Below are 143,408 nucleotides of genomic sequence, written 5' to 3' on the forward strand. Positions count from 1 at the left end.
TTTTTTTTTCGTTAATCAAATCGTCTTATTTTTTCTTAACCTTAAAGGAGATATAGCCTAATATGAATGAATTTTTCATGTCAAAATACTTCATGAAATTGATTCATATTTATCCATCTAATTTCGATTATGCTTTACAATTACTCTTCATTAGTTGATTATACTTGGGTTAGGATCCACACTGGAGCTATATTATCATCAAAAGTAAATACTATAATATACTTTGCTAACAATAAAGATATGAATGATTTCAAAGTGTAAGAAAATGATATACTTCAATATTTGATAATTAAACATAAACCCTTGTAATTAACTGCATTTAGATATACAACTTTGCATTTTAAAATTAAACACTATACTCTTATACTATATATAAGTTCAATACAAATATTTGATAATTAGAGTTTGTTAAGTGGGCGTTTGGACATAAGAATTGTAAAATTCCAAAAAAAAAGTGAAAATGGTATTTGAAAATTAGAGTTGTGTTTGGACATGAATATAATTTTGGGTTATTTTTGAAGTTTTGTGAGTAATCTGAGTGAAAATTTTGAAAAACAGATTTTTAGAGTTTTTCAAAATTTCGAATAATTCTAAAATGCATATTCAAGTGAATTGAAAATTTTATGAACAAACGCTGATTTCCAAAAAAAAGGAAAAAAATTTCTTATGTCCAAACGGGCTCTAAATATTTGACGGAGAGTCGGAGACCGAAAATACTTATGTTTGACAAACTTAAAGGATTAAAACTGCTAACGAGCATATTTAAGGGACTATTTTAGGTCTACTCCAAAACATAAGGACCAATTTTGTCATTTTCTCTCAGTACCCATTGATAGCTTACACGGCAAAAATAAAACTCGCCAAAATCCAAAACCCAGCTTAGAACAAAAAGTGTTTGAAAAAATTCCTCTGCAATTTTGTGATCAAAGCCATGAGCGGAAACGAGTTCCGCTTTTTCTTATCTTGTGATATCAATCTTCCTGTTACTTTCCGTATTGAGAAATTGGAAGGCAAATTGTTATCACCTAAGCTTTCCGATTCAGGTTAATTCCCTCTTATTTTACCACAATTTATTTTCTATTTCCTCTTTATTCGGTTGTTAAAGCTAGTTTTTTTTATTTATTTAGTGATATTATGTGTTTATAGTTAAAAGCTTGGGTGTTTTGAGAGAAATTATAGTACTATACGAGCCAATTTTCTGTTAATTTGAGATGATCATGTTTAAATCTGGTGTCTGGAATTAGGAGCACGGGTTTGAACCCTGAGGCAGACAAAATCGTGGTAATTAAGTGAAGAAGCGTAGAGGGGCGGGCGGGCCTATTATCCAACAGTTTAGAACCAGTGTGCCAATGGCCCTTGAGATTTTTCTGTTATAAAAAAGAATCTGGTGTCTGAAATTCCAGTGTAGGCAAATAAGACTATGTGATTTCTTTCCATATGCTTAAGCGTTTTAGACTCTTTTAACTTTTTTGCCTACTAGGATTTTAGACTCTAGTTGCTCATTGTGTTATTTTTAGCTTCATGGATCGTTAAAGCTCGATTTTTTAGCTAATTTGTACTCCCTTCGTAGTTCCATCCATTCCATTTTATGTCAAGCGTTTGACTGGGCATAGATTTTAAGAAAGAAATAAAGGCTTTTGAAAAGTCTGAAACATGTCATGACATTGCTGTGAGAATTCTAAGATCAAATTGTTTCAAAAAAGAGAAAAGTATCATTCTTTTCCGGACAGTCTAAAAATGAAAGTGTGTCACATAACAGGGGACGGAGGGAGTAGTAGTAGGCTAGCCAATTTTGCATTAAGCTGAGAGGATCGTTGTTAAATCAAGTGAAGAGGCGATCATGGGCTGACAGTGTTGTGTTACTACAGTTGTTTGACCTCTGCATTTACAAATTTTCTTTCCTTTTAATATGTGTAGATAATGTTGATTCTACAACGGAGGAGAAAAAGCCAGAGCTATATGTGGAGAGTACATTGTATATAGATGGTGCTCCCTTTGGGCTTTCCATGAGAACAAGGTTTCATTTAGGACAATGTGTTTGGCAGTTTCTAATTTAACTACAATGGAAATTGGAGTTGAAAGAGTAGTGTTTCCAAATTGTAAGTTTGTAAAGTAATTTCTTAATTATTAATTGAGAACCTTTCCGTGGGCAGGCTGGAATCAAGAGGTCCATCGTTTTGCTGGAATGAACTTATCACAATGAGTACAAAGTATAGAGACTTAACTGCAAATTCACAACTGGCATTTACAGTGAGTCGAGAGCATATTGATTATCTTCCTTTCAGCTATAAAAAAGATGATTTACTATTTGTTAGTAGTTCTTTAATCCAAACCTCAATGTTCTGTTGAGTTTATTTAGTAACCATCTTAATATGTGTCTCTTAACTTTGTTTCGTGTCCGTAGTGTTGTGCAGATTTGTTTGTTTGGGAAAGTGAGACCTTGAGTATATCCGCTTTTCCTACATGTACTTGTTATGCCCTATCTGTACGAAGAACTCGTGTTTCTTTCTTTTTTGCATTAAAGAGGAACACCAAATCTACTAAATTAAGATTGAAGAGAATTTCAAAATTCAGATTTCTTTGGGTCTAATCCTGCGGTCAACGACATTTGCCAACAGTTCTTTCTTGTTCGACTAAGTTAGTTAATATGGTTAATTTGGGTTTCTCCTTTCACTTAAAGGTTTGGGATGTTTCTTGTGGGAAAGGTGAGGGATTGATTGGTGGGGCGACCATTCATCTCTTCAACATGAAAAAGCAGCTAAAGACAGGAAAGCATAAGCTTAGGCTTTGGTCAGGCAAAGAGGCAGATGGATCCATTAATACAACTACACCTGGAAAGGTTTCTTTTGAACTTTAGCTTAGCTTCATGGTTTCCATATTGTTCGCAAGAGACTTGCTGTGGAAAATTTTCTACTTGCTCACCAAGGTTGACTTCCATTAGGTCCCCAAGGAAGAACGTGGGGAGTTGGAGCGTTTGGAAAAACTGGTCAATAAGTACGAGAGGGGGCAGATTCAGCGAGTTGATTGGCTGGACCGCCTTGCATTTAAAGCTATGGAGAAAATTAAGGAGTCTGAAAATAGTCAAAATGGAAGTTCTCATTTATATCTGGTTATTGATTTTTGCAGTTTTGAACACCGAGTTGTCTTCCAGGTATCTCTTTATCAGTATGTAGTGTTATATCCGTTTTATTTTAATTTTCTTGAAGCTCTTCTAGTTATTACATATGGTTTATGATTTGCCAGCTAATCTTTCTTCTTATTCATCAAGTATTTGTTGGATTTCTAACTTTCCTCCTTTTATTTCACTGTTCCCATAGAAGATTACTTCTTTTTTTTCATAAGTATTGTTCCTGTTGAAGATTTTGTACAGCTTATTTCTGTCATGATCAATATCTAAAGGGCTGCACACGGTAACTGTGCGCCAAGTGTGCTACCGGCCTTTTTCCCCAACTCAAAAACTTATCTTGGGCACACGGTAGGGGCGCTATAGTATGACCTACCTGGGTTCCTCTCCTAACTTTTAACCTTAAATCAATCCCTTCAAGCCATGTTTCATGCCCAAATCATTCTTACTCATTCGTATCACTTTCCAAATATCAAAATCAAGCATTCCACTCTTTTCTACACGTATGTCATATAATTTTGATAAACATAGAATAGGAAGCACCTCGGAAAAAATTGAAATTCTGTGGGGCGTGACAACTTCTCGCGTTGCTTGTTTTTGCAGAGAATAAAAGATGAGAATAGTTCACTGCTATAGATGAAAAGTAAGCACAACACGACTAAGGGAGCATGGTAGGAAAATTTGTAATGTTGTCCTTCAATTACACCCAATAAATATAACAAAATCATAAGGGATTTTTTTTAAACTGTGGTGTCTGGGCCAGCTTGCACACACCTCGACTAACTCCATGAGGTACCTGCTACTTCCCACTAAAATAAAGATGAGATAAAGAAAATCAGCAGGGTCCCAATGTGAGAACATTTTTGCCAGAGTTTGTTTTCTAGGTTTAGTTACCTTGTTGTCACCAGACTTTTTTGCCAACTGATTTCTGGTACTAAAAGAGTTCATAGTAGCATTTTCTTTAGCCTAATATCTGGTGCCAAATGTGCTCGTGACTATCAACGCGTAGTGTTATAGCATGGTATTTTTCCGATGAAGTGCAATATGTTGATTTTGTTGCCTTATTGTGTAGGAATCAGGAGCAAACTTCTTATTACCGTCGCCTATTGCTTCAACGAATGAACTGGTTACCGTCTACGATCCAGAGGTGGGAAAAATAAATCCCTCTGAGCACAAACAACTAAAGCTTGCTAGGAGCTTAAATCGTGGCATCATTGACCGAGATCTTAAACCAAGTTCTACAGAAAGAAAGTAAGACAAACCAATTTTTTTTAACCTTTTTCAATCAATCAATTAATCAATCAACTATGCCTCATGGCAAATTAGTTGGAGCCGGCTATATGAATCCTTTGTACTCATTCCACTGAATCCACACCTATAACCTTTTTTTTTAAACTTTGTGTTCTCTTTTCTAATCCGTCAATTTCTTTTCTGTCTCCACCATTGTTGGAGACCACTTGTCTCAATTAGGTCTGGGTGTGGATGTTCAATAATGCATTGTGTAGTTTAGTCAGATTTTTAGCAATCAAAGAACCTTGATCTTTTTATCCTAATCACTAAACCTTAGAAACAGGGTTATCCTTCCATTCTCTTTTCCATTTCTCTCTAATTTCTTCTTCTATGCTTATTTCTGTAGCTTGTTCAGATTCAGTAACTTATCTTGATGCCTTCTGTTTGTACAATTTTTATAATATGCTATTTGCTGATGCCGTGATCCTTAATGTTTCTCTACATTCAATTTCTTTCTCTTTTCTTTTTGTGTTTCTTGTTTTTCTTTTTTATTTAAAATTTGTATGAATGTAACCAGTTGTGTATTGCATGACTATTAGGTCAATACAAAGAATTTTGAAGTACCCTCCAACGATAAATTTGAGTGGAGACGAGAGGCAGCTGCTTTGGAAATTCCGTTTTTCCTTGATGTCTGAGAAACGGGCTCTGACTAAGTTTCTTCGATGTGTTGAATGGAGCGATGTCCAGGTATAAAACAGGGCCTCTCTTTCATTTAAATCACCTTTCTCTCCTTTCTAAAACCCAATAACTGAAGCTGAAGAACAGAATAGTCCTTGATTATCCCACTCCAATAAAAACAAAAAAGGGAAGGAGAAAAGAGAATTCAAGTAGTGACAATTTTATTCTTCCTCTTCTTGTTTTTGGATCTATATATGTTCCATTGTCGAAAATGCTTGGCATTAGGAAGCAGCAGGCTAGCAAATGACACTATATATCAATCAACTCTCCCTCAATCTGGTTCGGATTGGCTATATGTATTCTCTATACTCATTTCACTCTATTCCAGATATCTTTACTATTTGGAGGATTCATCTTAATTAGACTATTCCTATGCTGGCTGTTAATCTTCTGTAACCCTCACTTATTCGGGTTTAGGACCGGTTGTGCTTTCACATACATTGAGTTTACTATCAGTAAAAATAAAAAAATGAAATAGAGAAGAGACATATAGGGATAGATGTCGGCTCGTTGAACACCAACTGCAAACTGTCTGCATTATTTCAGTACTTCTCCAGAAGGAATCTCTCTAAAGACAGCTTCTGATAAAATCCTTAGACCTCAAAAAAGATTATACTGTTTGAGAAAATACTCGACATAACCCCTAGTTGTTTCAGTTAAGCCCGAGATATACAGTCTCAAGGAGGAGATGCCATCATCTGATCAAGATATGCACTTCTTATTTGATCTCTTCTGATTAAGGCTTCCACTTATCATTTATTTGTTTGATAATCCTTATGTTTATCTGAGTTACTCAAATTTTTCTCTGTTTGGAAAAGATAATTACATCAATTTTGTGGAAGTTTTCTGAGTAGTATTTTAGACCTTGGATATTTGCTTTGTGTACAAATACTGCTTTGATGAACCAAGTTAAATCAAGTTCAAGGACAAAATTTGAATTTTTATGCAGGAAGCAAAGCAAGCCTTAGAACTGATGCACAAGTGGGAATCAATTGACTTATGTGATGCATTGGAGCTTTTATCTCCCGTCTTTGAGAGTGAAGAGGTAAGAGTTGGACATTGATACTTGCAAGTGAAAATTTACAGGAAATCTGCTTTTATCATGTGTGCTCAGAAGTAGTTACTTACAAGAGTATCATCCAAGAAATATAGTTCCAGAAATTCTACAGGTTTGAGACAGGGAGTTTCTTTGGAGATATCTTGACCTTAAATATGCTGCCTTCCAAGTCAAGGTTCTTGAAATCTCTACCAGGTGGCTACGAGCATGCAATTGTAACAAAAGGAAAGAAAAGAAACTGTTTATAGAGAACAAACTTGCGTAGGCTGTTGGTCCTTGATGAAGTTGCTGAGCGTTGGTAGTAAACTTAGATACTACTTGCTTCTCCACTGGTCTTAATAGTTTCTGGAAATGGAAATCTTTTTCATAAAAGGCCTCTATCGTGGTTATTTATGTTTTTTTTCTTCATTTAAACGATAATTGATGTTGTATGTCTCAAGCCATTTCAGGTATATCTTTTTTTTTTTTTTTCTTTTTGCTGTTTTTCTATCATCACCAGCTATTTTACTTCTTAAACTTCACATCTTATCCTGATTTGAAGGAGTTCTAATTTGAAATACTATGACAGGTCCGTGCCTATGCCGTTAGCGTTCTTGAAAGAGCTGATGATGAAGAGCTTCAGTGCTACCTCCTTCAGTTGGTTCAAGCTCTTCGTTTTGAGCGCTCGGACAAATCTCGCCTTTCTCATTTCCTTGTGCAACGGTGTATGCTTACTGTAATATACATCAAAGTTTTCTAGGTGCAACGTGAAGATCCATGGCCCACTTATAGGATAAGCAGGTAACCATTTCGTTTTTTGTATTTTTTTGCAGCATTAAGGAATGTTGAGTTGGCAAGCTTTCTCCGGTGGTTTGTAGCAGTGGAACTTCATGATCCTGCATATGCAAAACGCTTTTATTGTACCTATGAGATTCTGGAAGAAAGCATGTTGAAGGTCGGAGCCAGTTATTATTTCATTAGTCATTAGATAGGCTACTTATATTATCTTGTTATCATATTTGTCTGAATATAGATAGGTATATTAAAAAGAACTCTGAATGGAGTGAGATGCTAGTTTTAAAACTTCCTTGGTTTTGACATTTCAACGATATATATATATATATATATATATATATATATATATATATATATATATATATATATATATATGTATATGTAAATGTGTATATGTTATATACTACAACAACAACAACAATACACCAGTAAAACCCCACTAGTGGGGTCTAGAGAGGGTAGAGTGTACGCAGACCTTACCCCTATCCCGGAAGGTTAGAAAGGCTGCTTCTGCGAGACCCTTAGCTCGACAGAAGAGACAATAATATCAGAAAAGAAGCAAAAGAATAGGTCCGTAACAACAAAAGAAACCAGAAAAATTATAACAGTGTCGTAAGAGACAGCAAATATGTGGATGGGCAATAACACAATACTATGCAAAACAAAAAAAATAGTGTGAACACAACATAGACCGCTAACAGACCTAGACAAAACTCTATCGGACTATCCGGTACAAAGAGGGAAAAACGTTCGACTACCCCCTAGCCTACAACCCTAATGCTCGACCACCACATGTCCCTATCAAGAGCCATGTCCTCGGAAATCTGAAGTCGCGCCATGTCCTGCCTGATCACCTCGCCCCAATACTTCTTAGGCCGCCCTCTACCTTTTCTCGCACCTGCCAAAGCCAACTGCTCGCACCTCCTAACTGGGGCATCTAGGCTTCTCCTCCGCACGTGCCCGAACCATATAAGCCTCGCTTCCCGCATATTATTGTCCATGGGATCAACGCCCACCCTCTCCTGAATATCTAGAAACCATATATACGCAATACACGGATACATATTGTGAGAATGATCTAGAAAGCATTAAGAGATCTTTTTTCACTGGTATTTTTTTCATATGGATAAAATAACATGATGTATGAATAGTTGGTCAACCTTATCCAAAAAAAAATGAATAGTTGGTCAAACTGGTGGAAGACAATGTATGACTCAAGCAGAGTCACATGCATATCTTGTAAATAATTTTGGATACCAACTTGGTTTTTATTAATTTTTGACACATAAAAAAACTTTGGAGGGAAATTTAGCTTTAGGATAAATTTGAAGGTCAGTACAGATATAAACTTGGCGTTTATTAATTTTTGACTAATATAAAAAACTTTGGAGGGAAATTTAGCTTTAGGATAAATTTGAAGGTCAGTTCTTGTGATCCTTTTCCAGTTTCGGAATTAGGGGGAAAAGCTTGGTCTCCAGGGGAAATTGGCGTTATAATTGAAAACTTGAACTGTTGTCTCCTTGAAGGGAAATGGGGAAATCGAGATTAAATTTAAAACTTGAATTGTTGGCTAAGGTCCCAATGAATAAGTTGCCATGGGTAGAGCAGATATGATAACATTTGGGGAAAACAGCAGTGTGCTCTGTGGTCTCTTTCACTCTCTATTCTTTGTTGCTTGTGTTGGCTACTGACTGCATATATGTCATAATAGTTGGGGGCTGGTGCAAGTGGAGATGAAGATGGCTTTAAGTTGTGGCAGAGCTTAGTGCGCCAGACTGAATTGACTGCTCAGTTATGCTCTATAATGAGAGATGTAAGAAATGTCCGTGGTGGCACACAAAAGAAGATTGAAAAGCTTAGACATCTTCTGTCTGGCCTCCTCAGCGAGCTCACTTATTTTGACGAGGTAATTACATTTTTCAACTGGTTCGCCTGTCATTAAATCTGTAAACGTCTATAATACATGTATATTGCATTTAAATTTCTGAAACCATAATATGCTGATCATTGATGCTTTGCAGCCGATTCGGTCTCCTCTTGCCCCTGATCTATTGATCACAGGGATCATCCCGTCAGAGTCTTCAATATTTAAAAGTGCATTACATCCATTACGGTTGGCATTTCGAACAGCAAATGGTGGATGTTGCAAGATCATATTTAAAAAAGGAGATGATCTTCGACAAGATCAGCTGGTATATGCTTGATGTTGTACATTGCTTTTGCTGTAACCATTTAGAAACATTGGGTTTGTTTGTGATGTGCTTTGGTCTGTCTCCTCGAGGGGACAAGTTCTCTTTTCTCCCAACTTTCACATGAGAAAGGAAATGAGATTTACAGATAGAGGCATAACTTGCCTTCAGTTTTTGGCATCAGAATTAGTTTCAAATTCATGAGGAGCCAACTAAATATTGTAAGATTTTTTTTTTAAAAAAGGAAGTTTCTGAGAGAAAAAGAAAACTGATGGGTGGGCAACTGTCTCCTGCCTCTAGTGATCCTGTTTGAAGACACAACACACTGACTTCTAAGTCTTGCAGGTTGTCCAAATGGTATCACTTATGGATCGATTGCTCAAATTGGAGAACCTTGATTTGCATTTGACTCCATACAGAGTATTGGCAACTGGACACGATGAGGGCATGCTGGAATTTATCCCCTCTAAGCCGTTGGCACAGGTATGTAACCTATAATGACAGTAAAAGCACTAAGAGGCAACTCTCAAACTTCTGCATTTAAGATGAATTACTTCTGTTAGAGTCTCGAGTCCTTTGTACATTTAAAGCTTCAAGAGCATGGTCGTGCTTAATGTCAATGGCATCATAGTCTACGTTACGTCACTCGTCTTGTGCTTTTTTTTATGACTCTTTAATGGAATTATAGATGAGCTAGTGTATTTTCAATTTGAATTTTGTTCTTAAAAAGTTTCTGCATACAAACATTATATTAAACTGCACTAAATTTACTCTTAGTTTATTTTATCAGATTATTTCAGAACATCGAAGCATTGTAAGCTACTTGCAGAAGTTTCATCCTGATGAAAATGGACCATTTGGTATTACATCTACATGTCTTGAGACATTTATAAAAAGCTGTGCTGGTTACTCCGTCATCACGTACATATTGGGCATCGGGGACAGGTGACTATTAACTTGGAATTCTTGCTTCCCTCTTTCCTTTTCGTTTCACTATTGATGTGTCATTGTAAGTTCTAGATAATGTGGTGCAGGATTTGTGGTAATCTTAAAATCCGTGGTCTTGAATGATAAGTTTAGACAGATAAAATAATTTGACAGCTAATTTGGCGCTAAGTCAATTACTTCTAACTTAATCTCGGTCAAGTTTAGAGAATATCACTACCGTGTAATTGTAGACATGTGTTTCTTTGAGGGCAAGTCACAGTTTCTTATGAAGCTTCTAATGATAAAAACTGAAATTAGCAATTAAGTTTGATCTCATTGGTTCCCTAATATCCATTACCATGCTTATTTGAAGTGATATGTTTCTTTTTAACTGGATCTATAATAATCATGTTTCTGATATGCAGGCATCTTGACAATCTTCTGCTAAGAGATGATGGGCGCCTTTTCCATGTTGATTTTGGTTTCATTTTAGGTCGAGATCCTAAGCCCTTTCCACCGCCCATGAAGCTTTGCAAAGAAATGGTTGAAGCTATGGGTGGAGCAGAAAGGTACCTAATTTTGCTTTGAAGTGACCTGTGTCAAGATCCAAACTGAGTTTTGTCAAGTTCATCCTGATTTGGAAGTTTCCATTTATAAATCCTCTGCAGGCATTGGAAAGTGTTGATGAAACTTGAAAAGCAATATTAAATTGTCCTCTTCTTTTCTTGCAGCCAGTACTACACCAGGTTCAAATCCTATTGTTGTGAAGCATACAACATTCTCCGAAAATCAAGCAACCTCATATTAAATTTGTTTCATTTGATGGCCGGTTCCAATATTCCTGACATAGCTTCTGATCCTGAGAAGGGCATTCTTAAGGTTGCTGTGTCTATTTGCTTATGTGTTCTACAGGCTCTCATGTTCATTTAGATCACTCCTCTTATTTCCCTCTTCTGACTTAACTCTTTATGTTTATTAGCTTCAAGAGAAGTTTCGGTTAGACTTGGACGACGAGGAATGCATTCACTTCTTTCAGGATCTTATTAATGAAAGTGTCAGTGCATTATTTCCACAAATGGTTGAGACAATTCACCGTTGGGCCCAGTACTGGCGTTGAGTTATGGGTGAAAGTTCATTTCGTTCAAAGAGCATCCTCTAAATTAAGGTAAAGACAGCGAAATTTTCCCCTAAATCAGACCTAGTTTCCTAAAGCTATCCATATTTGGTACGCCACAATACTTGTTGTAGTGTGTCGTTGGCTGGGTCCTGGTTCAGCTAGTGAGCTTCTCTGGGTTTTTTAAGTTTGTGCTTGCCAGGCCTTTATTGGTTGTGGAATACATAGTCACATGTTAATAATTCATCATTGGCTCCTTTCGCTACCCTTAACATGAGGGTATTACAGACCTCATTTGGAAACTTGAAGTGACTTGCAATCTTTTGGTATTCTCATTAAGTAGAATAATTGGTGCTCAGACAATATCATGTATTACTTGGTTTCTTGTGCAAATACCAACGGTATCACTTGTTTCAGGTTGGCTGATAAGTTCGCTGCTGCAGAACGGAAATGATGCATATGAGAACATGTACTCGTGTTGTATTTGTACAGTTGAACTAACCTTACATTGCTATAACTATACATAATGTTCATGTTAACTTATTTTAGCTTTCTGTTTGTATTTTAGCAAAAGCAGATATAATCATATAAAGCAGGTTAAATGAAATTCAAGCTTTCATGTGGAAATACTGGCTATACTTTTCATTCTCTTTCAAATCCTTTTAGTGAAATTCAGTGTTTCATGTAGAATAATTGATTAACCAGGAGGTCACATGTTCAAGCCTTGGTGTAACTTAAGTTGTTGTCGTGTGACCAAGAGGTCACGGGTTCAAGGCTTCAAGCCATGGAAACAGTCTCTTGCAGAAATGCAGGGTATGACTGCGTACGATAGACCCTTGTGGTCCGGCCCTTTCCAGGACTTCGTGCATAGTGAGAGCTTAGTGGTTTGGGCTGGCTTTTTTTAGAGTTTCAATGTAGAATAATTGGCTGTCTTTTTCATTCTCTCAGATCAATGTTCAAATGAACTTATGCATTCCTTGTGGTTGGACCATAATATTTGGCATAGTAGGGGCCATCTTTTTAAAAAAAAAATTAAAATAAATAAATATATATGGGTGTGTAATTATTTAGATGTTGTCTCACTGGATAATTACGACTCTTTTGTAACTCGAACACCGGATAATCAAGATAGTTTGTTTTTTCTTCTTTTTTTTTTTGGTTAAAAGGGATATTATATTATATATGGCTAGATAGCAAAAGATAATACAGCAAAGTCATTGCTAGGGTATTGTAGTATCCCCATAGTAGTAATGTTATGCACGATTGTGTCTATATTACAACTCACAAAAGTTCTAACCAATTCTGCCCAAAATATATCATTGACAAACATCGGAGGAACTGATAATATCCTAGACTTGTTCAAAAAGACTTTGTTTGCTGCCTCCTTGGCCAATGCATCAGCTACTCTGTTCTGCTCCCGATAGGTGTGCTTCACTACCAACTGTCCATCCTGTGAATTAGTGATCTGCATTCACAAATTAAGGGATCATAAATAACGCTTCCTTTCGTTAGCACATTGATAATTTCAGAAGAGACAGTTTGTTTTTCAACATCTGAAGTGCATAGTTTATCTCAATTTATTAAAATTACTCTTTCCGTTTCAATTTAGATGATACATTTTGCTTATCGAGAGTCAAACTGCGTGTGAAGTTTGATCAATATTTTAAAATATTTTTTTATCATATTGACATGAGAAAAAATGTAACTTATAGTACTTTTCGTATAGTTTTTGAATATTTAAATTCTAAAGTTTAATTTTTAAATACTAAATTGAACTAATCCAATTTAGTTTCAATGTAGAGTCACCTTGAGCGGTCCGCGGTGGGTGTTGTGCGGCCGCGGTCGGCTTGGTGCAGTCCGCACTGGGCAATGATCCGCAGGTCTTCAGGGAGCCTGCGCGGCCGCGATCCTTCTTACGCGGTCCGCGGTGGGAACTTCAGAGGGGTATAAATACACGTGAATTTCAGTTATTTTACATTTTTCAAAACCCCAAAACATAAGAGGCGATTTTCCAATTACCTTTTCTTCTCCGAAACGATTGGTAAGTGATTTCTAACTTATTTTGTTCACTTTTTAACATCTTTTAACATAATTTCAACTTCAAATCAAAGATTTTCATGGGTAGATTGGGTGATGTGGGTAGAACCTAGGTTTTTTTCTAAAATTAGGGATTTGGACCTCAATTTGAGGTCTGATTTCAAAACAAACCATATATTTGAATTTGTCGGGGAATGGGTAATGGGGTTTTGGTTCGAACCTCGGTTTGCAACCACATGGGCCCGGGGGTGAATTTTGACTTTTGGGTAAAACTTTGGAAAACTCATTTTCATGCGTTGGGATTGATTCATTTAGCATTTATTAATGTGATTGGAATAGAGGTTCATCACTCGAGCTAAGGATAGCTTTGCTCCCGTCTCGTGGCACAACCATCGAAGGCAAGTGATTGTCCTCCACATGGAAGGGCTTACCTGTGCCAAGCACACCTGATAGCGGAGGCAGAACTCCACAATGACGGAATCAAGCTCTCCGCTCAAAGAAAATGCTCCGAAAGTGAAGGGATACGTGTAAAAATATGTAAACCCCTTCTTGGGTAAAGTTATCCGCTCTACCAGGTCGGGAGCGATAATGTCCAAATCTTGACATTGGCAGTCTTCCTTCACAACAGGGATACTAAAAGGACAGATAGAAGAAAGGTATATGCTAACAACACACGTATGAGGGTGAGCAGAAGGGTATTTCTATTCGAAATCTTTGGTGGTAATAAGATTCTTTGGGATGATGGTACTCACTATATGAGGAGCAGCATCATCCGTTTTACTTTTGTTCTTTGAAGAACTAGGGTTTCTTGAAGAGAAAGCCATTTTTTATCTGAAGGAGGTTATAAGCAAAATATGTCATCTAATTTTGAAACAGAAGGAGTAATAAATATGGAATTCATGTTTTTTCAACAAACAAAACTTCTCGATACAATTTCATTTAGCAATTTGATTCAGGTTACATCTAGTATTCATTTGCCTCAGTTGCCATAACTATCTTACTTAAATCACGCTGAATTCCTTTACGCAATCGAGAGGTTTAAATAACTAATCTTAACGCGTCAAGTTGACTAATCCTAACCAATTATTAAGTAAGTACAAATAGTAGTTAAAACTAGCAACCTGCTATATTTGTCTCTAGTCCAACGAGAAATACATAGAGTATTGTTGTAATCTACTTTTTGACACTTTTCTTTGTCAATTCTTCTGTCTTTTTATTCGTCTCGTATTCGAAATTTACTGATCCGACTAACTGATACTAGATCTTAATCTATGTATTAATGGCATTTCGTAACAACTTGACTGGAGTCTAGCGGCTCTCTAAGGCTTCGGTGTACTAGCAGTGACGAAGGCAGAATTTTCGCTAAGGAGGTTCAAAAAAAGAAAAAGTTAAAATTAGAAAAGTGTGTGACTAGTGGAAATTGAATCTGTGACCTTACAAAACGTTTTTAACCTCCTTGACCACTGAGCTATGTTTTTGGGTTGTATTAAGGGAATTCAAAATATAATATATAGAGGTACATACCGAATTTTGCCTTATATGTATATATAGTGTAATTTTTCGGCTAAAGGGGGTTCTGAACCCCTTTTTGCCTCCTAAATCCGCCCCTGTATACTAATACCTGCCACCAAAATATCGTGAAGGCTTCTTAACTGAATGGTTATTGTCTTTATCGGAGGAGTATGAAATCAACAACGTGTAACTGCTAGGTTATTGAATGCTTTTCTGCTTGAGAAAGTGCTTGCCATCAAATTCACAACTCAATTATGCTATTGAGTTCGTACATATTTAGTAAATTTCTTGATACATATACATAATTCGAAGCAAAAGCTATTAAATTCCGTCGATTTTGGTCGATTTTTTTTCTAGATTAAATTAATCAAAAGTGGATTTGGTTATTAAAGCTTTGGAGCTTTTCGTCCTTTTTTAATTATGCCACATATTCAACGGTATATGAATTAAAAAATCTTGGCAAAAAAGTCAGTGAATATCCCATGTGAATTTGTGATGAGAGTTTGCCAGCCAATCCCAATCGAGTCTTTTATATTAAACCAAAAATCCCATGTGCTCCTCTTACCTTTTAGGTCAATTGCTCCAAAAGTGGCTAACGTAAGAAAATATTTTTTTTTATATAATTAATTATTTTTTATTTTTTGTAACGTCAGGAAATCTTTATTTTTATTAATTATTATTTTTTATATAGAAATCGAGAAAAAGTATATCCCTTAATCAATACTGTTCCCTATTTCCCAGGACACAATAGTGGGGTTATGTGAAAAAGAAGGGAATTAGAAATTAGAATGTAAGTACAGCTCTAATTCACACATAAATACTATTTTTAATGATTTTCATTTTGATTTATTGATGGATTAGTATTTCTTCCATTCTAATTTATGCGACATAATTTGACTGACGTGAAATATATAAATTAATGAATTAAATTTTGTTTATCTTAATCATCATAACATTTTGTGTGACTATTCTAATTTAGTTTAAAGTGAAACGCAGGGTCGGATCCAATGATTTGGTATTCAAGTATAATTTTTTATATGAAAACCCATAAAATATTTAACAAATATATGATCCAAACCTATAATTCTAAAAGTATTATATCTTCAGTGCTAAGAACATCAAAACAAATCAAAGTTAAAATCTTAAATTTGCCTCTGATAATACAAGATGTTAAATTAATTTTTTTAAAATGAAAAAGCTAGTATTATTCTTAGAATAGTTATGCCGAACCACCAAAGGTTATGGTGGAATAGATATGATACCTCCCCTTACATCTTGTTTAGTTGGTAGTTATGTATCGTTTTATTATTATGTATCATATCATATTGTGTTGTATCGTATTCTGTTATATTATATTATATTAAACAATGTTTGGATAAATTACATTATGTGTCGTCGTTCATAATGTCATATACCAGCAATATGAATAATAATCTTGCAATATTATCTATAGAAGTATCAAGTTACTAAGTCATACAATGAAAGTTTGGGAGAGGGTGATGGAGGTGAGGGTGAGGAAGACAATGTCTATATGTGACAACCAGTTCGGATTCATGCCGGGTCGCTCGACTACGGAAGCTATCCACCTTATTAGGAGGTTGGTGGAACAGTACAGGGATCGGAAGAAAGATCTGCGCATGGTGTTTATTGACTTGGAGAAAGCGTATGACAAGGTCCTTAGGGAGGTGCTATGGAGATGTCTGGAGGTAAAAGGTGTGTCGGTAGCTTATGTTAAAGCGATCAAGGACATGTATGATGGAGCTAAGACTAGGGTAAGGACTGTGGGAGGCGACTCGGAGCATTTTCCGGTTGTTATGGGATTACACCAAGGATCTGCGCTTAGCCCGTTCTTATTTGCCTTAATAATTGATGCACTAGCACACCATATTCAAGGGGAAATGCCATGGTGTATGTTATTCACTGATGACATAGTCCTGATTGATGAGACGCGGGACGGTGTTAACGAGAGGTTGGAGGTTCGGAGACAGGCTCTCGAGTCTAAGGGTTTCAAATTGAGCAGGACTAAGACAGAGTACCTGGAGTACAAGTTGAGCGCCGAGTCGAGGGAAGTAGGCATGAATGTGAGGCTTGGATCACAGGTCATCCCCAAGAGAGGTAGTTTCTAGTATCTTGGGTCGGTTATTCAAGGAGATGGAGAGATCGACGAGGACGTCACTCACCGCATAGAAGTGTGGTGGATGAAATGGAGGCTAGCATCTGGAGTCTTATGTGACAAGAAAGTGTCACCGATACTCAAAGGTAAGTTTTATAGGGCAGTGGTTAGACCGGCCATGTTGTATGGGGCAGAGTGTTGGCCGATTAAGAACTCTCATATTCAGAAGATGGAGGTAGCTGAGATAAGGATGTTGAGGTGGATGTGCGGGCACACTAGGATAGATAAGATTAGGAATGAAGATATTCGGGAGAAGGTGGGTGTGGCCCCTGTGGATGACCAGATGCGGGAAGCGAGGCTCAGATGGTTCGGGCACGTGCGGAGGAGAAGCCTGGATGCTCCGGTGAGGAGGCGGAGCTGTTGGCTTTGGTGGGTACGAGAAGAGGTAGAGGACGTCCTAAGAAGTATTGGGGAGATGTGATCAGGCAGGACATGACACAATTGCAGATTTTCGAGGACATGACCCTTGATAGGAAGGTCTGGAGGTCGAGCATTAGGGTTGTAGGCAAGGGTGGTAGTCGAGCTTCTCCTTCTCCTTCCGGGGGTGAAGCGAGTTTTGAGTAGGTTGGTCTTAGATAGCTTGTGGTTAATGTAGATTCCACACTACCCTTACTGTTTTCCATAGCTCTGGACCTTAGTTGCTGGTTATTGTTATTTCATGTCATCTATTTTATGGTTTTTAAGATGCTGTCACTATTTCCATGGTTATGTTGACGATACTGATGAACTGTCTTTCTTGTTTTATTATCATTTTCCTGAGCCGAGGGTCTATCGGAAACAGCCTCTCTGCCCTATCGGGGTAGGGGTAAGGTCTGCGTACACACTACCCTCCCCAGATCTCACTTAGTGGGACTTTACTGGGTTGTTGTTGTTGTTGTAATCTTACAATATTATAAAGAAAAAGTAAAGTACGCGGTGGAATTATTATATAAGAAGGTAGGATAAAAGATAAAATAATATTATTTAATAATAAGAAATATCAATATGAGAGGGAAAAAAGGTAACAATGCGACCCTACCAAATCGATTATTACATAAAATAACATTTTTGTCTTTTAAGTAACGACGGATTTAATAATACAGGGGTGAGCCTCTCCGAATGGAAAATATTATGGTTGGCATGCTTCCCACTCTAGTGACCTTATACAGTGCAAATTCCAATTAGTCGCACCCGCACAGCAATGAAATTTTTTAAAAAAAATAATATGACGAAACCATCAATCATGCAGTGATTGTAAACCCCAAAAGGTGGATATTTAGGAGTAATAGTAGAAAATGATAAATTCAGCAGTGAGTATGACTAAAATAGTCCACTTTCTGTGGTCACAAGTCAGCAATTAAATTGGTTTAAAAAAATGTCTTAACTTCATTATGTAGGAATCTTTTAGATCAAATCTCCAACTACTTAACTATAATTCCAAGAATTATTTTAGAGATCTGTGCATCTGGGTATTCCTCATTTTAGTGTGTAGTACCTTTGTGTCATTTTCATTTGCTGTCTGTCAAATAGTACTATTCAATTATTGTCTTTCTTCTTGTCTCATTATTTTCTTGAAAAAAAAATTGTGTTTTTGTCCTTTGTTTTTCACTGTATTTTGTTACTACCTCACCTTATTATCTGTATAAATTCAAGAATTGTACTCATGTGATACATGTGCAAAATCTTTTTGCCCCCCTTTACATAATTCTTGAAAAAGATCCCAACTTTATTCTGTGATTATTCATATTTTCTGTGTTTTGATTCAATTTATGGAGAAATTTTTGCCCTTTGTAATTTGCTTGTCATTGTTGTTTTTGGGTAGTTGTTATTGTTCTATTAATGTAGAACAATTGAGGGATAAAATTACTTATTTGCCTGGTCAACCAGCAAATGTAGAATTCAATCAGTATTCAGGTTATGTTACTGTAAATGAACAAGCTGGAAGAGCATTGTTTTACTGGTTAATTGAGTCACCAATGAGTAGAAATCCTGAGAAAAGGCCACTAATTTTATGGCTAAATGGAGGGCCAGGTTGTTCTTCAGTAGCTTATGGAGCTGCTGAAGAAATCGGTCCGTTTCATATTAATTCTGATGGGAAGACACTTTACTTGAATCCTTACTCCTGGAACAATTGTATGTAGCAGATTTTAACTATTTTTTTGTTTTATATTCTGTTTTTTCTTGGATTTTTCTGATGAACTTGTGTTATTATGTGCAGTGGCGAATTTGCTTTTTCTTGAATCGCCAGCTGGGGTTGGATTTTCGTATACGAATACTTCCTCAGATTTGTATAATGCGGGTGATCAAAGAACAGGTAACGATAATTTAGTAATTGAATGTTTGTATGTTATGTATGTGCTTTCAATGTGAGAAATATTGAGGATTCATAGTAATTATGTTGTTTAAACTGAAATGTTGAAGTTTTGATTTGTAGCTGAAGATACGTACCAGTTTCTCGTCAAGTGGTTCGAAAGGTTTCCTCAATACAAGCATAGAGAATTTTATATTGCTGGAGAAAGTTATGCAGGTACCTTATAACACATTAATTACTACTCCCTCCGTCCCAATTTATGTGGTGGTGTTTGACTCGGCAAGTAGTTTATGAAAGAAATGAAGACTTTTGAAACTTGTGGTCTAGAAAAAATCATAGATATTTGTATGACTGTAAATCAATGAAAAGGGTAAAGTAGGAATTCTAAATAAGGAAGGTGACATTCTTTCTGGGACCGACTAAAAAGGAAAGAGTGTCACATAAATTGGGACAGGGGAACTGGGGAAGTAGCATCTATATTTTTCTTCTGTCTAGTGTCTGGTTAATTGAACACATTTTGTTAATACCTATGTTCTGCCGATTCTCCAAAAATGTTGTCGCACCCGTATCGGATCCTCCAAAAATACACTACTTTTGGAGGATCCAACATGCACCCGATGACATTTTTGCAGAGTCCGAGCATCATAGGTTAATACCTCATATCATAAGATACTAATTTCACTTTTCTTCTGTCTCTTTAGGGCATTATGTTCCACAGCTATCTCAACTTGTCTACCAAAGGAACAAGGGAATCAAGAACCCGATTATTAATTTCAAGGGCTTTATGGTAGTAGTAGTGACAATTTTAATGTTGAATGCAATGTTGAGTTACAGGCTGTTTTTATCAAAATCGATTTCTCTGACTGTTCTTTTTAGGTGGGGAATGCTGTTACCGATGATTACCATGACTATATTGGCACGTTCGAGTACTGGTGGACCCATGGCTTGATTTCAGATTCTACATACAAGCTTCTCCAGATAACCTGTGACAAAGGATCTTCTGAACATCCTTCCACTGATTGCACTAAAGCTCTTCTTCTTGCCGAACAAGAGCAGGGAAATATTGACCCTTATAGCATATATACTCGTCCTTGTGCTAGTACTTCATCGCTTCGGCGTAACTTAAGGGGTCATTATGTGAGTCTTTTCTTTTTATGCTCTTTTCTCACTCCACTTCTCTGCGGAAAATGTAGGTAAATTGTAGAATGCTTGACTAAGGTTGGAAAAGAATAAGAAGATAGACCACTTGTGTTAATGTTGGTTTGGTTCTGAATACACTTGCAAAACTTTAGTTTGCTGAAATGACTGTAAAAGATATGGAGTTATATACTATATGGTTGAAAGTGTGCAAACTTTAGAATTGATATCTCTATCTGAAGTAGGACCCTCTTGCTGGTGCCCGACTCGGCTAGTGACTAGTTTATCCAAAATCGTACAACCTCAAAGATGACCAAGAAAGAGACAAAAACATAATTACCATTTTCTTTTATGAAATTTGGAGTTTTTAGTACTTTGTCGAGGTGTATGCATATATTGAGGTAGTGTCCCCTTATGAAATAGATCCCTTTCTCAGTGGATCAGTGCTTTATGCAGGTGCCTAACCAACTGTTAAGTTACACCAAAAGATTTGCATTTTCGATGGTTCAGAGGTGCTGAATGTTTTATTATCTAGGTGCTTGTAATTTTATCTGAATGTAGTTGTCTGAGCGTGTGTGACAGAAACTGCAAGCGTTTAAGTGTCTTTATTGTGCAGTGAGTATATAATGATCTCTTTTCTAGTACTGAGATAGTGCCAGTAAATGACTCTACCTTTGGCCGCTGCTTTATGTTTTCAAATGGTCTATCTGTGATATTAGGTTATAGAAAGAAAGCTTAATATAGTTTAGTAAACTTTCCTTCAGAGGAGAGCCTCTTCAATAGGTTTTTGGAGGGAGAGGATTTGGAGTATGGACAATTCTTTGAACATTTGCATCTTTGATGTCCGCACCCTCACTAGACAGATAAGTTCTGAAGTCAAGACTGTGGATGTTGCTATATGATAAACATCTATCCCCATCCACCCCCCCCCCCCGAAAAGAAAAAGACAGAAGAAAAACTGCCATAGTTCTTAGTGGTAAAAGCTGTCTGTCAGAGCTATATTAGAAGATACAAGCAGATTCCGAAGCTGTTATTCGCTTATCATCGATAACACGCTTGTTGTAGATTTCCATATACTTTTTCTTTTTCTGTGGATGTTCCCATGCAGTAAAATCACTAATGACTTAATTTTTTGGACCTGTAAAACAAGCGTGACATCTGCAAGGAAACCCGTCGATGCCAGCAATTTCCCCTAATTCTCCTTTCTTAACTATTAATCCTCCTATCTATGTTCTTGTTTCTAAAACAAGTTCTTACTTGACCCTATTTTATTTCAAGTTACATGTTTCAGATTCTTTTTATTAAGATATGTTTTCACACGTTATCATTCTGGACTTCACCATTTGGTCGTGTACATTTAATCTTGATATTTGGTTATCTATTAATTTTTGTAGATTCAAGTATTTAATCTTCTCTTCCTGTTTCAAACATGTAGCCATGGATGTCCAGAGCATACGACCCATGCACCGAGAGGTATTCTGAAGTTTATTTTAATCTCCCGGAGGTACAAAAGGCGTTCCATGCTAATGTAACTAAGGTTGCCTATCCTTGGAAAACATGCAGGTCTGTTGAAAAACTTTTGAAGTTTCAAGTTTCATATCTTCAAGCTTTTGATAACTTTTAACTGGATCTTTTTTGGTTTCCAGTGATATTGTTGGAAACTATTGGGCCGATTCTCCTCTGTCAATGCTGCCTATCTACCAAGAGCTAATATCTGCTGGTCTTAGGATATGGGTGTTCAGGTAAAGCTAAGTCAGATAATTGTTTATATGAAGCTAGAGTTGATTGTGTTCCTTTGTGGTAATGATTAAACGTGTGCTTTACATGGTTGATAAATGATAATAATGCTTAGGTATGGGCTCCCCCTTCCTGTTCGCTCTTGTCTCCTTGTTCTTCTTCTTCTTCTCACCCTTTCTAAGCCGAGCGTCTATTGGAAATAGCCTCTCTATCTGCACTAGATAGGGATAAGGTTTGCGTATATACTACCCTTCCCAGACCTCACTTGTGGAGTGGGGTCTATACAGGTTTTTTGTTGTTGTTGTTGCTTTGGTTTAGGCTTAGGATTCCGATGTGTTGAGACATTTTATTTAAACGGGGAATCTTAACTTTGGAAGTTGCATACCTATAAATTATTTCTATGTCATTTTCTAGAGGACTTGGGCTTCCTTGTTATTTAGCTGATTTGTGTTGGCTTCATTCCCAGACCCCACTAGTGAAATTTTACTTGGTATGTTGTTGTTGTGTTGGCTTCGTTGTTAGCATTAGAAATGTACTATTCAGCCTAGACCTAAGAAACATTCATTTGGCTTTTCAAATGAAGAATTTCAAGTATGAAAGGTAGACTGGAAACGTCTCATATTATGAGTCTCCTCTTCTAACTAAGTCGTAGAATGAACTGAGAAGCTTGTGTCATCTTGAATCATCTTCGTTTATGCATAAATGCCTCGTCACAAAAGAAAAAGGGCAGCCCGGTATACAATGCATCCCCTCACGTTGGGTCCGGTATGAGCGCTGGGTTCGGTGAAGGGCCGCACCCCAAGAGTTGTGATGTAGACAACATATCCTACTGCAAGTATTAGTGGCTGCTTCTATGGCTCGAACCCGTGACCTATAGGTCACAGCGAGACAACTTTACCGTTGTTCCAAGGCTCCCCTCCAAGACAACGTCGTCATAGAAGCACGGACAAAATTTTGATAACGTCTACTTTTCAGCTTATGCCTCTCTATTCCTCCGGAGTAGGGGTAAGGTCTGCGTACACACTACCCTCCCCAGACCCCCACTTGTGGGATTCCACTGGGCTATTGTTGTTGTTGTCTACTTTTCAGCTTATCTTTAATCAGAACCTGATTTTCCTAAACATTTGGCTTTCTTTGCAGTGGGGATACTGATTCAGTTGTTCCTGTAACCGCAACTCGATATTCTATAGATGCTTTGAAGCTTCCAACTATCACCAACTGGTACCCTTGGTATGACAATAAAAAGGTTAGTCATAACTCATAACTGAGAAAATGGACATGCAAACTGTTTTCTTCTTGACAACCTTGCTTCTTTACCTCTCCAAAACCGAAAATTCATGCTTTCGTTTGTCCTTGTCGTTATTCTATGAATAGGTTGGAGGATGGAGCCAAGTATACAAGGGGTTGACGCTTGTAACTGTAACAGGAGCAGGGCACGAGGTGCCACTTCATCGCCCTCGTCAAGCTTTCATTCTATTGAGATCTTTTTTGGAGAACAAACCAATGCCAAGCTAAAACATGCAGGTTCCTCTGTCTATTTGCGAACAAACAAGTGAAAATCTGTAGAATAATAACCATATAATCGCGCTGTTCTTTCCCCTCGACTGGCATATTTCTGGTTGCAGTTGGAAATTATGAAGTAAAGGCCGCGGGGAGATTCAAGATTGTTACACCTTAATAATGCTTTACAGTTTACATTAGTTATATTAGAACTTGCATTCATATATTGGTTTGAATTCATTTTATAGATAAAAATATTAATTCCATGTAAATGGAGTTCCCAGTTGAAGACATTCACATCTTATAGGGAAATCAATTTAATCCTACTTGTTTGTAGCTTTTTGTTTTGTAGACAAATCTATGTATTCTCTGAGTATTATAGCTTGTGCTGCAGTACTTGTACCATTGTCTGTCAAAATTCATTTTTTGTATCTCTAATTCATTTTTAACTGTCCAGAGTTATGTGTTTTCTCGTTAAGCATTGCGTATTAAAATTGCCAATAAAATTATCTCTAGTGTAGTTTTATATTGTTGCACCTAGTAAAATAAGAGAGTAAACAATGTGTTATGAGCTTATATGTTGCTTCCTGCGGTCCAAAATAAATGATTTTTTTGTCTTTTTATTTTGGTCCAAAATAAGTGTCATTTTACATAATCGATTAGGAATTAACTTTATTTTTCTAAAATTTGTCCTTATTTACATATCCCAATGTATTACGTTAACAATATACAAATTTTAATTAAGGGTAAATTAGTCAAAATACATTTTTTCTCTAATAATTGGTGTTTTTTTAAGGGGTGTGCCAAATAACGATAAGTTATTTATTGTGGACCGGGGAAACATCTCAATTTCGTTCATCTTTTACGTTCTATCCAACATAAAATAATACAATATATAGGTTTCACGTGCAATGTATTGCCACTAATATTTAGTTCACATTCACGTGCACTCCAAGCGAGCATTTTTTGGAGTGCAAATTGAGTGACGGGACCCATAAAGTAGACGTAGAGGTAAAGCTTGATGCTCAGGTTATCCCCAAGAGAGCGAGTTTTAAGTACCACGGGTCTATTATCCAGGGCAACGGGGAGATTGACGAAGATGTCGAACATCGCGTTGGAGCGAGATAGATGAAGTGGAGGCTTGCTTCCGGTGTTTTATGTGATAAGAATGTGCCGCCAAGACTTAAGTGTAAGTTTGATAGAGTGGTGGTTCGACATGCTATGTTGTATGAGGCTGAGTGTTGGCCAGTCAAGAACTCCCACATGTAGAAGATGAAAGTAGCAGAGACGAGAATGTTGAGATGGATGTGTGGGTGTACCAGGAGAGATAAGATTAAGAATAAAGCTATCCGGGACAGAGTGGGAGTAGCCCCCTGGAGGACAAGATGCGGGAGTCGAGGCTGAGATGGTTCGGACATGTTAAGAGAAGAAACATTGATGCTCCTGTCAGGAGGTGTGAGAGGTTGGTCATGGAGAGTTTGAGAAGAGGTCGAGGTAGCCTAAGAAGTACTGGGGGGAGGTGATTAGACAGGACATGACGCTGCTTCAGCTCACTGAGGACATGACCCTTGATAGGAGGTTGTGGAGGTCGCGGATTAAGGTAGAAGGTTAGTGAGTAGTTTTTAGTTGTTCACCGATAGTCTTAGTAACATGCATATTCTTTCATATTCTTAGATTTTTATTATGTTACGTGGTTTTGTTCGCCTCAGATATTGTATTCCCTATTGTTATTATTTGGTACTACTTATCCTTTATCTCTCCCTTTTTCTTTTCTCTTCCTTCTTCCTTCCTTCCTTCCTTGCTTTCCTCATCTTCTTCTTACCCTTCCTGAGCCGAGGGTCTATTAAAAACAGTCTCTCTACCTGCATTAGTTAGGGGTAAGGTCTGCGCACAAACTACTTTTCCCAGACCCCACCTGGAATTATACTGGGTTTGTTGTTATTGTTGTTGTTGTTAATATTTAGTGTCACACAACAAACCAAGCGATATATTTTATTATTAATAGATCATGCTTTTTGTATTAATTTTTAAAAAAATTCTTGTACTCTGTCTTATCAAGTATCATTCCATAAAATAATGGAAGAAAATGATCTCCTATATCCATTTACAAACTTAAATGAAATAAACATCATTGTGTTTTATTTACCCATCTCTTATTTTTATTTTACCATCTTCGTGAAAAAGAGCAACGGAGTACAAAACTAATAGTATGTTTGGTCGAACTTATTTTTGGCCAAAAGTATTTTTTTGGTTATTAAAAATGATTGTTTCAAAGTCAAGGTATTTGACCAAACTTTTAAAAGAAAAAAGTAATTTTGAATGGAAACGGTTTTTGAGTAGCAAAAAAAAGTAATTTCTCCTAAAAACACTTTTTAAAAAGCACTTTTGAGAAAAATGCACTTAAAATAACTTTTTAAAAGTTTGGTCAAACACTAATAGCTACTCAAAAGTAGATAGCGGGTAAGATTTGCATATAAATATATATATATATATATATATATATATATATATATATATATATATTATCTTAGATCTCACTTGTAAGAGTACACTATATATATTGTTATTGTTATTGCTATTGTATTTTTCAAAATAAGCTAATAGCCTGGTTGGCCAAGCTTTTAAAATAAGCTTATTTTGAGAAATGCTTTTTCTTAAAAGTGTTTTTCTACATTTGGTGAGAAGCAGTTTGTGTTTGGCTAATTAATTTGAAAAACAACAATTAATTTTGGCCAAGCTTTTAAAAAGTGTATTTTTCTCAAAAGTGCTTTTTAAAAAAAAATATTTTCGTTTATGCTTCTACTCAAAAATATTTTTTTTATTCTAAAAGCTGCTTGGCCAAACACTTCAACTTTAAAAAAAGAAAAGAAAAAAAGAAGCCAAACGAGCTATGTATAATTTTAGAAGCCAAACAGGCTATAAATCTCCATGGAAAGGATAATAGTTATGCATAAGTTTATTCTAAGGATTATTTTTCATCTATCTATATACTATATTAAAAGCACGAATGTCCTTAGCGAAATATCGTTCGCCTTTTTTACCCTCTAAAAATAAATTTTACGTCGGACAAAATTGTAATTTAAGTTTTTTTCCTAATTTTTAGGAGTCCTAAATCAACTAAAAATTTGGTTTAAAATATATTCCTTATCTGAATATGTAGAAAGTTCTACATTTTGGAAATCGATTAAAACTTTAATTTTTATAAACACTTCCCTAGGAAGGTAACAAAACCTTCCATGTTTATTTTTTCTAATATTAATTTTCAGAATAAGGAAATAAAAAAAAAAAAGCAAATGAAAGGGAAAGACGTAAAGGATTTGCGTTTCTTTGCGTTTTTAACTCCTTTTCAAATCGATTCTTCTGCCTATAGGCTATAGGAATATAACTTTTAGTGGATAAAATTATATTACAGTTAAATATTTAAAATTGAAGATGAACAATATTAATAATTTAAATCAACAAGGAAATAAATTATTTCCTTCAATGCCGATAATAAATTATTAAATCTTTGAATTAATTAGTTAGCTAAAAATCTAATTTAAATCTTTTCTAAATTATGAATGGTCTTAGCAAAATGTTATTCGCCATTTTTATTCTTTAAAAATAGAGTTCACACCAGACAAATTAATCATTTAATATTTTTTCAAATATTTAGGACATTACAAACAACTAAAAATATAATTATTAAATCTTTCCTTAATAGATAAAAAGTCTAAAATTATGGCTTTAAATTAATTAAGATTTTACTTTATAAAAATACTTTTCTTAACAAACTACATGAACGACCAATACTCATATAAAGACTTTGAAGTCATTTAAAAAATTTATTCAAAAGAAATTTTGTTTTTCGTATATTCTATTTTTCTAACGACACAAGCATTTTTAGACCAAAACTATGGCATATTTGTCTTTAATTTGGATTTTATTTATATTTAATAATTTTATTATTTTTTAAGAGTAAATTCAAAAAAAAAATCTATTAAAATCTATTTTAAAAAAGCAATAACAATCATTACACGAAAAAATGCATGAAGTTATTCTTAAACGTGAGTCATAATGCAAATTTTCTTTCAAAATTAGTCTTTGAACTCCAAAATGAATTTAACTTATGTATAATAAATATGACATTATGATGTAGAGAAAAATTAAATTGAACGCCACAAACGCAAAATGAGAATTACGGCTAAAAATCAACATTCAACATTTTCATGAACATATATTTTTTATTTAATCTTTATTTATAACTCAAGCAAATTATTATTTAAGTAATTTTTTGAAATTTTATATTTATTAGAATAGAATACAACCGCAACGCGCGTATCCTAATACTATTAGTTACATAAAATCCAAACAACTCCTTAATCTAGCTAAAAGAAGAATTCTCGACTGAAAGAGCGATTATATTTGTAGGGGCAGAGGGCCAGGTTACCGCCGGGAAATCTGTAGTGGCATTTCAAGGAATTATTGCTCAGCTCAGAGGGAGAAATTCATTGAGATATCAGTTGAATGCTGATTTATTGAAGGTATTAATCCATTGACAGCACCACGAAAATGAATGTTGTAGCATCACCATTGCAATTACCATATTGCTGCTGTACAAAATCCCTAAGCAGGAATCGGAACTGGAACCCAAAATCTGTGGCCTCAGCTTCTGGCGCTACTTCTCTTGTAATTGATGATACTATCCAAGGGCAAACTTCGACTTCAATGGAAACCCCAACGACACAGTCAGTTACAGCACGTCGACTCATATTGCTTCGACACGCTAAGAGTTCTTGGGACAATCGCTCCATTCGGGGTACCATTATTTTAAGTTATTTATAAAGTTAGTGTAAGAAAATTTAGGATTTAAGTTCTACGGGTTCAATCTTAAAATTATGAGTACAGACCTATTATTTGTTGCAATTTTAGTGGGTTTTTATACATAACTTTATGCTCTGCATTAAAGTACTATGTTCAGATCAACCCGACCGACGTGTGAGTGCTACATCCGCCACTGTTCAAGTTACCTTTACCTGTTGTAGCAGGTGATATGTTATTTCAAGATAACAAATATAGATATCCTTTGTCTGGCATGATAGTGTAAAGAATTCTTTAAAATGATAGTGTAATAACTTAAAACCAATATATGAAAAAGTTGCATATTTGGCAGTGTGAGTAATTTTTTCACCTTTATTTGTTGTAGCAATTAACATTGTCTTATTTTCAATTTTACAAATTGCCTGTGGATATATTTGATCATCTGATAGTGTAAACTTATTTACATGTGTATATAACTTAAAAACTCAATATTTAAAAGGTTTTCTGTTTGGTAGATTGATTACAAATAACTTGATCAACTTATTGGAATTACAAGTTGCAACTTGTGGAGTATGCAACTTTTAACAGTAAGTCAGTAAGTTACAATGGGTTTGATCGATTACTCGAGCTATATACATGAATCCCTTTTCTTTTCCTGTTTAATTTAGTATGTTTGATGATTCAGCACCTAACCTATTCAAATTTGTGCCATAGGGGCACCAATTTCCGTATGTCATTTCATCTATCCTTCTATTTGGATGCTAAATGATATTACTACTAGGTAGAAGTCAAAGACGGTTCCAAGATTTTAACTTGATATGTTTAACCTTTGAAGTTCTTAACGCTGAAAATTCGCTATACTTTTAAAATTTGAAGTGAAGAGAGACACGAAGAGCTCTTTAGACTCTGGTTTTTGTATGACTGTGAGTTGTAACAACGACATAGCTCAAATTTCATGCTCCTAAGACTTGAATTCCTGCCTCGTGGAAATGTTCCTTTTGTAAAGAAACAATTACAGTAAAAAGTTCATTGTGTTGCTCTATAAACAAAAGATACCAACTCTAACAATATAACCAAAAAATAAAAAAAAGAGTACTTATTCATACGTTTAATATAATATTTCTCATTATGTTTGAGCAGATCATGATCGTCCTTTGAGTAGAGCTGGACAACTAGATGCGATCAAGGTCTCGCAAAAGCTCCTAGAATTGGGCTGGATTCCAAAACTTATTTTATCAAGGTAAGTGGTTCTTTAAGAATATCTAGAGAGGAATTTTCTATGAGAATTTTAAGCTGCTAAAAACTTAATTTCATATTAACAAACTAAGTGGTTGTTTCTTTTTCTTGATGTCATAGTGATGCACTGAGAACTCGGGAAACACTGAAAATAATGCAGGAGCAAGTCCAAGCCTTCTTGGAAGCTGAAGTACATTTTATTTCAAGCTTTTATTCTGTTGCAGCAATGGATGGGCAGACCGCTGAGCACCTACGACAAGCAATTTGTAAATACTCGAGGGATGAGATCTTTACAGTCATGTGAGTTTTCCTTCTGCCTTTGATTCTTTGGTGGTGGCATTTGACATAATGAAAGAGCATTAGTACACTGCATGGAAATCTATTACGGTGCTTGATTGAAAGAAGTTATCTGGAGCTAGTATATTTTCCTGTTTTTTAATTTGGATTTCTGCAAGGGAAGTCACTCTTGTGTGAATTTTTCCCATCGTTTTTAGTATTGCCAACCATAAGAAGCAGTAGTTGCTCGGAATTCAGACTATATAAAGAGCAAAGAAGAAGAATTTTATAGGACTTGAAACCCGAAAGAAATTCACAAGACTCAAAAAAATGGAGAGCTCAAGCTGCTTGAATTATTATACAAAAACATGTCTCACTCACGGACAAAGACCACTGAAAATATTAAGGGTAGAGGGACGGCATGTTGTTTGTGAAATAGTATCATAACAGGCTACTTAGGAGCAAGGACAGGAATTTTTTTCATTCCTCGATATGAGTGTTTAGGGTGCAGAGAGAAGTGTCATTTATTGGACGCAACATGGGGAGCCATTCTTCATTGCAGAAAACTTGAGGGAAAGGACGACCCAGATTTGTTGGTGGTTTATGTGCAAGGAGACATGAGAGATGTCAATCATTTGTTACTTCACTATCCGACTGAATATATATTATGGTATACAGTATGGAATATGTTGGGAGTTGAATTGGGTGGTGTCATGATCGTCAAAGATATGCTACTAGTGTGGGTATTCAGCAGGAGGATGTGGAGGAGAGTATAGGAAATAGCTCCTTTATCACTTTTGTGGATCAGATGGAAAGGGAGAAACATAAAAGAGTTTGAAAGAGTTAATGCATTCCTCTTTACAATTGGTGAAGTTTCTTTTCTTTTTTTTGTACGCTTTTGGAGCATAAATGATATTTCAGTCAGTATTGACGACTAGATGCTCTTTATAAAGAATCATTTTTTTGTGAAACCCTTTGCTTTTTGTATACAGTTTGTATTCAGAAGGGGTTTCCCATTATTTCGAATGATTTAACTTGATTAAGAAATAAAATTGGGACATGTACAATCTTCTGTTTCATCTTCAGTGAGAGAAATGACAGTTTGATATGTCAATTTCCAGTTATTGGGTAAAGTGCTTCATAGCAAATTACTACAATTTAATCCTCTATTCAGGTGCATGGGTCATAATAGAGGATGGGAGGAAGCAGCCTCAATGTTTTCAGGTGTTACTGTGGAACTAAAGACTTGTAATGCTGCTTTGCTTGAAGCCACTGGGAAGTCGTGGGAAGAGGTTTGGTCATTCTTCTGTAACTTTTGGTTCCATTTTTGCCAGTCCTACTTTGCAAATTCAATTGCATCATGAATGTCAAAGTAGCATATGATAAGTTGGTATAGAGAGTTTCAATGTGAAGTGAAAATGCTAGTAACTGCAAAATAGGGCCCCATCATCCCGAGAAAATAACTTAAATCCGCAAACTTGTCAGTAACAAACCATGTTCAAATCTTGAGATGTGATGATGACGATGTGCATGCTTTATTGAACTTTAATAGTTTCATAATCTGCAAAATGAAGTTTCTAAGATATTTGATCTTATCTGACTTAAGTGCTCTCCTTAGGCATTTTCTCTGGCTGGACCTGGTGGGTGGAAACTTCAAGGGCTTGTGAAGCCAGACATTGCTGTTTAGAGTTATCTCAGTTTAAGAAAAATAATCAGACATTTGAGAACCAGCAGCCATGAAATTGCAGGATAGAAGCAGAGTGAATTAAAATCTGTCAATTGTTCGTTGCGATCTGTATTCAGGTATCTTACTAACACCACCGCCCAGGCCTTGCACGCTCAAGGGATAAGATCAATATCTCCTAAACTTCCCTTGGTGCTTCACTTACGTTCGACACTGTCATTAAGATGTATATTGTCTTTGTACTAAAAGGTTGATTTTCACTCAAAAGGTAGAGGCTATGCCAACAATCTCATGTGTAGCACAACTTTGTTGGATAATTCAAGCCTGCTTGTCTTGCTAGACTTATACTCATGTAACCACTATGTAGCAGAACAATAAATTTAAATTTGGCCAAAAGTCTATTAAACTAAATTTGTGGTTCTTGCACATTTTTCTGGTTGAATTCATAAATTTAATGCCGAAATCGAAAGGAACCGCGCGTACGCTAGAAAGACGTATAGGCAAGCCTTTCTTTATGATCATAAGGATTGCTTTTCGTGACTTTTCTTTTCATAGGCATAGATTGCAGTCTAACCAGCTTTCTAACTTTAGGGGTGGAAGAGGATGTATGCAAGTGATTTTAACATCGTGTTATACGTTCCGTCTTTCAGAAACATGGTCGTGCTATACATTCCCTCTTTCAGAAACATGGTCAATATGGTCAATGAAGATTCATATAAGTGTTTGTAACTAAGGCGCCCTAAGCTTGCACGAGGTAAGCCCCAAAAGTCAAAGCACGCACAATAGGAACTTTATGGGGGATTCAAAAATAGTCAGATTTACAAGTGATAATTGAAAAATAGCCACAGTTTCAAAAGTAATAGAAATTTAGTCACTTTTCATGTAAGATAAATCTGAATGAAAACATTGTTCAAAATCCGGAAAATATTCAATCATAATATACTGAAGTTCGAATTTTTTACATGTGAACTTCCAGCATAATATACTGGAGTTTCAGTATAATATTCTGGAGTTCCAACATAATATACTGGTCCAGCATAATATGCTGGAAGTTCATACAAAGATGCAGCAATTTCCAGTATATTATGCTAGAATTTTCCGTATTGCAGCAAAATAATGGTTATTTTTCGATGACTTTGCAAACGCTGGCTATTTTTCAAGGGAGAAATTCAAAAATAGCCAGATTTACAACTGGTCGTTCAAAAATAACCCAGTTTCAAAAGTAATCGAAATCTAGCCACTTTTTGTAAAGATAAATCTGAGCGAAAACACTGTTCAAAACCCGAAAAATACGCCAGTATATTATGCTGGAGTTCCAGCATAAGTATACTTGAACTCCAGCATATTATACTGGAGTTCCAGAATAAGTATGATGGAACTCCAGCATAATATGATGGAGTTCCAGCATATGTACACTAGAACTCCAGCATAATATATTGGAGTTCCAGCAAGTATACTGGTCCAGCATAATATACTGGAGTTTGGAGCACTGATGCTCCAATCTCCAGTATATTATACTGGAGCCAGCAAAGTATACCGATCCAGCATAATATGCTGAAGTTCATACACAGGTGCACCGAACTTCAGTATATTATGTTGGACCGGTCTCTGTTGCAGTAAAATAGTGGCTATTTTTCACTGACTAGTAAATGCTGGCTATTTTTGAATAACCAGTCCGAAAACTGGCTATACCGTGCTATTTTTACATTTTTCAATTACCAATATAAAAATTCGCTAGTCCGTGCTATTTTCACACTTTATCGGCGACTCCATAAGAACACCCATGTCACCTTGTTTTAATGCGTTGCTTTAATTGTAGAATAAAAGAAAACAATTTCACGTATTATAGCAACAATTTATTTTTTTTACTTATATTGGTCTCAAAATTCGGTTATTCTCCACACTCAAATCTATCACAAACAGATTCAAGACAACATTTGTCATCGAGGTTCCTTTTCACGTTACTACGGTCATCCGTGATCCGATAGTGAATGGACTTCTCAAGAGCTACGATTTGAAGAAAGATTTCTATTGCTAATTGAGAAACAATAAAAGGGAAAATATCCAAATTTGTCCTTATACTATCCAACATTACTTAATTTTGTCATCTATTAATAATTGAAGAGTTAACGCTTAATCGGTTAAATTAAAAATAGCTAGCGGATGTACAATTGTATATAATTAGTATGTAATTTATGTATATCGGCTAAAAAAAATCAATAACAACAACAACCAGTCGAATCCCATTAGTGGGATTTGGGGACAAGAGCGGATTTAGGAGGGGGGGGGGGGCATAAGGGGTTCACCTAAAAACCCTTCGTCGGAAAATTACATTGTACGTATAAGGCAAAATCCGGTTTGTACCTCTGTATATTATATTTTGAATCCTCTTCATATTGCCTAAAAGCATAACTTAGTGGGCAAGAGGGTTCAAAACCTTTATTGGGTTGTTGGTTCAATTCCCACAGCTCACAATTTCTTTTAATTTTTTATTTTTTATTCTTTTTTGAACCCCTTAGCGAAAATCCTAGCATCCGCCACTGTCTGGGAAGGGTAGAGTATACGATACCTTACCCCTATTCCGGAGGGATAGAAAGGCTATTTTCGGAAGACCCTCGGCCCGGAGACAAAAGATCCGTAATAATACCGGCTAAAAAATGTAAACAACAAAAGTCCGCCTATGTTTGGACCATTCTGTTCTTTTTGGACTAACATCCAATATTCGAAATTCATTGGTCCGATTAATTCAAGTTAATGTCACGTATGACGCAATAATTAAAACTTGTGAATATGGATTAAAGCAGTTAATCATTTCTCTAACTTTTTGCCATAAATCATTTCTAACATTTAACTATAATTTAAAATTATTGAAACTTCGTCAAGGAAAATATTAAACCAAAATCTAATGAAGATTAATGTGTAAATAGAAAGTGATGTAGCAGTGAGAGCTCCTCCAACTAGTATATCCCAACCCCCAAACATCTGCAATTAGAATCTCATCCCCTAATATTTCCAAAAAAATTCCAGCATTTAGATCCCTTTAAACTTCTCACAATCAACTATTGAATTTTACAACTACATTCTACTGCCATTACTGTGATTTCTACTTGTATCAAATCCTCATTTTGCCCACGCGATGCAGTTTCAAATTGAGCTCAGCTTTAATTTGACCTAAGTATAGTTTGGATGCGAGTTAATTTAGAATATGATTGAGCAGTTCATCAATTTTGTTATTCGTCCCCCGAGGTGAGTGCGTTTATCCACTAATTTCCTTTTTGTCCTTTTTTTTAGGGCACTGTTTGAGGATTAAATTGAATTTTACTCTAGTTGTTGCGTATTTTACTTTTTATTTTATTATTTGTGTGCTTAATTGGATAATGTAGGTTTTTGATGGCATAGTCCATGTTAGAATATTTTATGTTTTTTTTTGCTTCGCATTATAGCTCATAAGTTTATTCTTTGAATCTTTTACCCCTTGTAAAGTACTAAAGTAAGTGAAAACGAAGATTAATTAAGTCATATATAACTGTATCTGAATAAATTAAACAAATTGGAATGATACAGTGAAGATTAGGATTGGCCCCTGAGCAAGGATGACACGTACAAGTCGAGATATGGTCCTAATTTTTAGCACCTAACAATGTGATGTAGAGGCCAATAGAGTGGGAAGAGAATTATGAGGTCTCATGTTCAAATTACAACAGAGACAAAAAATACTAGGTTATTTCTTCCCGTCTGCCTAAGCTTGGTAGGTAGTGCACCTCACAGGATTGACGAAAGCCTACTATTTAAGTGGAGAAGGGTAGAGGAGCAGCCCATTATCTACTGAGTTTTGAACTATATGCCATGGCCATCGAGATTTCTCGGTTATTCAGGAAAAAGAAAGTAAGTTATATGTAATTGTATCAGAAGAATAGAAAAGAATCAAAGATGGAGGCCTTTTTATTCTTTATACTAGTATACGTACCCGCGCGATGCGCGGATTGATTCAAAGGAAAAAAGAGCGGAGAGAGATGATAGAAACATATGTATATTGCAAATTAAATTTAGCGATCGAATTCAAAAGAATTAAACAAAAAATAAATAGATGAATTTCGTTGGGGCTAACATTGGGGTCTAAGTATGATTCAAGACCAAATGACAGTAATCTTCTAATAATTTTTTCAGTAGTTGTGAAGCTAGCTTAGAAGTATGGGGCTCTTCATGACCTATAAAAAATTAAAAAAATAAAATTAAACATCAAGTTTTGAGTACAGTTTATAAAGAAAGAAGTCACACTGAATAATAGTTCATTGTTAATGTTCTTTGTGTTCATTGACGTGCAATTCATTTAACTAAAATAATTAATGATGTAAAAAAAAATAGTTGTGAGCTGTAAAATCACTGAGATTTTATTATCTTTATGATTGATTTGGTTATTATTGAAATTCGGATCCTATAAAAAATATGTATCATAGTTAAATTTACTTCAATCACAAATAACAAAGTTGAGAAATATTTGATATAAAACATACTTTGAATATCTCTGCACATGGAGAAGGAATGTATTTGTTAGTAATATCCTTGTCGTCAGTAAGTGTAATAACTTTAAGGACTAAATCTTGATTCTCATAGTTGGATCTCTTAACTTCCAGTTTAAACATAAACCTTATACTACAATATTTTCTAGCTTCAATGGATATGAAGAGTCATCTGCAGCACCAGAAGACCAAAAAAGGACATATTCAAATGGTTAATAGAAGCTACAGCAGCGGAAGTCAATAATATATGTACTGGCATATACATTTTGTTTGTTCCTCATTAGAATGATTTAAGTTGTTACAACGATTGTGCTTTAATTATTATAGTAAGTGTATTATTAAGCATAAGTTAAATACCTGATAAATATATTAAAGAAAGCTACTAATATAAAAAGACTAAAGCAGAAGCTTTGATATATAATCTGAAGGATGAATAGGTATCATATTCTTTTTTCCATTAACATATGGTTCTTATATCTTATGGTTCCAGATTTAATTTAACTCCACGTACTCCAGCTTTTATACAATACTCTAAACAAAAGTATAGTTTTTTTATGTGAAATTTTTTCAGCTATTAACTGGAAGTGTTCAATGCACACTTCTGAAATATGCATTATCAAGAATAATAATTTCAGTTTTTACTATTCCACTTCTTTGCTATATATAAAAATAGCGGAGATGTAGAGAAATAGACCATGCACCATTCTTTCAACGTTAATGATATGTCTTGCATCAACTGAGCTTCATCTCATTTGTAACTACTGAGTTTAAGTTTTGAACAAACTTCAAGAAAGAAAATTTGTTATGTTTTTTAGAGCTAGAGGAAAAATGTAAAGTTGCAGTTGTAAGTTTAAGCACAAATATTATGACAGTGGAAAGATGAATGAGTACCTCTTTACTGACATAACATTCAAGGGAATTTCCATATATCTCAGTAAATACACTTCTTAGTTGGCGTAGTTCTGGCACGTCGTCGAGTCTTGCTGCTGCAAAAATCAAAGATGATACAGCTTCTTGCTAATCGCAACTTTCTGCATATTGTTGAGATAAAAAATAGATTAGCAACATGGCATAGAAGTAGATAACTAATTCTGAATTCCTAGGGGTTCTTGAATTACACAACCTCCTAATCTAGGGAATAAGATGCAAATATGACATGCATTTAGAATCATTTGGTAATTGTTGAATCGTATGTTCTGCATGCTCATCTTAAAATTTTAACCACAAAAATAAAGAGATGCTTACACCGTCAAAAGTAAGCACAAACTGTACTTTTGATCTAGAAAATTATGTGAATTACAGGTAGCTAGTGGCATAACAAAGTAGCTAGAACTAAGGGATGTATGCTAGAAAAGAAGAAGAGATCCTTTAAAGTAGAGTATCCCACTGAATGAATTCCATGAAGAGAAGCCACATCTTGATTAGTAACCGTGCCATATTTTTTTACCATCTAGGTTACGTCTCTTTTGAAGTAGAGAGTGAAACCATACTTGCTCTTCTACTTGCTCTATTTCATCTTTCAATGAAACCATACCCTGTTGAATGCTCAAAAAGATCGTTACATGATTATACCAATATACGTAAAAAGAGATTCATAAAAAAGAAGTAAAATATGTGGGAACAGCACAAACCTGTTCACCCAAATTCCAAAGTTTATTGGATTTGAAATTCCAAAACCTTAAAACTCTTAAAGACTGTTCACCCAAATTCCAAAAGGAAACCCAATGACCGATAGCTGAGAAGAATTGTGCTCCTCATGCTCTGTCTTGCTTATGATATCTTCCACATACGAACTTGTTTTCTTGTTGTAGCGTAATCATTAAAGCTCTCTTACCAACAAGGGTCCATGAACATTAACTTGCAAAATATTGACGACTTTTACAACTCTAAAACCGAACATATGCAAAACAAAATCCCAAACAAATTCCATAAAAGAGCTAACAGATAGAAAGCTACACAGAAAAGGTACAAATGTGGAAACTGCCATGAGAGTTCCAAACAAAATCCCAAACTGAACATAGCTCACTGCCAGAAATGTCTTCTAGAGGTTTACACACATGTTCCCTTTCAATTCACACTATATGTCTGATAACACTATACAAATAGAAAGCTTCAAGGGCCTCCCCATTTACTGTAGACAAATAATGAAAATAATGAAAATGTTCGAATATTGCTCCGACCACATTCAATGTCTCCGAAATCAATCTAAACTGAAAACTTAAAAACACCTTCAATTTATTGCCAATAGAGAAAAAAATTACATATATAAAAAGTTAGGAAAAAAAATTTAAAATGGACCACAAAATAATAAAAAGATGCAAACTTTATTGCTATTAGTTAAACAGAAATCAAGAATAGTGGATAACATAGATAAATTTTTCAAATCAAATAGTTTCTTCTATATAACAAACGCAAAAACAAATCAAAAAGTCATAACATCATATGCAGGAGAAAAAACCTAAATTAAGAAAAAGGTAAAAAGTGGGGGTGTACTTTTTAGCGTTAGCAAAAGCAACAATAGTAGAGTGGTTTATAGTGAAGCAATAATTGTTTACATCTTTCAAATTCGAGTCTTCTCTCTTAAAAATTTGTGTATAACCCTGCCACTTGAATGACATTACAAACGAATGGATTCATCGCAACTTCTAAAACTGAAAACCCAACATCAAAAAGGGTCTATAAAAGCGAACCATTCTTCTATACCTTTTTAATTTGTTTGACGCATTGTAACGCACCAGTATTTAGGTCGTTAAGTAGAAAGATTTCAAACATATATACCAACGTAAAAACAACAATCTTAAACAAAGTACTCATTGCTACTAACAGAAAAATTCATGACAATCTCATAAATCAAATTTTGTCATCAAAATTGAAACCAAATTAAACAAACTATGGAATAAGAATAGTAATTGATCTTGATTACTTTGAAAACGTGGTTAACATGTTAACAAACATATAAAAATTTGATAGACCCAGATTTTAGAATTGATTTTTCTGTGTAATAAAAAATGGCAAACGGAAAAATTGGATACCTTCCATGATTATTTTCTTTTGATAGAAATTCATGTATAGAGGAGATGCAATCAAAGTTTGATTCAATACCAGATTCTGAAACTCTTCAAAAATGATTTGCATCGCCATTTTTGTAAGCTTTTGGTGGATTTTGAGTAGAATTTTGGAAATTGAGAGACTGATTTTTGGTGGATTCCATTTTTGATTAGGGTTATGTTAGAATTTTGGAAGTTGAGAGAAAGAAAACTGCTTCTTCAGACGTAGTGATCTGAAAAATTGAGTTGTAAGGTTTGGCGGAGGCGTTTGAGACATTATTAGTTTAGGAGACAGTTTCTAAGTCATGGAGTTAGGTTTTGATGCCCACATATGTGAAGAGGATCGTGGAGTATTTTTTATCCGGATAAAAGAAACATGGGAGTCCAGAAATTTGAATATCTGACCGTGGATGAAAAACATGGGAGTCCAAAACGTGGGGCTCATGGATATGCACAAACGTGGGACTGGAAATAACTGAAACATATTAATGCTTTAAAAGCTTCAAAATAACTATTTTATTTTATAAATTATAATTTTTTTTGAATCTCCAAACTTATTGGAGTTTTGTCTTAAATCTTGACATGTGTCGATTTTTCGGTTTGACACTTGGCACAATATTATGAATTTGCCTCACCTTTTCTATATTAATAGATAGCCCAATTCTTCATCTTTTCCGGTTGAACCAATTGAAATTTTCGTTGCTGGAAAAGGTTGTGCAAAATGAATGAGAGAAAGAAGGCACGCTGAGAAACTGCATACACTTAAGTGGAGGTGTCATTTGATGTAATAAAAAAGGCACATCATGCAATTGGGAATTTACACATGCCCGCCTGCCACAACTCACCTCCTTTATCCAGGTTGGGACCAGCAATGTGAGCAAGCTCACACTAGCGGAGTTTTTTTGAAAATGGTAACAGTGTATTCATCAGCATTAAGGAAATGTTGGCCACCCTATTTACAGTTCAACTAAACAGAGTCTTGTTCATCTTACAAGAACTACTTGTAATTCTTTACCCTCTACATAATTTTCTTTGCACACTAGCGGAGTTAAAGAAGAATTTAGTGAACTAATACATTCTCTATGTATTTTCATAATATTGACATGACATGAGTTTAAACGGAGTAATTCAGTAATATGGTTAGTGAGAATTCATAAGCGGACCTCAACTTGTTTGGAACCGAGGCTAGCAGAAGTAGTTGTTGTTGTATACACTACTATGCATTAAATTTTAAGATACGCCTGCAGTATGTTTGCCGTTGCTTTTCTAGGTCCATGAGTTTTCAAATTATTCAGTCAACTCTTCTAACTAAGTCTCCAGCTTGAGTTATGGCGCAATCACTGCTCCATTTTTTATTTGATCTTCAATGCAATAACCTCTAACCTAATGCTATTAAGTGTCAATCTATCATCCTTAGTCTTTTTAGTTGTTTGATAGTTCTTGAGAGGTTTGTCAACTGCTCTCCATTGTATAACAGGGCAGATTACAATCCAGAACAGTTTTTATGGGAGAAAGAGTTTAGTGTTGGGGGAAGAAAGTACAAAAGAGAAGACTTTGAGGCAAGTATGGACTTATGGTCACCTCTTGCCTAAAGTGGTCACACTTGCTTGTTTGTGTTGTCATGGTCTTCTAATTAATTTGATTATCCTTGTTTCATCTATCTTCTTCTTCTTCTTCTTTTTTGCAGCTTAAGAATGAAAGAGGGCATACCTTGCAATGCAGTCATTATACTCCATCATCATTTCCTGATGGTGCTCCTCTTCCTTGTGTTATATACTGCCATGGAAACAGGTTTACTGTTTGCATCTATGACTTTTAGTTCATTGAAATGAATGCTAATCTGCTTAGACTATGAGCAGTTTATGAAAGTCAAAATATTAAATATTCAATAATTAAGTGTTCCATTAGTCTTGTTAGGCTGTGGACCTTTTTTATACAGTCACATATATTTTAGTATGTTAAGTATTGAGTAAATATGTACTCAAATGCATCATATTTTCTAACATATTATTCTCAAGGTTGAGCTTTTACTAACTTTCTGGACCCTGCAGTGGCTGTAGGGCTGATGCGAATGAGGCAGCTGTAATACTTCTTTCATCAAACATCACTGTTTTAACCCTTGACTTTTCTGGTTCGGGCTTGTCAGATGGTGATTACGTTAGTCTTGGTTGGCATGAGGTACTTCCTTTTCCTTGTCTTGCATGAATTATTTTAGTGGTGCTCTTGATATATGAAAATTCTTCGTTTCTTTTTCAGAAAGATGACCTCAAGGTAGTTGTGTCACATCTGAGAAGCAACCTGAAAGTATCACGCATAGGTCTATGGGGGCGGTCAATGGGTGCAGTTACAAGGTATTTCACTTTGCACTCAACTGCTCGTTAATTTGCAGTCCAAGTTCTTCTGAAAGACAAGTTGGATTTTAGCAGACAGTTTGGCAATGGTTCTGATTTTACGTTTCTCACTAATTCCATGATCACGATTTTAGTAACTTTGTTCAATGTCCAGCCTTCTATATGGAGCGGAAGATCCTTCTATTGCTGGAATGGTCTTGGATAGTGCTTTCTCTAACTTATTTGATCTAATGATGGAGCTTGTAGATGTCTACAAAATCAGGCTTCCTAAATTCACTGTATGGATCTCCTTCTTTTCCATAAATGGACATCTATTATGTGATCTTAAATAAGTACTTGCATATTTATGATTCTTTCTCAGAAAGGTGGGTTAAAAAGAAATTCTTTGGTATTATGGTAGAAAAGGTAGTTATAAGTCATACCATGCTTGATGTGTGGTAGGAGCACAACGCATGATGTGTTGGTTAGGCACACGTCACATGTTCAAACTCTGCCTTAGACAAAAGCCTTGTATTTAAGTAGAGAAGGCTAGAGGAGCAGGCCCATATCCACAGAGTTTCGAACCATGCGCCACTGGCTCTCAGGAATTTCTTGGTTATAAAAAAAAACCGTACTATGATTGGTGTTTGATGAATCTGCATGTGGTCAGATATGGTTTTTAGAATTTTGGTTTTGCCAGTATGATTTACGCTGCTGTACCGACGATGTTTCTGCTTTATACCTGTGTTTTAAGTACTACAAATGTTTTATGGATGCGCCGAATAGGTGTTTTACCCCTGAATGTCTAGTCAACAGCTGCGCCTCCACATACCAAACCCTCCCCATTCTTTTGATTTGCGCCTCCACATACCAAATCTTTGGATTTTACAAATCAGTTGAAAGAAATTAGAGGTATTCTCTGTAATGTGATATTCCACCCAAAAGTTTGCTTTTGTTTTTGGAAGATGGCACGCCGCCACTAGCACTCAATTATATGCTATTCCTTAATGTGTTGGTTTCATCATCTTGTGGCGGAGACATCAATTTCTGTCTCAATGTAATTTTATTATTTTGTGTAGGGAGACATTGATTTGTATCTAACTATTCTTTCTGACAAGTAAACTGCTATCATGCGGATATTATGTCATTATTTTTTTTTGGATATTTCACTTGGTCCATTTATTTTGCATGGGAATGTGGTTTATTTCCCAGTTTTTGTTTGTGCTCTTCAAACAATTACACAAGGAACTAGGAAGAGGAAAGAAGAGACTGAATTATGAGTTTAAAATGTACTGTTCTCCTTGGCTCTACTAGCTCAAGATCACAGATAAGAATATGATTGATGGATCGTGTCTGCTGGATAATTTGCTGTAAACTAGGAAACATGTTGCATGTAATCCGCCTTATTTATGGCCTTTCTAGCTAAAAAATGCATATTTTGTCAAGGCTCCCTACTGTTACATCAAACAGAAGGAGAAGGCAAGAAGAAGAGTGTTAATTGTCTTAAGAAAGTTGTAAGGTAGTCTTGAGGTACTTCAGAACACCCGTGTCATTCTCATAAAGTAGTGAGACCTTTCTCTCTCTATCTCTGCAGGTAAAGGTTGCTGTGCAGTATATGCGACGCGTCATTCAGAAGAAGGCCAAGTTTGATATCATGAGCCTTAATTGCTTACAGGTACCTGAGCTCATGACTGTGTCGAGTATAATTAATTTGGCCTTTGAAGTTGATAAAAGCTTGTTTGGTTCATGTAGTTAATATATTTATAAATGCACTTAATTCTGGGAGAACATATAACTAAGCTGAGTATTACAACAGGCATGAATCTTTTTCTACTATGCACGTGTCTGATTTGGATTAAATAGGTACTAATCATGATGCTTCAAAATTTTACCGAATCTGGCAGGTGGCTCCTAAAACTTATATTCCTGCTCTCTTTGGACATGCTAAGGATGATAAGTTCATTCAACCCCACCACTCTGATCTCATTTATAAGTCATATGCGGTACAAAATATTTTGGAGATCTTTGGAGTAAGTTACAATGTGGTGAATTATGCATAATCTGTTATTGTTCTTTGTACAGGGTGATAAAAATATTATCAAGTTTGATGGTGACCACAATTCCTCCCGGCCACAATTTTATTATGATTCTGTGTCCATATTCTTCTATAATGTCTTACACCCTCCCCGGATTTCACCAACTTCAACTAAAATAGAGAAATATTACGATCTAGGCGACATCAAGGTCGGTGCTGGAATGGATGAGGTAATTTTTCACAATTGCGTTGTACTTCCAGATGAGAATAAAAAACTCATTCATTATCCAAGATTTGAAGTTTAGCTTATATTTTATGGAGAATTATAATTATATTTAGTTGGTGAGTTCAATGTAAAAAAATATTACCTTTTGTGTCAATAAAGCAAAAAATACATTCCTAACAAATTTGAAAGGAGAAGAAATCAAATTTGTTATATGAAATTCTTGTTTTTGTTGTTGGTCAAAGCGGGAGGATATTTTGAAAGATCTTATAGTTTTTGGCTATTGTCTTCGTTCACCTAACACCACCTATGTGAGCTTTGCAACATGTAATCAGTCCCAAAACCAGATAAAGGATATGGTTTGCAGTAGATTGACGGCCAGCATGAAAATATTCTTAATATGTTGAACCCTCTAAATACTATATTCCTAGGAACATAACAACCTAGACATGCACTACATTAGTACCTATATGTAGTGTTAAATAAGCAACGGGGTCCATCACATTGACACATGGGAGCGAAGGAGTATGAACAATGGTTCAGACACCAGGTGTGGGTAAAGTAGCCCCACCTCATTTATGCCAAGATTTGGTGCAATGGTACCATACCTTTTGGAACAGATGGAGTACCTAAATTAGTGATACGGAGAATCATATCTTGGCTAAAGACTTTTCTAGCTTATGTGAGCGGGGTTTTGGATTAATCTGGAATTGTATAATTAATTAGAGAATAATCACTTTGTCTCGAAGCTAGTTTTCTAGATTATGTTGGCTTGTATAATTGTTCAGAGAAGAGTGTTCATAGGACGCGCGCAATTTGACCAGGCATAGTTACCCTTTTTTTTGGGGATAACCATGGTGTTCGGGCCAGTTTGCGCACAACTAGACTAATTCCTCGGGGTACGCGCCACCTCCTACCAGCAACAGGTACCAGGTAACTCTAGCCACCAAGGTTTGGATAGATCGGAAGAAATCACTTAGTGTTTTTTGCTTCCGCTGATATTTGAACCTGAGACCTCATGGTTCTCACCCACTTAATTGACCAATAGGCCACACCCTTGGGTGCTTAAAGGCATAGTTACCTTCTTAACCTTGTAAGTAAAAGTGATTTCATAAATCCATGAGAGCATCCAAGAGGAGAACTTGTCTAGCTCCAAAGACCCCTTAGCCACTTCATTGGAAAAATATGCATCTTGTTACCTTATCCAAAGTGGTGTAAGATATGTGTGTGTGTGTAAATATGTACATGTATGTAATATGTATATGTATGGCTGCTTACGAGTAACTCCAGAACTTCTGCATTGCAATCACTTCATTTTTTGAGAAGTAGTTGGAACAATGACTAACTTGGCTGCCATAAATTCTCCACACTACTGTGTATTGCTAGTAGTTTCTTGTCTGTTTTATCTGATGTTAACGATGTTTATTTACTTAAGTGCTGTTTTAACACATGCAATCTGATGCAATATTTTTGGTGATTTGTTCCTAGAATCTCTTATATGAGATAATTGCAAGTCTTAGGAATGTTACTTCTGATACAGCAAGCTCTTCCTCTGTGCCGCCTAGCATTTCAACAGCAAAGTCTGCTGCCGAACTTCTTTCTGACATTGCCCCAGTCACCAGTCTAATTGTAAGAGTTCTCCTTAACTATCAAGTTCCGATTTTCTTCCACCCCTATCTCTTCCTCAATGAGGTTTTCTATATGGCGGTGATGTTAAGTTGCTACTAAAAGTTGATTGATATGTGTACTGATTACAGAATCCATTAACTAATAAAGGAGAAGAACTCATTGGTCATGACACTCCACAAACAGAGGTATGTGTTTTAGCACAGTTTATTCTTAAAGGTGTTGACTAGTCGATTAAAAGATTAAAGCATTAGCTTGCCTTATACTTTAAGAATAAGTAGAGCTCTTAGTTCCCAGAGAGGTTCTTTTTTCTATTTGGAGAAGTAAAAAAGGTTTTCTCTTTCAACCAAATAAGTGGAAAATCTTCTGTGCAATCAGTATACAGATCCTTAGCCTCATATAATGTTAGACTTAGGAGGAGGAAATTAAAGGAGCAATAGAATTTTACAAGTGCCTCTACACAAAGGGAGAGTTGAAGACCGACTCTAGATGGAATTTTATTTCAGAGCATCAATTTGGCAGAACGAAATAAAATTGGAGAAACCTTTTGAAGGAGAGGTGGAGGAGGCAGTGGAAAACAGAAGGAGATAGAACGTCATTGGTGGATTCACAATGGTATTATTTCATCATTGTTGTGATATTTTCTGTGATGATTTGATAGAATGATTAGAGCACTTCTACCAGACAGGCTCTTTGAGAAGAGTCTATTTTATTATGCTCACCCCAAAGAACAATGAAGTGAATGATTTAAAGGATTTCATATCCATTGGTTTGGTGGAGAATATTTGAAGAATAATAAACCAGGTCTTAGTTAGCAAATTCATGGTTGATATCCATCTATAGATATCAAAAAAATATTAAAAGAAAAATTTTGTCTGACACTTGAAAAATGGGCCCTTCGTTTTAGAAGGCTTGAATATCAGGTTGATGGCAGTTTTAAGTGTTTTAGAATACAATACTCTTCTTTGGTGCTGGTTTTGCTTGCTTTTCCCTATTGCCAAAATTCCAGATATTCTTATTCTCAGGACAAGCAAAGTGGCCAAGATGAGGACTGTTGCTCTTACACAAGCTCAACCAGAGAGAGTTGGGGAAGGTGCTCATCTCTGGGAAGTGATGCCGTGATTTCTACAGATTTTGTAGATGCCATCGGTGGCAGTCAGGTATTTATCTTCTGCTCCCACTCTGATAATTCGATGTGAATCCACATTGCCATACTTGTAAATAGCTATTTTTTATTTGTCAACTCTGCAATTTTATTTATCAACCCTGCAATTTCTTATAAAATGTAAGTTTGTACCTCCCTCTTGGAGGGTGGCGTTATTTTCTTGGAAAAATTGGGGAGGAAAAGCACTTTCAATCAGTCATTTTCTCTGGAAGACAAGTGGAGGGAAGTTTTCTTCTTTACTTCTTTCAATTTGTCTTACATATAATGACTATAATACTTAGGTATTTATAGATACTCTTCTAACATGTACTAATCTAAGTACATGTATCTTAATTTCATCATGTGCTTCTCCCTTTTTCACAAATGCATAGGCGCTCCCCATGCTCACAGTCTGGACATGGGACCCAAATTTAGTCAGCAAGAATAACTCACCTAAATACAATAAGATTTTAGAAGTGCTAATGCAAGAACGAGAGGGAGGATAATCCCGCACAAATAATGCAGATTACTTTTCACACCTGGGTTTCCTTTTTTCTTTTTAATAAGTGCTCACCTGATTTCACATTTATGTTTCCACCATTTATTGTCATCGAAGTAATTTCTGGAAACCTGCTGGTGACTAAGAAGATTCTACCAATCAAAAGCTCATGTACACGTGCATTTAAGCTATATATTACAACAAGGTTAGAGTGGATTGACCAAAACGAAGTCTCGTTTCTCAGATATATGAAGACAGTCTTATAAAACTGTGATTTTCTTGTCCTAAATTTTGCCCATCTACATGTATGTGTTCATCCTCAGATACTCTTCAAGGTTATTATTTCCCTCTATCCTAATCTTATGGACCATACGCTATTTGACCGTAAACTGTGTAAGTCCTAACCTTTGACATTTTGATATTTGACCATGTAAGATTTCTTTTAATTTCTAGTCCCTAAATATTATTTATTCATGTTCGATATCACTCTGAAAGACGGTCACATTAACCCTCTAAAAAGGAAAGAAGCCAAGACACTTCGGGATTGATTATGATATCAACTGAATGAAAAAAAAAACACCAACTTGTTTGATGATATAAAGTTCAAGAGCCATTGACTTGAATCTGTCTCAACCAATAGATTTTATGCTTTACTGGTATATGCTTCTTGATAAACAGTGCAAGTTTCTGCTTGAGTTGCAGATTACGGCCGATGTGCCTGCGACCCCTCTTTGTAATAAGCAGCATACTGCACTGGACTCATCAAAGGACGATGAAAAAAAGAAAGCTCCACAAGTTACAAAAAAATCTAAGCGTGAGAAGTTTGAAAAGCTGGAGGCCCTTAGCCAGCGATTACGGCTTTGTTTTATGAAGAGAGTTAACCATAGGAGATACAGCTCCTCCTAACCATCTTCTGCCATTGACAAGGATAGTCGGTAAAGTTCATTTTACAATTCTATTCACAAGCTCTGTTCTATAAATGGGGAAGTTGGTAACTCTTTCTTTAGTGGCTGTTGCGTGTATGTATGACTAGCAATTCCATTTACAAATTTATGCGCAATAGCTTAGATTTATGTAAGTAATTATAACTCATTTTTATAAAGTTCAATTTGTTGCCCATTGGTTCAAGGAAACTACAATGCAAGTAAACCACCTCATGTTTCCCTTTTCTTTCAAACGTTTGCCTTCAGTTTGATTGTGAAGTCAGCTTAATTATATGGTCATTAGTAGAGAAAATTCTTCAACAGGAAGATGGATTCTTTAGGTCTGAGATAAACAAGAGATGCAACTCAAGACTGTTGAGGAGCTCAAAACGGATGTCCAAACATGCATAATCTTCTCCGTCGATATCCCAACCACCTGGTTGTCTTCACAATGTGTGTGTGTGTGTGTATACATTTGTACAGTATGGAACAACTGCTTATTGACAATTTTTGGCTGTAACGCAAATATATGTGACCATTCTCGACTGAGTCGATATAATCAACCTTTATTGCGTATTTGGAGGAAAAGGCAAGCATATCCCCAACCCAAGAGGACTTGAACTTCATTCAAACATTCTGCACAAGCAAATGTTCATTTGGTAAACTGAAGTATTACCTAACATGCAGTCAAAGCAGTGAAACCTGTTAACGAGAATTATGACAGCAAAGTAAATTGAGGCACCGAAAAGCAAGATATAAAGCAAAATTATGAGAGCAAAGTAAATATGAGACACTGAAAAGCAAGATATAAAGCATTACTCGCATCTCAATTTTCTTCCCTTTCAAGGATTTAATGTTCAGGAGGCGCAGTTAGAGTTAGAAAATCATCAGCTTGCATTTACAGCTTGACAAGTCCGAGGCCCATCAGTATTCCCAGAAATTGCAATATGCAGTTTGCGAATCAATGGCTGTGGACTAACTCAGCACTAATCTCTTAAGAAGAGACATTTTGAACATTAGAGCTAGTAATCCCAAAGCGATTAACTTGTAGCAGACGAACACCTGACGATATCATATCTGCTTCACCCCAAACAACTGATGCATGTGTTGAATCTCCATTCGGTCCTCGTTTTTTTCCTCCAGTTGAAGTTCCTTCTAGGGGAAGTCCAGCAGGACTCTCATGCGAAGTTAAGCAGCTTTCAGTGGAACAATCCGTGAATTGTGGATGGATTCTGGGGGATACTTCTTCTGGACCATGGACTCCAACAAGATCAGCAGACTCCGAGGGGCATAATCCAAGTGGATTACAAAGAGGGGTAACTTGTGTCCTTGTTCCTAATCCTTGGCAAGTCTCTTGATCATTTTCAGTAGCTACACCACCAATGAATTGATCAGCAAGCATTTTACAGGCCTTCTCCAGCATGCTAATATACCTTTGTTCAGCATCCTGCCGAATTTGCAAGTGCTTCTCGGCCTGTGTAACAAAAAATATGAACAATCACCAGCCAGAATATCTTTGGACAGTAGGTCATAGATAGCAAATTGAATTGCATAATGTCATCTGGCCACTTCCTCTTTAACCTTCAAATTATTCATTGAACCCCAGTCCAAGCATATTTTACCAAGCAATTATCAACTATCTATTCCCATAGACTAAGAACGCGTTTATCTGAAAAACTTTTCTTTGAAAACATATATTAAAAAAGAAAAGATTGTCAGGTAAATGTGTTCTAAGCATAAGTCTCTAAACTCAACTCCAAGTATTTATTTTGAGAAACATTCAAAAGCAATTTACTCATCCAATGTAGTGCAGAAAACTTACTTCAACTTGCAGGTGCAATTTACTTTGCACTTCCATCTGAGCTCTCAATGCCTCCTTGACTTCATAACCTCTGAATACATTATCCAATCCTTAAACTAGAAGGTGCATTTCAAGCAAAGCTTAAACAGAAGCATCTCTATCTAATTTATTGTGGTTAGGTAAAAAGAAAGTAGTAGTAGTTGTCTTAGTTATAGGATGAACCCTTACTCATTCAAGTCCGATGCCGGCAACTGCTGAGGAGTACCACCAGAACAAGGGCTCTCTAATGAATATGTGGCTGTAAGTCCTTCAATGAAGAACAAGAATCCAGTTTCAAAAGAAAAGAAAAATTCAAAAAGAGCTTCTTCCTAGAGCCTTCTGAATTGATCTCTTCTCACACATAAACATCACGGTGTCTTCTTGGCTATTCTGTAAGCTTCACACATCATAGCCCAACTTTATGCTATTTTCCTGCATTTTTCCATTTCAAAATTTTTGGCTTTTTTTTAAGTATAAGGAATTTTTTTGGCTTATTTAAAGAAGTTGGCGGATTAATGGAGTTGGTGGAATCTACATTCCAAACGGGATACTATTGTCCCCCAGCTATTCCTTCCATGTGAAGGGGGAAGGGGTAGGGAGCTGTTTATATCAACCCTAAGGCAGCCAAGTTAGCGAAGGAAAAATTTATATCTCAGCCACTAGGCAAATTTTGAAGCTTAATTAGCACATATGCCTAGAGACTTGTGAAACTACCAGCGCAACCATGTTTCCAGTTATAGGAAAATGGGAATCAACTATACCTACCATCTTTTGAAGCCTCACCGAGATCTTTCTGAGATAGCTTACCTAGTCGGTATTTCTGCAATGAACAATGACAACATCACATTAAATACTTGATTTTAGCTCAATAGAAAACATACAAGGTTTTGCTCCCTCCACCCCACCTCTTCTTACATCTGTGAAATCAATGAAGGATGTGGGGTGGGCTTGTGAGGCAATAAGAAAATTTAATGCATTCTAATAGACCTGAAGGTGACTCTTTAGGTGGAAGAGGGTCAGTCCTTTGACACCCATTGTCCGCATTATTGCCTTTGGCGTAGCTTCTGCAATTGATATTCATAGCATATTCATGAGAAAAGTTGGCATTCCAGAGTGAGATATCAAGTGTGCAACCATTATATTAGCAAGGAAAGTAAAGTAACACAAATTTCCCCCTCCCCCCTCCCCCCAGAAAAAAACACTCCTCCTTTCTGAGTTTCTGTATCTTTTGGAACATTTATAACAGACATCTATTGAATCCAAATACAGATAATAAAGACAAGAAAAGGAGAAATCATCCAACAAGATAACTTGCCCTTGTTTCAGCCAAACAAAGAGTAAAACCCTGTACTCAAATAAATTTTATTAAAAGAAAAAGGAGTTAAAGGCAACTAACAAGAGAAAATAGTTACATTATCACACAATTTGGAATGAATGTAGGTCTCTAGGAACATTTAATTCTTTTATTGACAAGTACATCTGCACTTAACCTGAAAGATAGATATCAGACAGCACTTCAATATCTTATCTCGATTGCATATTGTTACTGAAAAATTATGTTCCGTTGCCAGAGTAACATTGTGTTTGTTCGAGCAGGGAAGGGAAGGGTAAGGGCAGAGACTTAAGAACTCCAGTACTCCAGCAACAGTGCACTTGGTACTAACGGTAACAAACTAGCACCAGATTCAGCTTTCTTTCAACTCTTCTCCAACTTAAGTCATGACCTTATCTTCCACAATCCGAACCTATGTGGTCCAGATTTTTCCGAGCTCATCCAGTTAAATATTAATCATGAATCTGCCCTAAGAAATTATTTTTCCGGTACAGGTAATAGAATATGTAAATTTCCAAACTCACTCAGCATCATTTTCCGGGTGTATTGAAAATCCCCTCTTGCTAGTGTTGCAAAAGCGAAAAACACCCAAAACTACCAAAATTGGTCGGGAGATTAAGCTTGAAGTGCACTCTTTAGCGAAGAAAGGCATATAATGAAGAACTGAAGCACAACACCAATTATAGAGGTAAAGGAATTGAACTAAACTTGCATGTGTCGTTCTCTTTTAGGATAGGTATATAAACTTGCTTGTGTCATGCAAAAGGAGAAGGCAATATTGTGTGACTATTATGGTAAAGCTAAACTAAATGCTCCTCGAGTTACTAAATTTGCTCCTTATCAAGATGAGAATCTTCACGTATATAGAAACCAAATTAAAATATTGACACTCTATAGGAGTCATTTAACTGTTTTCTAATGCTATATTAGCATTTTGAACATATGTCTTTCTGTCTATTATGGTATTTGTCAAAATTAAGCAAGATTTTCAGACAGGGTAGAAAAGAATTGTATGTTCTCTTGACCTTGCAAATAAGGACTAAGAACTGTATACCTTGAGTTAATAAAAATATCTCCAGCTTTTTAATACACTAAAGAACTTTTAATGATTCTTTGAAAGCCCAGTGGTTTTCCTTTTACACACCTCAATGTTATTCTTCTTTTTCTCCTCCAGGATAAAGGTTGTTAAGTAATTGATTTCAAATAAAATAAATTATTTTTAGTGAAGAGTCTTGATATCCAACTTACATGATGTCACCAATAGGTAAGGTTTGGTATGCTAATTGGAAAAGTTTTAGCAGTTTAACTATGGCATTTTTTTATGTGAGAAATCCCCAAGGGCCAGTGGCGCAAGGCCTGAAGCTCGATGAATAATCAGTTCGCCCTCTACTCTTCTCCACTTAAATACCAAACTTTTGTCTACGGCGGGTTTGAACTCGAGACGTGCACCTCTTACCACTAGACCAAAGCCCTAGAGCCTAGTTTAACTATGCTAATTGGGTTTTGACCTATTTAACTTTTCTTCATTCTTGCTAATGGGGTGTTTGGGGGTGGGGGAATTGAGGAGAGTGGAAGTGGAAAGATCTAATGAGTAGTTGGACCGAAAGGCTTTGTTCTGGTTAGAACTTATCTCAGCTGTAAGAATTAGCCGTCAAGTGTCAACCCTCCATAGCATGCTAGCCATTTGAAATCTGCAAAACAATTGGTGAACTACAAGTGCACTACGCCATTTACTCAGCAAAAAAAAAAAAGAGACAAAGAAACATGTACTAAACACTAAATGTAACACAGTAAAAGCTTAGGGATCCTCCACGAAGGAGCAACATTCCTTTTTTTTCTTCTTACTAATAAGAGTGGTGACCATGCAAGCTTGCAGCTCAACTATTCCACCGGTACCTACCAGCTATTTCATCGGGTACTTGTTACCTCCAACTCCAACTAGCACAGTGACTGAGTAACTCAGTACCAAGACTTTAGCCTAGTGTTTTTTTGTTGTAAAAATGGGATTTCAACCCTGATTTATTTGCATTCGCTTCATTGATCATTAAGCCAAAGGAGCAACATTTTTTTTTTCTTACTAATAACAGTAGTGACTGTACAAGCTTGTGGGCAGCTCGACTGTTCCACCGCTACCTACCAACTATTTCATCGGATACTTATTACCTCCAACTCCAACTAGCACAGGTATCGAATAACTCGTTACCAAGACTTAGCCTAGTGTTTTTTGTTGTAAAAATAGGATTTCAACCCTGATTTATTTGCATTCGCTTCATTGATCATTAAGCCGAAGGAGCAACATTCTTTTTTTTCTTACTAATAAGAGTAGTGACCGTACAAGCTTGTGGGCAGCTCGACTATTCCACCAGCTATTTCATTGGGTACTTTTTGCCTCCAACTCCAACTAGCACAGGTATCGAGTAACTCGTTATCAAGACTTAGCCTAGTGTTTTTTGTTGTAAAAATGGGATTTCAACCCTGATTTATTTGCATTCACTTCATTGACCATTAAGCCAAAGGAGCAACATTCTTGAGAAGTTCAATAACACACACACACACACCAAAAAAAAACAGAAAAGAGGGAAAATGAAATACTAACTGCTGGGACCGCCAAGCTGAGTAACAGCATCAACAAAGCGTTCGTGAAGGTCAGCAGTCCAACGAAGTCGAGGCTTTGGATCTGACGTCAGCACAAGGCAAGGATCTCCATTAATATTATGAGTGTGATGAATCCCAATATTCATATTATATTCATCTTCCCCCGGCGGTTGAATCAATCTCGGAAACATTGATTCCGCTCAATCTCAATCTCCTTTCTCTCTGTATTTAATTAAACAACAATTATTCGCATAGGAATTGAAAGGAGATTGAAAATGAAAATTTTCTAGGGCACGAAAAAGAGAGAGAAAGGGCAAATCGCATCAGCTACTACTCGTATTTATAGAGAGAGAAAGAGAGGTTAAGGCCAATCCATTAGAGAGTCAATAATGAAAAGTACAGTAATGGAGTTTATTACCCCGGCGGTTCTCCATGTTTGAAATGTGCAACCCAATACACATTTTCTCCAAGGTAAAAACAGGGTAAATACTGTTTTACCTGCACTGTTATTTACACAACCAATCAAATTGTTACTCGCTCCGGTCCGCAATAAGTTATCAATTTGATTAGGTCACACCCATTTAGTAAATACTAAATTTTAGACAAAAATAGTTAGTGTGACAAGAGGGGTTGCTTTGATGGTAAGCAACCTCCACTTCCAACCAAGAGGTTGTGAGTTCGAGTCTCCCCAAGAGCAAGATGGGAAGTTCTTGGAGGGAAGGATGTCGGGGGTCTATTTGGAAACAACCTCTCTATCCCGGGGTAGGGGTAAGGTCTGCGTACACACTACCCTCCCCAGACCCCACTAAGTGAGATTATATTGGGTTGGTTGTTGTTGTTGTAGTTAGTGTGACTAAACTTCTCTTAATTAAATGTTACAGCATAGTTATAGTAGCACTTACTTCTATTCTCGAATGTGAGGATTAAATGACATTTTAGGGATACATACATAAGGGTAATTTTAAAAAATAAATTAATTTTTTTCTTTGATTATATAAATGGACACTTATTTTGGACCAAAATAAAAAAAAAACAAATTGGTCATTTATTGTGATCCGAATGGAGTAAAAGGTAGCAACCCTTGTTATAGCCTGTTTGGCCAAGTTTTTCCCGGCCAAAAGTACTTTTTAAAAAAATGCTTTTTTTCTAAAATAGAAATATTTGGCCGAACTTTTAGAGGGAAAAAGTGATTTTGAGTAGATGCGGAAGCAGTTTTAGAAAAGCAAAAAAAAATAACATCTCTCCGAAAATACTTTTTTGAAAAGCATTTTTGAGAAAATACACTTAGAAACAGTTTTTAAAAGCTTGGTCAAACACTAATTGCCGCTCATAAGTGATTTTCAAATTAGTTAGTCAAACACAAATTGGTTCTTACCAAAAGTATTTTTGAAAAAAGAATTTCTCAAAATAAGCTGATTTTTGTAGCTTGGCCAAACAGGCTATTAATATGGTTAGAGTTTGTGTTACTAAATGGGGAGATTTTTAACCGTCAATTTTACCAAATCAAGAAAAAAATATTGTTTTCCTTATTTATTTCCTAAATTTTGTAGGCCCATCAGAAACGACCTAATGAATAATAATCATTGTTCTGCATGATTATTTCTCATTATTAAATTTTTAGGACCATAAATAGGAATTAAAGATGATTTTTAATTTTTCGTATGCTAACCATCTTCATGAATTCGGGTGACGAGCTCAAAATCGCCTAAGATTTTGTGGACCAATTAGAAACGACCAAATGAAGAGTTGTCATTGCTTTGTCATGAATGTTTCTCGTTGTTTGGCATTTTAGGGCCATAAAAAGGAAATTTAGGATGATTTTCTATTTTTTTCCTGTGCTAATGTTCACGCCATCTTCATAAATTCGGCGACGTGCTCCGAATGCCTAAGATTTTATAGGCCCGTCATAAACAGTCTAATAAACAATAGTCACTGTTTCGCTACAAAGTTTCTTTTTTTTTTTTTGCGTTTTAGCCTCATACATTCTAGGCTATTTCCAATTTTTCGTGTGCTAATATCTACGCCATATTCACGAATTTGGATGACGAGCTCTTAATCACTTTAAAAAAATTGTGGGCCTATTAGAAACGGCCTAGTGAACCATATTCATTGTTTCAAGATGACCGTTCCTCGGTTTTTGGTGTTTCAGGGCCATAAAATAGGAATTCAGGATGATTTCTGATTTTTCGTGTATTAATATCCACGTCATCTTCATAAATTCGGGCAACAAGCTCCGAATAGCCTAAAATTTTGTGGTCCCATCAGAAACAAACTAATGAAAAATAGTCATTGCTTTGTCATGGTCGTTCCTTATTTTTTGGCGTTTTAAGGCCATAAAATAGGAATTCAGGACGAGTTTTATTTTTTCTGTGCTAATATTCACGCTATCTGAATTTGGGCGATAGGCTCCGAATTGCCTCAAAATTTTAGGGGTCCATAAAAAACGACCTAATGAATAGTACCCATTGCTTCGCCATGAATGTTTCTCCTTTTTGGCATTTTAGGGCCAAAATATAGAAATTCATAACTATTTCCAATTTTTCGTTTGCTAATGTCCACACCATCTTCATGAATACGGCGAGGGACTCTGAATCGCCTAAAATTTTGTGGGCCCATCAGAAACGACTCAATAAACAATACTCATTGTTTCTTCATGACTGTTCCTCGTTTGTTGGCGGTATAAGGCCATAAAATAGGAATCAAGACGAATTCTATTTTTTTGTATGCTAATGCCCACACCATCTCCATGAATTCGTGCGACGAGCTCCGAACAATATTCATTGCTTCGCTATGATTGTTCCTTTTTTTTTTGGTATTTTAGGGATATAAGACAGGAATTCAAGAAGATTTCAAAATTTTCATGTGCTTATGTCCGTGCTATCTTCATGAATTCAGGCCACCAGACTCGAATCGCCTAAAATATTGTCGGACCACCGAAAATGACCTAAGGGACAATAGTCACTACCTCACCATGACCGTTCCTCATTTATTGGCGTTTTAGGGCAATAAAACTGAAATTCCGCCCGAATCCCAAATTTTCGTGTGCTATAGCCTATGCCTACAGTATGGGCCTAGTCCACCAAACCCGGATCGCCTAAAATTTTGCCGGACCATAACATATTCCCTAATAAACACTAGTCATTGTCTCGCCATGTCCATTCCTCTTTTTTGGCATTTCAGGACCATATAATTGAAATTTCGCTCTATTCCCACATTTTCGTGTGCTATAGCTCATGCCTCTTCCATGAACTTGGGCCACCAGACCCATATCGACTAAATTTATGACCTAAGAAATAATAATCACCATCTCGCCATGATCGTTCCTCATTTTTTGGCGTGTTAGGGCCATAAAATTGGAATACCTCCCGATTCCCAAATTTTCATATGCTATAGTCTTCGCCTCCTTCATTGGCTCGGGCCACCGGACCTGGATTGCCTAAAATTTTAACGAACCATCAAAAACGACCTAAGGAACAATAGTCACCGCCTCTCCATCACCGTTCCTTTTTTTTTTTTTTGCATTTTAGGGTCATAAAACTGAAGTTCCACCAGATTTCCATATTTTCGTGTGCTCTGGCCCACGCCTGGTGCGTGGGCCCGGGCCATCGCACCTGGATCACCTAAAATTTTGCCAGACAATCAAAATAATTTAAGAAATAATAGTCACCGTCTCGCCATGACCGTTCCTCATTTTTTGGCGATTTAGGACCATAAAACTGGAATTTCGTCTAATTCCCAGATTTTCATCTGCTACAACCCATGCCTCTTGCATGGTCCTGGGCTACCGGACCCAGATCGTCTAAAATTTTGTCGGACCATCAAAAACGGCCTAAGAAAGAATAGTAATCATCTCTCCATGACCGTTCCTCATTTTTTAGCGTCTTAGGACCATAAAATTAGAATTCCACATGATTCCGAGATTTTCGTATGCTATATAGCCCACGCCTCCTACATGAGCCTGGGCCACCGGACCCAGATCATTTAAAATTTTGCCAAACCATAAAAAATGACCTAAGGAACAATAGTCACCTCCTCGCCATGATCGCTCCTCATTTTTTGGCGTTTTAGGGCCAAAAAAACTGTAATTCTGCTCGATTCCTAAATTTTCATGTGTTATAGCCCATGTTTCTACATGGGCCTGGGCCACCGAATCTGGATCGCCCAAAATTTTATCAGACTATCAAAACGACCTAAGGAATAATAGTCATCGCCTCGCCATGATCGTTCCTTGTTTTTTTTTTTTGCGTTTTAAATCCACAAAATTAGAATTCCGTCCTATTTTTAGATTTTTGTGTGCTAGCCCACGCCTCCTACATGAGCCTGGCCCACTGGACCCGAATCGCCTAAAATTTTGCTGAACCATAAAAAACAACCTAAGGAATAATAGTCACCGCATCGCCATGACCATTTCCCATTTTTTGATGTTTTAGGGCCATAAAACTAGAATTTCTCCTGATTCTAAGATTTTCGTAAGTTATAGCTCACGCCTCCAGCATGGACATGGACCATAAGATTGCCAAACCATAAAAAACGACCTAAGGAACGATAGTAATCGTCTCGCCATGACCGTTCCTCATTTTTTGGCGTCTTAGGACCATAAAATTAGAATTTCATCTGATTCCTATATTTTCGTATATTATTGCTCACGCCTTCTGCATGGGCCTAGGTCACCGGACCCGGATCGACTAAAATTTTGTCAGACCCTCAAAAATGGCCTAAGGAATAATAGTCACTGCCTCGCGAGGACCGTTCCTCATTTTTTGGCGTTTTAGGACCATAAAACTGGAATTCCGCCCGATTCTAGAATTTTCGTGCTATAGCTCACACCTCCCACATGGGTTCGAGCCACCAGATCCGGATCGCCTAAAATTTTACCGAACTATAAAAAATGACCTAAAGAACAATATATAGCGCCTCGCCATGACTGTTCCTTATTTTTGGGCATTTTAGGGCCATAAAATTGAACTTCCGCCCGATTCCCAGATTTTCGTGTGTTATAGCCCATGCCTCGTACATGGACCCGGGCCACCGAACCCAGATCGCCTATAATTTTGTCAGACTGTCAAACATAACCTAAGGAACAATAGTTACTATCTCGCCATGACCGTTCCTCGTTTTTTGGCATCTTAGGACCATAAAATTAGAATTTCGCGTGATTCCCAAATTTTCGTATAATATAGCCCACGTCTCCTACATGACCCACGCCACTCGACCCAGATCACCTAAAATTTTGTCGGACCACAAAAAACGACCTAAAGAACAATAGTCACTACCTCGTCATGACCGTTTCTTATCTCTTTTGGCGTTATAGAGCCATAAAACTATACTTCCATCTGATTACCAGATTTTCGTGTGCTATAGCCCATGTTTCCTGCATGGACCTGGGCCACCGGACCCGAATTGCCTAAAATTTTACTGGATCATTAAAAATGACCTAAGGAACAATAGTCACTGCCTCGCCATGATCGTTCCTCGTGTTTTTTGCGTTTTATAGCCATAAAACTGAAATTTCGCCTGATTCCCGAATCTTCGTGTGCTATAGCCACGTCTTGTGCATGGGCCCGTGCCACCAGACTCGTATCGCCTAAAATTTTACCGGACCATAAAAAATATCTACAGGTATAATAGTCATCGCCTCGCCATGACTGTTCCTTATTTTTTGGCATTTTAGGGCCATAAAACTAGAATTCCGCTTGATTTCGGATTTTCGTGTACTATTGCTTACGCCTCCTGCATGGAGCGAGGGTCATCGAACCTGGATCGCCTATAATTTTGTCGAACTATCAAAAACGACCTAAGGAACAATAGTCACCGCCTCGCCATGACCATTCCTCGTTTTTTGACATTTTAGGGCCATAAAATTGGAATTCTGCCTTATTCCCAGATTTTCGTGTGCGCCCATGCCTCCTACATGGGCCCAAGCCACTAGATTCGGATCGACTAAAATTTGGTCGGACCATCAAACATGACTTTAGGAACAATAGTTACCGCCTCGTCATACCCGTTCTTTATTTTTTGGCGTTTTAAGATCATAAAATTAGAACTCCGCCCAATTCCTAGAATTTCGTGTGCCCCATGCCTCCTGCATGGGCCCGAGCCAACGGATCCGAATCGCTTATAATTTTACATGACCATAAAAAACGACCTAAGGAACAATAGTCACCGCCTCGTCATGATCGTTCCTCGTTTTTTGGCATATTAGAGCCATAAAACTGGAATTGCGATTGTTTCCTAAATTTTGCGTGTGCTATAGCCCACACCTCCTGTATAGGCCCGGGCCACCGGACCCGGATCGCCTAAAATTTTGCCGGTCCTTAATTCCTGTTTTATGACCCTAAAATGCCAAAAAATGAGAATCGATCGTGGCGAAACAATGACTATTATTCATTAGGTTGGTTTTTATGGGGCCACAAAATTTTAGGAGATTCGGGGCCGGTCGCCCCAATTCATGCAGATGGCGTGGACTATAACACACAAAAATATGAAAATATTAACATTTCCTAACATACATGATTGAGGGAACTTTAAATAAGAATCAAGAAAACTTAAACAGTGTTTCACACTAACTGGGATATAACATTAGTTTCACTAAACACAATAACCAATATCTAAAACACCTTTATATCCTCCTTTTGAGAATTTTCAAACGATGGCCTCCTTATATCAAAAATTGCCTATAATTTCATCACCAGAACACAATAAGCAGTGACCACCTGAACCTCAAATGGATACGGGAAATAAATACAACAAACAGCTCAACAGTCTACCATGTGTGAGCTTGCTCATATTGCCGGTACAAAATCTGGATAAAGGAGAAGAGAAGAATTGAGGCAGGCTGAAAACTAGCGTAAACATAGTTGGACTTCTCTTCTTTGAGTTCTTAAATATTTTCATTTTCGGCCAAGCACGAAGATGAAAGGGATAGTCAGCATAAAACAGGTTTGCTAACACATGAAGAGCATAAATGCTGCAAAATTTGGAGGAAAGAAAAAACATAACAATGCACCCAACAATAGAAACACAGATATACAAGACCTCTATTCATGTATTTCAAGATCTCACGTATAATGCAGATTCTCAAAAAAAAAATCTTTGTTCAATTAATAGATCATCCCCAGAGATCGGAGTGACGGGATCAAGGACTTCAGGGTAAGGAATCAAAGTCGTGAACATCATATCCTATAGCCATGCAAACGCTTAGCCCATCTTCTAGCCATGAACGGATCGTGATATTCCCAGCTCTCAACACTGCTACTTCTTCCGCCTGTGCTCTCAACAGCGTCAACAGCATCAGTCAGTTCTTTTCTATCACCAATTCTGACTACAATTTCCCCTGTTTTAACAGAGTCATCCATCATGCAATCAATATAGGTATACACCACATGGACCTGGTCCAACTCTTCCAAAAGCAACGGGATTCTCCTCACCTCACCCCCTCGTAATTCTCCAATTCTCATAATCCTAGAGTCCTGCCCAATCCTCAATGCAATTTCTCTAACCACACCACCCAATATTTTAGCAAGAAATCTCTCAAACTCGTGCATGACAAACCCATTTGAAGTGCCAAATCCAAATCCTACGTGAAACTTATGGATTGTAATAGGAAGTTCCAAGTGAAACCCATGGAAAGATCTTGTTGGATTGTCAGACAGATGCAGAATAAAAGAATGAGGATTTTGGTGGGTGCGCTCTCGTAGTATCTTTACTCCTTTCTTGAGTCCTTCTACTGGATCAGCTTGGCCCATATAAAACAGTCGATCAATCACTTGTAGTGCTGTCCGCTTCCCATAAGAGGTCATACACTTGAGGGGGAAGATACGTGCTGCAGCAGAAGAGTAGGTAACAATAGCCAAGCGGTCTATAGGTCGGAGTGAAAATACCACCAATGCCATGGCTTGTTTCATAAGCCTTAGGTGAGGTCCATTTGAGCTTGCAACTAAGACTAAGTCAGTGGCCGGCTGATGTGCCAATTTTAAGCAGAGATAAGCTCTCCTAGAGGATGTGGAAACAATAGGTGTCTGCCCGCTTTCTGCAAAATGTTGCGCTGCTGGATGTGAAGATTCTAAAGAAGAACTAGATAGACAATGCTGAGGACAATGGCATGAACTAAAGCCAGACTTTGGATTTGAGCAAGGATCAAACATAGAGGTACCGTGAGTGATAGGTGACAAAGACAGATGCAGACGGTGAAGATCTGATGTACGGTCAGGCTCGATTGGATCATCATCATCATAGCGAGCAGAGCGCAAAAAGGAACGTCTATGTACCCGCGAAGTAGCAATTGATTCATCAAGAATCTGGAGAATGGGATCAGCTTGATTGTTGTGAGCAGAATAATCCATCTTCAATGTCCGAGGTAGTTGAGTCCAATGTGCACGGCAAACAGGGCATGTAACATTGCCATGGCGGATATTGGATGATATGCAAGCAAAGTGAAAAGCATGAGAGCATTGCGCTGTGAATATAGCTTGTCCTGGGCTGCTGTCGCAGCTATAGGTCAACGGATCCAGACATATTGGACAAAAATTCTGCCAAACAATAGTAAGAGAAGAATGAGTTTTCTAAATTGCAAATGGATGTGGCGTGCATCAAATGGTTAGATGATGGGAAGAGGTGAGCATAAGACCAACAGAAAGGAACTAATAAGACATACGTAAAAATCATTCCCATGCAGGACCTTGGAGATTCTTTGTAGGAACAAGCCACGTTGAACATACTGACGCCAAAAAGAAATAGACCAGTTCCTAAAACATAAAAAAGGAAGGAAAAAAACCCAGATATAACTTTCTAAAGAAAACTAGAAAAGACTCGGTGTGCTTGGAATATTCAATCAGATGGCACAAAATTACTACTCATTTATTGAACAAGGAGAAACTAGTAATATAAAACATTCTAAAGTGTGCCAATCCCCCCCCCCCAAGATTTATCATTTACCATATTTTCCTTCCCTGTTGTCAAGAAGGGATTATTTGAGTTTTCACCTCCAGTAGCAGAATATCATATGTTTTACCCATGACAATGCAGCATTAAAAATTTCACAGCTTTGATTCTCTCATGTAGCGAATACATCCAAGACATTGAGAATTCTGACATTTATAAGGATAAGATTAATTAAGAAAGAAGAATCTCAAGAAATACAGTGAATGCTAGCCATTTGGAGATATGATAAGGAAAGGGCAATGAGAGCTAGCTTAGACAAGCTAATTATACTGGAACCGTAGCTTTGGCCCAAACCTTGTATATTTATTTTAAAAGAATTCACTAATTAAGTACAAATAACCCCAGTAAATCAAATGCGTTGTGATGGAATCCCAATATCTGAACACATAAAGTTCAAATTATAAATCTGTCTGTATCCACAAGTAAGGACAATTAGGAATGAGTTTAAGTTATATGCACTGACAATGCAAAAAAAAGATCACTTATTAAGTAATTACATGTAAATCTCTTGACAATGGTAGTTGCTATCACGAGTTAATATATTGATAGTAAGAAAGAATCTTTACGTTGTCAGTACATATAACTTAAATCCATTTAGAATTTTCAGCAAAGCAATGACAAAAACAACTAGGAAATTGACAAATTGAGGATGCAAAATTGAAAGTACCTTGTTAGAAGGTGTGTTAGTAATAGAATGTATTTGTGAAGGTTTAATTACAGCAGTATGATTCTTCAACAGCTCAGGATAAGCAAACGCCTGCACATAACAATTAAGAAGAAAGTAGAAATAGAATTATCAAATGCATGAAATTTAGGTAAAATAGTTCATTTCTTTTAAGAAACTAAATGAATTTTAGTAGACTTACAGAGGTGGTGGTGGTTGTGGCGGTGTTATCGGGGACAGGAGAAGGAGGGTTTTGGTATCCACAACGAAAAGAGCCACATGTTTGAACTAACATCTTTTTTGCTGCTTTCTTCAGCTTCCCTGAATACGACGACGATGATGATTCTCCGGCCATACCCATTACCGGCGACTTAATATTCCTGTAAAATCCACTGTGCGTGTGTGTGAATTTCACAACAGTGAAAAGCTATAGCCAGTAACGGTAGACAGAGCGAGTGAAAACAGACACACACACACAGAGTCACACAGATTCTCCGGCCATACTCATACCAGAAACCACCTCTAGTTCACTGTGTGTGTGTGTGTGTGTGAATTGAGTGAAATACACAACACTGAAAAGCTATAAGCCAGTAATGGTAGAAAGCGAGAGTGAAGACAGAGATAAACACAGTCACACAGATTCTCCGGCCATACCCATTACCGGAAAGGTGGAAACCACCTATAGTTCACTGTGTGTGTGTGAATTGAGTGAAATACACAACACTGAAAAGCCTTAAGCTAGTAACGGTAGACAGAGAGAGTGAAAACAGGCACACACACAGAGAGTCACACAGATTCTCCGGCGACACTCATTACCGGAAACCACCTATAATTCACTGTGTGTGTGTGTGTGTGTGAATTGAGTGAAATACACAACACTGAAAAGCTATAGCCAGTAACTGTAGAAAGAGGAGAAACACACAAAATAAGTAAAGGCTTAAAATTCGGAATGGCTGCCAGTTATATATCAATAATGGGGCCAACGCAGTGGCTGGTCCTTTACTTTACTGTCTCTCTGAATTTGCTGCTTTTGTGTTTTCTGTCCCCATTTCCCTCTCTCCCTCTCTCTCTCTCTCTCCCTCTCTCTCCCTCCCTCTCTCTCCCTCCCTCTCTCTGGCTCTCTCTCTCTCCCTCCCTCTCTCTCTCCCTCTCTCTCTCTGGCTCTCTCTCTCCCTCTCTCTCTCTCTCTCTCCCTCTCTCTCTCGGTCAAAGGCTCAAAGTTTTTGGTCACTGTTCAGTCCATACTCCTCCCTCGAGATTTTGGCCTTCATTATTTTTTTCATTTTTCTTTTTTTCTTTTCTATTTTATTGAGTAGTAGTACCCCACGTTTTTCCTTTTGCACTTTTACTTTTGTCCAAGCGCGCTCAATTTCATATTTCTTTTAACTTCACATTTTCGAGGGGATATGACACTTAATAGGAAGATGTGGAGGTCGAGTATTAGGATTGTAGGTTAGAAAGTAATTGGGTCTTGCATTAGTTCGTTTCGTTGCTAGAGTAATCTTGTAGGGTTTTGTGTAGGTAACGAGTGGCAATGTCGTGTCTTTCTATTTCTCTTTTAATGCCGGACCTATTTACAAGTTATCGCTTTTGTTTCGTAGCTTTCTTCTGAATTTTATGTTGTTCCTGTTTCTCTTACATTTTCTTATGATTTCTGTGATAATATTGATATTATCTCCTTTTGTCTTTTTATCTTCTTGAGCCGAGGGTCTTTCGGAAACAGCCTTTGTACCCCTTCGGGTAGGGATAAGGTCTACGTACATACTACCCTCCTCAGACCCCACTAGTGGTATTTCACTAGGTTGTTGTTGTTGTTGTTGTTGTTTAACTTCCTTCTACTCCCTTCGTTTCAAAATTAGACAAGGTAATTTCTTTTTTAGTCTGTTTCAGAATAAATGATATCAACAACAACAATAATAGCAACAATCCAGTAAAATTCCACAAATGGGGTCTGGGGAGAGTAGAGTGTACGCAGAGCTTACCTTTGCCCCGGAGGGATAAATCTAAAAATAATTACTTTAAACTCTTCATTTATCCTTAATGAAAAGCTTTTGTAATCATACAAATGTCATGATCCTACAAATCTTTTACCCCTTAAGCTTTTAAGAACACAAGTTTCAAAAGTCTTTTTTTCTCTTAAATTCCATGTCGAGTCAAACTACCTAATCTAAATTGAAACAGAGGGAGTATTTTTTAAGAGGGAAAATGGTAAAAAAAAAATATTTTAATTTTATCACCATTAATAATTTGCATTAGCAAATAGTCTTTGTTTTTTTCTGGATACTTTCGGAGCTTCAACCTGAACTGTAATGAAGGATTACTTTCGCCCCGTCTCTTCACAAAGGGAATTTCTTTTTCCTTAAAAAAAGAATTTCAAAAATGTGTTTGTCAATGAAATTTTATATTTTTTTAAAAAAAATTGAAAATGAGTTTTAAAAAACTAAAAAATAATTTTGACCATTTTTTTAAAATTTTCAGAAAAAAAAATATTCTCTCACAAAATTGCAATATCTTTTTTAAAATGAAATGCATGTCCTGACATAATTTCAAATTTTAAATACTATTTTCAACTTAACTCCTAATATTTTTTTGTCAAAAATTATAATTTTTACGTCCAAACGCCTGCTTAAAAGCATCTTTAGTAGAGGGGTGATTTTGGTGTCTTTTTGACACATAAAATATATCCGGTTCACGTTGGAACCCATTTAATATAAGAATAAGAGGGTGGTTGGCGAAGTTTATAAGCTGGTCAAACTAGTTTATTAGCATTTTTCGGTTTATCTACGCGTTTGGTAAAGTTAAAAGTGTTTATAAGCCAAGTGTTTATAAGTCAAAAATAAGTCAAAAGCCATAAGTTGGTCTTCCCCAGCTTATGAACTTTTAGCTTATAAGCACTTTAAGTTTGACCAATTTTTTTACTATTTTACCCTTAAAATATTTCATTTTAGAATAAAACTCCCACATCGATACTCACTGCCTCAAATAATTTAATTTGTCCTATTTAGGTTTGTTGAGAAACTTTTGTCAATTTATTAATTATTACACCTTATGATTATATACTATCCTAAAATAAATTATTTTATCTAAGCATAGATATATTTAAAATAAAATGACAAATAGAATATTTTGTATTTGAATCAATCTGGAATCTAAAATTTTACAGAAATTACGCCTTTATAAGTGTAAACAATTCTAAGGTTATTTAAGTTATTTTAATAGAAAAAGAGCTTATGAGCACTTTTTTATCAAATACTGTAGCAACTTATTATCAATTTCAGCACTTATACCCAAACACGTAACTACTTATTTATTAAATTAATTTCAGCACTTAAAAATGCTTTTTAGCACATAATACTTACCAGCTATTTCAAATCAGCTAATCCAAACGGGCTCTAAATACGACTTATTTTGCTAACAAGTAAGAATATGAATTGCCTAAAATACCACGGTAGTCGGCACTACGTTTAAAATAGTTTGTATAGTAAAAGGGTAAATATGGACACTTTTCCATTCTACAGTAATGCTCTCACCTTTAAATAAAAAATAAAAAAAATTAGCTTTCTTCTATGCTTCAATTATTGAAGTAATGGACTAAGAGAGTGTTTGGCTAAGCTTATAAGCTGGTCAAACTGATTTATAAATACTTTTTGGCTTATCTACGCGTTTGGTAAAATTAAAAGTACTTATAATTTAAGTGCTTATAAGCCAAAAATAAGCCAAAAGTCATAAGTTGGTCTCCCCCAACTTATCAAATTTCAGCTTATAAGCACTTTAGGTTTGACCAAAATATTTACTATTATATCCCTAAAATACTTCTTTTTAAATAAAACTCTTCGTATACCCAGTTTTTTAGCTGCTTATTATTAACTTCAGCACTTTTATCCAAACACGTAACTGCTTATTTTTTAAATCAATTTCAGCACCTAAAAATATTTTTCAGCACATAATGCTTATCAGTTACGCCAAACGGGCTCTAATACTAGTGACAATTATTATCATAGAAATGTGATAAGGATCTCGAAGTTTTAAAAAGATAAAAAGAGCATACAATTACAAATAAATTTTTGACTAATATATGTACATTTAGAACGTCATTTTCTCTTGGGTTGTTATGAATGACTCCAAATGTTTATCTCGAAATCTCTTTTTAGGGACCACAAGTCTTTACCAAAAGAAAAGCTCGATCTTGTTTTTCTATAATCGAGAAATTCACATAACGATTTGAAACTCGGTGGATAATAGATTGTTTTTCTCCGTTTTTATTTAAGTATTAAACTTTTGTTACTGATAATATTTAATTCTACGACATACATTTAAGCCACGCATCACAAGGTATGTTCTTACCACTAAACTAAAACGTGAGAGGCGAGAAACTTGCTTTTTTGCCAATTTTTTTTTTCATTTCCTATCCGATGTTTGATATCCACATTGAGGCTCGACGAAATCTTGATTCGCTTTAGGAAGTCTCACATTGGGAATTGTAGTGTTCCCTAATAAAGACAACTTCATATCCAAGGCTCGAATTCGAAACTTCTAGATAGGAATAGAATAATTACCACTCCACCACAATAATTGCTCATTTTCCAAAACCTTATGAAACATTGTGCTGAACAATATATAAATAAGTACTCCCTCCAGTTCAAAATAAGTGATTTTTTGGATGTTTTTACACAGATTAAGAAATCCACCTTTTAACATTAATTAGCAATGGAATTGACCATATTAACCTTTACTATCTCACATAAATACTCCTAACACATATTCCAACATTATTTACTCTAAGGACAATATAGGGAAAAAATAATTAATTCATTCTTGAAATCTGGAAAAATCACTTATTTTGGACCACAAGAAAAAGACCAAAAAATCACTTATTTTGGACCCGGGGGAGTAATTGATTTTATGGATATCTATTGATTTATAGAATTGTGGATAATAGCCAATTAAACTTCACCGGAGAGCTAGGACCATACTAGATAAAATTTGTGGTCATATTGAATCCACGGACCATAGCCCTAATATTTTATTTGAATATGTTATACTTGTATAGTTTATTAATTTTTTTTTTAAAAAAAGAAGGAATTATTGTACCTTATCATTGTTCTCTTTATTCGGCTCACTATATAACATCATCTAGATTTCAAATAACAAATCACATTGATCGATACAAAAAAATACAACTTACTAACGAGTGTTTTGAAATTTAAAAGTCTGTTACAAAATTTACATACTACTCTATACTAGGACAAAATTGACGTTTAACTTATATACACTGACAATTTTAGGTAATTCTTTATATAAAAGAGTTATATACAAAAAGATATCGGCAAGTAACTCTGTATGAAAAGTGAGATTTGCTATTTTGAAAATAAGGTAAATTGCCTATTATAACATATAAGAATGATATGATAGTGTAATATATATATATATATATATATATATATATATATATATATATATATATATATATAAAGTACATTGAAAGGACCAAAGGAAGTACAAAAAAGAAAGTTAAAAATAAATAGGCGCAAAGGCTGGATAGTTAAGAAAAACGAAAAAGATTGATTAAAACGAAAAGAAAAGGGAACAGACTCAATCACGACTTTGAATTTGAAGTTTGAATTTGAAGTTTGAATTTGAAATTATTGTCTTATGAATTGGTTATCACTTATGTAGCCAGTTTTAATGTTTGACTTACTGTGCCTTTGGTAAATAAGTGCTCATAAACATTTTTTTAAAATAAAAATGGTTGGCATACTATATACCGTAGAAATTGGGGCCACCCGATTTCACTATTTGATCGAAACAAGAACGTTGCATTGAAGAGCTAAGGCATTGAGTTCGAGATCGGGGTCGGTATCAGTTGAAGTTAGGGAAGATAAACTTCGAGTAACATCGGGGATAGCTAGGTAACGGAAAGAGCGAGATATCTGTGGTTGGTCGAGGATCGTGGCGTGAATCTCGAAATGGATCAATCCACAGCGGTTAATTAGATGTTAATATGATTTCCTACTATAATTAGAAGTGTACCTTATTTAGGACGCCTCTATTATATAAAGAGAGATCATATTCATTTGTAAGGATCATTATTGACTAAAACAAAAGCAATATAGCTCTTCTTTTCTTACCTGTATTCTTGTTTATCAATTTATTCAATCTTTACTGTTCTCATACTGTTATCACCTGGAGGGTATCTTAATTCAAGGCTGAAGCTCTGTTTGCATACTGGTTTGGGTTATTTATAGTTCAATTCTATCTTTTGTTTTTTTCTACTTATCAATTGGTACTGGGTGAAATCACATATCCTTTAAACCACAATATAAGTTTAATTGTTATCCAAATTCCAGGGCAAACAGTTTGGCGCCCACCGTGGGACTAAGGATAATAGTGATTGCCTAGTATTAATCCTCACATCACACACTGCTTTTACGCTTGTTCTCGTAAGTGTCTTTGATTTCAGAAATCAACATGTCAAACTCTCAAGCAGCGCCCACTCACACAGACACTGGCCTTGGTCTTCATGGAGAAACGATAATGTAGCCGCCTCAGGGATCAAAGTGCCTCAGGAGAGCCACGAGGGAGTACCAGTCGCAGACCCCGTCGATGTCAGTTCGCATGTCACCCTAAATACAAATCTAGGCATTGATCCTGAAGGTAGCATACGCAGGGAAGCTCGATCAGGTGGTCGAGGTACGCAGGGCGGAGAGACGATGGAGTTAGCCTCCAATTTATATTTGAAATGTTACAGGCTCAGCAAGCCGCTATAGCGCAACTACAAAACCAGCATCGAGCACCAAGTGGGATCGAACGAGAGCCTGAACCAGAAACTATTCGCAGGGCCGAACCTATACCGGAGAGATCGAACGCCAATGATTTGAGGACCGACCCTGCTACTATGAAAATGCTCGAGGAGCTCACTAAACGGATTGAATCAGGAGAAAAGAAAATTGAGGCAAATGATTAAAAGGTAGAAACATACAACTCCCAGGTTAACCAAATATCAGGGGCACCACCGATATTGGAAGGACTAGATTCTAAAAACATCGTGCAAAGACCCTTTCCCCTAGTGCGGCTCTGAAGCCAATCCCCAAGAAGTTCCGTATGCCCGAGATTCCCAAGTATAATGGGACGACTGATCCGAATGAAAACGTCACCTCATATACGTGCGCCATCAAAGGAAACGACTTGGAAGATGACGAAATTGAATCCGTACTACTGAAGAAGTTCGGGGAGACTCTATCGAAGGATGCCTTAATATGATATCATAACTTACCCCCTAATTCTATTGATTCGTTTGCTATACTTGCAGATTCTTTTGTAAAAGCACATGCCGGAGCCATTAAAATTGCAACGAGAAAGTCAGACCTTTTCGAGGTGAGGCGGAAAGATAACAAGATGCTTAAGGAATTCGTATCTCGGTTCCAAGCGGAGAGAATGGATTTGCCTCCGGTCACCGATGACTGGGTTGTTCAAGCTTTCACTCAAGGTCTCAACACTCGGAGTTCCATAGCTTCACAGCAGTTGAAGCAAAGTTTACTCGAGTACCCGACTGTCACTTGGGCCGACGTATATAATAGGTATCAGTCGAAGATTAGGGTTGAGGATGATCAACTAGGACTCCTTCGGGGTCCGTTTATCCTAGCAGGCCCATGGATAGGATCAAAAGGGACATCGATCGAGAACCGAGGTCGAACAGAGATCGATATCAACCGTATAACAGAGACCGTATAGGCAGCGGTTCTAGGAAAAGCTTCGCATGAAATGAGAGGAGAAATGATCGAGGTCAAAATTCACAGGGGCTTGATGCCGAGTAAGATTATGTTAAATATCCAAAATCCGAATAAAGGCACGACCCCAGTCCAATCCTTTCTATTTTTTCGACTAACACTTGTAGGCTTTCGACAAGGATCGGCACGAAGCTTTGGATCTTAAAGCAGTTGTTGCACTCTTTTTCCCTTAGACCGGTTTTTATCCCAAATGGATTTTTCCGGCGAGGTTTTTAACGAGGCAACCATTGTTCGTGTTAACTTAGAGCAATTCAACAGTATCCAAGGTTCCCTACAATAAGCCTCGAGTACTGGAAGGCATTACCCTTGAATGTCTACTTTGTTGCAAGGAAATCACTTCCTGACAGCGTGTCTCGATAGGAAAATGTTGTAAGGGTCAAATGGTCAGATGAACCGTACCCGTATAGGTTACTTGAGCCCTAACATCGAACATGCGCGCATGTATAATTATCTATTGAGAGAAGTATTTTTCTTTGCCGATATCTCATGCCTTTGGAAAAATTTCCTATTTTATACACTTGATCTATTGTGTAAACAGGCTTAAGGGCCGACCGTGATGGAAGTTCGAACAACTAACCCCGCGCTTAAGTACTGCCGTCCGAAAAACAAACGAAATCAAACTACTAAAATTTCGAGACCATAAGACCTCAAAGGCGAGCCTCGATTTTACAAGCCACGGCCACCCCACTCGAGGACTAACACTTCGGGCAAACTTGAAGTGAAATGGAAAATAAGCCCAAAGGGCGAATTCCGAACTAAAAAGACTACGACCAAATTAACGCGGATCGAAGACTTACGAAATCCGTAAAAATACAAAAGTCCAAGGCCTATCTTAACCTGAGTTCGAGCAAACTCTTACTCGAGGACTATCTATAAAGCCTAAGGGCTAACTTTACTTCGAGTTCGAGAAAATCCTCACTCGACTATAAAGCCTAAGGGCTAACTTCACTTTGAGTTCGAGTAAGTCATCACTCGATCATAAAAGCCCAAGGGCTATCTTTCTTAACTCGAGTTCGAGCAAACCCTTACTCAGGGACTATCTATAAAGCCTAAGGGCTAACTTTACTTTGAGTTCGAGCAAATCTTCACTCGACTATAAAACCTAAGGGCTAACTTCACTTCGAGTTCGAGCAAGTCCTCACTCGATCATAAAAGCCCAAGGGTTATCGTAACCCGAGTTCGAGCAAACCCTCACTCGGGGAGTATCTATAAAGCCTAAGGGCTAACTTTACTTCGAGTTCGAGCAAATCCTCACTCGACTATAAAGTCTAAGAGCTAACTTCACTTTGAGTTTTCGAGCAAATCCTCACTCGATCATAAAAGCCCAAGGGCTATCTTAACCCGAGTTTGAGCAAACCCTCACTCGGGTACTATCTATAAAGCCTAAGGGCTAACTTCACTTCGAGTTCGAGCAAATCCTCACTCGACTATAAAGCCTAAGGGCTAACTTCACTTCGAGTTCGAGCAAGTCCTCACTCGATCATATAAGCCCAAGGGCTATCTTAACCCGAGTTCGAGCAAACCCTCACTCGGGGACTATTTATAAAGCCTAAGGGCTAACTTCACTTCGAGTTCGAGAAAATCCTCACTCGACTATATATGCCCAAGGGCTATCTTAACCCGAGTTCGAGCAAACCCTCACTTGGGGACTATCTATAAAGCCTAAGGGCTAACTTTACTTCGAGTTCGAGCAAATCCTCACTCGACTATAAAGCCTAAGGGCTATTTTCATTTCGAGTTCGAGCAAGTACTCACTCGACTACTAAGCCCAAGGGCTACATGAGTTTGAGAAAATTCTCACTCGGAGACTATCTTTCGAGCCCAAGGACCACCTTATCTCAAGTTCGAGCATATCCTCACTTGGCCATAAGGCCTAAGGGCTATTTTCATTTCAAGTTCGAGCATGCACTCACTCAACCATCAAGCCCAAGGGATACCTTACCTCATCGACTATTGAGCCTAAGAGCTACTCAAACTCAAGTTCAAATGGTCATTCGGGGTCCACTGATCAGAAACGTTCGAGGGCAATACTTATTGTCGGTCATTACCATCTCAAACTTTGGACATTCAAATGGAATTTTATGCTAAGGCGCTTTGACCCGCACAAAAGGGTAACAGATTTAGAAGCCATGGATGGGAAAAAGCTTTATATATTCGTCAAAACTTTTTTACAAGGACTATAGGTCACGATCAAGAGTTCTCGCAAGGGCCGACCAGCCTCAAAAGCAAAAAATTATGAAGAGCACGAAACCTGAGCAGCACGATCCTTATCGGTAGAAGTGTCTTCACCCTCAGAATTTTCTCCACCGCCGGACTCGCTAGAGTTCTCGGAGTCTTCCTCGGGAAGGGCAGCTTCCAAGCTTTTGTTTCCTCAGTCGCTTATGTCACGATGATGATGTCGTGGCAAATCGGGGTAAAGATTAAGGACTCAATTCATTTTTTGTCGTTATACTCCAAAAAATGAGGGGACTACCTGTATACGGTAGAAATCGGGACTACCCGATTTCACTATTTGATCGAAACAAGAACGTTGCATTGAAGAGCTAAGGCACTGAGTTCGAGATCGAAGTCTCTTTCGAGATTGAGGTCGGTATCAGTCGAAGTTAGGGAAGATAGACTTTGAGTAACATCGGGGATAACTAGGTAACGGAAAAAGCGAGATATCCGTGGTTGGTCGAGGATCGTGGCGTGAATCTCGGAATGGATCAATCCACAGCGGTTAATTAGATGTTAATATGATTTCCTACTATAATTAGAAGTATACCTTATTTAGGACGTCTCTATTATATAAAGGGAGATCCTATTCATTTGTGAGGATCATTATTGGCTGAAACAAAAGCAATATAGCTCTTCTTTTTTGACTAGTATTCTTGTTCATCAATTTATTCAATCTTTACTGTTCTCATATTGTTATCACCTCGAGGGTATCTTAATTCAAGGCTGAAGCTCTGTTTGCATACTGGTTTGGGTTATTTACAGTTCAATTATACCTTTTGTTTTTTTCTACTTATCAATTGGTACTGGGTAAAATAACATATCCTTTAAATCACAATATAAGTCTAATTATTATCCAAATTCATGGGTAAACACATACCCTTACAGCTATATATAAAAGTATACATTGAAAAATATTTTTTTTACAAGAAAAATGATGAATGACAGAAGTGAAATGAAACGGGATATAAGAGTCTTATTTGGGAAAGAGAATTTCAAGAATTACAAAAAAAAAAAAAATTAGGAATAAAATAGTAAAATATGTAGCTGCTAATATTAAATTTCTTGATTTGATATAAATATTTATCTGGCAGAAATGTAAGGTAAAGCTGCATATGATAGACCCTGATGTTTCGGCCTTTTCCCGAACCCCGCGCATAGCGGGAGCCTAGTATACCGGGCTGCTCTTTTTGATATAAATATTTATCGCGAAGAAAATTATCCTACTATTGTACTGTAGTACAGGGACAAGAGGGGTTGCTCTGATGGTAAGCAACCCCCACTTCCAACCAAGAGGTTGTGAGTTCGAGTCTTCCCAAGAGCAAGGTGGGATGTTCTTGGAGGGAAGGATGTCGGGGGTCTATTTGGAAACAGTCTCTCTACCCTAGGGTAGGGGTAAGGTCTGCGTACACACTACCTTCCCCAGACCCTACTAAGTGGGATTATACTGGATTGTTGTTGTACTGTAGTACAGTATCGGATGATTGAAACTTTTTTGGTCGTATTATCATGTTTAAAGCTTTTTATCTGTGACAAAGATGGGGAACAAAACTGGCCCATGGCATGTCTAGGATGATTTCACTTTAACTTTATAACTCACTTTTGCCACCAAACGAAAAAATAAAAAATAAAAGACCCGTTTTCAAAATTTTGGAAAACAAATCTGGAAAACCAGTCTCACTATATTTAACTTTAGCCCCAAAAAAAGGAAAAAAGTTATTACAATAAAAGAAACAGAAAAGAAATGAATATTGTCCATTAGTCATATTCCAACTAATTGAAAAGGTGCATAACCTTATATATAATATTAAAGACATTGGAGTATTGGATATCGGCCTTATTTCATTCAAATTGAAAGTTACGAGTGGGAACTTACAAGAAATTTGAATGAAATGCTTTCACTTTGATAGACCTTCCTCGAGGTTCCTCTATGACGCTTAGTTCTCTCATGGTTTGAGATATTACATTTTTGTAGTGAAACTAGTATCGCATTATAAACTTTTAGTACTACCCCAAAACTACACTTTTTAACCTTTAGAGCTCGTTTAGTACGAGGGATAAGAGATAATTATTCCCGAAATTAAAGTTAAACTGAGTTTATCCCATATTTGGTTAGAATAAAATCGCAATATAACTAATCCCGGAATTATAGTGTTTCTTTTATCCCGATAGGAGGGTAGGATAACCAATCCCAGAATAATTAATCTTGGGATAACTTCTTTCCCAACCAAACGACCCCTATGTATATGTTTTGTAACAAAAATCTCCGAGTTTAAAAAATAGAAGAGGTTGCTATATTGGAATATTTTGGGGCAGAGAGGATAAATCAAGCTCTCAAATCACAAGCATATGATAATTGGAAAGTTGAGTCTGATTAGTTGTCAAATTCATGAGAAGGTAGCCTTTCTATATTAAACACAATAACATACTCCAATTCAAGCTGAAGAAAACTTTCTGATGACAAAAAACAGGACATAAGCGCGGAATGTAATATCCAGTTGTCTTAGCTCTACTACTTACCTGAATCGTTTACCACGATAAATACTTTATCCGCACCCGATATTTACACCAAACCAAGCACCGTAATCTTAGCACAGTTAAAATGCAGGAAGACCATAAGAAGAAACAGGTTGTAAGACGGAGATCAGTAGAAAAACATTCTATGCTGCAATGAACAGTCACTCCTTTACCACACTGTTATACTAGATAGACATTTTTTTTCGCTTAGTAACAGAACAAGAAAAAAAACATACCTGCATTGCTTTTTACTCGAATTAAAAAAGACCAAACATAGAAGACATTAGTGAGATAAACTGTGCAATGGAAAATACATGGCCCTCGAAAGCGGCATGCCATTAATATACAACAACCCAAAAATGAACAGAGAAATTCAAAGTGAGAGCTATGTTTAATCATTTACAACAAATTTGAATTCAAGCTGTCATCCAACAATGGATGTCAAGAATAAATGTAATACAGAATGCTCACTCTAATACTCCATTCGACATATATATACCTAAATAACTTGTGACTTAAAAGAACAAGAACAAAATCATTAAATTATTAAGGAAGAACAGACCTGTAAACTAAACAAATGTTCACTGTATTTATGAATTAAGAGAAATATATGCAGGAAACACTTCATGTACCAGCCAATTTATTGATATTACACTCTCGCAAAAATACCTGATCATAGTCAACAAATTTTGACCAGTAGTCTCGGAACTTGGGTATGCTTATCTCAAGCCATGGTTTCAAGTTTCCATTGTAATGTATGACTGCTGCTCGTTGAATGTCCTTCTGGCTAACATTTGGATTGTAGCCAAGCCCAAGGACATGCCACGATCGGTCAAGGGCATATGTACGCTTCCAAAAGGTTATCAAACCAGGTGGTAGGGTCCCCAACTTCCAAAGTTGTCTATCATGATTCTGTGCAGAGAAAGGTTCATTAAATTTCACGACTAATTTTAACAACATTATTATGCATGAAAAAAGCTGGTGTATACGTTGACACCTTTAGGAAGAAAACCAGATAAACATGACAAGTCATGTCTATTTAATCATCCGGAACTTAGTGAGGCTACAACATCACTATCTAATCTAATCTAATTGGAGGAACATTGGAGCAACATGATAGGATAGGACACATGGCAATTCTTAATCCTATAGAAGTTAGGCCAAAATTTCACTTCCTAATCTAGATTGAGCTATGACCTGCCCAGTTTTATATTAGTCTATTGGATTGGCAGATGCCAAATTTACTCAATTGTCCTCAACTTTTACACATTACCCATTTTATTCTAACTTATTACATCCCCGTATAACCAAACCAATTAATGGCTCAGACATCATCTCAAACAAAAATATTTTGAATGTGATTGAACATGGTCCATCCTATGGTTGATTGGGGGGGGGGGGGGTTAAGGCCTCAAATGTGAATGTGACCTATTTTCTGGGAAAGAGAAACTGCCCTGAGGGAGAAAATGATTTGATACTTAACGAAATAATGACAGTGTTGCTCCAGGGTTTCATTATGACTAAGCACAGCACATCAAATTATATAAATACAAAATGATGCTAATTTAACATACAAATCCAGACATAAACAACGGGGAAGAATTTATCTCATACCAGGTTTTGCCATGAGTGGTACACCTCTGTGATGTTTTGCCGCCTCCACTCATTTAGATCAAAGATGTTCATTCCAAATGCCCAACCACAAGCACGGGGATCAAAATGTTTGGAGATCAAAGGATTTGAGAAGTTGAGGTAGCGGTCGAATCGATGAAAGCTTTCTCCACAAGTCTCAACCACACCAATCACCTTACCCTTAAGATCAAGAGACCATAGGCCACTAAGATCCTTTTGCACAACAATATCATCATCCAAGAAGAGAACTTTATCCAGCTTTGGGAATATCTCCGGCAAGTAAAAACGTAAATGATTCATGATTGAAAGGTACTTTGGATTCCTAAACTTCACATTCGGATCAGAATCAGCACGACTCCTGAAGTAATAATCTATCATGGACTGAGAAGCCAATTGCTTCAGAACTGGACTGTAACTTGAATTTAGCCAGGTGAATTCCTCAACATTTTGGACGTCTACTGTAGCATGCTGCGGTGGATTTGCTAAAAACCACATTCTCATTGCAGCATAATTAAGCCTGTCTGTTACTATATGGAAAACGTGCTTTGAAGGATCCTGCCACCACATGCAGAAAAAGTTATACATAAAGGTTTATTTCCAATTTTGTTGGATGTCCCTGAAGAGACACATAAAGGTTGAGTTATTGTAAACTCAAACAGGCAGATGGGCATATTTTCTCCATAATCATAGAAGAAAAGAATTGGAAAAGATAAAGTGAATTATATTGTTCTGAGCCAACAGCAAGCTCAATATACATGTAAGTTTCAGACAATAGATCATTTACCTTTGCATGGGAAACAGTTGAGTTTATGACGACCGCAGCTGCTAAAATGTTGTCTGAGAAGAGTGCATAGTGATACAGCTTGGGATCTTCTAAATTCTCTTGATTTGGAAATCGCTGTTGGGAAGAATTTAACCTGAAATACTCTGTTGAAAGGCGCAAGGGAAGACAATGCAGACCCTTAGGGAGTGTCTTAGCAGTTAAGTGCGTTAAGTACAATGTTTGCTTTTTGTGGACACGAAGCTGCTCTTCTGCTGAGTGAAGCATAGCGCGAAGCTTCTTTACTATAGTAGCACAATCATCTTGAATTTGCTTCCCTTTGGCCAATGTTTGCTCCATCGCCTTCAACTTCTCATAGGCACTATATAGAGAAATCACAATTGTATTGGAAGATAAATCAATAACATGGACCAAGCTTTTAGACATTAATTATACAGTTAAATGGCAAAATCACTGGAGAATCAGGAGTCAGGACCACCTGAAAGCCATTTTGAAAACAGAAGATGAACTTAGTCGTCTAAAAGAAGACTTACTTCCTTGGCAGCTCGGAATCCTTACTGGCCTCACCAAGTGCTCGTTGTACTTCTTTAATCCGCAAGCGAAGTTCTCTAATGAAGTGGGGGTTGTTTCGTGTTGCTGAGAGTGAAAGGTAGACCTTCCCCCTAATGAGCTGATCTTTAAGCTGGCGAACACGAGCATCAGGAGGAACCACTTGTGCATTCTGCTCTTCACCTTTGCCCCCTGCTGTCTCTCCAGATACAACTCTACCACTGGTTTGAACAGTACGTTGATCCTGCCTTATTTCCTAGAAACCAACCCAAACATAAGCAAGTTCAGCTCATGTATAAGGGTCACTTATCATCTAGGAATCCCAAGACAATTATTGCATATTTACTAATAATGTGCAATCCACCAAAATCATATTATTTTTGATAGAATATAGCACATTGTCCCTTGTCACACAATCATACATTAAATTAGTAGGGATCAGCTATATATGAATCTTGTGTATCGTAATCGTATCTTTTGTATTTAAATCCATTCTTTCCACCACTAAACAATTTTGTCTGGCAAATTATTAATTATATAAAACTGGAAATTATCCAAATTCCACACATATCCCACAGGGGCATACAGGTCTCTAATCAGAAAAAAAAAACATCCAATAAACAAGCATGCTTAATCCCTGAATCTAGGTGTAGCTCAAACTGGGCGCTTCGCCATGCTCAGGTGGCCCTACAGTGCTGGTATCAAAGCGCTAAGGCATGTGTCTCATCATCCATTGGCTATATCTTGAAAAGAGAGACAATGAACAATAAACACAACAGGTAAAATAGATATGTTAATCTTTTTGGAGATGTTATGAATGCATTTATTACTTATTAGGAAAAGGGTTTAGGAATTTAATTTTTTTTAAGTCACTTAACCTGAATTAGAAACTTAATACTGTATTTTGCATTTAACTCAAAAGTTAAATAGGTTTTTGAATTTAAAAATACATGTTTTCACTTTTCCGTTCAATATATTTCACTTAATTGCAGTTAAAAATGTTTTTCCATAGTTTTTTCCTTAGGTTACACACATACTTTTTCTTCATCGTGCCTTTCTTTATTACAGCTAATGCATTGATTGCGCTTTCTGCAAAAAGCCCCATAAACCTGTACGCTTTACGCCTTTAGCAACACAGCGACAAACACCGAACTTAATTTAAGTATAATAATATCTCCTAAATCCAACAAATTTGGTATTGGCTACATGGATCCTTTCCTTTCACTTTGTTGTTCTATTCTTAGTCAAATCTGCATTGACCAAGAGATCTTAGAACTTTCGGAGAAACTTTCTTTCACCTATGTCATTTTAAGTTTACCTCGTCCCCTTCAATCACATTTCATATTTTCACACCTATGCCGGTGCACATAAAGTCTGGTAGGATATCATCAAAGAAAACCTTGTCTCATTTTATTCTCTATTTGCACCATATATCGGATGTGATCATTTCGAATATTATTCAATCTTGTATGACAGCACATATGTCTTAACATTTGCATTTTTACGACATTCATCTTCTGCAGCATATTAGGCTACAGCAGCCCAACTTTACTGCCACATAATTTTGTTGGTATCACACTTGTTCAATACAACTTGGTGTTCACTTTGTTAAGATGCTTTCTATTGCATAACACTCCACTCGGACTCCTCCATTTCAGCAATCTTATTTTAATTCTTCTTCTTTTATATGGACCATCCAATTTAAGTTCAATTTGTTGCATACTTGCATCTTCTTCTATCAATACTTAAGCACAGCAATCCCAATTCCCGTCTAATTTCACCGCCATTCTTCTTACGGAGTATAAACTTACAAAATTTGCATGGCATATATTTTGCCTTAATTTTACTTATCCTATATGCAGTAAAAAAGATTCTAAGACAAAGTGCACCATATAGATCAAATCTAGATTCAGACAATAAAGAGACAATTTTTTTTATAAGGACAGTAAAGAGAACTATTATGATGTCACAGTGTCAACATATGAATGTTTGAAACAAAGAACAAAAAATACTACAAAACATTCAAATAGCTGCACATTGCCAATTCAGATAGTCGCAGAAGCAGAAAATATATAAGGTAATTACCGTTTTCGCAGATGTGGTATCCGAGGTGTGGCTAGAATCTGTTGGACTTGTCTTCTTCTTTGAGCTAGTGTCTGTTGCTCTGCCTTCACTTCTCTCAGCTGATACAAGTTCCAGTGAAGTTTTGTCCATTTGATGTGGTTCATGCAAGCTATCAGTAACCTGACTTATGCGATTTCCATTCATAGCCACTTCTATTCCATCGTTGCTGTTTCCAGTAGCAGCTTGGTGCTTCATTGATTCTGCTAAATGAAGATCATATATTTTAGATAATCAATTCAAAAACTATGGAAGCAACGTGAAACCTGATCAAGTTGACTTCATGCTAAACCTCTAAGTTCAAACTTCAAAAAACAGAGACATAAATGAACAGAAACCTTCAGTTAGTTGTCTTGCTTTACGAGCATCCTCGCTGCTTAAAGTGTCTGAGGTATTGGAAAGGGAAAGGCTTGAATTTTCTGAATATACGTTGCCCGGTGGTTCTTTGAGCAATGTGGATGACTCCTACCAGTATTAGTACACATGGAAAGTTAAGAACTGGCAATCGTATTGGTCAATCAAAGAGGAACGAGAAATCCTCAATTAGAATTACAATTGATACCTGAGGCAGCAAATTTAGAGGCCGGACGTCACCACCAAGTGTCTGCATCATGGAATCAGAAATTGTAATGAAAATATTCCATATTTACACAATCAGGTCAGTTAATAGGTGTTAGAAATCTGGCAAAAAATGGTACCTAACTTGATATCACAGGTTAGATGCTTAATTAGTTTGCTCAGTTGGAATTTTCTTACCCCTGTAAATATTGTTGGCGACTTTTTGGACTTTGTTAGCTCCCTAATCCTAGTATAGACACTCTTGTACTGGAGCTAACGTGTTAATTTTTTTTTTTTTTTTTTTTTTTTTGTAATTTTGCATCTTTCCGATGCTCTATCAATGATATTAACTTACTTCGTCAACAACTTGCTATCACAGATTAAAATTCCCGAAACAATAACTAGAAAAATCTATACATTGTCAGCGCATATAACTTAAATCCTTATGTTTTTAAGAAAGATATCAAAAGCACAAAACAATGAAGTGGATAAAACACAAATTGGACTTACGAAGGTAGAGAGATCTTCAATGAACTCAGTTCTTGCTGCATAAACAATCACAGAATCCCAATACATCAAACACTATCCTTGAATTTAAAATTTAACCCCACCCCACCCCACCCCACCCCCCAAAAAAAAAACTAGCCATTTTACAGAAAAATTAGGGGAGCTTACATGAAGGAGGAGTAAAATAAGAGGCAAGAGTGTCAGTGTAGAGAACAATAGGGGCCAAAACAGTCACTAGCAATAAGAACAACACTGGCTTTCTAAATTTCATCTTCATCTCTACAGTGCACCTCTCTTAATTCCTTCTCAGCTTAGCAGCAAAACTTCAGATCTCATTCACCACAGATATCAATACTCAATTGAACCTAAACAAAAACGTACAAAGAAAATTAAGACAAAAATTGAAGGTAAATCAAGGAAAATTACATGAAAAGCAAACTCAATTTCACTAAAAAAAATCTGTATGGATTGTTGTAGAATGTATAGTAAAGTACCATACTGTTCCAGTACTGTAAGTAAACCCAAATTGGTGATTTGTAAAATAGCACTAAAAATGGTGGAAATTAAAGAGGAGAACTACCATGAAATTAACCTTCAAAAATCAGAATTTGGCAATGGATTGGTGGCTGTAAGAGAGAGAGAGAGAGAGAGAGAGGAGAGAGAGAGAGAAGGGCGTCGGTGAGCGCAATGATGTGATCCGAAGAGTAATGATAGTAGTACCCTCAAGGAAATAAATGAAAATCAAATACTCCTATCGTTTTGATTGGTATAAATTAGCATATAAAATAAAAGATTTAAAATAAATTATTTAAAAATTACTAGACAAATTAAAAAATATATACTCCCTCCGTTCCTAACCTGTTTGACTGAGTACGGAATTTAAAAAAATGAAGACTTTTAGAATTTGTGATCCTAAACAATTCAAAAAGGGCCCAAAATATTTGTGTGGTTGTAAAAGTTTCTCATTAAGGGTATAATTATATGTTTAAACTAAATTATTTCCAAATTTAAAAATGGATCATTCTTTTTGGAACGGACAAAAAAGAAAATAGGTTCACATAAAGTGGAACGGAGGGAGTATCACTTAGCTAGCGTTTGGACATAGATTTGATTGAAATTTCAATAAAGAATTTTGGATTTGTGTTGAAAAATAATTTTTAAAAGTTAAAGTTGTGTTTAGATATGCATTTTATTTGAAGAAAAGTAGAAGTTTTATGAGTGGAAGAAATTTTTTTTACCCAAAATTGCCCTAAATTAATTTTTAGGAACTTGAAAATTTTTGAAGTTTTTTTCCCTAAAATATAATTATTTTTTATAAACAAATAATATTTTTAATTTTTTAAAATAAAAAATAAAGCCAAAATCTATGGTCAAGTATGAGCTTAAATTGAAAGAGAGGATGTCGTTGAAAACAATCAATTTACTCCCTCTGTTCCAGTTTATGTGAATTTATTTCCTTTTTGATCCTTCTAAAAAGAATGCATCCTTTTTTAAATTTGGTAATAATTTAGTTTAAACTTACAATTCTACCTTTAATGAGAAGATTTTATAACTACAAAAATACTCTGGGGCTTTTCTGACTTGTTTAGGATCACAAATTTCAAATTTTTTTATTTGTTATTAAACGTCGTACCGAGACGAAGAACATCACATAAATTGAAACGGAGGAAGTACGAATTAAGAGTGAAGTAGTACTATATTTGCTAAATGTGGAAGTGGAGTGGTTTCTGTGATGCATATGATTTTGAACAAGCTGTCACCGTCCGCACAGCGTTATGCTCGTCCCCTTGTCTTTTTTGACACCTTGGCCATTTCATGATTTTATATTTGTGTTCTAGAAAAAATAAGTAGGAAGAATTTCTTTCCAACAGCCCCACATATTATTTATTTGTTTTTGTTTTTTTTATAGTTTTCTTATTATCTCGTTGGTGTTACTATTTGTTAATATATATTTTTTTTAGCCAATGATCTATCGAAAACAGTTTATTGAGTTTGCGTAAATACTATTCTTCGAGACCCCACTGGCCACCGATGAGATTACATTGAGTTTACTGCTGTTGTTGTAACCACACATATTATTCGAGATTTTCGAATTACCCCTATAGTCAAGGGAAATACCCAAAAGTCTCTTGAGCACTTAGGTTTGTTTAGTGTAAAGACAAATTTATGCATGGATTAATAATACATAAATTATAATACAAAGATTTGTGATACTTGAATTTTTAGATATTTAGTTTGATATATTACGACTAGTATATAATGGATATTTTCGAATATACATTTAGTTTATAAACGAAATACGCGTTTTTTAAAAAGTACTATATATATTCTCGCATAACTTATGCAGATGTTATTTAGGAGAAAAATAAAATTACAACCGAACAAGATCTTGAATTATGCTGAAATTTATACAGAGTAGAATTCTTTTTATTCAAGCAACCCAACGGCTTCAACAATAATAATGTTAGCCTAATACTTAAGTTAGAGACGAGGGACATACCTCGATAAAGCACCGCAATCATATTCCAAATTCAAAATACTGGGAACCAAAATTTGCTTAATAAAGAAGACAACCACAAAAAATTATTTTTTTTCGACACGAAAGGGAAAAATATGAGAATTTTTGTTTAGGCTGTTCATATCATCCATACATAATATTTTGGTTTAAGATTTCAATTCTTCCTTGTTTCGGTAGAAGTTGGTAGATTAAGAACAAAGGGACGTTCAATAAACCTAAATGAACCTGGTAAAAAGTTATCGGAATATAAAAAGTACATTAAAAGTTTACAAAATTAAAATAAATTAAATAAAATATATAGCATGTTTTAAGGTATAAATAATGTAATATCTTATAAAAAGGTATAAATAATGCAATAACATTAAAGTTATTATGAGATACAAATCACTATAATGTCTTAACTTTTAAACAATTTTAAAAATCGTTAAAAATATTATCAAATTACACATTTTACCTAAGATGCTAATTAGGAAATTCGGCACATCTCCAAGCGGCTAATGCTATACGTGTTTAGGGGGCGCAGTTGGGCGTTTGCGCGTAAGCCTCACATAAGTAAGCTTCGCACATGAGCTTCAGCATTTTGCCCGGCAAAGTCCCAGAAACAACAACAACAACAACCCAGTATAATCCCACTTAATGGGGTCTGGGGAGGGTAGTGTGTACGCAGACCTTACCCCTACCCTGGGGTAGAGAGGCTGTTTCTAAATAGACCCCTGGCATCCTTCCCTCCAAGACTTCCCACCTTGCTCTTGGGGAGACTCGAACTCACAACCTCTTGGTTGGAAGTGGAGGTTGCTTACCATCAGAGCAACCCCTCTTGTCCCGGAAAAGCCTATTAAAATACTAGGATTTGGAGTGTTATCATATTTAATTGCATACTCATTAGTCATTATAGCTAATGATTTTTATTGTTTTATTGTAATAGTAATAATTGTACTAATAGCCATAACAAGCCTCCTCAAATCCCAAGTACTTTAAACAAATTTTACTTACACTTCTAAAAGAACAAAAAGAGTCTAACCATCTGCCTAATGAGAAATGCATCATAGACGCAATTCATTCATCTTTTACGTTTAATACGCCTTTGAGCTTAATCGTGAGTGCAAAAAGAGATGTGTTGGTCTTTTTTTTTGTTTAACCATCCGATATCGATAACCTATTGGCCGATTAACTCGAATTCGTACCGAATAGACCTAATAAGAGGTAAAATGCTCCATATCTAATAAGTTTTCCGTGCCCGATCGAGGATCAAACCTGAGACATCTAGTTAAAGATAAAGAAATTTTAACCAGTCACTAAACCCATTTGAAATTCTTGAAGCTTGAATCCCTTTCAGCCCAATCAAGCAAAAAAAACTTATTCAATAAATACCGCTAACCGCTTTTAAGAGATATTGCTCGCTCATGATAAAGATGAAGAAATTTCAACCAGTCATTAAACCCATTTGAAATTCTTGAAACCTGAATCCCTTTTAGCCCAATCAAGCTGAAAAAACTTATTCAATGAATACTGCTAACAGCTTTTAAGAGACGTCACCCGTCCATAATAATGATGAAGAAAGGCACAATTAATAATCTGTGTGATGAAATCTTGAAATACTTCAAGTCTTTGCCAATAATAACAGTGTTTGTGATGGAGTAATATAATACTGATCATCCACCAAACTCCAATTAAGTTCCATCTTTGGTATCATCCACTTGGAATTTCAATTGCTCGTCTTCAATTTTATTCATTTTCAGCTGACTATCATGAGATGACTGGTCAGCAGTACCTGTGGTCGACAAATTCTCCGCGAAAAATTGATCAATTAGATCGAGATCGAGGTCAAGGTCAAGGTCGAATGCCTTAATATTAGTATCATATAAATCATGACTGCACGAATTGGATGTAATAGTAGTAGTAATAGTAGTGGCGATATTATTGTCATTGCAACTGCAAGTTGTGGGAAAAATCGAAAGAGTTTCAACAAGATCATCGTAATCATATGAGGTGGAGCAGCAACAAGCCGTGGCGAATGAACTATCTAAGCATAATTTATCAATTTCTACTCCGAAATTAACATCTTCACCTTTTTTAAGCCATGGAAAGTCGAAAACTCCAATTTCTCCCTTTTCATTGTCATCATAAGTTGTTTCCATACTATTCTTCCGGCCTCCAGGGTCGTTACTATTCATCATCTTCTCCAATTTGTAACTATTTCCATCGTCATTACCATCATCATTATCTGTCGTCGTTGTCATAACTTGCCTCTTCTTCCTCTCATTCGTCGTCGTCTTCATCTCTTTCTTCTCGTGATCCCACGTTTGATCTTTTCCTCTCTTTCTCTTCTCCGTCCTCTCCATTTTTATGAATTATTCAGATCAATATAGTGATGAAAGAAGAATGAATAAATAATAGTAATATTTTGAGGGCCGTGTGAGCAATTGGTTCCTACATCTGGAACGGTATCTCCCTAAAATACGCATTGCAAAAAGTTTAATTTGTTATAACTTGACATGACACATTCCCGTGACTATACAAAATTTCTTTCTTTTTTCCCTCCTTAAATTGCTCTCTTCTCCTCACTCTCCATACATATTTGAGAGATAATTTTGCCCTCCCCTCAATTTTATTTATTTTTTAAAATTTTAAAAAAGTAAATTAAAGGAGGGCAGTTGAAATCCAATTTCACGCGCTTCTTAAATACACATGATTTTTCGGCGAAAATAGCACGAGCTAGCCAGTTTTCGAACTGGTAATTAAAAAAAGCCAGCGTTTGCAAAGTCATTGAAAAATAGTCACTATTTAGCTGCAACACCGAAAGTTTCAGCATAATATACTGGAGATTGGTGTACCTGTGTGTGAACTTCCAGCATATTATGCTGGGACTCCAGCACACGGAAAGTTTCAGCATAATATATTGGAGATTAGAGCACCACTGTATGAACTTCCAGCATATTATGCTGGAAGTTCACATGTAAAAAACTCGAACTCCAGTATATTATGCTGGAATATTTTTTGGATTTTGAACAATATTTTTGTTCAGATTTATCTTTACATGAAAAGTGACTAAATTTCGATTACTTTTAAAATAGTGGCTATTTTTCAATTAACACTTGTAAATCTAGCTATTTTTGAATTTTGCTCGATTTTTCACAAATGTTTAACCCAAAAAATAGTTTTCAAGGTCAAAACAATAATTTTATATGACGGGCCACAAGCAACCGATTCAATCCGAAAGATATAAAATTTCGTTAATACAACGTGATAGAGAAGTGAGAAATAAATTCAATGACAGATAATATAATAAAAAATAAAACAGAGAAGAAAGAATTCTTATTGAATGATCCTTGATAGGATAATGAGTCGAACAGAGCTTGAAGGGCCGAACTATGGCTAACTTGAGAGCAATATGCTATAAATTACAATGTGTAGAATTGTAGAGAAGAAAATTAGATTCCCCTGATGGTGGTAAAAGTATGTCTATTTATAGAGTCAAATCTAAGTAACCATTCTCCTTGAATTATGGGTCCATTATGAGCATTTACTCAATCCATCCATTACTTTTGGAAGACTTGTAACATCTGTGTAAATGCTGGAATTCCGTAACTGATGAATTAATTTCGTAATTGCTGAGTTAATTCCATAACTGATGAGTTAATTCCGTAACTAATGAGTCAATCTCGTGCATGTTGAGCCAATATCGTGCCTATTGAGTCAATCTTGTAATTGATTGCCTTGTTCTGACCGTTACAATCATTTATTGCATTTATTAATAATTGATTTGTAACTGATGGTGTAATGATGGTAAATCTTATATAATCCGGGATTAATTGATTCATTCCCCATTTGTAATTATGAGATATTCTCTCGCACCTGATCCGGGCTATTTCATGATGATCAGTTCCGAGACTAACAGGCACGGTACGAGTATATTCGGTCCCGAAGGTGTTTCACATATCATCTTTACATTTCATTCTTCACTTTTCTTCAACTTTATTAACACGTGGCGCCATTTAATAGACCCACATGGCGAGTCTAATTTTTATTAATACAATAAGCCAGGTCAATATTTGAAGAAATAAAATGAATAAATCATTATAATAACAAGCCGTGTCTTTTTTATATTTATATCCAGTATTTTTATTTTTCTTAGGAGTATATGTTATCTATATATACATATATAGTGCAGTATAAAAAATTGATGAAGACGTGTCACGTGATACCGCTTGGGGCAAGGTGTATCCATCCCTGTCTCGGCTTATCAAACTTATGCTACATTTGTAAAGGCTATTTATGCTACATTTGTAAAGGCTATTTATGCGTGCAAAGTTTCTTTTGAAGTCACCCTTTTTCCTTGAAATCTTGTTGGATTATTCCACTTCACTCTTCTTCTTCCCGTTTCTTTTCCTCTATCTAATACAGTGGCAGAGTCATGTTTATTAAAGGGATTCAAATGAATCTTTTTTGCCGAAAATTTGTATCGTGTATATGGGTGAAAAATTATTTTACTATGTATATACAAAAATTGTTGAACCCCTAAACACAAGAAAACATTTTTTTTTAATTCTCGTGATTTCATGCTTCCACTAGGTAGGAGTGTACAAAGAAAATCGATAAACCGCACCAAACCGACAATTCGAGTAAAACCGGAAAAAAACCCGATTGTGGTTTGGTGCTGGAAAAAAAAAACCAACCACAATTGGTTTGATTTTAACTAAAAGAAATCAAACCGAAATTAAATCAACTCGACATTATATTTATACAATCTTTATAATTATTTTATACATATAAATATTTATTGCAATAAATTTATAAAATTTCTTAAACTTATTCACAGTTTTATCTTTAAATGTATTATTTAAAGTTTGGACTTAACATTATTGAATGATTCAATAAATTTTATAGCCCATAAAGATAATATATCAAATAAAGTTCAAATCAATACTAATGCTAATAAATGAAATTCAATTCAACACCGGGAATGATAATAATGTTGGATATCTATCTTTTAATTTTGCATTAGTTTATAATGAAAATGCATAACCTAGTTTAACATTTTTTTAGTGCTTAGTAGGGGTGTCAATGGTTCGGTTCGGCCGGTTATTTTATAAAATTTGTATCATATCAATTTTTCGGTTATTCTATTATGTATAACCAAGATTAGACTTTTCGAAATCGTCTCAATCATGTCGGTTTCACTTCGGTATCGGTACGGTTCGGTTAATTTCGGTATTTTTTAAATGTTATGTAAAATTCACTAGTAAAAGTATAATGCAATAACATACATTTTTTTATAGGACTTAACAAACTCTCTAATCATTTTTACTGTTTAAAGAGTGATGAATTAAAAAACATGAAAGATGGCTAGAGTATAGATGCACAATTATTCGATAGTACGTAAAAGAAACCAAGTAAAAGCAAAGAACATATAAATCACATGAGTGGAAAGATATTAATCAAGATGGGACTCAAAAATAAAGTCTATATTAAATATTGAAGAAGATAAATCTAAATTATATGAAAGGAAACATATTCAATATATTGCAATTTGCTACTCATAATCGCTAGAATACTTTGTGTCTTGCTAATAAAGATAATTGAAATAACTTAGTTTAAGTATAAATAGCATAATAGGTTTTATGAATTAGTATTTTGAGTTTAATTACTTATTGGCTTGTAACAATTTTCATAATTCCAAGGCACAATGAAAAATTTAATGCTTTATTAGTTTTAAACTTACTATATAAATATATTTTCCACATGTAAAATTTATTCGGTACGGTTCAGTATTTTTTCGGTTTATTTTTATAAAATAAAAAACATATCCTAATTATCGGTATGGTTATAGATTTATATAAAACCTACGGTTTCTTTAAAAGAAACCTAAAAATCGGTTCGATCGATTTAGTCGGTTTCCAAATATCCATTAACACCCCTAGTGCTTAGCAGTGTGCCCAATGGTAAAGTAGCTAAAGCGACTGCTTTAGGCCTCATTTTAATAAGGGCCCTCAAATTTCCTATGGATATTAATTTTTCTTTAAAAATATTAAGTATTTGGGGAAAAGGGGTGCAATTTTCAGGAAAAAAAAAAAAAGAAAAGAAAAGGTGGGACTATAGGAGAAAAATTGGTAAATGAACAATATTTTTGGGATTCACCCCATGTGAACATACCTTCTTGCCTTATTTATATACAATCATTATTATCAATGGCCCCACATTATTTTATCTCTTATTACCTTTCTTATATTCACTTTTACTCTCGTATACTCCCTTCGTTCTAATTTATGTGAACTCATTTGACTGGACACGGAATTTAAGAAAAGAGAGAAAACTTTTGATCTTGTGGTCTAAAATGAGGCACATCTATTATGTGTGGCTATAAATCTTGTGTAAAGGTAAATTGTTTCCAAATAAGGAAAGGGGTCATTCGTTTTGGCACGAACTAAAAAGGAAATAGATTCACATAAATTGAAACGGAGGGAGTATTTCATTTGACATGAAGATTCCAAGTCTCACTAAGTCACTATCTCATAAACTATTCTCAGAGATAAGAAAGTAAAAAATCAATAATCAAACTCCTTTGTCTGTTCTCAAGTTTTCTGGAGTTGCATCAAGAGTATTGAAGCATCAATAGTGTATCAAGTATTCAAGTATTGTTCTATATTTTTATTATTTTGCATCTAAAATTCGTTACTTTTTTTATATTTTTTCTTTGTAAGATAGATTGTCTTTTTAATTATTTTATTAAAATTTTAATATACCAACTAGGAAAAATAAGTTTGGGTGTTTAAAACGTCAAAAAGGAGAAGGGTTGAAACTTTAATATAAGCCCTTGATAATTTTTTTAAAGAACAATAACAATTTCAAATCAGAACTATGGAAGAATTTATGATGGATAAATAAATCACCAATATAATTGAGCTAGACGACAATAAAATCGAAGAAGGAAAAGAAGTTGGTGAGGAATCTAACGTAGATCCTTAAGAACATTCGGAAATTCTAAATGAATTGAATAGTTGCATTCCTAAAAACATATATGATCCTAGTCAATGGACTATAAATAAATTAATAGAAATTGATTATAAACAAATTATTAATAATTTATATTGAAAAAGCTAGAAAATAAACTTCAAATAAAATTATATATGATATCTTTTTCTTGTAACAAGAAATTTAAGCCCCTCATTAAAGTCCGGCTTTAGGCTACAAAAATCATTGAGCCGCCTCTGATGCTTAGTTGTGTAATTAATAGTACTTATTAGCTGTAATTATTTTAGCATGAACTATATAGTATTTTTAGATTATGTTAATTTTTATTATAGCTTATTAACTAGTAAAATTTTCTTTATGCGATTATTTTTCTTTGTTATTGAATATTTTAGTACAATGCTATGACTCTTCTCATGTTATTGTGTTATTTTCTTAAAAAATATATTATAGTTATATTCTACTATGACTAAAGAAATATTTGGAGTACAAGTTACATATTTTGTGTTATGAAGACTTTACAGGGAAAAAACTTGAAAATCCAAAAAAATGAAAAATCTGAGAAAAATCGAGATTGAAAACCCGACTTTATTGTTTTGGTTTGGTTTATAGATTTAAAAACCCAACACTATTGGTTTGGTGATTGGAAAATCCGAACCAACAGGACCTATGTACACCCCAATCACGAGGCATCTAATATATCTGGGAGAAATTCAAAAATAGTCAGATTTATAACTGGTCGTTCAAAAATAACCCAGTTTCAAAAGTAATCGAAATTTAGCCACTTTTCATGTAAAGATAAATCTGAGCGAAAACACTGTTCAAAACCCGAAAAATACGCCAGTATATTATACTGGAGTTCCAACATAAGTATGCTTGAACTCCAGCATATTATACCAGAGTTCCAGCATTAATATGATGGAGTTCCAGCATAAGTACACTAGAAATCCAGCATAATATACTGGAGTTATTGGAGTCAGCAAAGTATACCGGTCCAGCATAATATGCTGGAGTTCATACACAGGTGCACCGAACTCCAGTATATTATGCTGGACCGGTCTCTGTTGCAGCAAAATAGTGACTATTTTTCATTGACTTCATAAACGCTAGCTATTTTTGAATGATCAGTCCGAAAACTAGCTATACCGTGCTATTTTTACAATATTTCTGGCCTACTTAAGCAACGGTTCGCTGTACTTTATGTATATGTACATCTCCCCTTTGTTCTCTTTTTGCGATATGGGTAAGTTGAGCTATTTGTAAATTTATCGTTCATCATTCTCATTCCTTTAATTTTCTATAGTTGTTGGTCTTGTATGTTTTTCTCTTGATATGGTGTTTTAGAAATCTATACGGTCTCGTGCAGATGTAACAATCTGTAATGTAATCTACCTCCGATAAAAGATAAGTTTTTTTTTTTTTTTTTTTTTTAATAAGAACACTTTTTCCCTGGATATTTATATTGGAAATATGTTATATCCAATAAAATGAAGATTCACTCTTCTAATATTTTATTTTTCCTTCAGTAAATTTTGATTGGAAAATTTGGATCAGTTTTTCATACATTCAAGTTCTAGAGCTCGGCCAAAGAGGGAATGTCTTATAGTCCGTTTGGCCAAGCTTCTAAAATCAGCTTATTTTGAGAAGTATTTTTCTCAAAAGTACTTTTAAAAAAGTGCTTTTGGTGAGAAGTAATTTGTGTTTGGCTAATTAATTTGAAAAGCACTTGTAAGCAGCAATTAGTGTTTGGCCAAGCTTTTGAAAACTGCTTCTAAGTGTATTTTTCTCAAAAGTGCTTCTCAGAAAAGTGCTTTTGGAGAGAAACTACGTTTTTCTGCTTCTCCAAAACTGCTTCTGCTTCTCCTCAAAAGCACTTTTTTTTTTTCCTTTCCAAAAGCTTGGCCAAACACCTCAATTTTTGGCCAAAAGTGCTTTCGGCCAAAAAAAAAAATAACACTTTTGGCCCCCCAAAAAAGCTTGGCCAAACAGGCTATTAAAAAGGTATGATGGGATAACCGCCGTGGTGAATAAAAGGATAGTGTTAAGTGTATTTATGATTTTTGTGTATGTTTTGTTTTTGGTCGTTTGGTTGGAAAAAAATTATCTCATCTCCGGATTAGTTATTTCACATTTTCATGGGAATAAAAAAATATTACAATCCCGGGATAACTAATTGCATGATTAATTATACTGTACTTTTCTACCAACCAAACATAGGATAAACTCTTCTTAAATTTAGTCCCGCAGTTAATTAGTCTTTATCCCACACACCAAACGAGCCCTGAAGGTATTATTAAGGGAAATGACAAGGAGAAGAAGACCCCAATTTTGGTTTTAGTATTAGCCTACACATACAATTACGGGTGTCAATGGTTTGGTTCGGCCGATTATTTTATAAAGTTTATATCATATCAATTTTTCGGTTATTCTATATGTATAACCAAAATTAGACTTTTCAAAATCGTCCCATTCATGTCGGTTTCTCTTTGGTATCGGTATGATTCGGTTATTTTTGATAATTATTTTAAATGTCATGTAAAAATCACTAGTATAAGTAGAATGCAATAACATATGTACTTTTTATAGGACTTAGCAAAACTCTCTAGACATTTTACAGATTAAAAGGTGATGAATTAAGAAAATATAAAAGATGGCTAGAGTATAGATTCATCAACTATTCTACAAAAAATAATATTAATCACACAAGCGGAAAGATATTAACCAAGTTGGGATTCAAGAATATAGTTTGTAGAAGATTAAATATTCAAAAAGATAAATCTAAGAGCATGTTTGGACATACAAAATTTTTCCTTTTTTTCCTTTTTTTTTGAAAACAATGTTTGGTTATCAATATCTTACCAATTTTTTTCAATTTCACTTGAAAATGCATTTTCACTAGTTTTTAATTTTATAAATTTACCCTATACTTTTAAAATTTATAAAATGATCTCATCAATTATTAACCTACAACTACCCACATGTTTCCCCTCAACGATCAGATGAAGCTACTGCAGCGGATAATGAACACTTTTCTTGTGACGAGTACCATGTTGGTACTGGGCATGTGAATATGAATACAAGTACTGGTAATAGCAGTGTGAAGCGAACTATGTTAGAAAATATGATATTGATTTTGCATCTTCTGTATATTGAAATAAAGCAGAATATGATAACAATTAAACAATAACATGTTTGATTGTTTATTTCAAGTAGGATAATTAAATTGGGGCGGTTTTGATATTTTTTACAAGTTATGGGTACAAATTATATTTCATGATTTTGCAAAAAAAGACATCCAAATATGTTGCAAAAATCTATACTATATTAAAAGCACGAAGGTCCTATCGAAATATTGTTCGCCTTTTTACCCTTTGTAAGTGCATTATATGTTGGATATACTTGTAATTCTAATCATTAATTATTATTTTTGAGCAAAATTAAAAACTATCATGTGCTTCCTTACATACTTGTCGTACGAGTTTTTTTCCTCTTTTATTTTTGTTTCCTTTAGTTTTGGGATTCTTGGATTATTTTTTTTCGTTGTTTTTTGTTTCCTTTAGTTTTAGGGTCTTTAGTACGGTAAGTCTTTTTTCCATTGTCCTTTTATGTTTGTTTAGGACGCAATTTCTATTGTCTTTTTTGTATAGGTTTAGGATTCAATTTGGTATACTAAAACAGTTTAGAATAAGGAGGAGCTAACCATTTCTATAAAAGAAGTCACCATCCTATATTCTTTGTCATAAACTGCTCGTAGCATTAATGTCCACATAAGTAATTTTTTTGTGATTTGAGGTAAATTTTACTATATTTTTAAAGTTATGTAATAATGGTCGTTCGTGCATTATTAAGTAACAACTCCACATTGAATATTTGTTAATTCTGATTTTGTTTGCAATAATTCATATATGGTCATTGGCTTAAAATTGACTCATATTCAAATGTTGTATAGGTTGTTTGGATCGTTGCATTTGTCGCATAAAATTGGTTAGCCATTCTAACTCATATCCTTTGAATATTTCATTAATTTAAGATCATTTTCATTTTGTGTTTGATAGTTTTAAACTGCCGTGTGCTTCCTTTTAGGTTTAGAATTATTTAGAATTTATATTATTTGAGATTCTTGCCTTACGGGGGCTTTTCCCCTTTGGTTTTTGTTTCCGTTAGTTTTAGAATTTTTGGAAATTTTCTTTCGTTGCTTTTTCTTTTGTCCATACCTTTCTTTGAGGGTTCCGATCCAAACATAAAGCTATAGAAATTCTTTGTATTGGTAAGCTTGTACTTCACTATCTTTGAGCATATCTCAAAATATGGGGTGAGCATGATGCTCGTGGCATCGTCCCATCCTATAATATTTTGCATATTTTGCTTGCTCCAATAACTCTTTTTTATAAATGCATAAATATTCAATATTTAGCGAGCACACGAATAAGCACAAAGTTACGTCTCCACATTAGTAGTCATTAATTGAAAATACAAATACCAAATAAGATACTATTTCTTTTTCATACATGCGTGATTACATACAAATAATCTTATTATTATCTATATCTATCTATACTATACTAAAAATACGAAGGCTCTTAGCGAAATGTCGTTTGTCTTTTTTACCCTTCAAAAACATCTTTCACAATAGACAAAATTATAATTTAAGTTACTGTAACACCTCAGAAATTTTTTGAAGTACTTAAGCTATTAAGAAAGTTGATATGCGCTAATTATATTATTTTGTGCGCAAAGACGGATTATTAATATGATAGATATCAATTGGATATGATAATAAGCGTACGAAGTATATTATAAGTGATTTGGAGTCTAAGCCAAGTTGGAAAATTTCAAGATAGGCTAAAATTCTAAATGAGAGCACAAGATCACACTTTGGACGAGCACATGTACATATGTATAAGGTGTTATGTGATGCATATCAAATTAAAGGTCTTTGAGTCTAGTTTCTAACGCTTCAAACCGTTCATCATTTGGACATTTGTACAAAAAGTTATGATGGATTTACTGAAGGCGGGTAATGCTGTGTTCTGGGGCAGAGGCAAATCGCAGTTACCCAATGCGATTTATAAATCGTATTCGACACCTGCGACTTACCTGGACAAATTACAAAACGCGAGTTTCATCCATTTTTAACACATTTGGAGCTATGGAGCTCGGATTGAAGCGATTTTTGAGGCGATTTTTACCATATGGATTGGGGTAAGTGATTCTAACTCGATTTGGTTAAAATACATGAATCTATTGTTGTTTTTTATCATGAAATTAGTGAATTGGGTTGAAAATGATAGAAATTCTCTATACCTTAGATTTAAGATTTGGAGGTCGATTTGTTGTTGGAATTTAGTATTTTTGGTATGGTTGGACTCGTGGTTGAATGGGCGTTCATATTTTGTAACTTTCGTCGGATTCCGAGACGTGGGCCCCACAGGCGATTTTTGATCTAATTTCGGATTTTATTGGAAAATTTGGTATTTTCACATGGGATTGATTCCAATAATCTGTGTTGATTGTATTGAATTATTTTTGGCTAGATTCGAACCATTCAGAGTTGGATAATCGAGGAAAAATATCAATTATTGGATTGAGATAGCGTGATTTGAGGTAAGTATCTTGCCTAACCTTGTGTGGGGAATTTCCCTTAGGCATTGAGTCTTATGTGGAAATTGTGTGATTGAAAACCATGTACGCGAGGTGACGAGTACGTACTTAGTTTATATGTGCAAATTATATCGGTTAAAATTCGTAGACAACCTTATGTATTAAATTGGAAAATTGTTGGAACTTATTAAATCTCTTATTTGTCATATCTCATTCCTTATTTATCTAGATTATTTTTATATGATAATTTGGTGCGATTGCTACTTGACTTTTATGTGAACTCTGTGTTTGTTTGAGTTGCTATTTTTATGGAAATAATTTTCATTCTTGATTTTATCTACATACAATTTAAATGAGAAATTTAGTTAATAAGATGAATAAATCTATTTATTTCATGAAGTTGTGAATTAAAAAAAAGTGGTCCATTGATGAATTTCTTTTCAGTTCATGTTGTTGAAATTGATATTGAGTTATAAAGGCTTTAAATCATATTGAGGCGAAGTGTTAAATTGTGAAATATTATTTTGTTGAGTTTTCACTCCCAGTATTTTGTTAGATTTTTTGTGCGCATTATGACCGAGCCGTAGGCTTCTTATTGTGGAAAAATAATGTATTGTTGATTCATGTGACAAGTTGTAATATTTGGGCACCTGATGTACAATTGGTGATATGTTGTAATATTTGAGCACTTGACGTGAAATTTGTGATATGTCGTAGGATTTGAGAACTGGATGTGAAATTTGTGATATGTTGTAATATTTGAGCACTTGATGTGCAATTTGTGATATGCTTTGATATGTGATCACTTGAGGTGCAAGTTGTATTATGCTGCGATAATTGGGCACTTGAGGTGCGATTTGTGAAATATTGTGATATTGATACGCATGCGGTGATATAAGGTTAGGGTGTTGAAATGCATGCGGTGAGATAAGGGTGGCTTGAAACGCGTGGCTAGTAGGGGAACTACTAGAAGTCATGCGGTGTGATAAGGGTGGCTAAAACGCGGGATGCTATTTCGGGGAAAACTGTTTTATTTAAAATTATATGTGAAGGCTCCCACGGTGATATAAGGAAATGAGATATTGTGAATTTATTTATGATTTAGGACTACGAGGCGGTACCTCGGTAGTGCCCTGTTGATATTTCTTTATTTATGTTCTTGTCTTTGGTGATTTTGTTTCATTAATATGTAAATTCTTATCTTCTTCTGTGATGTACTAGTTGACATTATTATTATTATGTTGTCACGACCCGATTCCCGAACTCGATCGTGATGGCGCCTCTCGTGAAGACAAGGCCAGCCAGACCAAAACAGAACACCTCTTTTAAACAGTTAATCATCATAAACAGTAATAACATATAATATAATGCTCATAAATTACGGAATTTAACGATAATAATAGCGGAACCATCCCGACACTGCCCAAACCGGGGTGTCAGAAGTCATGAGCTACTATAGAATCTACTATAGGTCTACAAAGTACGGAATCCGATACAACAGTTTGAAGAAAACATAAATGATAGAGGATAAGAGAGTCAAGGGGCTGCGGACGTCAACAACTACCTCGTAACCCCAAATCACTACCTAGCCTGGAAGGAATCAGCGCTCAGGTGCGGACTCTGCTATACCTGAATCTGCAAACATGGTGTATGGAGTAATGTGAGTACTCCGACTCAGTGAGTAATAATTACAAATAATGGCTGAAAGTATGAAAACACGTAAAGGCACAAAGCAATTCCATATCAAGCAGTAAAATCACTTAAAGCAGTAAATCAGTGAAGAAATCAAATGATATTCCTTTTTAAAACAAGTAAAACAGGTAATTAACAAGTAGAAATCAACCCCTCGGGCACAGTATCAATCGCTCAGCATAGTATCAACCCCTCGGGCTCACTCTCAGTACAGTATTAGCCCCTCGGGCTACCTCACAATCACTCAGCATAATGGTCAGCCATTGTTACCTGACCAACTTTCATCAAACAATGTCATTGTTACCACTGTTTCAAATCACATGGGTACCCGCGCTCACTGTGGGTGTGTAGACTCCGGAGGGGCCCCTTACGGCCCAAGCGCTATATCAAGCCACCTCGTGGCATCATCACTCAGCATATCCTTACATCACTCAAGCCACCGCATGACATAAATAGTATCTCAGGCCCTCGGCCTCATATCACTCAGCATATCCTCACATATGGCCCTCGACCTCACTCAGTCCAGAAATCATCATAAGCACCTTGGGCATTAGTAAAACAGTAGTTCTTAGCCCAAAACATGACGTAGAAATATCATTTAAGTTTCAAATCTGAGTAAAAATGACTGAGTTTGTAAAACAGTAGATATCAATAGGACTGAGTTCAAATAATAAGTCAAGTAGTGAAAAACAGTGATAAAAATCCCCGAAGGGTTCAAATAGTTGGCACGAAGCCCAAATATGGCAATCAGCCCAAATCATGATGATAACAAATGAATTTCAGTCAATATCCGGTAAAGTCATCAATCGGGATGGACCAAGTCACAATCTCCAGTAGTGAAAGACCTCGCGCTCCTCATCCAGCGCGTATCTTGCCTCAATATAGCACTACGATGCGCGAATCCGGGGTTTCAAACCCTCAAGACATCATTTACAACCATTACTCACCTCGAACAGGCTAATTCTCTAGCTCGCGACGCCTTTGCCCCTCGAATTGGCCTCCACGTGCGTCGAATCTATCCAAAATCAGAACGAATACGTCACAATATGCTAAGGGAACAAAGCCCAAGCGAAAACATTCGAAAAATATCAGAAATCTCGAAATTAGCAAAACCCGAGCCCCGGACCCACGTCTCGGAATCGGGTAAAAGTTACATTTTCAGAATCCTCATACCCTCACGAGTCTAACCATACCAAAATTATCCAATTCCGATACCATTTGGTCCTTCAAATCATCATTTTATATTTTTGAAAGGTTCCACAATTTTCTTCCCAAATTCCATCTCAAATCACGAATTAAATGATGAATTCAGTGATAGATTCATGTACTCTAACCAAATCTGAGTTAGAATCACTTACCCCGACCAATTTCTTGAAAAACCTTCGAAAAATCGCCAAAATCCGAGCTCTCTAGGTCAAAATATCAAATAAAACCCAAAACCTCGTATTTATAGAGTACCCCTCGGATTCCGACGCCGCTGACCGCACAAAAATGACCGCGGTCCGCGCAAAACCAGCGGGGTCCGCGCAAAAACGACCGCAGCCGTGCAGGTCTTGCTCTATAGGGATAGGCTTTAGTATTTTGGCCATAACTTTTTCTACAGATGTCCAAATTGGGATATATTTACCTTTCTGGAAACTAGACACGAAACGCTACAACTTTTGTTTTTGAATCACCTCACAATTCCTTGTGGATCAAAAGATATGAGCTTCCGAAGTAGGACTAGCAACCTGCAGTCTTCATGACCGCAGCCGCGGCCGCTTTGATGCGGCCAGCACTAGGCCAGCGTGCCCAGCGCGAAAAGGAGCGCGGTCCGCGTCAAAACTACTGCTCCCTCCATTTTTCTAAGTTCTGGAGTGTCCGTACTCGCTCAAAACTCATCTGAATCACACCCGAGGCCCCCGGGACCTCAACCAAAAGCACCAACGCATCCTAAACATTATTCAACCTCGTTCCAATCATCAAAACACCTCGACTAACACCAAAATCATCAAATCACCTCGAATTCAAGCCTATGAATCTCAAGAACTTCCAAATTCCATTTTTGATCAAAACCAAACCAAACCACGTCCGAATGACCTCAAATTTTGCAAACAAGTCCAAAATGATATAACGAAGCTACAGAAACTCTCGGAATTCCATTCCGACCCTCGGATCAAAATCTCACCTATCAACCGGAATTCGCCAAAATACTAACTTCGCCAATTCAAGTCTAATTCTACACCGTACCTCCAAAACCACTTCCGATCACTCTCCTAAGTCACAAATCACCTCCCGAAGCTAACCGAATCATCGGAACTCACATCCGAACCCTCTAACACATAAGTCAATATCCGGTTGACTTTTCCAACTTAAGCCTTTCTTAAAAGAGACTAAGTGTCTCATTTCTTACCAAATCCTCTCCGAACTCGAACTAATCATCTCGATCCCATAAAACACGGATAAAGAAGCGTAAAGAAGCTGAAATGGGGGAAATGGAGCGGTAACTCATGAGACAACTGGCCGGGTCATCACATATGTATTTTGTGCTCCTTGTTGCATTGTGTTCGCTTTGACTTTTTAGTACGAGACTTTGAAGATTTATATTTTTGGTTTTTAGCGATTTTCAATGATTGAGTTGTTTTAGATAAAAGAAATTACTATTATGTTTTAAATTAATAAGTTTTACATCCAAATCAATAGTTTATATGATGCTTTAATTTAAGTGCAATGTCATTTTCTTCACTCAAACTATTTGTAAAGTAAATTGGCCGTACATATTTTTTTTTTATATATTGATATTTTTGGCATGTGAGTTGTCCGTGTAGTTGTGATAGAAATATGGGCACGAGGTGTCGTGGAAATATGAAAGTGGGGTGAGGAAATATTTATGGTGTTCTTGTTGTCCTGCTATGTATGTCACTTGTTGATTATGAAATATTTGTAATTGAAGGACTTGATTAAATGGTTGTACTTGTACTCATTATTTATTGAGCAATATTTTTGGTGTTCCTGTTGTCCTGTTGTTTATATCACTAGTTGATAATTGTTGGTATCATTGCTATTTGTTTCCTATTATTGTGGTATGCTATATTGCACCGGTTATTAGATGTGTCTTGACTGTACCTCGTCACTACTCCACCGAGGTTAATCTTGATACTTACTGGGTACCGCTGTGGTGTACTCATACTACACTTCTGTATATTTTTTTATGTACAGAGCCAGGTATTGGAGATATAGGACTCGGAGAGAGTTAGAGAGAGATCGCAAGGATTCAAGGTAGAGCTGCTTGGTCGTCGTAGTCCCTTGGAGTCTTTCCCCTTTATCGTAATATCATATATTATTCGAGCAATATTGTATATTTAATTTCCTTCAGATCATTTCATGTATTCAGTTAGAGTTCATGACTCAGTACTACCAGTCTTGGGAGGTTGTATCTTTATTTTTGCTGTTGGTTTTGATTATCTATTTTAAAAACAAAAATGACTTGAATTGTTATTATAACCGGCTTACTTAGTCTTAGATACTAAGTGCCATCACGACTCATATGGTGGGATTTTGGGTTGTGACAGTTACTCTTCTAATATTTAGGACATTGAAATCAATTAAAATTTTGCATATTAAATCTATCCTTATTAAACTATGTAAAAAGTTCTAATATTTAGGACATAGTATCAATTAATATTTTTCATTATATAAATTGTACTAATTATAAAATCCACACTTGGTGTAATACTTATGAACCAAGACTAGAACGAGATTATATGTGCCTTCATTTGATTTATAATTAAACCGAAATATGAGGACATCAACTCAAATATTAAATTAACATTATTTAATACAAGAACATCTAAATTCTTTTGTAATTAAACATGCATTAAAAATTCTTATTTTAATCATACAAATAACCAACCCATGTTCAATTAAGTACCTAAAATAATTATTTGATAGTATATTTAATCATACTAAATCGTACAAGCCTAAATCTATATTATAAAAACACGAAATCTAAAAAAAAAATGTTAATTGATATTTTACCTATAAAGATAAATTTTATATTGAATAAAATATAATTTAAATATTTTATTAATATTTAGGACTTCAAATTAATTAAAATTATACTTATTAAATTTTTTCTTATTTGAACTATGTAGAAAGTACGAGTATTTAGATCTTCAAAATGGATGATATATAAAAAAATATCTAAATTAATATGTACATACACAATCAATGGATTCAATAACTTTTCACTATAATTTGTTTGCCTTGTAAAATTTCATATTTTTTTTCATCTATTAAATTTCATATTTAGTAATGTTTTCTTTGCCCACATATTTCGACAAAATTATGTAACTCGTAAATTCTTTTTTCTTCTTATCTTATCAATTAGAACCTCACTGCTTGGTTAACATTGAAACCTTAGAAGGGATACAAAGAAGACATAAGATTCAATTTTTTAATTTATCTTATTTGAATATTTTTAAAGAAACATAATAAAAGTACAACTTATTAATTATGTCATTTTCTTCTTGAATGAACTTGAGAATAACATGAAAAATATTTCAATTTTTTTTAAATCTTCTAGAGTTATGTGCTTTATTGAAACTAAAAAGAAAGTACAATAACTCGTGAAATTCAACTGATAAAATTATAAAATTAGAACAATTTTTAAGGTGAATATATTGAATAATGATTGAGAACATCTATGAATAAAGTTTTTTCCTTTAGTGAGTTAGCTATATAAGATCAATATTCATCAATTTCAGAAGCTTATATTTTATTTTATAATTCAAATATAATTTAAATATATGTGTAATTTTCTTACAAAAACAATTTATTAAGATAAGAAATATGCGCAACGCGCGTATTCTAAGACTAGTTATAACCAAACACAACTTCATCTTCAATTCAAATTTTAGTGAAATTCCAAATTTGAAAATTTATTTTGGAAATCATATCCAAATGCCAACTAAATCATACGAAAGGAAGCGGATTCAATACATCGTAATTTGCTACACATAATCACCAGGGGAGGACCCACATGGGGTCAAGAGGATTCATAAGAACCCGCTTCATCAAAAAATAACATTATATATTTTATCTTTCTCCGAAGACATTCTATTATAAAATAAATTTTGAACCCACTTACTTTAACCCAAATTTTGAACCCAAATAGTAAGCCCAATGGTGAGGAGGGTTCAAATTTTGTAAGGGGTCATGAGTTCGAAACTAAACAGCAACATAAGGTGTCTTACTATTTTCCTATTTAGATACAGTAATTTAGAGAAAGATAACTAACCGTTTTATTTATTTTCCTTAATTAGTTTGCGATAAGATTTTTATAACTCTCTTCAGTTAATTAATTTATGTTGAGCCATTAGAATTCTATTCCATTTTACTTTTTTTTATCAACTTCCCATCAATTTGTGTTCACATATTATTCTTAGTGACTTAAGTTGCCTTTTGCGAATTAAACTATATTTTAATTTAGTTACAAGGAAAGTATCATGTTAGTTACATTTGAGTTTAGTTTAATTCTTGTTTGTGATGCTTTAATTTTAAAATATTTGTTAAATTTGATAATCAAATTTTAAAATTTAATGAAAAGATTTACTCTTTAGTATCTTCCAAGTTATCACAATCAAGTTCATCCTCTCAAATTTCTCCTCTCGTGGAAGAAATTTTGAACCAATTAGAATAACAACCTCATTCCTCTAAAAAAAAAAAGGCAAAGAGTAAATCTGAATTTCTTAAAAACTGATCCATCCATTAGGGACTATAACCCAAGTGATCTTGACGAGATTAGAAGAGCATACCTTCGAAAAAGTCCTTACTAACCCTTAAATCATAATTTCCTCAAAGAGATTTGTACATTTACTCCTTCACGTGTTGAACCTATTTGATGAAAATCCTGGGTCCGCCAGTGATAATTACTACAATATCTTGTATATTGCTAGTGAATATGCTGAAACTAATCTAGTTTCAATAGAAGTAGCATAATAGGTTTGTGAATTAGAATTTTGAGTTTAATTACTTGTTGGCTTGTAATTATTTCATAATTCCAAGACCCAAGAAAAAATTTAATGCTTAAACTTAATATGTAAATATATTTTTTACATTGTAAATTTATTCGGTACGGTTCAATATTTTTTCGGTTTATTTTCATAAAATAAAAAACTTACCCTAATTATCGGTATGGTTATAAATTTATATAAAAACCTATGGTTTTATTAAAAAAAAAACTAAAAATCGGTTTGATACGGTACAGACTGATCGGTTTAATCGATTTTTAAATATCCATTGACCCCCTAGGTACAACGCATGTATCCGTCCGTTAACTTTAACAAATTCCATTTTTGAGTTTGTTAATGGATACAAAAGTAATCAATTTTACCTAAGAAATCAATTAAAAGTGCTCGGAGTAATAATACAATAAGGATGAAAGATATCCCCCTACACTTAAAAGGACCATTTGTGTTAAAAATCCTCCATATTTTTACAAAGGCACTCTTGTTTTTTATCATTAATGCTAAACCAATTAATGATAAGCTAAAATGGTGAATCTTAGTTGAACTTAATAAATTCTAGACCGAATAAAATAAAATTCTTGTATGACGAGTAGAGTTCAGGAGCATTAAAAAGTGAATTTAATATGCTATGATTGACAATACATGTAATAACATAAATGTATAATAAATGTAAGTAATGACAGTGATTATAATGGGAAAGGAACTATCACCCAATGATTATATGATTGGGATGTTCCTTTTCTCTAACAACGACGTGGAAAATCGAGAGGTCAAAATGTATATGGGGTCTTGAGATTTATGGATCAGGTTTGAACAATGTGTGCTTGAATAAATGAATAAGACAACTCTTTCGTATATTCTTCTTTCAACTTTTATAATATATTCCAGTCCAAAAAAGGTAGATCCCCTTTTTATTTCCTATCTCTTCCTATTTATAAGGGACATTCCCCAAAAACCCGAAAAAGTACAGCATAAAGAATATCTAAAGGAATATTCTTTATGTTCACTCCTGAACCTACGTTACCGTTACTATACTATCTCAGCTGCCCGCTTCTGGCGTCAACCTTTATGAGAATGACCTTCAGTCATTATATAGTGGTCGACCCCGTCCTTTGTCTTGCTTATCCGTTACCGTGGTTACCAAATTTAGATCTATACAGTTAGTCCCTCCGCTTGTTGAGGTCGTAGCCTGCACGTCCTCGATAAGCGGACATCATTCGTTTTCATCGTGGGAAAATTTGGCTATCAAATCATGCCGGGTCGACCAAGATAGAAAGAACGACACAACTAGCAGAGTCATGATTGGCATGGTTACCATGATGTGACGTCACTGCTATGCACGACATCATTACGCATCTTTCCGAGACAGCATCTGCGTGCTTATCGCTTTGGTTTTAGTGCCATTGTCAATCTTTTGCTTTGATTCTCATGCCATCCAGCCCTATAAATAGATGGCGGTTTTGTTTTTTCATAAGTTTCTGCCATTTCCCTCCTTGCATGTACATTATCTTCTTTCGATCCTTTTTACCAGTTCTTGTTATCAGCTTTGTTTCTACGATTTCGTTTCTCACCTTCCTGTTTAGTCATCACCTCTTTCTTTAGATTTAATAGCACACCTTTTGTTGTCGAGATGTACCGAACCCTTCGTATACCTAACGAAGTTTCCGATGCCACTCCGTTGTCGGTGGCCCTTCCTTCCGGTGGTGAGGATCTCGTGGCTGAGGAGGGTGGGAGTTTTCATACTGTAAGAGAGATACTTCCTAGAAACCCCTGATCCAAAAGTGATTTCCACAAGGAACCCACTTCTTCTCTCGTTTCGGTGATCTCCGAAATTGGGCCATCTCATATAAATGAACTCCAATCTACATACTATATTCCTTCTCACGTCGAGATGGTTCCAGCTGGAGGCGATATCGTGGAGGTCCATAGATCTAGGTACTGTGCTTTTTATGTTTATCCTTTTGTAATTGGTTATACTCTCCCTCTTCTTCCGCTGACAGAGGAGTTCTGTCGATTTTACAATATCTGCACGGCACAACTATCTCTGTATTTATATAAAGCTTTTCTAATGATGACAAAGTACGCAGAGTTGGCTGGTTGTGAGGTCGACATCCGCCACCTATTACATTTTTTTCACCAAGCTTTCACAGAGCCACCATGATACACCTGCGACATCGCGGGACTAGGGGGCTGATAGTTGGAATGGACGGCAGGGCGAGCCAGAAGTTTTGTCACAAGTACTTTTTTATCAAAATGGAGCACTTGGTGTCGGACCCTACTAGATTTCCTGAGCAGTGGAATTATAATCGTAGGTGTTGATGACATACGCTTGTTATCTTCTTCCATCTATTTTGATTTTTATTCACCTGTGATTTTTATGTGTAACTGAGAGGCGTGCACCCTTTCCCGTCGTCGCTATTGAGGACTGGGTGCCTCGCGTGTTACCTCACATGGTGAGGATACGTGATTGGGAGGTTTTCTACAAACGCTTTGGACCGAAGGTTCCGTCTAGTAAGTGTTACTTTTGTGTCGACCTTCAGTTGCTTGCCATTATTTATTGATGCGACCTCTTTGTGGTGACAGGTCGACGACTTCCAAAAAGAAAGCTCCAGTGACGACATTTCACCAGGCCATTGCATCGGCAGGGATGCAATTTACTTTAGCTGAGTTCGCCTGAGGAGGTCGTACTCAAACTTTGTCAACAAGGAACCCCCTTCTCGAGATGTCGTCGTATAGGAAGAGATCTCTTCCAAGCCTGTCTACCACCTGGTAGATGAGTCCTCTAACAGGGAGGAGTCGCCATCGAGAAAGAGGAGGAGGGTGGAGCTCAGAAAGGCCATCTCCACCAACGTTGAAAAGAAGAAGGTCGTTGCTTCGAGAGTGGCGTCCTCGCCTATGCTAGACGCAGAGGCCGTTTTTATGGCGGATGCTATTACAACGGGAGGTCCCCTAGGGCCGAGGGTATATGCCAAGGAAGAGAACCTGTACGGGCTGCTGAAAGTGGCGCGTTATTGATGGCCAGAGGGGATGGGGTGGTGCTCGCAGAGGATGATGGTTCAGGATCGAACATCGATCCTGAAGAGGTGCGGGCCTTTTAGAAGAGATACTCGCGTGGATATGAGGACGGGGGTCCTAACCGACAGGTAATCATTCCCGTGGGTTACGATATTTTGGTGAACTCCGAGCAGGCAGTGTTGTCCTTCGCCCAATTTTGTGCTGCTTTCGAGAACGCGACACTTCAGGCGATGAGCGATGTAGAGCTATCCTGGAGTATTTCTGGCATGGCTTTGCGAGTAAGTGTTCTTTTCCTGTTAGGATTTGTTTCACATGCGTAATATACTTATGTTGACTTTCTTTCCTCTACATGTCAGACTCTCATTATGGAGATCGAGCGCGACCGGAAAGAAGAACGGAGGACGACCGTTTTTAAGAAGGTGGCCTCCAAGTACAAAGGGTACCTCACCAAGCACCGTGCATTGGCTGGTGTCTTCACTTAAGAAAGCGATTTTCAGCTGTTTTACGATAGGCTTAAGCAGAAAGAGGAAGAGTTGGTGCAAAAAGTCGAAGACCTGAAAGATCAGGATGATGAGTTGATGAAGGCCATAGGTTGATGCAGTGAACTTGAGGTGGCTCTTAAGGCCAAGGATGATGAGCTCGAGGTGAGCAAGAGGGTGATGGCCGAGAATGCCGATCTTCAGGCACTGGTGGCCACTTTAACTGCTGAGCTTGGGCGAAGGGAGGCAGAGGCTGTCGATCTGAGAGGTGAGTTGAGCGTTAAAGCTGATGAATTAACTCGTGCTAAAAAAGGCAGGGTAGCCGCCGTATCTGAAGTAGCATCCCTGGATGATTCCCTCTGTGTTTATAGGTCTGAGTGGGATAATAAGGTGGAGACGTTGGCGCTCAAGGTAGCGAGGTTAAAAGAGTGGATCTAAGATTTGGAGGCGGAGTTGTCCAGATTGAATGAACAGGTTGTTGCTTTAAAGGCAGAGAAAGTGCGACAATAGTCGCAGCCATCCACATCTCATACTTCTATTGATCCCGTCGTGTCGCGGGAGTTGTATGAGATGTGGGTTCATGCCGAGGCTCAGCTTGATGTGTACAAGTCCCTGAAGGCTAACGGGAAGGTTTCCGAGGCAGAACTCAAGGTTGTTCGTGTTAAAGCACATGCAACCCGTGAAGCTTGTGGTTATGATCCCAGTACGCCAGGAGGGGACGATGTCGATGATGATGCGGATAGGCTCGCCTCCGATTCTTGGTATAACAAGGAGTATGCTGCGGGGGATGACACGACGTAGGGTCGTTGTATTTATTTTGTTTTGCCTTGCTATTTTTGTGAGGGCATCTTCGAGCCTTTTGTAAAAAGTTTTTGTAATATAATAGTTGTAATAGAATGATTACCTTTTTGCTGTGTATCTCTGAATTGTTATTTTTGTTTGCTGTGAGGTGGTCCCTGGCTTTTCGGCCGCTTATGCGTAACGTTTTGGCGTAGTCGGTCACAAATCTTAAAGTAACTCAAGCAAGGCTGAGTGTAAAGTAATTCGAGCAAGGTTGAATGTTAAGTAATTCGTGCGAGGTCGAATGTTAAGTAATTCGAGCGAGGTCGAATGTTAAGTAATTCGAGCGAGGTCGAATGTTAAGTAATTCGAGCGAGGTCGAATGTTAAGTAATTCGAGCAAGGTCGAATATTAAGTAATTCGAGCAAGGTCGAATGTTGGGTGCAAAAAATTATGGAGAGTAAAATGTTGCTTTATTTCATTCATTGGAGAATATCTTGGTGGAGAGTATAACATGCTGTTTTATTTCATTCACTGGAGAATACTATACATGTCTGTTTCATACATATATTGGATAAGTTTCCATGTATTTAGTCCCTTCATTGTTCGGCTTGGAAAAGCAGTCGGCAGGCGGGGCGATGAATTATACTTTGAACTTCGAGACATCCCCTTTGTCGCCTCGTTAAAAACCTCCCCGAGAAAACCTAATCGGGACAAAACCCAGGTGAGGGAAAAAGAGAACGACTTGAGGGGCGCCCTTTTTCAGAAGTTGAAGTATTTGGAGTAGGCGACATTCCAATTATTTTGTAGTAGTTTTCCTTCCATTGTTTCTAGTTGGAATGCTCCTTTACTTGCTGCTGTTGTGATTTTGTATGGACCATCCCAATTGGTTCCTAGTTTGCCTTCTTTCGGGTATTTGCTTGCTTGTGTTTTGGCCTTGAGAACATATTCTCCGACTTTGAGTGGTCATATTTTGGCCTTTTTGTTATAGTACCTTTCTACTTGTTGTTTTCGGGCTACCATTCTTACGTAAGCCATGTCTCTTCGTTCTTCTGCCTCGTTGAGGTCTTGTTTTTTTTGTTTTCGTCATTGTTTTGTTCGCTTTCATTGGAGTATCTTAGGATAGTATCTCCGACCTCAACAGACATCATGGTGTCAGTCCCTAGACTAGTGAATATGGCATTTCGCCAGTGCTTATTTTCGGCGTGGTATGGTAGGACCATAGTACCTCTGGTAGCAACTCCGGCCATAACCCTTTGGCATCCTCGAGATTTTTCTTTAAGATATTCAATATTATTTTATTGGAGGATTCGGCTTGACCGTTGCCAGCGGGATGATATGGCGTGGAGAGTATACGTTTGATGCGCCATTTTTCGAAGAACTCGATGGTCTTTTTCCAGGTGAATTGGGACCCATTATCGTAGCTGATTTCTTTGGGGATGCCGAAGCGTCATATGATGTTCCTCCATATGAATGTCATGACTTCCTGTTTGCATATTTGGGTGAACGCACCTACTTCCACCCATTTGGAAAAGTAGTAAGTTAAAACCAAAAGAAAACATATCTTACCTTGCCCCGTTGGGAGGGGTCCGACACTGTCCATTCCCCATTTGATGAACGACCATGGCAAAGTGGCAGAGTGGAGGTGCTCGCCCGCTTGATGTATCATAGGCGTATACTTTTGGCATTGCTCACATTTCTTGACATAATCTGCGTCTTCCTTTTTCATAGTGGGCAAGTAATATCCTGCCCGAATGAGGCATCTAACGAGGGCTCGGTTGCCTATATGGGCACCACAATGACCTTCATGTACTTTTTTGAGCACGCGCCTTGTTTGACTCGGCCCTAGGCATTTTGCCAAGGGCCCCCTGAACGTTCTCTTGTATAGGTCGTGATTTATGATGCTGTACCTGGCCGCCTGCATTCGAGGCTTTTTGGATTCCTTTTTGTCTTGTGGGAGTATTCCCTCCTGCAAATATGTCATGATGCAGTTGCGCCAGTCCCAAGTCAAATTTATGGAATGTACCTCGAGTTGTTCTATTGACGAGTGGAAGAGGGTGACCACATTTTCTTTAGTGATATTTTTGGTTGCTGTTGCTAGTTTGGCAAGGCCATCCGCCTCGATGCTTTGAGCTCGAGGTATTTGGTCGAGTCGACATTCATCAAATTTTGGCAGTAGTTTGTGAATTTCTGCCTAGTACTTTTGTAGCCTTTGCTCTTTGATTTGGAAAGTCCATGTAACTTGGTTGACGACGAGTTGTGAGTCGTATCTGAGGATGACTCATCGTGCTCCATATTTGAGAGCTAGCTTTAACCCTGCAATCACAGCCTCATACTCGGCCTCATTGTTAGTCATATCAGGGCACCATATGGACTGGCAGATAACTTCCCCTGTTGGGACCTCGAGTACGAGTCCTAGTCCAGATCCCGACACGTTGGATGCACCATTGGTGTAAAGGACCCAGAGGTCGGGTTGCCCTAGGAAGGTATGAAAAGCTTCCTGCTCGACTTCGGGCATTATTTTGGCACTAAAATCGGCGATGAAATCTGCGAGTACCTACTATTTTATCCCTGTTCGTGGCGGATATGTTATATCGTGCTCGCTCAATTCTATGAGCTACTTGGCCAGTCTTCCTGACAATTTGGGTTTATGTAGGATGCTCCGCAAAGGGAAGGTCATCACCACCGATATAGGGTGGCACTAAAATAGGGTCTAAGCTTTCATAAAGCTATAACCAATGCTAAGGGAAATTTCTCGAGGTCAGGGTACCTCGTTTCGGCGTCGACCAGGGTTTTGCTAATATAATAAATTGGATATTGCATATATTTGTTCTCACGGACCAACACCGCACTTACCGCGACTTCTAAGATGGACAAATATACTAGGAGGCGTTTGTCGGGCTCTACTTTGGCAAGTAGTGGGGGCGAGGACAAGACACTTTTAGCTCTCTTAAGCCGTCGATGCATTCTGAATTCCACTGAAGCCCGTTGTCTTTTTTCAGCACGTTGAAGAATTTGTGGCATCTGTCGGATGACCGCGAGATGAATCTTGATAAGGCGGCTATACAGCCAGTCAGTTTTTGCACATGTTTCTTGCTGGTTAACATTTTAGGTATCCCTTCAATGGCTTTGATTTGATTTGGATTGACTTTGATGCCTCTTCGGGATACCAAGAAATCGAGAAATTTGCCCAAGGTTACGCCAAAGGCGCATTTTTTTGGGTTTAATTTCATGTCGTACCGCCTCAGTATACCGAAGGCTTCTTTCAGGTGATCGATGTGGTCTTCTTTCCTTTTTGATTTGACTAACATGTCGTCGATGTAAACTTCCATGTTTTATCGAGTTTATCTTTGAACATCTTGGTGACCAACCTTTGGTATGTTGCCCCCGCATTCTTCAACCCGAATGGCATGACTCTGTAGCAGTACGTTCCCTGATGGATGATGAAAGTAGTTTTCTTTTGGTCCTCCTCCTCCATGAGGATTTGGTTGTAACCCGAGTAGGCATCCAATAAGCTTAACAATTCATGTCCTGTTGTTGCATCGATGAGTTGGTCGATGTAAGGCAATAGAAAGGAGTATTTTGGGCATGCCTTGTTTAGGTCTGTAAAATCTACGCACATCCGCCATTTCCCGTTTTTCTTTTTTACCATGACTACATTGGCGATCTATTGGGGCTATTTTGATTCCCGGATGGAACTGTTGACGAGGAGCTTATCCACTTCATCGCTTACAGCCTCGTTGATTGCGGTGTTGAATTTTCTTCTTATTTGCCGCACTAGTGGATAGAGTGGGTCGACGTTCAACTTGTGTGTGGCCACGTCTTTCGAGATACTCGGCATATATGCATGGGCGAAAGCAAACAGATCGGTATTGTCAATTAAAAACTTATGAAATTTACCTGGTTCTAAGAGCTTATATCCGATGTAAGCCTTTTTGCTGCTGTCACTGTTGTTCAGTTGGACGGGATCGAGATATTCTATCATTTACTCAGCGGCTTCTATGATATCGGGGTCCCTGATGACGTCTGTTTGTACGTCGAGTCTGGTCCCCAACTTTGGTAATTGCTCTGCCTCTGCGTCTGTTCCCTTCAGTTGTTGGGTGTACGTGCAATCCTGGGCGATACGATAGCATTCTTGGGTAGTGCGTTTTTCGCCCCAGATACTGAATATTCCCCATGGAGTAGGGAACTTGATTATTTGATAGAGGCTTAACGGGATGGCCCTCATGGTGTGTATCCATGGCCTCCTTATGATGGCGTTGTAAGTTGTGTCTTGGTCCATGATATGGAATGTTATTTCTAGGGTGACGCCCCTGGCCAGAACATGTAGTAGCGTTATTTCTCCAAAGGTTCGTTCAACTGCATTGTTAAAACCTATTAGTGTCATGCAATGCGGTACTATCTTGTCTTCGAGTCTCATTTGTGCGAGGACTCGAGGGTGGATAATACACGCACCGCTTCCGTCGTCTACCATTATTCTTCTTACATCAGTATCTGAAATACGTAAAGTAATAACAAGAGTATCGAAATGAGGAAAAGTCCAACCGTCGGTATCCGACTTATCGAAGATGATACTGTCTCCGAGGTTGTCTTACCGTTCGTGGGTGATCAACCGTTTCAGTTTATATGTAGTGGTGAACTTCACATGGTCAATCGTTGCTTTATCGCCTCCACCGATGATCATTTGGATGGTACGAGTAAGAGAGGGTGGCTTTGGAGGTCGCTGGTGCTGTTCACGTCCATGGGTAAAGTTAGCTCGTCCATGATCGCTCATCAATTCCCTCAGGTGCCCTTGGTTCAGCATGTTTACTACCTCTTGCCGCAGAGCTATGCAATCCTCGGTTTTGTGACCCCAATCCTAGTGAAATTCATAGAGGCCATTTGACTTCCGATTACTTGGGTCGAACTTCATCTTTTGTGACCATTTTACCTTCGTGCCAAACTTCTCTAGTGCATACACTATTTTTGAAGGGGAAACACAAAAATTATGAGCGGATAAGAGTGGAGGCATACCTCTTCGTTTCGCTGAGTCCTTGTGTGCGGCCTGGGCGGCCCTTCCGTATGCCGAGGAGATGGTAGGATGGATGTTCTGACATAGGGCTGATGTCTTTCTTGGTTGAGACGGGGACCGACTGATCCCTTCAACCATCGTTACAATGATCTTTCCTTGATTCTGCTTGAACTGACGTCAACCATTGGGTCGGACCATTAAGGTCGTCATTTATGGCTCTCACCTTGGTGCAATAGGCATTATGGATTGTTCCCAAGTGGTAGGAGGGTATTTCATGAGCCTACTTAATAGTTTTCTGGTCGCTCTCGACCGGTTCTTGCTCAACCCATTCTAGAAGGCCGCCACCGCCATTTCTTCTGATACATTTGGTAGGCTCATTCTCACCCTGTTAAACCGGGAGAGGAAGTCCCTGAGTCCCTCTCCAGGTGATTGCCTAACGATGAATATGTCACTCATCCCGGCTTCTGCCTTTTTAGCCCCTGTATGGGCGGTGACAAACTTGTCGTCTATTTCCTCGAACGTTGCTATTGACCACGCCGGTAGTTGTGAATACCAGGTTAAGGCTCCCCATGTTAAGCTTTCGCTAAACTTTTTCAGCAATACTGATGGTTACTTGCTCCTTTGAAAGATCGTTGCCCTTTACCATTGTGACGTAGTGGATGATGTGATCTTCGGGGTCTGTAGTACCATCGTATATCTTCAGGTACGGTGTCATTTTGAAGGTTTTGGGAATGTCATGTGGAGCCGCTTCCTCGCTATACGGTTGTTCGACGAATCGACCAACGTCTCGTTTTGGTAGCAACTTTTGGGCGCCTGATATCTTATCGACCCTTTCTTTATGCTCCCTCATCTGGTCACGGAGTGCCTTATTTTCGTTTTCCATTTCTTCCATTTTCTTTAGAACGGCTGCGAGCGCATCATTACCTGTATTATTAGTTGGGTAAGTGTTCCTTGTTTGAGGAATGGGCTGTTCGCCAGTGGTTGTTATGATATTTGCTAGCGCGGTGTTTCTGTTCTCCTTTTGAGCAGGTCTGTCGAGTATATTGTTTAGAGTGCTTGTCAGCCACTCTTCTAGTAATTTTTTCACTGCTGGTGGTGCTTATTCATCTGTAAACGTAGAGGCTCCCCTTTCGCATGAAGCTGTCACGCTTTCGTGAGGGGGAGGTGAAGCACTTCGCCCGGGCGTAGCGTTTGGTGTCACATTCTCGTTGTCTTCCCTGCCATCTTTGTTGATGGTGTTCAAAATGTTGGTAGTAATGCCTGCTATCACTTTCAGTATTGCATCTCCTTTTCCTGCCATTGTTAGTTTGTGCAAATGAAGAAGATATGGCTGTCTTTTTTTATAATCTAGAAAGAACTATAGTTTCAACTAATACCTCCCCACAAATGGCGCCAAATTGTTTGAGCAAATAAATGCTAAACCAATTAATGATAAGTTAAAAGGGCGTATCTTAGTTGAACCTAATAAATTCTAGACCGAATAAAATAAAATTCTTATATGATGAGTAGAGTTCAGGAGCATTAAATAGTGAATTTAATATGCTATGATTGACAATACATGTAATAGCATAAATGTAAGTAATGACAAAGATTATAATGGGAAAGGAACTATCATCCAATGATTATATGATTGCGTCACACTATGAAGGTTTGAGAGAGGGTGGTAGAGGTCAGGGTGAGGAGGTGCATGTCTATTTCCGAGAATCAGTTTGGATTCATGTCGGGGCGTTCGACTACGGAAGCGATTCATCTGGTAAGGAGATTAGTGGAGCAGTACAGGGAGAGGAAGAAGGATTTGCATATGGTGTTTATTGACCTTGAGAAAGCATACGCTAAAGTTGAGGGAGGTCTTGTGGAGGTGTTTAGAGGTTAGCGGTGTTCCGGTAACGTACATTAGTGTGATTAAGGATATGTATGATGATGCTAAGACTAGAGTGAGGACTATGGGTGGTGACTCAGAGCATTTCCCTGTAGTGATGGGGTTGCACCGGGGATCGACTCTTAGCCCATTTGTATTTGCCTTGGTGATAGATGTAGTGTCGCGTCACATCTAAGGGGTGGTGCCTTGGTGCATGCTATTTTCCGAGATATAGTGTTGATTAATGAGACACGTAGCAGATTTAACGCGAGGTTGGAGGTTTAGAGTCAGACCTTGGAGTCTAAAGGTTTCAAACTGAGCAGAACCATGACAGAATACTTGGAGTGCAAGTTCGGTGACGGGACCCATGATGCAGACGTAGAGGTTACGCTTGATGCTCAAGTTATCCCCAAGAGAGCGAGTTTTAAGTATCTCGGGTTGATTATCCAGGGTAACAAAGAGATTAACGAAAGGTGTCGCGCATCGCATTGGAGTAGGATGGATGAAGTAGAGGCTCGCTTCCGGTGTTTTGTGTGATAGGAATGTGCCGCTAAGACTTAAGGGTAAGTTTTATCGAGTGGTGGTTCGACCGGCTATGCTGTATGGGGCTAAGTGTTGGCCAATCAAGAACTCCCACGTGAAGAAGATGAGAGTAGCAGAGATGAGGATGTTGAGGTGGATGTGTGGGTGTACCAGGAGAGATAGGATTAAGAATGAAACTATCCGGGACAGAGTGAGAGTAGCCTCCGTGGAGGATAAGATGCGGGAGTCGAGGCTGAGATGGTTCGGACATGTTAAGAGAAGAAGAATTGATTCTCCTGTTAGGAGGTGTGGGAGGTTGGCCATGGAGAGTTTGAGAAGAGGTAGAGGTAGGCCTAAGAAGTATTGGGGAGAGGTGATTAGGCAGGACATGGCGCTGCTTCAGCTCACCGAGGACATGACCCTTGATAGGAGGGTGTAGAGGTCGAAGATTAAGGTAGAAGGTTAGTAGGTAGTTTATAGTTGTTCACCCATAGTCTTTGTAGCATGTAGGTCCCTTCATATTCTTAGATTTTTATTACGTTATGTGGTTTTGTTCGCCTCAGGTATTGTATTCCATGTTGCTATTATTTGGCACCACTTATCCTTTATCTCTCCCTTTTTCTTTTATCTTCCATATTTCTTCCTTCCTTGCTTTCCTCTTCTTCTTCTTGCCCTTCCTGAGCCGAGGGTTTATTAGAAACAACTTCTCTACTTGTATTAGGTAGGGGTAAGATCTGCGTACCGACTACCCTTCCCAGACCCCACTTGCTAGGATCAAACTGGATTTGTTGTTGTTGTTATTGTTGTTGTTGTTGTATTATATGATTAGGATGTTTTTTTTTCTGACGGCGACATGAAAAATCGAGAGGTCAAAATGTATATGGGGTCTTGAGATTTATGGATCAGGTTTGAACAATGTGTGCTTGAATAAATGAATAAGACAACTCTTTCGTATATTCTTCTTTCAACTTTTACAATATGTTCCAGTTCAGAAAAGGCAGATTCCCTTTTTGTTTCCTATCTCTTCTTATTTATAAGGGACATTCCCCAAAAACCCTAAAAAGTACAGCATAAAGAATATCCAAAGGAATATTTTTTATGTCCACTCCTGAACGTAAGTTACTGTTACTATCCTATCTCAGCTGCCCGCTTTTGGCGTCAGCCTTTACGAGGACGACTTTCAGTCGTTATATCGTGGTTGACCCCGTCTTTTATCTTACTTATCCATTATTGTGGTTACCAAATTTGGACATATACAACTCTATATTCTTGTGTTTTTCTTTTCTTTTTGTAATCTTGAGTTGAAGAGCAATAAAGTCACCACCATTGTTACTCGATAAATAACAGTTTAGAAGATAACAAAACAAAAAACCAGCACCTAACAAGCATTAAGTAGTATAGAAGCACGCCTGCAACTTGGATATACAACATTTCAGGATTTTACAGATGTTTGTGACCTAATTTTTCTCTCAAAAACTTTGTTTCTTTTTCATTGATTTATTTTCTTGCTTTGGCCAGTGTAATAATTCATGACTTAACTATGTCAAGTAGTGTTAGTTTTTGGAATAGAAATATATTCAAATCTGATCTCAAGATTAAGGGAATTTACTAACATAGATTTTCTAGTGAAAAGGTATTCCTTAAAATTCTGAAGATTCTATTCGGAATGAGATCAAGGTGAATTCTAAGAATTTATTGTTATTATTTCCTTTAAAAATAAAATAAGAAATATGAAGATCATATGTAGATCACTGGCCATTTATTCTAACTTTTAAAAAGTACAAATTAAATCCTATATATAGGAGAATTAAAGCTAACTTTAATTTCTTGAAGTTCTGACTTATAATAACGCACATCCTCTTTTTTTTTTTTTTGGTTTCCCACCCGGTGTCTGGTACCCGCATTGGAATCCGACTATATCCGGATTCATGCCGCGTAGGGCCCCATTCGGGGGAAAGCGCTCCCTACCAAGGATTTTTCCATACATAGGGCTCGAACTCGAGACCTCTGGTTAAGGGAGGAACAATCTCATCCACTGCACCACATCCTTTGGTGGTCCTCTTTTGGTTTCTACATACATTAGGCAAACGCAGTAATTTTGTTTCATATTTTTTTGTAACAAACATTATGTGTAATCGGGTAATTTTTTCCTTCTCAGTAATAAAAATCTATTTTATCTTATCTAACTTTTTCTCACTCGATGCATAATTTAACTCTTTTATCCCACTTGTCTTGTCTGAAGAAATTAGAAATCCCCCTTGGCTTCTGTAAATAATTGTACCACATAAAAAAAATACTAATGAAGTATAAAGTTTCAAAACTTGAGAAATGAAAAACGACAGAATATAAAAGAAAAGATTATTTCCACTCTTTTCGAATCTTGTCTATATAGAATATATATATATATATATATATATATTTTATCCATTTATATTAATGGATAAAATTCCGAGGTAAGTACTACTTACCTTTTTTTTGGGTACATAAGAGATATGTATTACCGCCTAAATAAAATAACTACCATAGGTTCCCAATTAACATAGTTACCAGAAATAAAAGAAAAAAAAAAGAAAAAGGAAAAGAAAGCCAGTTAAAGAAACTGAAAAGGAAGAGGAAGAAAAACAAAGAAAGTGGATCAACGTAAAAGGAAAATGAACCATGCGATATTATATCTATACCAAAAATATGTACTTGCATTTTCCTTGTACGTGTTTGTGCATTAAACACTAATAGATCTTTCAATATTTTCCAACTTACCATATAATAAACTTGTTAATGAACTATAAAATACCCCCATTTTCGATCCCTTTCTGCATGCATAAACATTTTGAGGAAAAAGTAAGTTTAAAAAAAGATCAGAAACTCAAGAAATCATGAATGGTTTTATGGATAATCAAAAACAACTTCGAGTTTTGATGTTTCCATGGTTGGGTTATGGTCATATATCTCCCTTCTTAGAGTTAGCTAAAAAACTCAGCCAAAGAAATTTCACTATTTACTTGTGTTCTACGCCAGTAAACCTAAACTCTATTAAGAAAAAACTTAGCCATGAATTTTCATCATCAATCCAATTCTTGGAACTTCATCTACAAACTTTACCTAGTCTTCCTCCTTGTCACCATACCACCAATGGTCTCCCACCTCATCTTATGAACACTCTCAAAGAAGCTTTTGATTTAGCCTGTCCTGAATTTACCCTAATCTTGAAAACCCTTAAGCCCGATTTATTGATTTATGATTTTCTCCAACCTTGGGCTCCAAATGTTGCTGCTGAGTTAAAAATTCCTGCTGTTGAATTTATTAGTAGTAGTTCTACAATGACTGCTTATATGTTGCATGATTTCAATAAGCCAGGTATAAAATTTCCTTTCTCGTCTATTTATTATCGTGACTATGAGATGGCTCGTATAAAGAAAGATGAATCATCTATGCCTGTGGAAAAGCTTGAGGAAGATAAAAAACGAGTTAGAGATTGTTTTTACCTATCTAGTGATATTGTTTTGATAAAAAGTTTTAAGGAGATTGAGGGTAAGTATAGTGATTATATTACTAAGTTAACTGGGAAAAAAGTTGTGCCAATTGGTCCATTAGTTCAAGAACCTACTCTTGATGACGGAGAATCAGAGTTAATAACATGGTTGAATGAAAAAGAGGAGAAATCCACAATTTTTGTATCTTTTGGAAGTGAATATTTTTTGTCTAAGGAAGATTTGTTGGAGATTGCTTATGGATTAGAAAATAGTAAGGTGAATTTTATATGGCCTATAAGGTTCCAAAAAGGGGAAGATATAGAACTTGAAGAGGCACTACCTAACGGATTTTTCAATAGGGTAGGAAATAGGGGAAAAGTTTTTAAAGGATGGGCACCACAGGCAAAAATCTTGGAGCATTCAAGTATTGGCGGATTTATGAGTCATTGTGGATGGAGTTCAGTAATGGAAAGCATGAAATATGGGGTTTCGATTATTGCTATGCCAATGCATATTGATCAACCGATTAACTCTAGGCTTGTTGAAGAGGTTGGTATTGCTGTGGAAGTTGTGAGGGATAGTAATGGAAAGCTTCATAGAGAGGAAGTTGCAGCCATAATCAACCAAGTTGTGGTAGAAAAGGAAGGTAAATTTGTGAGACAAAAGGCAAGGGATATGAAGGAAATGCTTCGTTCCAAAGGAGATGAAGAAATTGAAGAAGTTGCCAAAGAGTTGAAAAAGCTTTGTGCTAAGAAAACTCACAATTCTATTAGCTAGCTTCTAGTACTATTTTTTTTATTTATTTAGATGCTTATATAGTATAGTTGCTTTAATTATTAGTTAGGATCAAATCATACTAGCTAGTCTTGTTCACATGTTTTTTCATATGTTGGACATCCTATTATTATAAATTAGTCTTTATTTACTATTATATTTTAATTCCATGATCCAACAATGTGGCCGTTCAAAAGATGAATTTCTAAGTTAAAAAGCCAAATGGTACGGGGAAAGCTTTCAATTACAAGACTTTCTTAGTTCTAATTTTCTTTTCTTACTATTTCTGTAATTTAGGTTCTTGTGGTTATAGTGGAAATAGTTAAATAATTGTATCGAGAGATGCATGGAATGTTATTCAGCAAGGTCTAAGAAATAGTAGTAATTATTTTTCATTTTACCTCGCCAAACACACATTCGTCTTGTCAAAGAGAGCCATTTCTTTTCATGTAAGTATCCGAGATGTATTAATACAATGATAAAATAGATATGAATATTTAAATAATTTGACTCAAAATTTTAAAATAATAGATAATATTGTACAGTGAAATACTTAACAGAAAACTTAAAACCTTGAAAGAAAATTTGTTAAGACTATAAATTTTTTTCTTAGTTTTCTAAATTAATCGTGTCTATTTGTCCCACTGTTATCACATTATTAACGCTATTTCCTCAAATCTTCTTAAGTTTTGACTTTAGGCCTCCGATTTCATTGAGTCGCCCATGATTAAGTTGCATCCATCTCTTCCTCTTGTTGTATTTCGTGGAAAAATTCACAGAGGGAAGACAAAGCCTTATGTGATTCCATCAGTTGCAGTTTGATCTTTTAAGGTAATCTCTTAGCTGAGGCGCCTTCGGCATTTGACGTTCAAAGATTCCTACAGTGAATCTTAAGTTAAAATATATAATAATAACATAGTTTACATTCAAATATTTAGTAGATTTCTTAATATAGGGGTTGGACAAAAATTACTGAATTCACGTGAAATCGTAACTTATACGCCAGCCAGGACCTCACTAGTTCAAAAGATGTAATATCGAATATATCTTACTTCAACCAAAAGATGTTGTCCTCCATGAACTTCATTCTTGCTTTAAAATTAAGTAATGAGTTCAGTAGAAATACTTAGGGGTCGTTTGGTAGAGTGTATAAAAATAATGCTGAATAGAGTGTATTAGTAATGCTGATATTAGTTATGCTGACATATTTCTTATCTATTGTTTGGCTTGATGTATTCAAGCATTGCAAAAAAATTGTTTGTTTACAAAAATACCCTCATAACCAATCCATCACGTTATCTTGTTAAAAGAAACATATGTTGTGAAATGTTTTTATATGAAAAAGGCTTAAACAATTTATATGTTGTCTACCTATATTGTGGGAGAAATTTAAAAATAGCTAGATTTACAACTGGTCGTCCAAAAATAGCTCAGTTTCAAAAGTAATCAAAATTTAGCCACTTTTCATGTAAATATAAATCTGAGCGAAAACACTATTCAAAACCCGGAAAATACGTCAGTATATTATACTGGAGTTCCAGCATAAGTATGCTTGAACTCCAGCATATTATACTGGAGTTCCAGAATAAGTATGCTGTAACTCCAGTATAAGTACACTAGAACTCCAGCGTAAGTACACTAGAACTCCAGCATAATATACTGGAGTCCAGTAAGTATAATTATCCAGTATAATATACTGGAGTTTGGAGCACCGGTGCTCCAGTCTCCAGTATATTATACTGGAGTCAGCAAAGTATACCGGTCCAACATAATATGCTGGAGTTCATACACATGTGCACCGAACTCCAGTATATTATGCTGGACTGGTCTCTGTTGCAGCAAATTAGTGGCTATTTTTCATTGACTTCGTAAACGCTGGCTATTTTTGAATGAATAGTCCGAAAACTGGTTATACCATGCTATTTTTACTATAATGTAGTATAGAACTTAATATTTATTTATAAAAAAGAAAATATGCTAAATATTTATTTATTTACTAGGGATATAATTTTGATTCACTTTCTTGGATTATTTCAAACTTGCATTAATATAATAGCATATTTTAATCAAGCATAAATTTTGAAGGATAATTTTATCTTTAACTAAGTTAATGCATGTATTAAAACTCATTGCATAGTTAATACCATGGTTTCTTATGCATTAGTTATGTATAAGATAATACCAAATATGGTGTATAACTAATGCCTATGCTTAAAAAGTGTAGCAAACAAAGTATTACTTACTAATACACAAAGCTAATGCATGCATTATTTTACCTAATACATCCTACCAAACGACCCCTTAGAGCTACGTGCAATGATTGATACGCAGAAGGAATGTTATCAGCCAACATTTAAACTCTCATATAGTGGTTATAATTTCAAACATATAATGGCTATTGAAAGTTCACAGATACTTACCAGCTGTATCGTAGTCGATAACTTTCAGTTTGCACCTTCCGTAATACTCGTGTTTTTCCTGGATCTTCTGAGCAATAGCCACAACGGAAGGAGTACATTTGTGTAACTCAATCAGCTCCAGGTTCTTGCTACCAGCAAATCCTTCAGGAATCTCTTTTAAGAAATTGCAGCCTTTGATAATTACGCGCTCAAGGCTTGAGAAATGATCATTAGAGTCAGTGGTTCTCCAATTTCTAAGGTAGAGACAATCAAGAAGCAAGAACTTCAATTCATGGAACCTCACTTGATCTGTTGCTTTCCACTCGTTGCCCACGAAGGCATGATCCTTCAATTGGAGCACCTCGAGTTTGGGCAACTTGCCAATAACGGCCATGTACTTCCATTGAAGATAGGTCTTGCTAAGTTTCAATTTCTTGAGATTTAGTGGTAAAGCATCTGGACTTGTAAGACTAAAACATTCAACTTCTTCCCTCTCGAACAGATAACCTTGAGTTGCAATACTTAGTTCCTCGAGCTCTGGTAAATATTGAAGATTATCTATCCATTTAGGATCCCTAGGATATTCCTTCCTAGTGCAGAGAATGCCCAACTTTTGCACCTTCTTAATCCCTTCAAATATTTCCTTTGTGCAACAAGAAGGACTCAAACCAGAAACACTCCGTAAGTTTCGCAGAACCAAGTGCTCAACTGATACCATTCTAGGAGAACATAGAGAAAAGCATGCTGCATAGAGATGCCTTAGTTGAGACATTTGCCAAATCGCTTTTGGTAAAGTTGCAGCGCGTTCACCATCATACACTACGTGGCGCCTAAAAATGAGAGTTTGTAGATTACAAAGATTGCTATTTGTTAGATCCTCTAAAATTCTATGACTCATCACAGCCAAATACCTTAAACAAACTAGGTCTCCCATCATCACAACAGGGGAAAACGAACTGCTAGTTTCCTCCAAGTCCAATACTCTTAGTAGCTTGAAAAGGAAAGGTCTTAAATCAGGTATTTGCCAACTTCTACCATTTAAATAAAGAGAACGTGTTTCGACAAGAGTACTGTAATCGTTGTAGTACCTTGGGGGATTAGTTAGACCTGATTGAACTGACACCCACCTACAACCTTTGGGAAAATATCTCTGTACTTCAAAAATGGTGGAATCTGAAGGAACATACAAAAGATTCTCGCTTTTAGCTTCCTCCAAGCACAAATCATGAAAAAGATCGTGAATCATACATGTCTTAATCTTGCCATCAAAACTTCGCTTGCCAATAATAACTAGACTTTTCTCAATAAGATTATATAAAAGATGACCAGCCACTTGTTCAAATTCCTCAACCCCCTTTAGGTTTAAGAGTCCTTCCGCAACCCACAATCTAATCAACTTCTTAACGGAAATCTCGTGGGCTTTTGGAAAAACTCCAAAATGCAAAAAACAAGCTTTCACATGAGAAGGAAGATGATTGTAGCTCAAAGCGAGCACTTTTAAGCATTGTTGGTAAGCATCATCATTTACTAATGAGCTCACACTTTGAGCTACTGTATTCCATTCACCTAGCGTACTCTTGCTAGAGAGTATACCAGCAACTGCAGTAATCATTAGCGGCAATCCTTTGCAATTTTTGGCAACTTCCTCTACAACTTCCTTAAATGCCGACCCTGGGTTGTCATTTTTGGCAAATGTCTTCCGGTAAAACAGATTCTGACTTTCATTTGTGTTCAGAGGACGCATCTGGAAACAACTTCTTGGAAAGCTAGCGTACTCAGCAACCTCCTTGTCTCGAGAAGTCAACAAAATTCGACTTTTGTTACCAGAATCTGGAAACCATTGTGCAATCCTAATCCAAGCTTCTTTGCTCCATATGTCATCCACAACAATCAAATACCTTTCTCTCTTCAAACCATTTTTTAACCGCTCAGCGAGTTTTCCAATATCAATTTTAGCATCAACCGGGTCTTTCTTTCCAATAGCATCAAGAAGGACTAGAAGCATCTTTCTTAGATCATAGTCCTTAGACACAGTAATCCATCCACGAATATGAAAGACCCTCCGAATAGAGGGATGGAGGAATATAGTTTTGGCAAAAGTTGACTTACCTATGCCCGGCATTCCCACAACAGAGAAGACTTCCCGTTGATCTGAGCCTGAGCGTCTGGTAAGTTGTTGAACCATGCTTCCTCTTTCAACATTGTACCCTTCCATATCGTTCTCAAGGATTGAAGCATCCAATCGTGGAGAACTAGAGCCGCTAGTTGAAGAACTCTCACCTTGCAAATTGTTATTCTCCTGCTTGATGAGCTCTTCCTTGAAAGAATCTATCTCTTGTGTAGCCTGTTGAGAGATCTTGGCAAGCTTCGCGCATGATTCAACTTGAAGGAGTTCATCCTGCTCCATAAGTTGTTTCACTAGTGATTCAACTTCATCTTCTGTATCGCGTGCTACATCTTTGATTCTTGCTTGCATCTCCTTGGTTGGTTCGCCATCAACATTGCCAAACGACGCTTGTAGTGACCCAAACTTCTCCTTGAGCGATTTCAAATGTCGCTTATGGTTCTCTTGTAGGCCCGATAAGTTGGACTGTAAAAGCTGATCTATTGTTCCCAGCAGAGAAGTTAGTGCAGCATAAGCAGCCATCTCTCTCTATATACTTCTGCTGTAAATTAAAGGGCCTCCACATTATAGAGAGTTTTAAATAAAGAAATTTAGCAGAAAGTTATAACACTCAGAATGACAGAGAAGTTTGACAAATATGTACGTAATAACAATTGAAATAATATCACAGCAGAAGTCGCACTTGACTTTTTAACAAATTGTATATTTCACATCAAGATGCAATATGTATTGCTGAAGTTTCCAAAGACTTAGCTATGTTATGATTTGAATATGTTAATCGTCCTCCTTACTGATTTAGAGTTAAGTTGAGGTTTATAATAAAAGTATGGTAGTATTAATTAACAGACATGTGACGGGTTGACAGTCACTCATGACATATGGATTTCATACAGTAATATTTTTAAATTCTGGTTTAGCTAGGAAAAATAGCTTGACCTGGCACAACCAAGAAAGCAGTGGTGGGATTGGATGCCTTTCATGAAATAAATAAGCAAAAAAGAAGTTCCTACACGAATTAACTAGCTACTATCACTTTGACTTGATAAGTCTTGTTCTCCTCTAATGGGGCTTACGCGGCTCGAATCCGAATTATTAGTAGCCCCAAACAGGGTACAGAACACTAGATGGGAAACAAAAAAAAAAGGACAAGTCTTATTAGGCATTCAAATTTCTTTACATTGATCTCTATGCTCATTTTATGATAGAGGTTGACATGATCAGTCAAATTTCCCTTCATCAGGTCGTGGTTGCAGCTGATAGTGGTGGCAATCAGCGATGATAGTTGTTAAGTGGTAGTTAACGGTGACTATGATTGGTGGAGGAGTCTGGCCGTGGTTGTGCAGTGGTAGCTAAAGATAATAGATGTGTGATGCTGGTTGACTAATGGGGATGTGTGGTGGAGGCGTGGTAGAGGTGGCTGGTGGTGGCTAGTATACAGTAGATGGTAGCAGAGACAAATCCAGGATTTAAATTTTATGGGTTCAATTTTTAAGATTTTTAACATTTAACCTATTATATATTTAAAGTTATGAGTTCAAATCTATTATTTTTACAATTTTAATGAATTTTTACACATAAATTTCTATTCCGCGTCGAAAGTTATTGGTTCAGTTAAACCCGTAACTCTCACACTGCATCCGCCTCTAGATGATAGTGATGGTTGTTCGATGGAGGCCGGTCGTAGAAGTGGCTAATGAAGGTAATTGGTAGTTGCTGGTTGTAGTTATGCAATTGAAGCCGGTGACAGAGGCAGGGGCGGAGCTAGTGTTGTGGCTACGGATTCGGTGAACTCAGTAGCTTTGGTTCAAATATTGTATTTGTCTTGAAAAATTTATTGACTAGTATAAATCGTTAATTTAGAACCGAATAACTTAAAAAGTTTAGAATTCTGAACGCATAAGTTTAAAATTCTAGCCCTGGTTCTTCTGAGGAGAGGCGTCTAGTAAAAGTGGGCAGGTGGTTGCTTGCTGATGGAGGTGGTTGATGGTGGCATTTGACGGTGGTAATTTTTAGAGTAGTGGTAGAAGGCAACAATTACATATGTAAAAGGCAATCCAAATACAACTTATTCATTAGACTGCAAAGGAAATTAATACTTCTCCGTTGCAATTTATGTGAAACTGTTTAACTAGGCACGAAGTTTAAGAAAAAATGAACGACTTTTGTAATTTGTGATCCTAAACAAAGCAAAAAGGAGTCCAGAATATTTGTGTGATTATAAAAACTTCTCGTTAAAGATAAGAGAGTAAAGCGAAAACTTACACGAATTAGCGGACCTTCCAAATGTTGCTGGACCTATGCTGCTTTCCTTTCCTTCTATCGCTGCTCCTTTTATAAGTAAATTCAGATCTGAATCTGTATAGAATTGTAAATAAAGCAATTTGCAGGAAGTTGACAATCTATATGAGGGATTAGTCTACAAATACTAAGATTGAAAATATATCACATTCACTAGATGTTGACAAATCATTAAGAAAGAGGGAAAATTTAATTTTTTAAAATTACTATTTAATTTTTAAAAAAAATTGGTCAAACTTTTAAGTTAATTTTCGAATCAGTTACTGTAATTAAAATATTAGTTCAACAAACCAAATTCATTTGGATGGTGAAAATTAGATTTTTAACAAGCTTAAATATGTGGGTTTAGATTTCGAATTTAATTTTGTGAGAAATTTGGAGTGGGTATTATCTAGAATTGTTAGAAGTAGTATAAGGAGGTTGTATATAAAATTTGAAGTCATTTAATGAAGATTTGGACTGATTTTGAACAAGAATTGCAACTGAAAATCGTGAAAGAAGTTCGTCTACAGACGCTTGTATAAAGGTGTATAAAAATGTATAATACACTCATATACACTATTATACAAGATTATACATAATTATACAAAAGCCTGACTTCGTCTTCTTTTTTGCGTTTTTTCTGAAATTTAACTCAAATCTTGCTCAAATCTACTCCAAATCACTTCAAATTTAAATTTTGAACTCCTTTTGATATTTTTGATCAATTGAAACAACACCCAATCCAAACAACTAACAAACTCAAAACATCTTATTTTTGAAAGCAAAGCTTTGAACGACCTTCAATGGTAGAATGTTGAATCTTCAATTGTCTTACATTGCAACCAGGTGACACAGGGAAGAAGCAGTAATGGCGGACGACCCTTTGAAATATATGTAGAAGATGTGAGAAGAAAAGAGAATGAAAGCAATGGTTGTGAGAATATAGATTTAATTCCATAGCTTTTAGAAGCAATGGTTGTAAGAAAACAGATTTTGAATTTGCTAGTGCTTTCAAAATATGTACAATATAGGCTACGACGGGTAAAATTTATAAATATGGGTCATTTTTTGTTATGGTGTGAAATCAAGTGGATTTTCTTGTAATTCTTTCAAAAAAGAGTTATATTTAACATGCTTAAGTTTCCTAGAACTTAGCTGACGTTCAGATTGGAGTTTTTGACCAATATTGTCCCTTATCTTTAAGAGTAGATCTATTTTAGTCCCTTAAATATAATCCTGAGCATATTTAGTCCCTTAAGTATGCTAAAGAGGAGCACCTTTAGTCTCACTGACCGAATTGTGTTCAAAAGCTTACATTGTTAACCAACTCTGATTCATGAAGCAGATCTTCTGCTCTGAAGCAAAACGTTTCCTCTCCTTTTATTGGATAACGTAAATTATCACTTTAACTCCTCATTTTTAGATAATGTCTTCTAAAATTTTGACCTTAAAAAACCCCATATGTGCCAATTTTCAATGAGAAGATGACATTGTATAACCGCTGTAAAAATAATAGCCGAAAAAATTTATAAATTTTGTATATTATTTTGTGTGTATACACACAGACACACATTTTGTATGTTAATATAAAATAATTATACAAATTTTATATACTTTTTCGGCTATTAGATGTAAATAGTTTCTGGCGCGGGCAAAAGTGACAATACAATCTGATTATTCGTTTGCTCCAATAATATGCCTAGAGGTGATCTTGGCAGCTCAATTTTTTTCAAATTTTAATTTTCTTTTTGGAAAAATCATCTGAAATTGTTAAAAGTAAAAGTTTCAACGTTAAAATCTTAAATTTGTCAGCTCTGTATTATTAGTAGGTATTGGTTTATAAAATATTTTCGATAAGTAAATTTAAAAGACGGTGAGTGTCGAAACCAACCCCGTAATTGATCTTGAACACAATTTTATCAGTGAGACTAAATGTGTTCCTCTTTAGCATACTTAAAGGACTAAATATGCTTAGGATTATATTTGATGGACCAAAATAGACCTACCCTTAAAGATAAGGGACATTGTTAACCAAAAACTCTTCTAATTGTAATTTTGATTTAGCAATCATCTTCCGCACTAAATCAATAATAGCTTTAAATAGTCTCAACAACTAGAATATTTTACTAATGCCAACTTAATTATAGCGTCAATTAATTAAGGACATGGGAGAGCTGGAGACTTTAATGACAACTCATGTTTTAGATTATGCATATAATTTTTTTTGTCAATTCTTATTAAGCTAAGACCAACTCACCAGCTCATATTCAAGATCACCCACCTCGGAACAACCACGCTAAATGTGATAATTGCTCTTCCTTAAAATTTGTTCAGGTCAACTATTAACTTTATGTAAGTCTAACTAAGTAGATTATTTTACTACTATCAACTTGTTGATTAATTAACGGGGCATTTGTATTTATACTCGTTTTTTGGGTCACGTTTTAACTTGTGTTCGTTTTGCAAAAAAAATTGCAAGTGTACCCACTTTTTCGCGTAACTTCAGCATACGGGACTGAAGTAGCAAAGACAATCACGCAAAACTTCAGCATTCTAATAGACGAGACTGAAGTAGCATTTTTGTTTTTTAACTGGCGAACTTCAGCTCTAGAGCTGAAGTTTTTGTTTTGTAGCTGTCGAACTTCAGCTCTAGAGCTAAAGTTTTTATTTGTAACTGGCGAGCTTCAGCTCTAGAGCTGAAGTTTTTGTTTTGTAACTGTCGAACTTCAGCTCTAAACTTCAGCTCTAGAGTTGAAGTTTTTGTTTGTAACTGGCAAACTTCAGCTCACAATGAAATTTGATTGTAAATCTCACTTTGATTTTTTCCCATTTTCATTATTGAAAATGGAACTGAGAAAATTAGTAAGACGACCATAGGCGAAATGTGTTGTTTCACTTTCTTCAAATTGTTGTAGATTTTCAAAGCTCTTGATTTTGACTTAATCAAACTCTCCTCATTTTCCTCTGTTTTTTGATTGTGATAATTATCAAATAAATAAAACTCACTCCTATGTTCCAAACGTGGTGAAATGCTGGCTCTTCTCACAGATTTTTTACTCTTTGCCGCAGCAAAACATGTAGTAGTAGTAGTAGTATTTCTTGAGGATTTTTCAGAGTAAAAACAGTCAGCTTCAGAGGAAGTTGTAGAGAGAGTACCAGAATTAGATTCAGAAGAACTTGTTGAACTGAAAAAAAGTGGATCATTGTCTAATAATCGGAGATATATGGAGATCACTGGGAGAAGGAGGAAGAGAAAGGGGGCTGAAGTTGTTTAAAAAGTGAGTACAAGTTAAAACTTTTTAAAAAAATGGGTATAGGTTAAAACGGGGCGACCAAATAGGGCGCCCCGTACAATTTTTACTTAATTAATTAGGACGTGCAATGGTTGGATATCACTCTCATAACTCATAACAACTATTTGGTCGCCCCGTACAATTTTTACTTAATTAATTAGGACGTGCAATGGTTGGATATCACTCTCATAACTCATAACAACTCATCATGTTGATGGCATATGTATAAATTTTTAACCCTGGTTTAGCTAGTTAATTAACTAACAGTTTATATTTAACCTCGCTTCCCATACTCAACCATGGAAACAGTAGTGGATTGAATGCTCTTGTTTCATATTTCTTAAAACACTTTACTATAAAATATTTTCTAGCATTATACAAGGAGGGGAGGGTGTGATTATATTTATGTTAATAACAAACTGTGGGGTAAAGCACCTCCATCCACGTGAGGCTCGCTTAATTGGTAAAACACCTCCACCCACGCTTAAGGAAAAATATGAAAACACTATAAATCCTCCTAAATAGGGAGAATTTTTTTTTAAAAAAAGAAACCGTGGGCTTTATGCAATATATATGTTGTTAGTTTAGGCACACACCTTGGTAAAAATCGTGTGGGGTGACCACTTTTTAAAGTGATATTTATTTTTTATTCAGCATTTTTAATGCTTAGCAATAGTAGCCACTAGCCTATTAAAATTAATATGAAAAGACTGTGTTATCCTTTCTTCTACATTATTTTTGCTGCCTCGTTTTGCCTTTGCAAATCTTTATATTTGCACCCGTTGTTTTGATTTCTCATTTGTGTGAGGAATTTTGCATTCCTTAAACTACGGATAAACTTTGTTGGAACAATTTCTTGAAGTTAACTCTTCTAATGTCACTTCGAAGTTGCAGCAAGGATTTATTTAATTTAAGTTTTGGTATCAAGTTGTTAAATATTATACTCCTAAATATTCCACTTCTTATTGATGCATTTCGTCATCCAAAAAATTAAATACGGACTACCATGGATGACGTCTCTTAAATTCTTTTGCGTAGCTGTGCTAGTTGAATTGGTTGATGAAGTGCACCTGTGAATGACCTGGAAAATAATAATAAACTAGTGATCCTAAACTTACAGTTACAAGTTCAAAAGTTACGGACAATAGATCCTGAAGTCCTGAGTCAAAAGTTAAGGACAATAGGTCCTGAACTTAGGCTAAGAAGCCCAAAAGTTAAGGACAATAGGTTCTGAACTTATAGTTACAAGTTCAAAAGTTAAGGACAATAGGTCTTGAAGTCCTGAACTTAGACTAACAAGATCAAAAGTTAAGGACAATAAGTCCTGAACTTAGGCTAAGAAGCCCAAAAGTTAAGGACGATAGGTCCTAAACTTACAATTACAAGTTCAAAAGTTAAGGACATATAGTCCTGAAGTTAAGTTCAAAAGTTAAGGACATGTAGTCCTGAAGTCCTGAACTTAGAGTTACAAGTTCAAAAGTTAAGGACATGTAATCCTGAAGTCCTGAACTTAGAGTTACAAGTTTAAAAGTTAAGGACATGTAGTCCTGAAGTTAAGTTCAAAAGTTAAGGACATGAGCAGAAGGGTATTTTCGTTCGGGCAGTTAAAGTTTATTAAAGCAGTGGCTAAAGGCTAAAAACATTTTAAACAGTGGTTTAGAAGTAATTACATGTGTTATTAGTGGCTAACCATGCACTTCCCCCACAACTTGAAGTAGTAAAGTACGAATATAAGAATTTCTTACGTGAAAATCCTCTTTGCTCAAGGGAGTAATAGCCACAACCCACCTTTGGGATTTTTATCAAAAGTTTTATTAAAACAACGAGTAGTTTTAGGTCTCTTATTACCTAATAGACTAAATCCTAGCTATTTAATTGTATACAACCACTTTGATTGTAGCAAAATACTCGAGCTAACTCTAACCTAAGACTTGAATTCTCTCACAAGAGAAAGTCTCTAAAAAAACTTCTTATATAAGCAAAAAAGGTTACAACTCAATAAGCTTAATACAAGAAATCAAACTGGACATAATAAATTTGGTATTATATCAAGGAACAAGTTTCCAGTCTGGTTCTTCTACACGTTCCAGCCTCCAATATCTGCTTCAAAACTTGAATTCGTTTTATCTCTCAATTTGCTATGAAGAAATAATGAAAGTACATACCTGCAATTTTTTCCTTTAAAGGTGTGTTGGGTATGGAAAAAATATTTTCTATTTTTTTTTCATATTTGGTTGGTCAATATGTTTTGAAAAATATTTTTTTCTAGAAAAATAACTTGAAAAAAATTGACTTTCCTTACGAAAGTAAGGAAAACAAGTTCTATAAGCCGATTGTCTCCCACCTCAACACCCCAATCAGGACACCCACACCCCTACTCCCACCACCCACCACCCAGCTCCGACCCCCACCACCCTACCTCCACATGATACATCCACTCACCGGCCGCCCAACCCCATAAGTGGCATCCCATGCCAGCTTTCTCACTATTAGAAAATTGGCAAAATTCGTCCACAGAATACCGATCAAAATCGCTCAGAAATTAAGAGTTCGTTTGGACGTAATTTTTTTTCTTTTTTCTTTTTTTCGAAATCAGCGTTTGTTCATAAAATTTTCAATTTTCACTTGAAGATGCATTTTGAAAATTTTCAAAAATTTGAAAAACTCCAAAAAACTATTTTTCAAAATTTTCACTCAAATCACTCAGAAAACTTCAAAAACAGGCCAAACTGAAATTTATGTCCAAACATAACTCTAAATTTCAAATACCATTTTCACTTGAAAAATTCTTTCACCATCTTTTAAAATTTTACAATTCTTGTGTCCAAACGCCTACTAAGTAAATTGGTTGCAAAAGTCAGTGAAAATATTTCTGACAATGGAAATAATGGTCCACAACAAATATATAAAAATTCTGACCGATTTCGGTCGGAACATGGTCAATATTTGATCAAGACCCTGCCATACTTCTATATTATCTACAGAAATAATTTTTTAGTAAAATTTTCAAAAATTCCGACTGATTTCGGTAAGAATATTTGAAATTATGCTTTCCTGCCCAAGGCAATTAGTTTTTAATATAAAAAAAATTATGTATATTTAATTTATCAACTGGAATAAGTTATAATTAAATATTTTCGACGGTCGGAAACATAATTTTAAAATAATTAAAATATAAATTTAATAATATTGCCGACCAAAGGTCGGTTTTTGTCAACCTTGACCAGGTAGGGTTGATGTGATCTGATTAACAATGAACGCAATGGACGGAGAAATTTTCATTGACAAGATTAAAAATATAGCTACAAACATCACGATCCGTAGAACGCGAAAAAGAAATCATAAAAATAGTGCCACAATCATTTTACTAGTATTTTAATTAAGATACAATAACATGGCAATGTGAGGGAGGTTGCGGACCAACCAATGAACATAAAAATTTGATCCATAGATTGCGAGCTAGAAATCATAAAATAGTGCCACCATCCTTTTGATATTTTTATTTAAGCATATATACTAACACGGCAACGTGAAGGGAGGGTATGGACTAGCCAGTGAACGTAAAAATCATTGAAAGTTGGGCTGAGAATATAAATAAATAAGTCCAGCTAAACCTCATTATCTGGATGCTGACGTCGCAAAGCAGACGTCATATACAATGGAAATTTTTTTATAAAGCACTATCTTGTATGTGTAATTAGCCATTTATAGATACCTTTTGTTATATTACAGATTATAGATACCTTTTATGTGGTTATTTGATGTATTTAAGTTATTGTATTCATTAATACAATAGCAAAAATAGGAGTGAATTTTGGAATTCCAGCTAAACTTGAGATGTATTCAGATGTATTCACGCGTCCTTATCGTGAATACAGTATCGTATTTCGCGTAAAATATGAAAGGTTGAGCTTGTTTAAAACGGAAAGGAAATCAATTCACCTGATATTCTCCTAATTTAACTCAACTTACACAAACTATTGCCAATAAATTTGTATTCTTCCATTCACGATTCAACAAGAAAAATAACGAAAACCAGAGCAACATCTGAATTTTCAGTTCTCCCTTTTTTCTGTACCCAATTCTCTTTTCAACCACAGAACAGTGCGATTGATACAATTGTATACAAAATACAGTATAATTCCATTATACATATGGCAAGTTTAACATTGTTGTTGCGACATTCTGGCAAGTGGAACATTGAGAGCAATTACGTCGATTATTCAATTGAGGGAATACTGATAAAGGAGTATGCATCGTATAATGACTTGGTTGCGTCAATCTCTAATCAATTCGGCATAGATTTGAGCTCAAAGTCCATTAAAATTCAATACAAAGTAGAAGAAAATTGCACGCCAATGGAAATACACAATGATATTGGTTACAGGGTATATGAAGAGTTGAAAAAAGAGAACAGAGAATTCGGGATGTATCCTTTGTGCATAACAACTATTGAAAAAGAACTTGTATCCGGAGGTTGTTTAAATCAATGCGACATTGTGCAAATAGACGAAGCAGTTCAAAGGTATGATTCCGATACAGATGATACACTTGCTATAGATTTTGTCAATTCAGGACAAACAATTGGGGTGTTCGAACTGGACAAGGATTTGATAATTTCAAAAACTAATCAAAGGGAGGTTATGGCTGGACAATTATATAAGGATAAGGCTACATTGAAAGAGGTGATGGAGAATTATGCTATATCTCAAAGGTTTCAATTCCGGGTTGATAGGTCTAACACTGTCAGGTTTGAGTGTATTTCTTTTAGTATATTGTATTATTGGTTGGAGTTGTAAGTTATACGTTGATGTATTTATGCGTATTTGTGGATTTTTACTTAATCTTCACTGAAGTGTTTAACATTTGTTTGTTTATGGTCTTTAAATATATGTATTCATATGAATTTTACGAGTATAATTACATTACAGTGGCTATAATTATTTTCCTATTTTATTTACTGTTTTGTATTTAATTGTATGCATGTAACTATAATTGTATTCAGTTGTATTCATTGTATTTAAATGCATATAACTATAATTGTATTCAGTTGTATAATAATTTATATATATAGATGTCAAAATGTATTCATGTGTATATGAGTGCATTTTTTGGTAAACATTTATGCTAATCATATGTATAATGATAAATTCTTTGCAGCTATGCATTATTATGTATGTAAGAAGATTGTAAATGGAGGTTTAAAGCTTCTAGCATTAACAAATCAGAACTATTCAAAATGAGAGAGTTCATTGATAACCATACATGCCCGCTTAAGGACAAGGTGTATGAGCAGCGACAGGCAAGTAACAGCCTTATAGGTGGTATGATTAGGCTTAAGCTTACTAATCATAAGAGGAAATACACCCCAAAGGATATTATTGATGATGTGAAATCAGATTTAGGTGTAGATGTTAGCTACATGTTGGCATGGCGGGCTAAAGAAAAGGCAATAAATTTTTGAGAGGTGAACCGGCCGATTCATACAAAAAATTATCAGGATACTTATATACAATGGATATGACATATCCAGGTTCGCACATCAGAATGGTAAAATCGCCCAAAAATGAGTTCATGTATGTGTATATATCTTTGTATGCCTTTATAAAGGGGTTTGATCATTATAGACCCATTGTGGTGTGGATGAAAGTCACCTAAAATCTTACTACACCGGGATATTTGTCTCGGCAAGCACGTTGGATGGTGCAGGTGAGTACGTGAATTATAATAAATTCTGTTAATATTCTAAAGATTGAAATACATGTTTTAAAAATAAGTATTCAATTGTCTTTACATGTCATATATTGCCACTAGCATATGGTGTTATTGATTCAGAGAACGATGCTGCTTGGACATGGTTCATTGAGCAATTCAAGATAGCATACAGTAACAGGGAAAACATGTGCATCGTTTCAGATATAAATGAGAATATCATTAAATCTGTATCGAGAGTGTATCCAGATGTACCACATTTTGCCTGTATATTTCATCTATGGAACAACGTATAAAAGAAATTCAAAAAGAGCCATGCAAAGTTGAGAGAGATATACTTCTCGATGGCGAAAGCATACACACAATTTGAATTTGACAGTATGACGAAGAAGGTGGAGAAGGTAGATATTAGGATGAAAGAATACTTGGAGTTAGCTGGATACGAAAAGTAGGCTAGGTTGTATGCACCTGTTAACAGGGGATGGACCATGGCGTCAAATATTGTTGAGTCAATCAATGCAACACTAGTGTCAGCAAGGAAATTGCCAATATACGACTTCCTCGAAGAAGTTAGGAAGATGTTTGGAAGTTGGAATTGTAGTAACCGCAAAGAAGCTACACAGACATACACAACGCTTGAAAATAAATACCAGGAGATGTTGACTTTGAATGAGGCAATGTCTACACGCATGACTGCAAGTTTTATTTTAATGTCATTATATCATATATTAAGCTATTTATTTAGATAGCTTAATTGTTTTTTGAAATAACTTATACAGAATATTTTAGATAGACGTATTCAGTTGTATTGTTATGCAGTAGCCTTATAATGATATTTTAAATGGCATCATTATCCTTGCAAATAACTGCTGTATTTTACTGTATTCAGATGTATTCTAAAAGTTCTCAGTAATTGTAACCAACAGATGTATATCAATACTATGTATCTAATTGCCACATTAGTCTTGAATAGCAACATGTATTTAAATGTATTTAGATGTATTTTCTTTTCAGCTGCCTCAGGTTAAGCAGATGTTTGATGTATGTCATTGTATTTATAAGCTAAGGCGTAATTATAGTTTATAGTCTACCAGTCTACATATATGATGTACTCTTCTGTATTCAAACATTTCAGTTGTATTTAACTGAATAATTCAGCATTATACATAAAGAAATTCATTTGTATATGCTCAAAACTTATAGGTCTATGTTTAAATTTAGGTGGTACCATCGACTGAGTACTTACATACGGTTAATGATGGAGGGAGGCATTACACCGTCTGCCTGTAAGAGAGAAAATGCGTTTGTGAGAAGTTCCAAGTTGATGAATTACCATGCCCACATGCTTGGACTGTATTGAAGAGCAAGTTTCTAATGCCAGAAAATTATTGCTCTAACTATTACAAACCAAATTCTGTTGTAATGACATACAATGTGCCTGTTATCCCGCTACCAGATAGAAATGACGGGAATATACCAGCACATGTTGTAGAGGAAGTTGTATTACCACCCATGTAACGACCCGACCGGTCGTTTTGAGCTTTTGCACTTCGATCGTCAGCTCTCGAGCATGACTTGCCCCGTATGATGTATTATGACTTATGTAAATCGTTGGTTTTGGTTTTCATGGTAATCGGAATGAATTTGGAAGAAAATAGTTCTCAGTTGAAGCTTGAAATTTGAAATTTGAAAGATTTGACTTGTTTGTATATGATTTCGGATCGAAATTTTTATGATCTGTTTAGCTCCGTTAGGTGATTTGGGACTTAGGAGCGTGATTGGAATGCATTTTGGAAGTCCGCAAAAGGTTTAGGCTTGAATTGGCGAAATTTAGATTTCGGCATTTTCCGGTTGATAGGTGAGATTTTGATATAGAGGTCGGAATGAAATTCTGAGAGTTGCAGTAGCTTCGTTGTGTCATTTGGGATGTGTATGCAAAATTTCAGGTCATTCGGACGAGATTTGATAAACTTTTTGATCAAAAGCATAATTTAAGAGTTTTTGGAGTTCTTAGGCTTGAATCCTATGTTAAATTGGTGATTTGATGTTGTTGTGAGCGTTATGAAGTTTTAAACAAGTTTGAATGATGTCATGGGATGTGTTGGTACAATTGGTTTGAAGTTCCGGGGGTTCCGAGATGTTTTATGTCGAAAATCATAGTTGTAGCAGGTCCAGAAGGGTTGCAGGCCTCGGAACCCGCCAGCCGGTCCGCACAAAATGAAGTGCGTCCGCGGTAGGTGTTGTGCAGACCGCACAAAATGCAGTGCGTCCGCGATGGGGAATATTTCACTGGTCCTACTTCGGAAGCTCATATCTTTTGATCTACAAGGAATTTTGAGATAATTTAAAAATAAAAGTTGTATCCCTTCGTGTCTAGTTTTTAGAAAGGTAAAGATATAGCAATTTGGACATATGTAGTGAATGTTATGGCCAAACTACTAAAGCCTATCACTGCAGATAAAAACCTGTGCGGTCGCAGTCATTTTTGTGCTGACCGCACTGGTTTTGTGCAGACCACGGTCGCTTTTGTGCGGTCCGCAGAGGTGGAAATCCGTGGGGTACTCTATAAATACGAGGTTTTGGGTTTTATTTAATATTTTGACCTAGAGAGCTCGAATTTTGGTGTTTTTTCGAAGGTTTTTCAAGAAATTCATCAGGGTAAGTGATTCTAACTCAGATTTGGCTAAAGTACATGAATCTATCATTGAATTCATCATTTAATTCGTGATTTGGGATGGAATTTGGGAAGAAGATTTGCGGTATCTTCCAAAAATATAAAATGATGATTTGAGGGATCAAATGGTACCAGAATTGGATAATTTTGATATGGTTAGACTCGTCAAGGTATGAGGATTCTGAAAATGTAAATTTTACCCGATTCCGAGAAGTGGTCCCAGGGCTCGGGTTTTGGTAATTTCGAGAATTGTGTCATGTTTTGATTGTTTTTGCTTGGGCTTTGTTCCCTAAGCATATTGTGACATCCACGTTTTGATTTTGGATAGATTCGACGCGCGTGGAGGCCGATTTGAGGGGCAAAGGCGTCGCGAGCTAGAGATTTAGCCGGTTCGAGGGGAGTAATGATTGTAAATGATGTTCTGAGGGTTTGGAACCCCGGATTGCATATCGTTGTGCTATATTGAGGTGAGACACACGTTTGATGACGAGCGTGGGGTCGTGCACTATTGGGGATTGTGACTTGGTCCGTCCCGATTGATGATTTTACCGCATATTTGATTGAAAACTATTTGCTATCATCTTATTTGGGTTGAAAGCATATTTGGGCCTAGTGCCAACTATTTGAACCCTTTGGGGATTGTTGTTGATATTTTCTCACTGTTTTGACTTTATACTTGAACTCAGTCATGTTATTTTCCACTGTTTTCAAAACTCAACCATGTTTACTCTGCTTTAACACTTGAAAGGATATTTTAAATAATATTTTGGGTTGAGCATTATGTTTTACTGTTGCCAGAGTGGCTTATGTAATTTTTTACTGAGTCAGGTCGAGGGCATGTATTGTGAGGATACTTTTGGGTCGGGCTGCACGGCGCAGCAGTGATACACTGATCTTATTATGAGGCCGAGGTCCTAAGAGATGTACGCCACGAGGTGACTTGTTGATATTTATATGAGACCGAGGGCCTGTTTATGATGCCACGAGATGGCTTGATATTGCGCCTGGGCCGTAAGGGCCCCCTCCCGGAGTCTGTACATCCCTAGTGAGCGCAGGTACCCATTGTGATGTGAAATATAGCCTGAGGGGCTGATATTGTACTATGTGATAGCCCGAGGGGCTAGTATTGTTCTATGTGATTGCCCCAGGGGCTGGTACCATTCTATGTGATTTCCTGAGGGGCTGGTATTATTCTGAGATATTGTCCGAGGGGCGGAGTTGTTGACATTGTGCCCGAGGGGCGAGCCTTTATATGTTTATCTTTAATATTTACTTGTCATTTTACCTGTTAAACTATGGTATTTGTGCCCGATAGGCGGATTTCTGTGTTTATCTGCACTAACTGTTTTTTTTGTCATTCATTTGCGTAACTGTTGGAAAAGTTATTTTCAAAGAAGTATAAACTGAGCCAGAATATTCTAAAGAGATTTTACAGCTTCATTGTTTTCTTACTAGTTTTGAACTGCTTCTATACAACATCTTGGTATGCTTTAAGTGATTTCTTGCCTTCAGTCTTTATTTACATTTGTTACTCACTAAGTTGGAGTACTCACTTTACTCCCTGCACCTTGTGTACAGATTCAGGTATTTATACACCCGGTATTGGGTTTTGGCTGATCGGATACAGTGTCATCGGAGTTTAGAAAAGTAGCTGCCGGCATTCACAACACTGCTTCTCTCTCTTTATTTCATTAGTCTGTATTTGTACACCTCAGACCTTCAGTTGTATTTATACCCTAGTAGATGCTCGTGACTTGTGACACCTCGGTTAGGGCTATGTCGGGCTGGATTTCCACATTGTTATCTATATTTCCACTATTCAGTATTATGTAAACCATGTTTAGACTATATTTGTGTTGATTAACTATTTTAAAAGGCGAATAAGGTTGAACTGGCTGGCCTTATCTTCACGAGAGGCGCCATCACGATCGGGTTCAGGGTTAGGGTCATGACAAGTTGTTATTAGAGCCTAGGTTACATAGGTCTCACGAGTCATGAGCAGGTTTAGTAGAGTCTCGCGGATCGGTACGTGGACGTTTGTATTTATCCTCGAGAGGCTGGAGAACCTTTAGGAAAACTTTACATTCTTGAATTCTTATCGTGCGTCCTTGATTCAGCTTGAAAAGTAATTTTTGAAATTCCTTCCACGCGTTCGTATGTGCGCATGAGCGCTCAGTATTAGATATGCATCGATGGCTTGTGATTCCCCGATCAAGGGGCGAGATATGATTTCTGTATGTTGATGTTGGGACAGTCTGGAGGACTAGAGGCTGGATTTTTGCCTATAGCTTGAGCACCGAGGTGCTGATTATGTGAGCAAGTGCTTTTGAATTTATATGTTCGGTATTTTTCCCTATTAGTGGTAGTGACGACTGGATGGCTATGTAATGAGAATGTTAGTGTTGCGAGATATATTCGTATGATTTGGAAGTGACGAGAAAGGTCTGCTGGAGGATAGAAGAACTATTAGGTGCTTGAATTCTGTCTTGATTCGAGTTATAGCCCAAGTTATGAGCGTGTGAAGAATCTTTTCATGTCTCCTAGTTGGGAGTGGAGTAGATTTCATGTTGCGGTATGAGTTCAGACTCAGGAGGACTAAGTGACTGCGTAATGGTTATGACCGTGGAAGGTATACACAAATGTTAGTTTAAGCGAAGTAGGTGGGTTATCTCATGTGAAGTGTTCTAGAGTTGTGTGATCTTTACGTTGTTTGTTAGAAGATCCCATTTACAAGTGAAATATATGTGTGAATTTAATTTGGGTCGCTTAAGAGAGTGGGTTTAATTGTTACGAGAGTAAATGCGAGATTTGTAGAAGATATGAAGTACCAGATAGTCTGTGTTCCACGAGCTTATGAAGGATTGAGGTAATCTCACTATGGTGTTATGGCAGCAATAAAGTGTATGCGTTATGAGTTATGGTGCGTGTTTTGATCTATGGCTTCGAGCCAAGTGGGGGAGTCCGCTATTGAATAGTTGATTGCATGGTTATGTGCTTTAATGGTTCCAACTCGAGGCATATTTGTGAATCTGTTATGGCTCTAGTAAAGGAAATTTCAATAAAGGCTATGTTATGCTTTATGGGTGTACGAGAATCGGGGAATGACTTGAGTTGTAGTTGGTAAGGAATGCTCAGTGCATAGTGCAGGAAGTTGCTTGGTTATATTGGAATGAGGTCACATTCTGCAGTGTCAGAGTGCTAGTGAAGCACATGTTGTTCGGTTTGTTTAATCAATCTAACTATGATTTGAGTAGAGTGGATGACTCTACAGAATGGTCCTATTGTGTTCAAAACTCTACATGCAATAATTGGAGGCTTTCAAGTTGTACTTATGGCTAGAAACTGAGTTTTCAGTGGAAGATGGCAAGACTTGTGGTATTTTCTATATTAATTATGGGATTCTATATATCAGTATCGGGAAGGTGAAGGTAATGGCTTTGAGGAACATTTAAAAGAGTATTCAACGGCTTATGAGCCTTAGACGGTGTGGCTTTATGCTTGGGTTCCGTGTGGTAAGTCTGGGTTGAGGAATTGTGATGATATAGCAAGAAGGGATATCAAGCTGAAGGTAAATCAGAAGGGAACTCGGATAGATAGGGTAGCTTGGTAGTAGGACAGATCAGTATGGTAAAGATATGATTAGTTCCTTAGGGGTGTTCGAGGTAATGAGTTTTACGGGTATTTTCCGGCAATGCCCTTGGATTTTAGTGGCTTGCGTAGGTTGGCTGAGTTAGGAAGATTTAGTCTTGACGGACTTGTTGTGCAAAGGGGAGTCGGAGAATTCTTGTCGATTTCTATCGTGGTTAGAGATGTATATTTCTGCTGGCGTGAGGAGCAGGGGATGTATAGTGATTTTCTTCCAGGTTGGGCTCAATGGAAAGTTCTTGGTTGGTTGAGTTCATAGTTGCTTGTGGTTCGGAAGAGATATGAAGTTTTCATGGTTATCCTAGGATGGTATGGTATATGCGGTATGTATGGAGGATCGAGATTTGCATGTGTAAGGTTACAGTTCAGTTCTGAAAGGAAGGCCACAAAATTCTTAGGCATCACAGACAGTTTCAGATGATTAGAGAAATGAGCTTCAGATGATTAGGGGGATGATCTTCAGATGATTAAGGAAATGATATTGCTAATTAGAGTGATTTGACGAGGGTATATGTTTCAGGAAAGGCAATGTGATTACGTTGATGGTACTTCGGTAGTATTTCTCTTGTTAGATCGATTGCGGGTATTCGAGTTTTCTTGGTGGAACCGAGGAATTTCAGAGTATCTCTCGTGGAATGATTGGGTATTTGAGGCGTGGTATGC

General features: G+C 36.4%; 10 protein-coding genes and 1 pseudogene across 19 annotated transcripts; 7 read left to right on the forward strand and 4 right to left on the reverse strand.

The window, feature by feature from the left end:
- The first annotated feature begins 859 nt into the window (after window positions 1-859).
- Window positions 860-11,780, forward strand: LOC104247926 (phosphatidylinositol 3-kinase, root isoform). Of its 2 annotated transcripts, XM_009804079.2 has the most exons (18): window positions 860-1,043; window positions 1,918-2,017; window positions 2,154-2,250; window positions 2,681-2,839; window positions 2,942-3,151; window positions 4,197-4,375; window positions 4,954-5,101; window positions 6,042-6,137; window positions 6,718-6,853; window positions 6,962-7,083; window positions 8,635-8,829; window positions 8,945-9,115; window positions 9,458-9,595; window positions 9,903-10,057; window positions 10,465-10,608; window positions 10,771-10,918; window positions 11,019-11,204; window positions 11,571-11,780. In XM_009804079.2, exons 1-17 carry the CDS (start codon window positions 932-934, stop codon window positions 11,154-11,156), a joined length of 2,448 nt encoding a protein of 815 aa, XP_009802381.1. In that variant the 5' UTR covers window positions 860-931; the 3' UTR covers window positions 11,157-11,204; window positions 11,571-11,780. The 2 variants fall into 2 exon arrangements, with proteins under 2 accessions (XP_009802381.1, XP_070027828.1); XM_070171727.1 differs by lacking the exon at window positions 1,918-2,017 and having other exon boundaries at window positions 904-1,043.
- Window positions 11,781-18,047: 6,267 nt separating this feature from the next.
- LOC104247927 (serine carboxypeptidase-like 27) lies at window positions 18,048-23,865 on the forward strand. Its single transcript, XM_009804080.2, has 9 exons — window positions 18,048-18,987; window positions 19,073-19,168; window positions 19,289-19,381; window positions 19,867-19,952; window positions 20,042-20,302; window positions 21,738-21,865; window positions 21,949-22,044; window positions 23,180-23,285; window positions 23,414-23,865. The coding sequence occupies exons 1-9, from the start codon at window positions 18,624-18,626 to the stop codon at window positions 23,552-23,554; spliced, it is 1,371 nt and encodes a 456-aa protein (XP_009802382.1). The 5' UTR covers window positions 18,048-18,623; the 3' UTR covers window positions 23,555-23,865.
- A 4,039-nt stretch (window positions 23,866-27,904) lies between these two features.
- Window positions 27,905-31,961, forward strand: LOC104247928 (uncharacterized protein At3g52155, chloroplastic). Its single transcript, XM_009804081.2, has 5 exons — window positions 27,905-28,337; window positions 29,480-29,579; window positions 29,696-29,875; window positions 31,026-31,143; window positions 31,470-31,961. Exons 1-5 carry the CDS (start codon window positions 28,091-28,093, stop codon window positions 31,536-31,538), a joined length of 714 nt encoding a protein of 237 aa, XP_009802383.1. The 5' UTR covers window positions 27,905-28,090; the 3' UTR covers window positions 31,539-31,961.
- Window positions 31,962-34,459: 2,498 nt separating this feature from the next.
- LOC104247929 (uncharacterized) lies at window positions 34,460-48,076 on the forward strand. Of its 4 annotated transcripts, XM_009804082.2 has the most exons (14): window positions 34,461-34,781; window positions 39,814-39,960; window positions 40,580-40,665; window positions 40,790-40,893; window positions 41,154-41,280; window positions 41,359-41,453; window positions 41,608-41,731; window positions 43,027-43,107; window positions 43,337-43,435; window positions 43,515-43,697; window positions 45,179-45,319; window positions 45,448-45,504; window positions 46,342-46,476; window positions 47,662-48,076. In XM_009804082.2, the coding sequence occupies exons 2-14, from the start codon at window positions 39,906-39,908 to the stop codon at window positions 47,863-47,865; spliced, it is 1,491 nt and encodes a 496-aa protein (XP_009802384.1). In that variant the 5' UTR covers window positions 34,461-34,781; window positions 39,814-39,905; the 3' UTR covers window positions 47,866-48,076. The 4 variants fall into 4 exon arrangements, with proteins under 4 accessions (XP_009802385.1, XP_009802387.1, XP_009802384.1 ...); XM_009804083.2 differs by lacking the exon at window positions 39,814-39,960 and having other exon boundaries at window positions 34,460-34,781; window positions 40,580-40,661; XM_009804085.2 differs by lacking the exons at window positions 46,342-46,476; window positions 47,662-48,076 and adding an exon at window positions 45,823-46,304 and having other exon boundaries at window positions 34,460-34,781.
- Window positions 35,055-35,164, forward strand: LOC138890900 (U6 spliceosomal RNA; annotated as a pseudogene).
- A 614-nt stretch (window positions 48,077-48,690) lies between the features above and the next one.
- On the reverse strand, window positions 48,691-54,075 carry LOC104247930 (protein PHR1-LIKE 3-like). Of its 2 annotated transcripts, none has more exons than XM_009804087.2 (6): window positions 53,652-54,075; window positions 50,710-50,786; window positions 50,530-50,542; window positions 49,912-49,990; window positions 49,705-49,774; window positions 48,691-49,356 (listed from the first exon to the last, which is right to left on the reverse strand). In XM_009804087.2, the coding sequence occupies exons 1-6, from the start codon at window positions 53,839-53,841 to the stop codon at window positions 48,877-48,879; spliced, it is 909 nt and encodes a 302-aa protein (XP_009802389.1). In that variant the 5' UTR covers window positions 53,842-54,075; the 3' UTR covers window positions 48,691-48,876. The 2 variants fall into 2 exon arrangements, with proteins under 2 accessions (XP_009802389.1, XP_009802388.1); XM_009804086.2 differs by having other exon boundaries at window positions 50,488-50,542; window positions 53,652-54,074.
- Window positions 54,076-60,493: 6,418 nt separating this feature from the next.
- On the reverse strand, window positions 60,494-64,502 carry LOC104247932 (E3 ubiquitin-protein ligase WAV3-like). 2 transcript variants are annotated; one of them, XM_009804089.2, is made up of 4 exons: window positions 63,457-64,502; window positions 63,258-63,347; window positions 61,803-62,178; window positions 60,494-61,679 (listed from the first exon to the last, which is right to left on the reverse strand). In XM_009804089.2, the coding sequence occupies exons 1-4, from the start codon at window positions 63,613-63,615 to the stop codon at window positions 60,823-60,825; spliced, it is 1,482 nt and encodes a 493-aa protein (XP_009802391.1). In that variant the 5' UTR covers window positions 63,616-64,502; the 3' UTR covers window positions 60,494-60,822. The 2 variants fall into 2 exon arrangements, with proteins under 2 accessions (XP_009802391.1, XP_009802390.1); XM_009804088.2 differs by having other exon boundaries at window positions 60,494-62,178; window positions 63,457-64,501.
- An 11,569-nt stretch (window positions 64,503-76,071) lies between these two features.
- On the reverse strand, window positions 76,072-82,639 carry LOC104247933 (probable galacturonosyltransferase 4). Of its 3 annotated transcripts, none has more exons than XM_009804094.2 (10): window positions 82,501-82,639; window positions 82,089-82,285; window positions 81,924-81,958; window positions 81,418-81,459; window positions 81,194-81,320; window positions 80,820-81,058; window positions 78,719-78,990; window positions 78,189-78,546; window positions 77,387-77,959; window positions 76,072-76,684 (listed from the first exon to the last, which is right to left on the reverse strand). In XM_009804094.2, the coding sequence occupies exons 2-10, from the start codon at window positions 82,195-82,197 to the stop codon at window positions 76,397-76,399; spliced, it is 2,043 nt and encodes a 680-aa protein (XP_009802396.1). In that variant the 5' UTR covers window positions 82,198-82,285; window positions 82,501-82,639; the 3' UTR covers window positions 76,072-76,396. The 3 variants fall into 3 exon arrangements, with proteins under 3 accessions (XP_009802396.1, XP_009802392.1, XP_009802395.1); XM_009804090.2 differs by having other exon boundaries at window positions 80,820-81,061; XM_009804093.2 differs by having other exon boundaries at window positions 80,820-81,061; window positions 82,513-82,613.
- A 33,539-nt stretch (window positions 82,640-116,178) lies between these two features.
- Window positions 116,179-116,812, forward strand: LOC138889196 (uncharacterized). The gene is made up of 2 exons (XM_070172463.1): window positions 116,179-116,375; window positions 116,548-116,812. Exons 1-2 carry the CDS (start codon window positions 116,179-116,181, stop codon window positions 116,810-116,812), a joined length of 462 nt encoding a protein of 153 aa, XP_070028564.1.
- A 2,434-nt stretch (window positions 116,813-119,246) lies between these two features.
- LOC104247935 (beta-D-glucosyl crocetin beta-1,6-glucosyltransferase-like) lies at window positions 119,247-120,620 on the forward strand. The gene has a single exon (XM_009804097.2). It carries the CDS (start codon window positions 119,247-119,249, stop codon window positions 120,618-120,620), a length of 1,374 nt encoding a protein of 457 aa, XP_009802399.2.
- A 549-nt stretch (window positions 120,621-121,169) lies between these two features.
- On the reverse strand, window positions 121,170-127,474 carry LOC104247934 (putative late blight resistance protein homolog R1B-14). 2 transcript variants are annotated; one of them, XM_009804095.2, is made up of 3 exons: window positions 127,404-127,474; window positions 123,038-125,682; window positions 121,170-121,495 (listed from the first exon to the last, which is right to left on the reverse strand). In XM_009804095.2, exons 2-3 carry the CDS (start codon window positions 125,661-125,663, stop codon window positions 121,425-121,427), a joined length of 2,697 nt encoding a protein of 898 aa, XP_009802397.1. In that variant the 5' UTR covers window positions 125,664-125,682; window positions 127,404-127,474; the 3' UTR covers window positions 121,170-121,424. The 2 variants fall into 2 exon arrangements, with proteins under 2 accessions (XP_009802397.1, XP_009802398.1); XM_009804096.2 differs by having other exon boundaries at window positions 123,038-125,679; window positions 127,404-127,450.
- Between the last annotated feature and the right edge of the window lie 15,934 nt (window positions 127,475-143,408).

Source organism: Nicotiana sylvestris, chromosome 4 (assembly GCF_000393655.2).
Source record: "Nicotiana sylvestris chromosome 4, ASM39365v2, whole genome shotgun sequence".
In the NCBI taxonomy this organism is placed as follows: Eukaryota; Viridiplantae; Streptophyta; class Magnoliopsida; order Solanales; family Solanaceae; genus Nicotiana; species Nicotiana sylvestris.

Coding starts and splice junctions, on each gene's coding strand:
- LOC138889196 (XM_070172463.1), top strand. CDS start 116,179: ATGACAGAATACTTGGAGTGCAAGTTCGGTGACGGGACCCATGATGCA. Junction 116,376..116,547: donor GAAGTAGAGGCTCGCTTCCG/GTGTTTTGTGTG, acceptor TGGGTGTACCAG/GAGAGATAGGATTAAGAATG.
- LOC104247935 (XM_009804097.2), top strand. CDS start 119,247: ATGAATGGTTTTATGGATAATCAAAAACAACTTCGAGTTTTGATGTTT.
- LOC104247928 (XM_009804081.2), top strand. CDS start 28,091: ATGAATGTTGTAGCATCACCATTGCAATTACCATATTGCTGCTGTACA. Junction 28,338..29,479: donor GGACAATCGCTCCATTCGGG/GTACCATTATTT, acceptor ATGTTTGAGCAG/ATCATGATCGTCCTTTGAGT. Junction 29,876..31,025: donor GATGAGATCTTTACAGTCAT/GTGAGTTTTCCT, acceptor TCCTCTATTCAG/GTGCATGGGTCATAATAGAG.
- LOC104247926 (XM_009804079.2), top strand. CDS start 932: ATGAGCGGAAACGAGTTCCGCTTTTTCTTATCTTGTGATATCAATCTT. Junction 3,152..4,196: donor AACACCGAGTTGTCTTCCAG/GTATCTCTTTAT, acceptor CTTATTGTGTAG/GAATCAGGAGCAAACTTCTT. Junction 9,596..9,902: donor CCTCTAAGCCGTTGGCACAG/GTATGTAACCTA, acceptor TTATTTTATCAG/ATTATTTCAGAACATCGAAG.
- LOC104247932 (XM_009804088.2), bottom strand. CDS start 63,615: ATGGGTATGGCCGGAGAATCATCATCGTCGTCGTATTCAGGGAAGCTG. Junction 63,348..63,456: donor CCACAACCACCACCACCTCT/GTAAGTCTACTA, acceptor TGTTATGTGCAG/GCGTTTGCTTATCCTGAGCT. Junction 62,179..63,257: donor CTAACACACCTTCTAACAAG/GTACTTTCAATT, acceptor ATTGTTTGGCAG/AATTTTTGTCCAATATGTCT.
- LOC104247929 (XM_009804082.2), top strand. CDS start 39,906: ATGCAATTGGGAATTTACACATGCCCGCCTGCCACAACTCACCTCCTT. Junction 40,666..40,789: donor AAGAGAAGACTTTGAGGCAA/GTATGGACTTAT, acceptor TCTTTTTTGCAG/CTTAAGAATGAAAGAGGGCA. Junction 41,281..41,358: donor TTAGTCTTGGTTGGCATGAG/GTACTTCCTTTT, acceptor TTTCTTTTTCAG/AAAGATGACCTCAAGGTAGT.
- LOC104247933 (XM_009804090.2), bottom strand. CDS start 82,197: ATGAAGATGAAATTTAGAAAGCCAGTGTTGTTCTTATTGCTAGTGACT. Junction 81,321..81,417: donor CTCTAAATTTGCTGCCTCAG/GTATCAATTGTA, acceptor TAATACTGGTAG/GAGTCATCCACATTGCTCAA. Junction 78,547..78,718: donor GATTCCGAGCTGCCAAGGAA/GTAAGTCTTCTT, acceptor TTCTCTATATAG/TGCCTATGAGAAGTTGAAGG.
- LOC104247934 (XM_009804095.2), bottom strand. CDS start 125,663: ATGGCTGCTTATGCTGCACTAACTTCTCTGCTGGGAACAATAGATCAG. Junction 121,496..123,037: donor TATCGACTACGATACAGCTG/GTAAGTATCTGT, acceptor GATTCACTGTAG/GAATCTTTGAACGTCAAATG.
- LOC104247930 (XM_009804086.2), bottom strand. CDS start 53,841: ATGTTTCCGAGATTGATTCAACCGCCGGGGGAAGATGAATATAATATG. Junction 49,991..50,487: donor CGGTGAGGCTTCAAAAGATG/GTAGGTATAGTT, acceptor TCTTCATTGAAG/GACTTACAGCCACATATTCA. Junction 49,357..49,704: donor AATTGCACCTGCAAGTTGAA/GTAAGTTTTCTG, acceptor TTTGTTACACAG/GCCGAGAAGCACTTGCAAAT.
- LOC104247927 (XM_009804080.2), top strand. CDS start 18,624: ATGGAGAAATTTTTGCCCTTTGTAATTTGCTTGTCATTGTTGTTTTTG. Junction 19,953..20,041: donor TTAATTTCAAGGGCTTTATG/GTAGTAGTAGTG, acceptor TGTTCTTTTTAG/GTGGGGAATGCTGTTACCGA. Junction 21,866..21,948: donor TATCCTTGGAAAACATGCAG/GTCTGTTGAAAA, acceptor TTTGGTTTCCAG/TGATATTGTTGGAAACTATT.